General features: G+C 38.4%; 2 protein-coding genes and 2 pseudogenes across 5 annotated transcripts; 2 read left to right on the forward strand and 2 right to left on the reverse strand.

Moving 5' to 3' along the window:
• Nucleotides 1-1,046: 1,046 nt before the first annotated feature.
• ZNF292 (zinc finger protein 292) lies at nucleotides 1,047-105,488 on the reverse strand. Of its 2 annotated transcripts, XM_077999684.1 has the most exons (8): nucleotides 105,294-105,488; nucleotides 47,224-47,378; nucleotides 46,951-47,029; nucleotides 44,624-44,759; nucleotides 29,613-29,815; nucleotides 21,256-21,392; nucleotides 19,245-19,386; nucleotides 1,047-10,103 (listed from the first exon to the last, which is right to left on the reverse strand). In XM_077999684.1, the coding sequence occupies exons 1-8, from the start codon at nucleotides 105,459-105,461 to the stop codon at nucleotides 2,949-2,951; spliced, it is 8,175 nt and encodes a 2,724-aa protein (XP_077855810.1). In that variant the 5' UTR covers nucleotides 105,462-105,488; the 3' UTR covers nucleotides 1,047-2,948. The 2 variants fall into 2 exon arrangements, with proteins under 2 accessions (XP_077855810.1, XP_077855811.1); XM_077999685.1 differs by lacking the exons at nucleotides 44,624-44,759; nucleotides 46,951-47,029; nucleotides 47,224-47,378; nucleotides 105,294-105,488 and adding an exon at nucleotides 40,212-40,336.
• LOC100424845 (DNA-directed RNA polymerase I subunit RPA43 pseudogene) lies at nucleotides 85,323-87,484 on the forward strand (annotated as a pseudogene). Its single transcript, XR_013417095.1, has one exon. The product of XR_013417095.1 is annotated as a DNA-directed RNA polymerase I subunit RPA43 pseudogene (transcript).
• Nucleotides 105,489-105,605: 117 nt separating the features above from the next.
• LOC144340610 (uncharacterized) lies at nucleotides 105,606-115,590 on the reverse strand. Its single transcript, XM_078001036.1, has 4 exons — nucleotides 115,422-115,590; nucleotides 111,066-111,161; nucleotides 108,169-109,238; nucleotides 105,606-105,861 (listed from the first exon to the last, which is right to left on the reverse strand). The coding sequence occupies exons 1-3, from the start codon at nucleotides 115,588-115,590 to the stop codon at nucleotides 108,310-108,312; spliced, it is 1,194 nt and encodes a 397-aa protein (XP_077857162.1). The 3' UTR covers nucleotides 105,606-105,861; nucleotides 108,169-108,309.
• Nucleotides 115,591-140,223: 24,633 nt separating this feature from the next.
• Nucleotides 140,224-141,208, forward strand: LOC697978 (reticulocalbin-1 pseudogene; annotated as a pseudogene). Its single transcript, XR_013416907.1, has one exon. The product of XR_013416907.1 is annotated as a reticulocalbin-1 pseudogene (transcript).
• Nucleotides 141,209-144,179: the final 2,971 nt, after the last annotated feature.

Below are 144,179 nucleotides of genomic sequence, written 5' to 3' on the forward strand. Positions count from 1 at the left end.
CACCCATCTGCCTCCTCAGCTTCACCTTCTTCAACTTCCTATCTTAACAAGTGGCCCACTGGCAATACTGCAATTATGCTTTACCTCCAAGCCTGAAATTCTCTTGTCCCCCTGAACCAATGAGCATTCACTCATCTTTCAAAACTCATATTTTTTACAAAGACTTTCACACCTACCTACCTCCTTTTCCAGAAAAATAGGGCATTCTTTCTGATGTCCCTAGGTATTGTATTGTTGTCCTTTCATCTTATTATCTATAGCCACTGTGACTGCTTGATAAAAATTTGCCTTAAAAATCTGTCTAGCCCTTTAAAATAATAACATATGTATGTTAAATTTAACACTGTTGAAAATTTCAAAAACCGTTACATTTCACTTAAGATGATGTATTTTGAATAACACAATTCTGACCTGTAATATGCAAACTTTGGGGGTTCAGAAGAGGAAAAATTCCTACTTTTTAATGACAAAACTTTAGCAAATTTAGGCTGCAGAAGATATCTCAAGACAATAGGTGGGGAAAAGTATACCATGAAAAAATATATTTTATGATTTTTTTTAATACTTAGACATTACATTCCATATCAAAATTTACCAACATGCTGTTCTTTAAATTCATATCTTTTTTTTTTTTAACCATAATTTGATTTTTCTGTTTCATGCTAAAAAGCCCACTCTCTCATAACTACCTTTAGCATACATTACCTGGAATATAAAAATTTCATTAAATGTTGGCAAACTCTTCCCTACGACATGTAGAACAATTACAGAAATGTCTAGTTATAAATTTTCTTAAGCTAATGAGCAAAAGAAAAGCCCCAATACACTGGCATTTTCACTTAACAGTGGCTCATAGTTACAATGATCAGAAATAAACCTACTTGCTACTGTGCTATATGAGTAGTTTTGCCAAGTGCCCACCTTTAAGAGCTAGGTCAAATTCTAAGAAAACTGTATGGAAACATTCAGTTGTTAACAAAAATTTAATATTAAAATTACTCAGTTATTTAAATTATTGTTAATTTAGGAAAAAGAAAACCCATGTATTAATCACCCATAAAATAACTTTTATTTTAATAAATAACAGTGGGCTTACCAAAGGGCAGGGATTTTAACGTGTCAAGTTTTATGCTTATTGCTAGTAAGTCTTAAAGAGGTGAAATGAACTAGTCAATAAAACCCAAAAGGCCCTAAAAATAAAATTATACTTTAATAATAAAAATTAAAAAGAAATTTCCAAAAGAAAATAGTTCACTCCTTGACCATGCTTATTTATTCAGAGTACCAGCGATTTCAGTAAGTGCTTCATTTTTCCTGCAAATCTGATGTTGCACAGGGAATGTACACATTTTCATACCATCACAATATCATCAATATCTCAGGCCAATAATATTGTGAATGCAACTGTTTTATAACAAACACAAAATAAAAAAACCAATGTTACTATTTATGGCAAACAGAAACAAAAGTAAATATTGCAAGGATGTTTTCTTTTGTTTCTAGTACTGATTTTAGTTGGACTTTAAATGAAGGTCATCAACTCTCCTGGAATAACCTCTACCTCTGGCTGTGAATCCACAGTATAAATATGGTGAATAAAGCTAAACTGTAAGAGCTAACTATATACTGAATAACCAAAATAATTGTAACTAATACTGCTCTTGAAGACCAATCTAATGAAAAAAGTATCATTAGATATGGTGAGAAATACAGACAAATCTGTACAATCTAACATCTATAAACAGTAAAATCAAAACATCCAACTTCCTTATAGAAAGTGTTTTATCTATGTAATTATAAATGTTAAGGACTCTTGTATTTTATAAACACAAGATGGGCTCACTTTGATGATATCAATTTTAAGATTTATAAAAATGTTTAAAAAAATCTTTCCACAAAACTTTATACAGTTTAAAGCTATACACCAATCTATAAATCTCAGAAAATGGAAAACAAAACAAAAAATCTTTATAAGATCACATGTATAAAACAAGAAATGAAATGTGATTTTATTTAAGGCAATACTGGGCTACTTCACAAATCACCACCTCAAATATTTACACTGCTCCACACTACTAGTTTTCTATCACATTCACAAAGGATTTTTTTTTTAATACCAAATGTTTAAAATCTTCAATGTAGTAAATTCTTTATTCACATTTCCATAATATTTCATGGACTCATAGTAACTATATCCAATTAGAAGCAATGAGGAAAAAAAAAAAACAAAAACCAAAACTGTAGCTATAGGAAACTGCTAAAGAATCTGCTTTAATTTCACATGAATACCACCCCAAAATCCTGGATGGCAAATTCACAAAGCAGAGCAAAGTGTTGATATAATGTGCCTATTTTGTGAAAAGTAATCTTGATATCATCTTGTAAATAAATGTTTCATGTAAAAATCAATGAACTATGGCAGAGTTTCTGGTTTTAGTTCAAAAAGTTCTTAATTTAAAACAATAAAAGAACAATTTAAAAAACTTGATCGCTTAGTTAAAAATTAAAATTCCAAATATAAATGTGTCATTTAATAGTTTAGACTTACAGACTGCTGGTGGCAGCACATGATTTACAATAATAAATATATACAAAAAAGGTATCTACAAATAAAGAGTACTGTTATACATGAGCAGTGACCTGGTGAAACATACCAATCACACAGATAATTGTTTAGTTCATGAAAAGGGCAATTGGGTGATAGAAATTTGAGGTTTAGCTATTTACAATAACTGAAGTACTGATTCTGTTCCTCAAGTCCCATAGGGATAAAAAAAAAAGTTTTACATGACAATGTCATGTTTTTTTTTTTGTTTGTTTTTTGTTTTTGGCCAGGTTAATTCATGACAACAACAAAAAATATAATGAAAGTTCCACAATTCTAGCATGCTTGATGGCTTCCTATTTAAAATAAAATGGTAAATGATGTATTTATACTACATTAATTATCAGTACTGACCTCTGCCTGTGGCTTTACCTATACTGATATCTTTCACAACAGACATATCTGGATCATTTGAATGTACTTCAAGTTTTTTCAGACTGACGGTAGGTTTCATTTCCTGAAGCTGCTTTAAGACAAGCTCAGTGCAATCTTTAAGATTCTTGTCTAAAACAATTTTTACATTATCACTGCACTGAAGCTGTGATGGATTGGCAAACTGTACAAACGTTTCGCTTTCTTTACAAGGACATACATGATTTCCACTAGTCACAGCAGTCTTATCAGTATTTTTTCTTGAATTTGAATGGGATCCTTTTTTGTTTCCAGTATTTGGATGGTCTTTGTCAATATTTTTCTTCTGCTTCACTGCAGACTCCTCAAGAAACTTCAGAAATGATACTTCAAATCCCATTGGCTTAAAAGAGCTCCAGTCAAAAGATGCAGGACGCTCCTCAGTGGTTTGAATGGCAACAGCAGTTTCTTCTTCTTTACGCACGCTACTTAACTCAGCTGCCGATGCTGGTTCAGCTTTTTCAACTTTCCTTTTTTTATTTTGTGAGACAATTTTTTCTTTATTAACTCTCTTCAAATTACTTGCTTTTTGTCTTTCTGACTGGCAGGGGTTATCTTCCTGAAAATCGTTAATCACATTTGAAGAAGTAATAGCCTGGGTCTCTACACTTGTGCTATCTTCATTTATTAATTTTGTAATAAACAATTCTGTTAGTTCATCCATTTCATCTTTTTCATTTTTTTCAACTTCCTTTTGTGAAACTGTAGCTGTTGTTCCTGAATTATCATTGCTCTCTGATACACACGTGTCAGAATCTTTCACGTCATTCTTAGCACCTTCTTGCTCAGACGTTTCCTTTACTTGTGAGTTGCAACACCGTTTGAATACAATAAGAAGATTTCGGTGTTGCGATGTAAATGCCTTAGATAATTTATGGCACTTATAATGTCTAATTATATTGCTTTCACTTGTAACAACCGAAGTACATCCCTTTATCATACATGGATACTGGGTTACAAATCTGCTTGTACACTCAGACAGGGCATCATTTCTAGCCTTTATAGAATATACATGCTTCCCACGTTTCAGAGAATAAGGCTTATTTTCTTCAATCTGCACAATCTTTGCATTCTTGTTTTCTAAATTATTTTTTTTCTTTCGTTTGGTCTTGGGCATTTTTATTCCTTCCTTTCCACATCTGCTGTGTTTCGTTCCCCGATGTTTAGACTTTGATTTTTCCTGGTTTGCCTTGCTTGACATATTTTCCTGACCAGGTGTTAATCTTCTTGGGCGAATCAAATGAGCCTTATGTTTGTCATTATGCTTATTAAAAATGTGTCGGAGGAGATTTGACCGGGTTGCATATATACGGTCACAGCCTTCACAATCACATTTGTATACACCATCTTCTTCGGTTTTACTTGCCCTTAGTCCAATTCCATGGTCTGCCTCTAGATGAACAACATAGTTCAAATATGTAGTAAATGAAGATTTACACTCTAACTGGTCACACGGAAATTTCCCAACATCCACTGAAGCAGTCATACTTTCAATTTCTTCAGGAGTCATTTCATGAAGTTTCATGTAGTGTTGTATTAGGCCAGTAATTGCTTGGAAAATTCGAGAACAGTCACTTACCTGACATCGAAATTCTTTCAAAGTTTGTTTAGTTTCAGTTTCTTCACTTTCTTTACCAGCTTCACTTTCCTCTTCGACCTCTGCTGAAAATGCAGGTAGATCTGATTTGTGTACAGCCTGGTAATGGAGAATCAAGTTTTGCTGTATCGTAAAGGCAGCAAAGCATCCCTGGTGAACACATCGATAAGGTCTGTAAGGATTGTATCTTGTTGGAAACTCAAGGGATTGGGAAACTGGCTTCTTTCGTTTTTTCTCCTCCTTTTCTTTTTTATGCCTCCTAATTTTCCGTCCTTTGGTTTGTATGTTTGTGAGTGCATTTGTATTACATTGTTCTGAAGTAACTGTAATCACCTGTAAAGAACTTTCTGTTTTGTCAGGGCTTTTTTTTTCTACAAGTTGTTTTTCTGGGATCACTGCTACATTACTGTGGGTAGTTTGGGTCTCTGCTCTCAATTCTAAAGCAGGCTGAGATTCCTTTTTATTTTCCTCTGTCATAGCTAGCTGTTTTTTCACTTGTGTACTTCGTGGGGCTGACAAATTTTCACTCTGAGATTTTCTTCCATAAGGCCTTTTAATTTTTAACTTTACCATTTCTTCAGTTGTAAAATGATGCACCAATTGACAGTGTGCCCGGAGGTTAGAATTTCTTGTAAATGTTTTTGTACATGTAGGTACTACACATTTAAAGGGAGCAAATTTCAATTGATTCTTCTTAATTTCAAGAATCATTTCTGGAGTGTACTGATGAATTTTACCATAGTGCTTAAATAGTGCATCCTTTGTCATAGCACTGTAGTTACAGCCTTGGTTTTGACACACAAAGGGTTTATTAACTTTGTCATTAAATTGAATGTTTATCATTTCAGAAACTGGCTGAACAACTGTGACATCTGCAGTTGATTTAACAGGCGTGGGAGTCAGTGTCACTGATGTATTTATCAGTACACACTGGGATGCTGGAGGGGACAGGTCATTTTCTAATTTTAGTTTCTGTAAGCCTTCTAAAATTTCCTGTATTTGATCCTCCTTATGTGATACGTCAGACTGAGGAATGTTACTTTTTGTTGGTATGACGCTTATAAAGGAGGAAAACTGAGAAGAATCAGGTAATTTGTTATTTTGCACAGTGTTTACTGAAGGAAGCTGAATGTTATAATTTATTTGAGCATTTTGTGATGTTTCACCAGCACCCTGAGATCCACTTTTTACCTCAAGTATTTGAGAATTCATAGCAGTTTTAATAATTTCAAGAGTCTTCTCAAAGTTTTGTATAACATTGTCTTCAGAAATCTGCAAATCAGAATTTATTGAAGTTGTGCATGAATTCAAAGCCATCATTTGGGAATCACCATTTTCAGTTTTTAATGTTAAAGGGGCTAACACTGTATGGGACTCAATACTGGTTTTGAAATTCTCTTTTACATCAGTCATAAATAACTGATTGTTAACATTATTTAACTTCTGTGTTAGATTTTCCACCAAACTCTGAGGTTCACAACTTGGAATTACATTTGAGTGAAGGTTAGTAGTTGGGATTTCAACACTCTTTGCTATGAGTCCGATTGTTGTTAAGTCACTTGTTACCAAGTTTTGGGAAGAATTAGGTGCAATTAGTGGAGGAGCAACTTTCTTTCTTCTCTTAGAAGCACTGTTTCCCTTTTTATTTAAATGACTGGATCTTGTGTTCTGAGGACCACTTATAACAGAAACACGAGAACTGTTACTGGTAAAATTTTGTGATGGCCCACCAGAATTAGGAAATGAACTAGAGCACAAACCATTTTCAACAGTCTTCAGTAGTAAGTCATTCGTTGGAAAAACAGGCAAGCTGCTACATTCCTCAATGGAGGAAGTTTTGGAGTTTGATGTCCTATTCTGGTTGGTCAGCAAGGTGTTTGGATGGCATACAGTCTGCAACAGGGGTGGCACAGTTGGATTTGGCATCACTGTTGCATTTACTTGTGGTGTATCAGAGACACAACCTGTTGAAACATGAGAAAGCATCTCGGCACCCTCAAATGTACTGGGAATGCCAGCAGTTTCCAAAGCCTGTTTAATAATTTCACTACCTTCTTGACTGACACTGGTATTAAAGTTAGTCACACCAGGTCGAGGAAATGTATTTGGTAAAAATGTTGGCGAGCGATTTTCAGCAGCAAGCAGCTGTAGAAATGATGGATCTTTAAAGCATGCTTCTGGATTGAAGGTAGATTGTTGTGGCTGCTGCAAATTTACTGCATTTGTGGAGAGAATCATGCTGGCAAGAAGAGAAGGCTGTCCATTACTCTGTAGAAGTTCTTGAGCAATTTCGGCTCCATCCAGTGGTTTACAGTAAGATCGCTTGGATAAGTGCCCACCCAGTGATCTGGGATTAGTAAAAGCCCTGTAACATCTGCTACAGATAAATTTCCCATCTCTGATAATTGCAGGCCATTTAGCCCTTTTGTTGTGCTTAGGTTTTCTTTCCTTCCCATTTGGGCCCCGCCCACGGTCTTTTTTAACTTTTTCAGGTGCAGACTGTTGGTCATTGGTGCTACTGAAGTTATCTGCAACATTCACTTGTGAAGGAAAAACTGCATTTTCACCATTACCCCCCTTTAGAAAGGAGGAATTAGTGTTTCCTTCCATCTGTGAGGAATAATGATTTGTATTATTTTCCAGTTGGGAAAAAACAGAATTAGTCCCACTATCTGCTGGTGAAGGGAAGAGAGACATTGAACTACTTTCTGCAGGTAAAGGAAGGAAAGGATCTGAGCCACTGTCAATATTCAAAGGCAGAACTGTTTTGGTTAGATCTTCCATTTGTGCTGGCAAGGCAGTATTAGGTAAATTTTCCATTTGGGAACATAACATACCACCTTGTTCATTTTTATCCTGAGAAGTTATATTTGGATTTATGACACTTTCCATTGAGGACAACAATGGAGTTGACACACTTGCTAAATGAGCTGGAAAAATGGGAGGCGAGACATGCTGCAACTGGGCCGAACAAGTAGGATTCCCATTGGCTTTGGTCTGTGATGTAAAAAATGCATTATTTGAGCTGTTCACCGGTGATGGCAAAAAATAAACAAACTTTCCATTATTTGGTGTATTTAAGTTGTTAGCTTTCTGACCTTTTTTATTTTTGCGCTGCATTTTAAATGCAGCATATTGGTCAGGGTGTGCTGTCTTCATGTGTTTCCCAATACTCTGTGAAGAGTTATAGGTTCGAGTACATCCCTCGACCTGGCAGCTGAATTTCTGAACTGGAGCTTTTGGAGGCACTGATGGGGTTCCTAATGAATTACTTAGATTGGGCTGTGGCGGAACAAATGCAATACTTTCTAATGTCTTAAGAGGTAAATTATAAAGATTGGATGATGTTTTAACATTATCTCCACATTCAAATTTGGAAGTTGGTAAATTGTTTTGAAATCCTGCCTGATTTTGCACAGAAAAGGTCATCAAGTTGTTCACTTGTCTTTCTAAGTTTTGTGGGGTAAGGTCACCTATTTTGAGAGTTTCTGAATTTACTAAAGAATTCTGAGTAACCTGGGCTTCATTAAAGCAATCTTGTTCTTTTCTCTCCTGGAAACCTGGATGACATAAATCATTACAAGTATCTTCAACTGGTGTATGTAAGTCTGTAACCAGAGATTCACCATTGCCTTCCACAGTTGAGTTTTCTTGCTTTCCAAAGTTATCCTCAATCCCCTGATTGAGAGACACCTTAATGGACACAGCTACTTCACTGGATTGAAGCAGAGGAGTAGTAGCAGAGTTTTCCAAACCATTTGACAACGGTCCATTAACTTGCCTGAGCTCAGAGGCAGAAATCTGGTCTTGTTTGGTCACAGTTGATTCTGCTTTGCTTTTATCCCAAGCATCACTTCTATCTGCCAGTAAGCTGTTTTCAATGTTATTTTCTGAAGGAAGCACAGATCTTTCTTTCTCAGTATTCTCTGCTGTGTTCTGATTCACTTCAGAAGGCTGAATGGAATCTCCAGATGAATTAAGTTGGGCTTCAGGAGGCAGCACTTTTTCAGGAGGAGTACTGTGATCATCCAGATGCTTTTCCAGCTCACCCTGAGAACGATAAACTTTGCCACAACCTGTGAACTTGCAAGTGTACGTATTATAATGTTGTGCTTCATGATCATACAGTAAATAAGCTTCTGAAAAAATTCTTCCACATTTAGGAAACATACATTTTGCTCTAAAGACTTGATGCTCCTTTCGGTGGGTTAAAAGCTCGGCATAACTATTAAAACCAGCTTTACATTTCATCTGTATACAGATATATGGTTTACTGCCACAGTGCATCTGTAAGTGATCATTGAGATGAGTAACACTCACAAAATGCCGCCTACAGTACTGGCAAATAACTTTTTTGCTCTGCATTTCAAGAAAGCGCTTAGCATCTTCATTATCTTTATGCCCCTTTACATGAGCAATTAAATTTTTAAAGTACTTAAAGCCCTTTTTACAAAAAGTTACAGGGCAATTAAATTCATTAACAGGTACTGGTTTCTGGACTGGAATCACTTCTGGCTCATAGGATTTATCTTTGTCATCATTCTCATCGTCTGAACCATCATTGTCATTAAACACTATAAAATCTGTTGAATAGAGACTATTCTTTTTTATAGGTCGCTGCTCTTGTTTAGCCACAGTATTAGTCTTCTGATTTTCATTGGCAGTTGTGATCTTTGGAGGCCTTCCCAATCTTCTTAACGGTTTCATAGCTGCTAGTCTCTCTTTACTAGATTGTTTAACATGCAGTGTGACATGAGGGACAAAAGTTTCTTTAGAATTAAAGTTCTTTGCACATATGGGGCAACTATAAATTCCATCTTTGTAATGTTTCTGAGCATGTCGTACTATTCTGTGACCAAGGAATTCTTTGTCACACAACACACAATACTGCATGTAGGCTTGCCAATTCCTAAACCTAGCAGATATAAATCCCCTCTCTCTTAACTGTTTTATCTCTCTCTTCTTCTGCTTTTCATCACCAATGTCTTTAAGAAGGCCAGAATTAGCACCAACTCCACCAGAAAGTCCATTCATAGAAGTTTCTTTACTCTCTTCTTGGTAGTCTACTTTTTCATATACTTCACTGTCATTCAGTTCATCTATTGAAGACACAATGGATGCTTCTTCCCCCATTAATGCAAGGCATTGTCGTTTCAAGGTTTTCCAATCCCAGAATTCTGGATCAAAGGGCCACTGAGTTTTCAATACAAGTAACAGCTCACAGCGTAGAGAATTTGGTATTGGAAGATTCTCTTCATCATATTTCTGGTCTGGCTGATTATACAACATTTCCACAGCATAATACGCATCTACTGTAGGCTCAATAAGAAATTCACTCAGTTGACAAGCACGTTTTACTTCCAGATCATCAGGCAACAAACATGAAATGGTCTTGCAAATAGATATTTTCACTTCAGTATTTTCTGTAGACTCCAAGCGAAGAGCTTTTACACACAGTTCTATACAGGTAGCAAGTCCAGCCCCTTCAGTCTGTGAAAAAGCAAACAGGAAATGTTAATTTAAGCTACACTAATCAACACTAATTTATTTCAGAATTTAGTCAAGATTGAGATTTTTCTCAAATCTTGCAATAGCAGCTTATGAAAGGATTCCCCTTCTAAAGCACTGCACCTTAGGCTGTTATGTGTGTATGTAAAATGAACTGCATAGAATGGCAGAAAACGCATAAGTATTAGAAGCTAAGACCTGGGTATGAAATTATTTAATGTCTAGGCAAACTTGGAAGTTAATTTAACTTTTTTGACCTTTCATATCCCACTTATAAAACAGAGGTCAAAACAGCACTTAAACTTCATTAAATTGCTGTATTAAAGGAGATTAAGTATGTGTTATAGTTTAGTATAATGTCTGGCACATAGTAAATGATCAATAAATGTCATCCTTATTGTAACTCTTCCTGTTTGCATAAGCAATCTTTCTGAAACAAAACCCTCCTAATCTAATTATAAAACTGAGAACATCCCCATATTTCCAAACTTATCAGTACTGAAATAGTTTGCTTCTATAAAATAAGGTACTAATCCCTAATAGTGGAGATTCTAGTGCTATCATAAAAGCGAATGTCAAATTACCTACCTCATAGCGGGACCAGCTTAAGAATTAGAAGTAGGGGTAGACATAGCCCAACATACTTTTTCTTTTGAATTAGCATTTTAAACTATTATTATTAGATAGCAATAACAAAGGTAAGAGTCATTTGAAAGACACATAGGGTAAAGAGATAAAAATAGGTTTTAAAGACAAGAAGGGAACAAAGATAAATGAGAAATAAGATAGCCACAGGATGTGGCCACATTCATTGGAATAAAATATGTATGATACAGGATCAAAAGGCAACAAAGAAAATAGGTAGAGAGAACTGATAGGGCCTGTATTATCATAAGTTAAGAAGTAAATATTATACCAAAACAAGCTTAAACTTGTAGGGCAAACGTATTTTTACTTAAAAGGAAAAGGAGCCTGGGATACTGAATTGGTCTTGATTTTAGAAACAGCAAGAGCACAATGACCAAAAAGAAAATGAATAGAAAGAATAGCATGATGAGACCTATTTTTAAAATGATAGGCTAGGCTGGGGGCGGTGGCACATGCTTATAATCCAAACACTTTGGAAGGCTTTGAGGCAGGAGGATCACTTGAGCTCAGGAGTTCGAGACCAGCCTGGGCAACACAGGGAGACCCCATCTCTACAAAAAGTACAAAAATTAGCCAGGTGTGGTGGTATGCAGCTGTAGTCTCAGCTACCTGTGGGGGTGAGAAAGGAGGATCACTTGAACCTGGAAGGCTGAGGCTGCAGTGAGCAGAGATCGCACCACTGCAATCCAGCCTGGGTGACAAAGTGAGACCCTGTCTCCAAAAAAACAAAAAGGCTGGGCATGGTGGCTCATGGCTTATGCCTGTAATCCCAGTGCTTTGGGAAGGCAAGGTGGGAAGGACTGATTGAGGCCAAGAGTTTGAGATCAGCCTGGGCAATACAGAAAGACCCCATCTCTACCAAAACAAACAAACAAAAAATTAGCTGGGCATGGTAGCATGTGCCTGTAATCCTAGTTACTCAGAAGGCTGAGGCAGGAGGATTGTTTGAAATTGGGAATTTGAGGCTGCAGTAAGCTAGGATTGCACACTGCACTCCAGCCTGGGCAACAGAGCAAGACCCTGTCTCTTAAAAAGAATAATAATTTAAAAAAAATGACAGGGAAGATGAAAACTGGTAACGAAGTGGGACCATATGGGTGTCTCTAGATTTCATATAAACTTGTATATATTATACTATTCCTAGATAGATCTGTGCCTTAAAACTTGTACAGTAAAACATCTGCATCTCTGTTACATGCCTTACGGGGCTGCTAAGGGTGAACAATTAGGTCACTCCTCTATTACGATACGCAAGAAAGAAAAAAATTACCGGTGGTCTGTGAAGCTGCATTCTACACATGGAAAGGCACAAATAAGTCTGGGAGGACTTAATGGCCAAGTAAACCATAAAGATGATTAAAAGTAATACTGAAGGCACATATAATAATGTCAGAAGAACTGGTACAAGTTCTTACTGGTGAAAGTTCTGAGAAGGGGTGTGATTCTTCAGAAATTCAGGAAATGATGGAGAAATAAATGAATTTAAAAAAGGATTCAGAGAGGACCGGCATTGTGGCTCATGCCTGTAATCCCTGCACTTTGGGAGGCTGAGGCAGGTGGATCACCTGATGTCAGAAGTTCGAGACCAGCCTGGCCAGCCTGGCCAACATGATGAAACCCAGTCTCTACTAAAAATACAAAAAATTAGCTGGGTGTGGTGGCGGGCACCTGTAATCCCCGCTACTGAGGAGGCTAAGGCAGGAGAATCACTTGAACACAGAAGGTGGAGGCTGCTGTGAGCTGAGACTGCGCCACTGCACTCCAGCCTGGGCAACAATAGCGAAACTGGGTCTCAAAAAAAAAAAAAAGATTCAGAGAATGAAGGATTTCTGGATGAAGGGTATCTGTCTTGCAGAAGATAACTATTTGTATCATATGAATGTTGAGCCTCTTCTCCAGGAATGGCAAAAGCTGATAAGAATTCTACTTATTGGCCGGGTGCAGTGGCTCACGTCTGTAATCCCAGCACTTTGGGAGGCCGAGACGGGCGGATCATGAGGTCAGGAGATCGAGACCATCCTGGCTAACACGGTGAAACCCGGTGACTACTAAAAATACAAAAAAATTAGCCGGGCATGGTGGTGGGCGCCTGTAGTCCCAGCTACTCAGGAGGCTGAGGCAGGAGAATGGCGTGAACCCAGGAGGCGGAGCTTGCAGTGAGCCGAGATTGCGCCACTGCACTCCAGCCTGGGCAACAGAGCAAGACTCCATCTCAAAACAAAAACAAAAACAAAAACAACAAAAAAGAATTCTACTTATTGCTCACAAGACACACCTAAACTATTTAAAAGGGGAATTCCACTGACATTCTATTCTAATCCAGTCTGCAACTAAATTCGAAGGGTCATTTCGATTCATTAACGGTGAGGCGCCTCAATAAATTTGCTTTAAAAACATTTTCATGTTGTAATTAAACCTGAAACCTTTACATAATGTCAAAGAAACAAAATAAACTATATTTTACAATTTTTTTTCTTCTGACCTTTCATGTGTGTACTTGAAAATAAGTGAACAGGCAACATTAAAATCATAAACTGGCTATACAGCAGGTAAGTTTTAAAAGTTGAATTTGAATTCACAATAATTTTCTATAAAGACAATGTAATTAAATGATTTGCCGAGAAAAATCTACTTAATTCATAAGTTAATCATAAATACTAATAGCACAAGCTTAAATTTATGAGTCACAAGAACAGAAAGCTAAGTGACATGAATTCAGAGGAGGAACAGACACTCAACCCCTTTCCAGGAAAAGAACAGCACCAGACAAGTTCCGGAAAACAGAAAGGTTTGTCTTTTGTACCTTCTTCCCATTGCCTTTTCTGTTCCTTTCCTCTGGCTGCCTACTATCCTTGACCTAAAGCTATCCAAGGCTTACATGTTGCTTTTAGTTTCCCACAACATCCTATCCAGTCCTTCCCTACCCACTCTTAACATCACGTTTTACCCGGTTTTAAAACTCTTTGAATAATTACCACATATTTCAGAATAAAATACAAACCTTAGTGTGGAATACAAAAAGGACTTCACAGTCTGACCACTGCCTCATATGTTCTAGTTTCCTCTTTTATCTTTCCCTCCACTCAAACAACTGAGCTACCTGTAGTTACCCAAATATTCAATTCTCTCATTTATCTTGATACTACTTTATGTGTTTTTTCTGTGACTAGGAACACTCTCTCCTCCCTCTTTAGTCATTACTAATTGAGTAGCGAAAATAGACAAGTGGGTTATTATGGCCCACTTCTTTTATTCATTCAGAATCTACTTTTATACCAGGAACTGCACTAAGTAATGTACCCTCACCAGATCAAGATTCCACTCTAGTAGAAAGACTCATATAATATTGCTATTGGTTTTGAGTTTCCATCAACAGACTACAAAATCCTTAAAGGCAGGGATGTATTTTTTTTAACTCTTAAACCTCAAGGAGTCTAGGGAAGAGTATACTATATGAATAAAAAGATCCCAAGCTATCTGCTCCAATTCCTTTGCAGATCTCAATTAGGATTTAAGATGTTAATTACAGTTGTCCTTCAGAATCTGGGGGCACTGGTTCCAGGATTCCTGTGGATACCAAAATCCACAATGCTCAAGTCCCTTATATAAAATGGCATAGTATTTGCATACAAACTATGGACATCCTCTCACATAATTTAAATCATCTATGTATTACTTATAATACCTAATAAATGGCTACATATTACTTCATTTGCATAGATTCAACATAGTACGCTTGTGGCAAATTCAGGTTTTGCTTTTTGGAACTCTATAGAATTTTTGTTTCCTTTTCTTTTTTGACACAGGGTCTCACTTTGTCACCCAGGTTGGAGTGCAGTGGAGTGAACCTGGTTCAGTGGCATGATCTTGGCTCGCTGCAATTTCTGCCTCCCAGGCTCACGTGATCCTCCCATCTCAGCCTCCTGAGTAGCTGGGATTACAGGCACACCACTATGTTTGGCTAATTTTTTTTTTTTGGTAGAGATCAGGTTTCACTGTTTTACCCAGGCTGGCCTCAAACTCCTGGGTTTAAGTCTTCCAAAGTGCTGGGATTACATGTGAGCCATCACACCTGACCCCTAAATATTTTCAATCTGTAGGTGGTTGAATCCACTGATGTGGAACCCATGAATGTGGAGGGCCAACTGTATTTTAAATTAACATATGAGTAGCTGGCTGATAGTCTTCAATTCCTGGAGTCTTTTTTTTTTTTTTTTTTTTTTTTAGGGTTACCAGTTGGCTGGGTGTAGCGGCTCACGCCTGTAATCCTAGCACTTTGGGAGGCTGAGGTGGGCAGATCACCTGAGGTCAGGAGTTCGAGACCAGCCTGGCCAACATGGTAAAACCCGGTCTTTACTAAAAATACAAAAATTAGCTGGGCATGGTGGTGTCCACCTGTAATCCCGGCTACTCAAGAGGCTGAGGCACGAGAATCGCCTGAACCTAGGAGATGGAGGTTGCAGTGAGCCGAGATTGCACCACTGCACTCCAGCCTGGGCAACAGAGGGAGGGTCCATATCAAAAAGAGAAAAAAAGGGGTTACCAGTTAATCCAAATCACTACATCGAGGTTAACCTCTATGTGGAAAATGAAGAGAGTTATTACACCAAAATCTAATCACTATAGCTTAACTTTAAGGTCTCTTCAGTCCTAAAATAATAATAATCTATGATTCTAGTTTTAAGATAAAACCTCTGCTTGATCAGATTTCAGAAAGTAAAAAAACAAAGGGAAAAAAATTTCTTGCAACAAGCAGCAAGGTTTTTGGGCAAAGAGCAATTACCATGGTGCATACTATCCCTGTCAAGAAGGCTGCTGCGAAGGTCACGTGTGGTGGCTCGTATCTGTAATCCTACCACTTTGGAAGGCCAAGGCAGGGAGAATTGCTTGAGCCCAGGAGTTGGAGATAAATCTGGGCAATATCGTGAGACCCCATCTCTACAAAAAATAAAAAAATTAGCCAAGTGTGATGGTACACACCTGCAGTCCCAGCTACTTAGGGGGCTAGGTGAGAGCACTGCTCAAGCCTGGGAAGTTGAGGCTGCAGTGAGCTGTGATTTGCAGCACTGCACTCCAGTCTGGATGACAAAGGAAGACTCTCTCAAAAACCAACCAACCAACAAAAGCAACAACAGAAAAGGCGGCTGCTACCACTGCCAACTTCCAAAGCTATTCATACTTTTAACTGCTTTTTAATATACTCTAATTCTGAACCCAAATTCTCTGCAATAGTGTTACCCAACAGAACTATTAGTGATAACGGGAATGTTCTATATCTGTGCTGTCCACTAGCACAGTTCTATATCTGGCATAGCCACTAGCAACATGGAGCTACTCAGCAACTAAAATGTGACTACCATAATGGACAGCGCAGCTCTTGTCTAGTATTTTACACCCCATTCTCTGGCCCACCACAGTCTCTTTATGAGTAGGGAGTAAGACTGAAGAAGGATGGTCACTTTTACCTAACCTCCTCAATTTATCTGATTTAGTAGTAATGAAACCTACAGTGATTAAGGTCAATTCCAAGTCAAGATTTATACCCAGTTTGGATTCTAGTTTCAACTTCTTTCTACTCTACTCTGTCGTGCTGTTTTTTAAGTTAGTGGCACAATCTATAATTTAAAACTGCATAGTAGTTTCATAAGAAATTTATTATTGGTCCCTTTCAGGTTTTTGTTTGTTTTGTTTTGGAGACAGGGTCTTGCTATGTTGCCCAGGCCGGTCTTGAAATCTGGGGCTCAAGTGATCATGCCCAGCTACTTTATTTTTTAACTGCAGCACCGCAATATATAAATGAAAAATCAGGACAAGTTAACAAGGGTGACAGAGGAAAAACTGGAAAGCAGGATTCATTCATATTCTTTCCTCCTGAAAATGAAGAGAAATTATTTTTAGGAGAGAAAAATGAAGATACATCTAAGACTTACTGACCAATGACAGATTTTAAAAGGTACTTATAAAGAGGAATAGGAGAGTATCTTTTGGTCCTTCCTTTCAAAAACAATTATACATTCATTTAAAAATACTTCTTAATCATGCTGCATCTCAGTTTTTAGATTCTACACAATGGTAGCACCTTTGGAAGGTGTTTTCTGTGTACATTTAAATGGAAACCAACTGCATTTCTACAAAGGTTACTATAAGAAAATCACTAACTTTACGAAACTGGAATTCTGATTTATTAATATTTAATAGTAATAAATAAATGGAAACACATATGCAACCTCTACTCATCAACTCACTCTTCAGTTGTGTCTAATCTGTATAATCCACCTGTTAAAATTTTCATTTCAATAACTATATATGTTTATTTCCAAACGTTCTTTTGACTCTTTTTACAATGCTTGGTCATTTTGATACTGTCTTTCTCATACTTTAATTCCTTATTTTAAGTGTTTAAATATATACACTTCCCAGATTTTTCCATAATTATATTATTTAAAGTATTAGGCAAGTAATCCTATTATTCCTTTGCTGAAAATCACTCAGGTCAGATAGTTTTGTATCTTTATAAATCTTAATGGTGAACTCATGTTAAGCAGGGCTTTATGAAACACCTGTGTTGACAATACGTCCCTCCCAAAGCAGTTCGGCATTTCCTTCTGCAGGAATCTTAGGTATTCATCCTCACCTTCTTAAACATTAACTTACTTGGCATAGGGATTTCTGAACTATACAGCTAGGGTAAATGTGGCTCCCAAATCTGTACGAGGGTAGACTTGTAGTTATAACTTCCTAAAGAATTTCTTCCTCTGACCCAGAGTCCAGTTGGACATACCTAAAATTCCCTACCATCCATCTGTGTTAGACAGTATTATTTTTCTAGTCTACCTTTTCAATAAAATTATAGAACTTCACAGTTTCCAGCTTTGTGTAGTGCTCGTGTATGCATGCGTGCGCACGTGTGTGTATATGTGGTGAGGGGGTCGTTGTTTCAGATCTACCTACCCAAGCAGACAAGTAGAGCTGGCCCAAGATCTTTTTTTTTTTTTTTAAAGACCAAGTCTCACTCTGTCTCCCAGGCTGGAGTGCAGTGGTGCCATCTCGGCTCACTGTAACCTCCGCCTCCTAGGCTCAAGCGATTCTTGTGTCTCAACTTCCAGAGTAGCTGGGACTACAGGCACCTGCCGCCATGCCCAGCTAATTTTCTGTAATTTTAGTAGAGCATGGTTTTGCCATGTTGGCCAGGCTGGTCTTAAACTTCTGGGCTTAAGTGATCCACCCAGCTTGGCCTCCCAAAATGCTGGGATTACAGGCGTGAGCCACCACGTCCGGACTACTTTTTGTTTTTGAGACAGGGTCTTGCTTGTCGCCCAGGCTGGAGTGCAGTGGTGCAATCTCGGCTCACTGCAACCTCTGTCTCTCAGGCTCAAGCTATCCTCCCACCTCAGCAGGGACTACAGGCAGGCGCCACTTACTTTAGTAGAGATGGGGTTTCATCATGTTGGCCAGACTGACCTCAAACTTCTGACCTCAGGTGATCCACCCACCTTGGCCTCCCAAAGTACTGGGACTATGGGCATGAGCACCCTGGCCTGGCCCAAGATCTTATCTCCATATAGCTATCTCCCGTCCGTGTGTAAATATCAAACTTCCAACTACTTAGTTACTGCAAGTAGCAACTTATCCCAATCTCCAGGTTAGGTGAGGCTCAGTATCCATTCAAGCTTTCTGTTCCTGTTTTTAGGTTTCACCTTTTGAGCCCAAATATTCCTGCAATCTCAGCTGCTACACAATAAAAGAGATGTTTGTTTTATTTTATCACGTATTTGTGGCTGTTTGTAGAATTTTAGATAATGTAATCTTCCCTTCTGCTAGCAAAGGAACCTAGCACTATATATTCTTCTTTATACTTTTTAAGTTTCTTTTGTTAGTTTGTTTGAGATGGAGTCTTGCTCTGTTGCCCAGGCTCGAGTGCAGTGGCGTGATCTCGGCTCACTGCAACCTCCACCTCCTGGGTTCAAGCAATTCTACTGCCTCAGCCTCCTGAGTAGCTGGGATTACAGGTGCACGCCACCACACCTGGCTAATTTTTGTATTTTTAGTAGAGACAGGATTTCACCATATTGGTCAGGTTAGTCTCGAACTCCTGACCTTGTGATCTGCCCACCTCGGCCTCCCAAAGTGTTGGGATTACAGGTGTGAGCCACTGTGCCCAGCCTACTTTTTAAATTTCTATAGTCAAATTATTAAAGTAGTGTAACACCTAGAACCAAAACAAAGAATGATATAATTTAAGTATTACATATATTACTTTTCTTTTGGGTAAGTAAGAACAAGCCCCTGGATCTCAACTGCATTTTTAAGTCTTTCTGTATCAAGCATCTTAAAGGACTAACAAGAAAATGTTCAAAGGATTAAATGAAACATTTTAAAAATCACTGAAAAGGGTGCCAAAATCATAAAAGTTATAGTCTTTTATTAATGATAATGTATACATTTTAACCGTAAAAATATTCTGATTATTCTTACCTCTGAATTAATAACTTTAATCAGGAAGAAAATGTGATATACTGTTTTCGTTAACAAAGAAAGTTGACGACACCTCTCAAGGTACACTTGTATAGATGGTTCTACTCTTTGTTGTAATTTACTCCAAAAGAGAGTAAGTTCCCTTAAAAAAAAAAAAAGTTACAGTAAGAAAAGTTGGAGCAGTAATGTAATAATCATGGACCACATTAGTCCAGTCATTACATTTGAAATTAAAACTGGTTTTATATTCCAATCCTATATGCATGCTTAAGTTTAAATGCAAGAAAATAGATCCCAACTATCTAAATACCAAATAAAATCAGGATATGATTAATCATTTTATTAATATTTTTCAGTCCCAGAGAAGCATTACCTTTTACTAGGAAAGCATCTAACATTTTTTTTTTGGAGGCAGTCTCACTGTCACCCAGGCTGGAGTGCAGTGGCGCAATCTCCACTTACTGCAACCTCTGCCTCCCAGGTTCAAGCGATTCTTGTGCCTCAGGCTCCTGAGTAGCTGGGATTACAGGTGCGCACCACCATGCCTGGCCAATTTTTTATTTTTAGTAGAGATGGGGTTTCACCATGTTGGCCAGGCTGGTCTCAAACTCCTGACCTCAGGTGATCCGCCCACCTCAGCCTTCCAAAGTACTGGGATTACAGGCATGAGCCACCGTGCCCAGCCAGCATTTAACATTTAAACGAGTTATACAGATAACTTTGAGCGACGTGTGAACTTTATGTAATAAGAAAGCTCAAGATACGTGTGTGTACGTACGTGTATGTGTGTGTATATATATAAAACATATCAATGACATGATTTTTAAACAGCATTTCTCTTTTATCTCCTAACAAATTTAAAATTGATAATAAGGTTATTATTATTAGATGAATATAAAAACCAATGCTGACAAAAAACCCAGAAGACACTAATCTATGTCACAGTAATTTCCCAGTTGATTTACTGGCTTTCCAGTTGATTTTCTGTCTGAACTCTGTACTGCTACTTCCTTGTCCAACTCTGCCCTCACTATTGAGTCGTCAATCAACTCACAACTGCTTATCTTAAACAGTGTTTCTTGAACATAAACTTCTATGTTGCCCTTCAAGAGCTTATAATGGACTGCTTTTGCTTAGCATATGAAACTTAGCTTTTGATGCCTTTGTAAAAACCAACATAACATACTAATTTTTTAGTCATCACTGATTTTCTGGTAGTATAACTAGAAAACCTATTACACTTGTCCTGGATAAATATATCTTACTTATTCTCCCTTCAGAATCTTTCTGCCTTTCATACCAATCTTCTGTATTGCATATACTACTTTGCCTTCATAACAAGGCTCAATGCTTAGAAATCTTTTATAAGCTTCAATCTTTATTGATTACACAATCATTGATTTACCTTGCTGTTCTATTATTCATTTGTATGCTGTCATTTGGTAAATATTCTTAAATGTTGGAATTTTATAAACCAAGTTTTCTTATGTGTTCCCATAATATGAACACAACACTGAAGAATTATAGTGCTGTTGACTGACCAGATAAATTGTCAGTGTTAGCGAAAGCTAATTTAAGGCAGATGATCTTCAGTTTTTTCATTAACTGAAACCAACATCTCTGTTTCTTGTAGCCTTCCAAAGGATTACATATAACAAGCTATGCCCAGCTGAAAATGTACCATAAGAAGAAATGTACTGCTTACATATCTAAAAAATGTTATGGTGGCATTGGACAAAACAAGTCTTTCTTTCGCTTTCTAACACTTAAAATTTTCCTGACCAAAGATAATTACTGGTATGCATGCTAAGGAATTGTGTGGCCTTTAATACACAAAGTTTTTAGAGTGGTAACAACTACTTGATAATAAGTTTGCCCAGCATGTAATATCTAAATATAAGCCTTTTGTCTTAAAAAGATTTTAAATTATGTTCCTAAGTCATATGAATTCTCACAGCCTATTTTGTATTCTTATTTAACAAAGATTTCTTAAAAAATAAAATCAACTCACCAAGCGCAGTACATATCTCCTTGTTGGAGCTGACGTGACAAAAATGCAGTACATAAGACAAGAGCGCTTTTTTCATCACCCTCAGATTCTAAGTTACAGATCATTTCCAGTGCATCTTTGCAATCAACTTCTGAAATCTAAAGAAAAAGCCAACAGAAATATTCCACGAAACGGTTTTATATTAGGATACAGAGCAATATACCTTTGGTTTTTTCATTAGATATTTACAGATCGTTTTCATGAATAAAATACCATTACTTCATACACTATCAAGTCAGTCATAATTTGTCATTATGGGACAAAGACTGGCTGCAGTTAAAAACAAAACAAAACAAAACACCTTTCTTTATAGCCAGTAGAAATTTACATAGTAATTCTGAGAATATTAAGAAACACCTGAGAAATATTAGGAATATTAAGAAACACTATTTAAGAATTTACAAGCATTTATATGTAACTAACTGATGATAACTATAAGCACTCTCTACCCATTCAATCAGATCTGATCATGAAAAAAAAACTACAGTACTTTTATTTTTTCCCCTTTTATCCACTGATTTAAACAAGCATTAGAATCAACAGAGAGACACAGAGAGGTACACTGCGTATAGACTGATAAAATATGTATCTATTCATGAGGGAAAAATATAGTGTTAAGCATTTTATGTAACTACGACTTTTAAAATTAGCTCACCTCAACTTTCTATAAATCTCCACTATTTTTCTTTTCATATAAATATACTCCATCTCAAAGCTTGCCAAAAGTCATGCATGTGTACATATAACCTAGATGAAGGCAACTTGCTTCATTTAATGATGCACTTACACCTATGATTCTTTTTTTAAAAATTAAAATTTATTACTTCATCACAATGATGTACTATATAAAACGAAGAGACTTTACCTGTGATTGCTACAAGCATCTGCTATAAGACAAGGGATGTGACAAACAGCATACAATCACAAACTACCAGTGTTCCAAAGAATAGAAAGATTAATTCCAACATGGTACAACTGACAGATGGCAAAAAGAACTGAAGACAAAACAGACCATTAGCACTCACGTACCACAGAGGAGACTATGCCTCTCCTAGTTGATTTTCTCTCTTTCATATAATATTGAGTAAGCAAAAATGTGCATATGTGTAAAATGTAATGTGTTTAGGAGTCAATAATTATGTAAATGGAGAATGGGGGTAATCCTGAGGTCAATCTTTGATAATGAGGATAAACGCTGTGGGGCAGTAGATTCACAGGTTCTATTTTACACATTAAATCAGGCCTTTTTAGAAAACACTAAGGGAGAAACAAAAAAATCGTGTGTTCAAACATAAATGACTACCTAAAGCAATTATGAAGTTAGTGGAAGAGTTAAGACTGAAATCTAGTCTTGTACTACCTGGTACAGTGCTCTTTCCACTACTCCTCTGTCTGACTCTTTTTCAACAAATCTTTATAAGCAGCTTGATTTAAGCAAATTAAAAAAAGACTGAAGGATATATATTTATAAAGTAAAGATTTAAAAATATCTACAATATGTTAAACACACGGTCAGACATTTTATGTATATTATTAACCATAACTTTCCCACTAGGTAGGTATTATCACTAACATTCTATACACAGATGCTCTGTGACTTACGATGGGGCTACATCCCAATACACCTATCCTAAGTTGAAAGTGCATTTTTGACTTAAGATATTTTCAATTCAGAGTAAGTTTAACTAGATGTAACCCCATCATATGTCCAGAAACTTACTGAATGTGTATCACTTTCACACCATTGTAGAGCTGAAAAATACTAAGTTGAACCATCATAAACTGGGGGACTATCTGTATGATGAATGTGCTAGTTGAGTGGTTGAGCCACAAATCAAATCATGTCTGGCTGACATCAAAGATCCAAGCTCTGGCCAGACACGATGGCTCACCCCTGTAATCCAAGCACTTTGGAAGGCCAAGGTGGGTGGATCACCTGAGGTCAGGAGTACGAGACCAGCCTGGCCAACATGGTGAAATCCCATCTCTACTAAAACATACCAAAACTACCTGGACATGGTGATGCATGTCTGTAGTCCCAGCTACTCAAGAGGCTGAGGTGGGAGAATCGCTTAAATCTGGGAGGCGGAGGTGGCAGCAGTAAGCTGAAATTGCACCACTGCACTCCAGCATGGGTGACAGAGCAAGACTTGGTCTCAAGAAAAACAACAACAACAACAAAAAAAATCCCCAAAAAACCAAAAAAAAAAGTTCTTTCCACTTCATCACAATATATTTTATTCAAAATTATGTTAGTTTTAAACAATTACCCTGTCACACTCATGCAGACAAACTGCATTGCCTCCAGACAAACAGCTTGCCTGGTAGATGCTACCTACTACTTTATTATTTATTTATTTATTTGTGAGATGAAGTCTTACTCTGTTGTCCAGACTGGGGTGCAGTGGTGTGATCTCGGCTCACTGCAACCTCTGCCTCCCAGGTTCAAGCGACTCTCCTGCCTCGGCCTCTCGAGTAGCTGGGACTACAGGTGCGTGCCACCACGCCCAGCTAACGTTTTGTATTTTTAGTAGAGATGGGGTTTCACCGTGTTAGCCAGGATGGTCTCGATCTCCCGATCTCCTGATCTTGATCCACCTGCCTCGGCCTCCCAATGTGCTGGGATTACAGGCATGAGCCACCATGCTCAGCCAATGCTAATACTTCTTTTAAAGAAAGAAGGCCTAAGACATTAAGTTGCTTGCTCAAAGTTACGCACTTAGTGGCAAAGTCAAGATGTCAACCTAAGTTTAGCTTCAGAGTCTGTGCTCTTTCCAGAATTCCACGTGCACAGGCATACTAAGGCCATATATTCGTATGCTGCTAAATATGGATTTTCACTTGTTCAGGTTTAATAAAAATCCTTATTTCTTGAAAGTCTGATTTATTTTTAATCTTATCATTTTTGTTGTTCTTCTAAAACCTAAGCCACCCTTAGGCTGGGCCCGGTGGCTCACACCTGAAATCCCAGCTCTTTGGGAGGTCAAGGGGTGTGGATCACCTGAGGTCAGGAGTTCGAGACCAGCCTAACCAACATAGTGAAACCCTGTCTCTACTAAAAATGTAAAATTAGCCAGGCGTGGTAGCAGGTGCCTGTAATCTCAGCTACTTGGGAGGCTGAGGCAGGAGAATTGCCTGAACCCGGGAGGTGGAGGTTGCAGTGAGCTGAGATGGTGCCACTGCATTCCAGGCTGGGCAGTAAGACCGAAACTCTGTCTCAAGAAAAGTAAAAAATAAAAAATAAAATAAAATAAAAAATAAAACCTAAGCCACTCTTGCTGAGTGCTCATATGGTACCAAATTTATCTATTATGTATAAGGAAAGAAATTTACTTCCCCAATGTTATTACTATCATTAGCTTACTCTTTTTTTTTTTTTTTTTGAGACGGAGACTCACTCAATCACCCAGGCTGGAGGGCAATGGTGTGATCTCGGTTCACTGCAACCTCTGCCTCCCAGGTTGAAGCGATTTTCATGCCTCAGCCTTCCGAGTAGCTGGGATTACAGGCAAGTGCCACCACGCCTGGCTAATTTTTGTATTTTGGTAGAGACGGGGTTTCACCATGTTGCCCAGGCTGGTCTCAAACTCCTGACCTCAGGTGATACACCTGCTTCGGCCTCCCAAAGTGCTGGGATTACAGGTGTGAGCCACTGCACCCGCCCGGCTTACTCTTAATATTTAAAAATATAAATGTGTGATTGCCTGTGTGTATTTTTTCATATACATGCAACGTACCAATGGAAACATTTGCTATATTTACTAACACAGCAAACTTCATTTTTCATAGGCATACTAATGAAACAATTTTTATGGTGTACTTGTGATCCTTCATTTCTCTGATTTGCCACTAGATGGCTGTCTTGAAAAAATATGACATTAAGTAGAATGTAGGAATAAGGAAGTCATATATAAAGTAGTAAATGACTGAATTAAAATTATGAAAAGTGAAGCATAGCCACCAATGAACAAGAATTATTTAAAAATCCAAAGAAGCAAAGTTCAGAGATTATCAGTATATTACCTATAGAGGGACTATTCTCTATTGCTTTGACAAATGAGCAAAAATTTAAATACCAGAAAATTTAGAACTCTTAATAAAATACTTAAAACCAATTAGGATGATCTGTTTGCTAAAGACACATTATGCTGAATAAAGTCCCTTTATAAAGCATAACAATTATTTCAAAGATGTAAATAATAATTTGTATGTTTTAACATGGCTCTTTATGCCAAACATTCAAAAAACATAGAACACTATCAACATTTTATATGAATTTACAAAGCATGCTTTTAAAAAGTATTGGCTGTAATCACATTTCAAAAACAGTTTCGGTTGGGTGTGGTGGCTCATGTGTATAATCCTAGCAACTTTGGTAGGCCAAGGCGGGAGGATTGCCTGAACCCAGGAGTTTGAGACCAGCCTGGGAAACACAGTGAAACCCTGTCTCTACTAAAATACAAAAAATTAGCCAGGCATGGCAGCGTGTGCCTGTAGTCCCAGCTACTTGGGACGCTGAGGCAAAATTAATTGAACCCAGGAGGCAGAGGATGCCATGAGCTGAGATCACACCACTGCACTCCAGCCTGGGCAACAGAGCAAGACTCTGTCCCCCCAAACAAACAAACAAACAAACAAAAGGTTTAAAAAATAACTGATTTGCTTATCAAAATAATATTGCTTTCCATATAGAAAATAAATGTTAAATCTGTCATAACTAAGAAAATATAAAATCAAGAGTTAATCAAAATTAACTTTTGGGCTAACAAATATTTAAGACTAATAATCTCTAAGAAGATATTTCACATATTGTTTTTGGAAACATAAATTGCCATAATCGTTTCTGGAGGATAGTTTAAACCTATCAATTTAAAATGTGCTGATTCTTTGATCCAGCAATTTCACTTGCAGAAATTTACCCTACCAGTACACTCCCCACAAGGATACACAGATGTATGCAAAAAGCAACAATATAAGTAAGTGTCCACCAATCTGGTTAAAGATATTACAAATCCATACTATGGAATTATGTAGCCATGAGAAATAAGGTTGATCTATATGGAATGATATGGAAACATGTCCACAATAATAGCGGGAAAAGTGGCCAACAACCAGGGAGTGTGTATGTGATTTTAAGTATTAAAAATGCATGTATCTGCATAGAAAAATGTCAGAAAGATTATATATCAAATTTTAATCTTAATAATAATTACCTAGTGGAGTGTTAAATGGGGAAATGAGACAGCTACAGAGATACAAGATAGAAAGTTTTAGTTTTTAAACTTCTATATTTATTTTAATGATAAAATGAATAGAAATATTGGATCTCAACTAGACACTGCTAACTTTATTTTTTACTACTATACCAAGAATCCAGTTCATTCCTTCCAGAAAGGCCAGATAAACACTCATCTCTCCCAGCCCCATTCCTCTGCCATCTACCAAGGCTAGCTGCTATTTCTTTTCTTTTTTTAAAACAACCTATGGGGTATCAACTAGCTGCTATTTCTATCACACTGAAAGGGTCCTGGGGAACAGTCAATCCCTTGCCTCACTTGGACAAAGATCTCAGAAAGATCACTACCAATCCAGGCCATTGCTGACTCCTTCTAACAGTCTATTCCCACTATCCTTTAAGGAACACGTAAACAAAACCAAACCTCAAATACTTGTAAGGCAAGTAACGTACATTAATGAAGTGGACAAAGAGTAGGGTGGGCAAGTGAGACAGGACACAGTGCATACCTCTTCTAAAGGGGGCAATGTCTCTGGGTTGGGGACAATAAATCAATAAATCTTAATTCACTCACCTCATATGGAACAATGAACAAGTTTCTAATGTGTTTATAACAGAAACATAAAAGAGCAAGCAATCTCTAAGCAAAAAAGGATTTTTAACAAAGTAATGTTGTTACTTTGTAACAAGGGACTTTAAACAAAGTAATGTTACTATATATGTGTAGACTTACACCTATCTGTCCTGTTCTGCAGTATATGATCTAGTTTTTTCCTGGGATGGAGTATACAGGCCTTAGTGAACCCTGCTTATGAACATGAAAAGTCTTAATTCTACCTGCTTAACATGAGAAGTGGGGGGAGGGAAATAGTTACACATGACATTAGAGGTACCCAGGGTCTTCACAGAGAATTTTCCTGATCACATCAGGAAACAACAGGACTGTTGTTACTCAACTCTGGATAATTAAACCAAGAAGGAACTTAGGCTCAGTATTGCAAGACTGGATTATTCAGAGAGCTGGAAATACAGATTTTCTTTTTTTTTAACTGGATTTTTACTTGAGACACAAATTCATAGTCTTCAACTTCAAAGCTAACCCAACCACTCTATGTTTACACAGTCAGTTTCCTAATAGGAGATATGCTTCTTTAGTAAAGGGCCTATGCCTTATTCACCTTTAAATCCCACCTCCCATCAACTTCCCACCAATGCTTATACAGAAAAAATCATTCACTTAATACAAATCTGTGGAAGTGGAAGGGAGGACAGATAGACTTTAAGGGCAGGGACTGAACTGATAATAAAAGCTTTCATGGCATTGAAAAATATGAGATGTAGCAGCACAATAACTAATGATTTTTTTAAAAAAAGTTACACACATGTCAAAGGTGATTTCAATAAATTTTATACATCTGCAAATTAACTTATCTAGTTATTTTGAACTAATAAGAAAATGTCAGTCTTCTATTTTGCTCTCATATATAATATCAATTAAAAGGTCAATTACCTGTAATAAAATAAATAATAAAGAAAAACATATATAGACTAGTCGAAGTCCAAACTAATAATGATACAATATCCTATGCTACAGACCATGATTCTACTCCATCTAGCCTACAAACTCTCTGACATTACTCTTCCCAGTACCCTCAATATCCTCACATAAGAAACCCAACAGGTTTATTTCTTATCTTGGTCCAAGCCTACCACTTGCCTTCCTACTTGTCTATTCTCAAGGAAAAAAATATTACACAATCGTCATTACAAACCTCATGTGGCACTGAGCTTTCTGTATGAGCTATTCTGCTTTGAGACTGATGACAATACCTCTCGGTCTAAGAGGATCATGCAAGCTCTATTAGTTTACTCCTCTGTCTTATATCTCAACTTTTCCCTTAACATATCCTTATGTTTTGCCTATAATCGCTTTGTTTTCCTCTCTATTGCTCTGGAGTCAAAGGGTATGTATATTAGAGATATAAGACACTTGTACACAATCAGTGCCCACTGAACACTGATCAACCTACTATAGGTGTTTTTGTTTTTTGTTTTTGTTTTTTTCAGACAGAGTCTCACATTGTTGCCCAGGCTGCAGTGCAGTGGCGTGATCTTGGCTCACTGCAACCTCCGCCTCCCAGGTTCAAGCAATTTTCCTGCCTCAGCTTACCAAATAGCTGGGATTACAGGTGCCCACCACCATGCCCAGATAATTTTTTGTATTTTTAGTAGAGATGGAGTTTCACTATGTTGGCTAGGCTGGTCTCAAACTCCTGACTTCGTGATCCGCCTGCCTCGGCCTCCCAAAGTGCTGGGATTACAGGCATGCCACAACACCCGGCCGATCTACTATAGTTTTATCTAAATTTTTAAAATATACACACCCTGTTTCTTGATCAACAACTTTTAATTCTCCTACCCTGTCTCCAACTTCCTTTTGAAATTGTGAGTCCCCCAAAATGCAAAATTCCCATTTGGATCATGATTCCACTCTCAGAATTTTGTAGTCATAAACTATACAAATATGTGAATACTATGCTTTATACCAAACTAGAAGCGAGAACACAATGTCTAAGAGAAAATAAGGTTTTACATTAAATATGCAAATAAATATGTACTCAAAATTATATATAGCATAGATGTGCATATACAATATAAAATTTATATGACTTATCTCCAAGTATTCCCAGAGATAAGTCATAAAATTTCTACAAAGTTACTTAAATTAGCCAGTTTAAAAGATCTTCAAGTATCTTGAAGTCAGACAAGATTGAAGTTAAGGCCCAAAGCTGACAAATCTAGATATTCTACTAAACTGTTAAGCCACCACTATCTTCCCAACAATTTAGCCAAAGCATTTAACAGATGTATATTATTTAAAACAGAAACTAGGTGCAATCAGTTTACATATAATTCTAAAAGTTGCTTAGAATCATGTTGCCACCACTCAGGAACATACCAAAAATGTAAGATTGACAATGATCTCTTCACTATCTAAGAGAAAAGGAAATCAAAGACATTCTAATTAAAAATTAATTTCTCAACGTAAAAAATAATTACTAATGAAAGAAAACATACTCACCTCTTCAATTAACTTTTCATTTGGTGATGATGTACAAAGACAGACAAGGTAAGTTTGCTTAAAACTACCTTTTGTACCAATCTCTGGATGGTCAGAACACAGCTTTGCTAGAGCAGTTGCTTGACTTAACTGATGTATTTTGATTAGGTGTTTAATTCTCATATCCAACAAGATGGGACCCTCAAAAGCTAAAAATTCATTCACTTTAAAAAACAAGACATAATAGATTATTAACATTTGGTAATAACTCGTTTGCAATACAAACACTTATAAGAAATATTTTTAAACATAGGAACTAAAATGCTTCTTTTTTTCAATTTTCTATTATTGCTAGTAAGGCTATCACAAAAGACTTGACCTTATAAGCAAGAAGAGATTATACTGCTAACTTTGAAAAGTTAAATACTTTTGGTCCCTTACATAAGGGATCATTTAGAATGAGCTGAATAAACTTGATGATGAAAATAATTCTGTGTTAAATTCTAATAGTCAATGTTATTAAAATTACACTAAATTTTTTTCCTACAGCAGTTATTCTTCAACACCAGCAGCTAGCATCCCTAAAATCTGTAATGCTAGGGCATTACAACCTTACATGATGAGTAACCACAAAAAGCTATTGGAACATTACAGAAGAAGAGATTCAACTAATATTTTGTTCAATATTGATGGTATATTTTCCATTTTACAAAGCTGAAATCTAACTTTTAAAAATAGATGTTTTAGAATGAACCAAAATATCTATAGAAAAATAAATAAGATGGGAGAAAAGTTTGCCAAAGGATAAAACTTCTGTGGGTTTTATGTCGTTATTTTTAAAACGTCAATGAACAAACTCAAAACAGTCACTTATTTATAAAACAATTCTACTTTGTTCAAACCTCTGACTATCCCCTAGTGCTAGTTTGGTCATCTACAAATAAGAATTAATATTTTTATTTTTCGTACTTATGAAGGAGAATTTAAGTTTTAACAAGTGCAAGTTTAAATTTTTCCCTAAGTGTTCTTTACCAGAATAGAAATCATGTTTAAAAATTTATTTGGCAATGGCTAGCCTGAAACCTTGGGAAGGCTTTTAGTAATAAAATTTAAAATGCCCTATGAATAAAACACACTATCTTCTCTGCTTGTTAACATACTGAAAGATACGTCTGGTAAGTAATTTGCAGGTTAGAGGATAGAAAATGAGAAAAGATGTTCTTTCCTTCTTGTAATATCCTTTGTTTCCCTCTAGTACTTTTATTTTTAGATCTAACTGTACTCCACTCTACTATGAAAAGATTCTTCTATAAAATGCTATGATCATGGCTCCTCAGTATTAAAACCATAAACATATAAGCAATATAATACAAGATCTCAAATCTAATCCTTTTCTTGAAGTCTAGACCTTTTTACCAGCTACCCTCTATTCTTTACATTACACTAAATCAAAAGGCATAAAGCATAAGCACAGATAAATAAAGCATATGTTTCTGGTGCCTCTGACTATTATGTCTTTTTGAGATAAAGGGCATTACTTTTCTTTTTTAAAGTTGCATTATCCTATTAGGACAATTATATTGCAGTTACAGTTTAGTTCACTGACAAATCAAAAGATGCTAAATATAAGATTTAAAAAAACAAAGTTATAATAAAGTTATTCTGGCTATAAACACCTTTAGTTTCCTAATTCAACAATTTTCTCCAAAGGAAACTCTAGAGATATAAAGTCTGGGAATTACTGCAATGGGAATTACTGCAAATATTTCCACAAAAAAGTCATAATCAACAGACTCTAAAAGATCATGGTGAATAAATAACTTAAAGGTGGGAAGTATTTAACAAAACTGATGGTCCCAATCTCAAATAGGCCCTACATTCTCAAATAGCAGCATTTAAGTTAGAATGACAAATTGTGTAATTTCTGCATTAAATCAATGTAGAAAAATATTAATATTGCAAATTTCAAAACCATAGGCTTTTGTTTGTCTCTTAATGATGGGAAACCACTGCCACACTTAGGGCAAAATGGATTTCAAAAATACACAGAATATTTGAGTAGAAGGAAATTTACAGATCATTTTGTCTGCTCCATCATTTGGCAGATGAGTAAACTGAGGCTCAGAGAAGGCAAGTGACTTCCTAGGGACATAAAGCCAGTTAATGACATAACTAGGAGTAGAATGAGTCTTCTAACTTCTAGCTTTATACAGTGTGAGATACGAAGAGAATTTTTTTTTTTCTATTTGACTACTGGGTCTACTTCTCATTAGAATGGCAGCTTTCAGCAGTAAAAACCTCTGAAGTAGCATCAGCCTTTAAAGGAAGATAATTATATATTCTGAAGTTCATGATTCAAATGGATCGAAAGTGATTACACTCAATTCAGTCCTATTGAAAGCTCACTTCTATCCCTCTACTTCTTCACTACTTTTTCCCCCACTTCCCTGCATCTTTCTCTATTTCTCTGCAATCCAAGATGTTTTTCCTTATAATGTTACAATATTGCAACAAAGACTGTTTTCATGCTTCTCAGACTTATCTCTAAATAGCCAGCATATCAAATTTCACTCCCTAGCCTGCTTTTCCCACCGGCATCCCACAAAAGTATAAAATATTTGTAATTTTACTGATGTGGCACCTTTTCATGTTTTCTCCATATTCACAGACTTCAACAGAAAAGCAGGCTTTACTATATTTGGGCCTATCAAGAGAGCTATGTGACATAGATAACGCTACTTCACATGGCAATGTAAATAAATGATATTTAGCCAATTTGATTAAAAATGTAAAAGAGCCTTCTTTATGCCACTGTCTTTTTTTTTTTTTTTTGGTACGGAGTCTCGCTCTGTCACCCAGGTTGGAGTGCAGTGGCACGATCTCAGCTCACTGCAAGCTCTGCCTCCCTGGTTCATGCCATTCTTCTGCCTCAGCCTCCCAAGTAGCTGGGACTACAGGCGCCCGCCACCACGCCCGGCTAATTTTTTTGTACTTTTAGTAGAGACAGGGTTTCAGCGTGTTTGCCAGGATGGTCTTGATCTCCTGACCTCGTGATCCGCCCACCTTGGCCTCCCAAAGTGCTGGGATTACAGGCATGAGCCACCGCACCCGGCCATGTCACTTTCATAATATTAAAAGGAAACTACTAATTCCTACATTAAAGATAATTAAATACAAAATATGAGTTGATTTTCTGTGAGAAATAATTACACAAGAATTAACTGTGTACTATGTACAACAGGTTACACTAGCTCCTAGATTCCCCCTAAAGTGGGGTCAACTCATTTACTGGGTTCCTATTCTCATGCTCAGATTTGCACAGGATTTCCTCTGCAGCATCTTTAGCTGTTTGAAAAGCATCTCAAACTCAGCATACGAAATCTCTACACCACAGTTTGTGTCATCTCCACATTTCCATCTATTCAGTTGTGCTCAAGGCAGAAACCTGAGTCTGTCTTAAAAATGCTCTCTCCTACCTCCTTTCTACCCAGATGTCAATCTATCATCTAGTTCTGTCACTTCCAATGCCTAAATACTCAATTCCATTAACTCTTCTCCATCTCCACTTCCACACTGTTCCCCCAACGCAACCCAGCCCAAATCACTAATCAGACTATTTCCTAGCAATCTGCTAGTCTTCTCCATCTACTCTTACCACCTCCATCACTTCACTAGAATCCAGGGTGCTTTTGGCATTACTTTAAAGCACACACTTGATTGTCTTCCCTGTTTAAAACCTTCTAGTGGCTTTCCCATGCTTTCAAAGCAAGGATCACTTACCCCTTTTAAAAACACTTAATCTGTATTCTCTCTTAGAAATAATTCAGCAATTAGGCCAGGCACGGAGGCTCACGCCTGTAATCCCAGCACTTTGGGAGGCCAAGGTGGGCAGATCACCTGAGGTCGAGAGTTCGAGACCAGCCTGACCAACATGGAGAAACCCCGCCTCTGCTAAAAACACAAAATTAGCTGGGCGTGGAGGCGCATGCCTGTAATCCTAGCTACTTGGGAGGCTGAGGGAGGAGAATTGCTTGAACCCGGGAAGCAGAGGTTGCAGTGAGCCGAGATTGTGCCATTGCACTCCAGCCTGGGCAACAAGTGCAAAAACTCAGTCTCAAAAAAAGAAACAATTCAGCAATTAGGCAAGAAAAATAAAAGACATCAAGATTGAAAAGAAGTAAAATCATCTGTTAGCAGATGACATGATCTTATATGTAGAAAGTCCTAAAGATCCCATTTAAAAACTACTGCAACTAATAAGTTTGGCAAAGTTGCAAGATGTAAAAATTCACATAAATATCAGCTGCATCTATACACTAACAATGAACAATTCAAAAAGGAAATTAAGAAAATAATTCCATTTACAATTCCAACAAAAACAATAAAATAGGAATAAAGCTAACCAAGGAGGAGGCAAAAGACCTGTAGACTAAAGATTATAAAACACTGCTAAAAGAAATGAAATGCATAAATAACTGGAAAGTTATCTTGTGTTCATGAATGATGAGACTTAATATTAAGATATCCAAACTAGGCAAAGCAATCTACAGACTTAACACAATCTCTATAAAAATCTCAATGGCATTTTTTTTTTGGCAGAAATAGAAAAATGCATCCTAAAATTCATACAGAATCTTTAAGTCAAAATAACTGACAAAGAACAACAAAGTTGAAGGTCTCACACTTCCTGATTCAAGATATATTACAGAGCTCAAGTAATCAAACACTGATGATAACTGGCATAAAGACAGACATGTGGACCAATGCAATAGAAAAGAGTCCAGAAATAAACCCTATCATATATGGTCAAATGATCTTTGACAAGGGTGCCAAGGTGACTCAATGGGGAAAGAACAGTCTCTTCAACAAATGGTACTGGAAAAATTAGATACCTAGATGCAAAAGAATGTAGCTGGACCCTATTCCTGCACCATATAAAAACATTAACTCAAAATGGATTCAAGACTTAAATGAGAAAATTCAAAATTACAGAACTCCCAGAAGAAACCATAGGGAAAAGCTTCATGACAACGGACTGGCAATGATTTCCTGGCTATGACACCAAACATGTCATAGGCAACAAAAGCAAAAATAAAACTACATCACACTTAAAAAACTTTTATGCAAAGGACACAATCAACAGAGTAAAAAGGCAATCTTTTCACCAGAGTGAAAAGGAATGAGAGAAAATATCTGCAAATCATATTTCTGATGAGGGATTAATATCAAGAATATATAAAGAACTCCTTTAACTCAACAATGACAAAAAACAAACAATCCAATTAAAATATGGACTAATAACTTGAATAGATATTTCTCAAAAGATAACATACAAATTGTCAACAAGCGTATGAAACACCACAAATCATCAGAGAACTGCAAATGAAAACCACAATGAGATATCACCTCACACCCATTAGGATGACTACTATGAAAAAAACAGAAAACAAGTGTTGGTGAAGATGTGAATTAACTGGAAACTTCATACAATACTGTTAGGATTGTAAAATGATGTACCCTCTGTGGAAAACAGTACAGAAGTTCCCCCAAAAATTTAAAATACAGCTACCATATGATCCAGCTATCCCACTTCTGGGTAGAAACCCAAAAGAATTGAAAGCAGGGTCTTGCAGAAGTGTTTGTACACCCATGTTTATAGTAGCACTACTCACAATAACCAAGAGGTAGAAGCAATCCAAATGTCCAAATACAGCAGATAAAGGAATAAGCAAAATGTGGTATAAACATACAATGGAATATTATTTGGCCCTAAAAAGGAAGGAAATCCTTTCACATGCTACCACAGGGATGAATCTTGAGGACATTATGCTAAGTGAAAAAAGTCAGTCATAAAAAGAAAAATATGGTATAACATTTATATATGGGATCTAAAGTACTCAAAATTACAGAAACAAAAAGTAGAACAGTGGTTACCAGGGACTGAGGAGTAAGGGAAAAGGGGAGTTGTTGTTTAATGGGTATAATTTTCACCTTGGGGTTCAAGATCAAAAAGTTTTGAAATATGTTTACAGCAACGTGAATGTATTTGACAACACCAAACTTAAGAATAGTTAAGATGGTACATTTTACCTTGTGTTTTTTTACCACAATTAAAAATATATTAAAAAAACACAATTCAGCATCGTTGGAATCCAAATTAAGACATTTAATTAATCCAAAAAAATCCAAATTAAGACATTTAATAAAACACAATGCTTCAAGCTCTACAATACTGGTTGCCCACAGAGTCCAATTTAATTGGTATGAGGTAGGGCCCTGGCACTGGTCTATCTAAAACCTCCCCAGTTAATTCTAATTATAGCCAGGATTGAAACTACTGCTCATGGTAACTTCCAAATGACCAATTAGGGATAATCAACCTTGACCCCACCTCTTCCCCTTTCCTGAAGAAGGATGTCACATTTTCAGGAAACAGAATTAACTTTTAAAGATTAGAAAGTATTTCATATCATAGATGAACCTAGTCAGTATGCCACAATTTTTTCACAAAATGAGATTTAACTATGAGTGTCAGATTTAACTAAATTCTGACAGATTTTTCCACATGACATTATAAAATATACCCATTAAGGCCGGGCATGGTGGCACACGCCTGCAATCCCAGCACTCTGGGAAGCCAAGGCAGGTGGATCACCTGAGGTCAGGAGTTCGAGACTAGTCTGGCCAACATGGTGAAACCCAGTCTCTACTAAAAATATAAAAATATAAAAAATTAGCTGGGCATGGTGGCGCATGCCTGTAGTCCCAGCTACTCGGGAGGCTGAGGGAGGAGAATCGCTTGAACCCAGGAGGCGGAGGTTGCAGTGAGCCAAGATCACACCACTGCACTCCAGCCTGGGCAACAGAGGGAGACTCTTAGCTCAAAAAAATGTATATTTAAAAAATAATGTACTAGTCTGGGATGTTTAAGAAACCAAAGAATGTGTTTAAAACTCCTTTTTAGTAAAAATGAAAACTTTGCGTCACATAATTAATTACTTATATTTAATTATAAAATAGTAGGGTATAATCTGCATGTAATCAGATCTGACCTCACCCTATTTACCTGGGCAACATTAGTTATCGTTAGCTCTCTCCTCCCATCCCCTCTCCTGCTAAAATATTACTGCATCTTAGGTATGCTAATATCTAGCAAAGAGCAATTTCTCCATGTTCACTTTAAAATGCAAAGTTTATTACTAAAATAAGGGCTTATTTCCGACAAAACCATGAATGATTTATGAGTATCACGGAAAATCTTAAGCTTTAGAAATTTCCTTTGAAAACAAAAGAGTTCTGGGGGGGGGGGGGAAGAGAACTGCAGTGCTCAAGATGCAAGAAAGGACTGGCAAGCTGACAAAAATGCAATTTACGCAATTGCAAATTAACCCAATATAGAAGTAGAGGGAAAGTGCCTAAAAAATTCAGTGTGACTATAATAGGGAGTTGTCTCAGAGCTTAGATTTTAAAATAATACATACAAAAGAAGGAAACACAGGTTTAAGACCAAGGATGCACCATGAGTGTCAGACACCTGGTGCTAACAACCTATGCAAAATGTTAATAAAGCTAAAACCCAAGATGATACCTAACTCACCAAAAAAGCTGAGAACAATACAACCGAGCATGGTGGGACCTTCTTGGGAAAGTCTGCTACTTGGGTCTGATTATGTACTATTTATGATAGCAAAGAAAAGCATATTTCCTCTACTCTTACTCTACTCCTTCTTTGATAAGCTTAAGATTTAAGAGTAGAACAAACCATAGAATAAGTGAAAACAGATGGCAAAATGTAATTTTCAAAACGGGGCTGATGGTACTTCTTGCAAAACTGTAGAAACAGCAACAGATGTAATCCTGAATAAGAGTTTAAAAATTAATTATATTAAAAAGATGGGTTGTGATTGTTCAGAAAAAGAAGTGTGACTAGTAAGAGCCAAGACGAATTCACTAAACATAAATTAAGTTACACTTTTCACAGAAATTCATCTCAAAATGGATCATATACCCATATGTAAAATGGGAAATTATAAAATTTCTAGAAAAGACCATAGAAAAATCTATATGGCCTTGGATTTGGCGATGAGATTTTAGATAAAATACCAAAAGCATGATCCATGGAAGAAAAAACTGGGAAGTTGGACTTTATGAAAATGTAAAACTTCTGCTCTGTAAGTTGCTCTTAAGAGAAAGGACAAGCCACAAGAGAATTCTTTCACAAGAGGGAAAGAAAAGATTTGCAAAACACATATCTGAAAAAGACCTTGTACCCAAAATATACAAAGAACTGTTAAAACTCAACAATAAGAAAACAAACAACCCAATTAAGAAATAGGCAAGAGATCTGAACAGATGCCTCACCCAAGATATACAGATGGCAAATATGCATATGAAAAGATGTTCAGAATCATTTGTCATTACAGAAATGCAAATTAAAATAACAATGTGATATCACCACATGCCTATTAGAATGGCTAAAATTCCAAAAACAGACAATACCAATTGCTGGTAAGGGTATGGGGCAAAAGGAATTATTCATTGCTGATAAGAATACAAAATGGTACAGGCACTTTAGAAGACAGTTATTTTTTCAAAGTTAAACACAGTCTTACCATATGACATAGCCATCATACTCCTAGGTATTTTCACCCAACTGATCTGAAAACTGACATTCACACAAAAACCTGCATGCAAATGTTTATAATGGCTTTATTCAAATCACCAAAAACTGGCAGCACATACATCAAAAACTAGCATCCATTACATGGCTGTACCACAGTTTGTTAGCCATTCACCTTTAACAGGTGAATGGATACTGTGGTACAGCCATATAATGGAGAATTATTTAGTGATAAAAAGTAATGAGCTAACAGTTCGTTGGTTTAACATACACGTAAAGCCCTGGATGAATGTTAAATATACAATGCTATGTGAAAGAAGCTTAAATGAAAAGCTTTAATTACATGACATTCTGAAAAAGGCAAAACTATAGAGGTGGAAAACAGATGAGTAGTTGTCAGGTGTTTGGGAGAAAGCTGGATAGGTGAAGCACAGTTGATTTTTTTTTTAGGGAGTGAAACTACTATGTATAATACTGTAATGGTGGACACATGACACTATTCATTTGTCAAAACCTATAAAGCTATACAACACAAAAAGGGAATCTTAAGGTATGCAAATTGAAAAAAAATTATTTAGGAGGTTCAGGAAGCCCAAGATGGAATACAGAATGTAACAAAATAACTGTATTACAAATGTATGAAAACAACCTCACTTTGAAAGGAATGGAGAAATAAGGTGCTGACCTAACTAACTTTGGAAATGAGTGGAGAATGTAAGAATAAAGTAAAAAAGAACTGTACAAAAGCACTGTACTGTAATTAATAAAGCTTTTCCCTATAGGGGTATAACAGGAGTAAGTAAATGGATGGCCAATGCTGGAAGAAGTTAGTCTGAAAGGCTACATACCGTATGATTCCAATTATATGACATTTTGTTGAAGTGGGGGATTACAGATTAGCAAGGGAAGGAGGCTAGAATGATCCTTGTGTTAATGAATTAGACTTGGAGACATTAGTAAGAATTCATATTTAGTTTAATATAGATCTTGGTTTCTAACACCATTCTCCAATAAAAGGAGCAAGTCCTCTCTAGAGAAATGAGTGATTCCAGGACTCAGGCAGGAAATACACCAGATGAACCTGGAGCATATTATGGTGCCAGAAAGCAAGGAAGTGGTCACACAAAAAACAAAACCCATGACGAGGGACACAAGAGTCAAAGGAAAAGAGCTCCCATGCCAAAGCTGGAAGAAATTGAGCAACAAAATAAAGTGCATCAGATTATGACCAAAGTATAAAATAAATATATATAAGGCCATACTAATATAAAAGACTGATTTTAAAAAAATAAATAGGGAGGAGACAAATCTCCTGTGTAGAATTCCAAATAACATGTAGATACTGCTTCCTCAAGGAGGTGCAGCATAACTTTCCACTTCAAGTATGGGTTGCACATAGTGATTTCATTCTAAAGAATACAGCATGGAAAGGGAGGAAAGAATAACTTCATAGTGGAGAAACCTGACACACGCTACCATAGCTAGGTGGTCTAGGTTCACACAAACAGTGATAAGTCGGCTGGGTGTAGTGGCTCATGCCTGTAATCCCAGCATTTCGGGAGGCCGAGGCAGGTGGATCACTTGAGGTCAGGGACTTGAGACCAGCCTGGCCAACAAGGTGAAACCCCGTATCTACCAAAAAATACAAAGAAGTTTAGCTAGGCATGGTGGCACATGCTTGTAGTCCCAGCTACTCGGGAGGCTGAGGTGTGAGAATCGCTTGAACCCAGGAATTGGAGGTTGCAGTGAGCTGGGATTGTGCCACTGCACTCCAGCCTGAGGGATGGAGTGAGACCCTTTCTTAAAAAAACAAAAAAACCCCCAAAAACCCAAAAAACCTCAAAACAGTAATAAGTCATGTTGACAATATATACGCTTTATATGATGTGATGACAATGGTACTTTACCTTTCTGGTCTTCCTTCTCAAAACCCACAACCCCAGTCTAATCATGAGAACAACATCAGACAAATCTCAAATGAGGGACACTCTACAAAATACCTGACCAGTACTCCTCAAAACTGTCAAGGTCATCAAAAACAAGGAAAGTCTGAAAAACTGTCACAGCCAAGAGGAGCCTAAGGAGACATGACGACTAAATGTAATGTGGTATCCTGGATGGGATCCTGGAATAGAAAAAGGACATTAGGTAAAAACTAAGGAAGTGTGAGTAAAGTATGGATTAATTAATTAATAACAAAGTATAAATACTAGTTTATTAACTGTGACAAACGTACCAAACTAATGAAAGATATTAATGATAATGAAAACTGGGTGTAGGGTATACGGAAACTTCACAATTTTTCTATAAATTTAAAACTATTCTAAAATAAAAAATTTTATGTAAAAAACAAATTAGGTCAGACTAACCTCAGTACTGAATAATCTTACATAAGAGAACTTTAGGCAAACACTTGTCAAAAACAATGAAAGTCTGAAAACCTGTCACAGCCAGTTTTTCACAGTCACAAACACTTGTTATGGTCTTTCACCAAATCCTTATAGATAGAAAAGGAGAATCATGGGCCAGTATTATGGGAAAATAGGTATATTTGATAAAACAATAATAGTCAACGGATATGGATGTAAGAACTAAAGGCAAGCAGAAAGATTTTTGTAAGTATCCCAGAAGCTTGAATTCTGGACATGACCTTTTTACGGTTATGATGAAGAACCTGGATGCCAATATGGTATATGAAAATGAAGTCTACAAAATGAGAGGAAATTGGGAAGGACAAAATCCTTGAATAACAAAATCAGGATTAAAAAGAATCTTGACAAGTTGGGGAGACAGAATGGATCTAATACAGTAAAATTAAACAGGAAGAAAAAGGTAATACACTTGTACACCAAAAGAAAAAGTATACAAATGTAGATTGAGAAGACATAATTAGAAGTTAGCATTTATTTTTTTTAAATTTTAAATGATTTTAGTAACCTCATTGAGTTGTGAGAATTACATGGCTGCCCAAAAAGGTAATGTCATCTTAGGTTACATTAACTTAAGTATAAATTGTTAGCATGAAGAGAAAGAGGTACCTGTGACCTCAAAACTGGCCAGATCATATTTAGAGTACAGATGAAGTGCTGAGATTTACACATTTAAGAGAACTACAAAAACATAAAATGCACTCAAAAAGGAGGAATCATGATTGTAGATTTATAATCAAGCCACATCAAGGTTTTTAGTCTACAAAAGAAGACTCCCATAAATATATACACCTGCTATATATCCACAAAAATTAAAAATTAAAGAAAAGAAGACTAAGTGTAGACACGATGGCAATCTTTAAAAATCTCAATTGCTACCAAGTGAAAGAGAGATTTATACTTTACTATGGCTAGAGGCAGCACCAGGTCCAAAAGAAGGAAACTCCAAAAATTAGTTTTCAGAATTTTCACAATGAAGATTTTCTAATTGCAGGCTAAGAATAGACTGAACTACGTAAGTACCATACTCTAGAAGTGTTTGAGCAAAAGCTAATTTATCAGTGATGTTTTAGAGGGGAATTAAAATTGAGTAACAAATAATTGAGCATTAAGTACCTTTCCAATCCCAAGATTATGACCAAAGAGAGGCATAAGTAATATTTAAGTATGCCTAAAGTTCCTTTGATATTCAAAACCATCTACTTGACTTGCATTGGTTTAGTTATTAGAGCTACCTCACTCTAGGATACTCAAACGTTGAAGTGAAACCACTATCTCTGAGTCCTGTCCACCCTTACTCTCCCAAATTAAAGAGTATTTCTTGGTTGAGCTGGGCTTTAGTAGCTCCAAAATCAGTCAATTGAAAAAAATAAACTAAAATAACTCAGAATTGATCAGATTATTCACTGTTCAAATACTACATCAAAACTTCAAAAGGCTTCACTATAAACAAACTAATGAGTATAACCTATAGAGGTATACTCATTTTCTGAGCTCTTATTCTTCTCTTCAAACTTGCTGCAGGCTAGATTATGGCTGCAAATCTCTCAATCATGTAACATCTCTCTGGTTGCTTCATGAGCTGTATTGTATTAGTTTGGCTACCTACAATCCATCTAATTTGTGGAAACTCCTCCTGGCTGCATAGTCCTAATTATTCCAGTGGCATGACAGATGAAGGTCAAGAAATAAAGCAGCACAGAGATGGGCAGAGACATTGGTTAACAGATACAATGTTAGGCACATTTAAACAAGTAAAGAAATCAGGCACATTATCTTTTCAAATAAAGTTGACATCTCTGCTAGGATAAAGGTTCCTTTTTCCCACTTTAGCATAATATGTGAATTTAGCAAAATGCTGTTCAGAAATTGACAATGGGACAACAGGGCATAATGGGAAGAGGCTGAGGTCTGATTTTAATTCCTGGCTCTGCCTCTCATCACTGGTAATGTGGTATGGAAAAAATACTCATCTTTCTGAGCCTCTATTTTCTCATCTGAAAAATAGGGACAATAAAGATCCTACCTTTTTCACAGCATTCACTATGATGGTTAAATGAAACCATGCATATAAAAGCACTTTCCAAACTGTGAGGAACTTGTAATTTGATATTATTACTAATATATCACATCTAATATTTCTAAAAGTTGACAAGATCAGAAAGTATAAGTTGGTGCCAGAAGTAAAGCATGCTGGTATTAATCTATTGGGAATAAAGTTAATATGGCAAGGCAAAAAAAAAAAAAAAAACTAAGATTCTCAACTTTTTTTTTTTTTTTTTTGAGACGGAGTCTTGCTCAGTCGCCCAGGCTGGAGTGCGGTGGCGCGATCTCGGCTCACTGCAAGCTCCACCTCCCGGGTTCACGCCATTCTCCTGCCTCAGCCTCCCAAGTAGCTGGGACTACAGGCGCCCGCCACTACGCCCGGCTAATTTTTTTTGTAATTTTAGTAGAGACGGGGTTTCACCAGGTTAGCCAGGATGGTCTCGATCTCCTAACCTCGTGATCTGCCCGTCTCGGCCTCCCAAAGTGCTGGGATTACAGGCGTGAGCCACCGCGCCCCGCCGATTCTCAACTTTTAAATGTATTGTTAGGCTGGGTATGGTCGGTCATGCCTATAATCCCAACACTTTGAAAGGCTGAGGTGGGAGGATGGCTTGAGCCCAGGAGTTCGAGACCAGCCTGGGTAACACAGGGAGACCATGTCTCTACAAAAATTAGCTGAGTGTGGTGGCATATGCCTGTAGTCCCAGCTACTCGGGAGGCTGAGAGGATCACTTGAGCCTGGAAGGTTGAGTCTGCGGTGAGCCATGATCACACCACTCAACTCTAGCCTGGGCCACAGAGCAAGATCCTGTCTCAATAAATAAGTAAATAAATAAATGAATTACTATTATTAAGTAATGAAAGGATCTCCTTCCAAGGTCTTGAGAACACTGTAGCTAATTTTTGGATATCCATGAAGACAGGGGATAAAGATAAACCTCTTGTGAAAGCTAAGAAACAGGTACACTACTAGAACAATCAAGAAAACATGGAGAAAATGGTGGAGACGGAAATCAAGTAGGAATAACCAACCTAAAGAGAAGTTTGAAGATTGGCTGGGAAGGCTTTGGGTAAATATCAAAGTACCAGAAGAGCTCACAAGCAATAGACTTAACACTCCCTTCTCATGGCCTTCATAACTTGCTATCACATAGCAAAAATTCCTAGAATTTGCCACTGATCAACAAGAAAAGCAGCAATAAATGACGGAAGAAGCTTACAGTGGTAAATACAAGATTTTTCCATTAGATATATTACAATTATTCTAAAAAATTTACTTCCCAAAATACCTTGGGAAAGGTTAGGATGATATTTGGGCACACTTTCCTAAATAATCTCAAGAAAAGTATCTAGAAGACAACTGTACTTTTCTTCAGGGTCTATACAAATTTTAAACTCTAAAAAAACATTAAGCGCTATACATATAAGTAATTTAGCCACCTACTTTCAATAGGATACCAGGCTGAGCTCATATAAGAAAAACACAGGGGATCGAATAAGACTGAGCAATAAACTGAGAAAGCATATTAATCTCAGAGACAAAAGACTTAAAGAGTTCTAGCACTGATTTCTTATTCTATTTTGAGGAAGGGCATTTAATCACCCTATTTCTGTTTCTCCAACTATCAAATAAATTATCAAATATAAACTGGACTGCCACCTGTCAGAAGTTAGAGAAGGAATTCCTCTGTTAAAAAGATGTTGGGAAAAAATTCTACTTTATCTGTTATTCTATGATTCTATAATCGTATAAATACATCTTCCCCAAAATAAAATAAAGGCGCAGGGCCTCAAGCACACCTCAGAAGATATTTAATTAAATGGTCCTTCTTTGGAATATCTTGAGATAAATTATATCAAAACAACTTTAACACTTATTTTTTCTAGTCTAATTATTCTTTTTTTTTTCTTTCTCTCTCTCTCTCTCGAAAATTTACCTTTATCCTTATCCAATGGTTCCTGGGAAAGAATAGTGCACAGTACCGGGTTTTTCCACACCCCAGTCTCTTGAGCTAGAGTAGCTAAAAAATGCAATTCACAGCTGCCATTCTCCATCAGCTTTTCATGAGCTACCTATAAATATTAAATAAACATCCAAAGAATTACAACAGATTTTTAAAAGCAAGCTTATCAGGCTTTAAATATAATACTAAACTTCTGAAAAGACTTTTATCTTAAAACTTTCACATCACATTAAAAAGTACTCAATTCCTTTACTTCTAATATTTAAAGATGAATTTCAAGGATAAGAAATCATTTACAAATCTTAAATAAATATAATGTATTTACAGAATAAGTCTATATTTTCTTTTCCCCAAAATCTAAGCCAGGAGTAACGTTATTCCTCAAGGAAGCAATCAGAATATCCATACGCATAAAAGAACTTACACATTTTATATCCTCTGTGTTTAAAAAAGTTTTCCCCCAAGTCTACCATTAATAAAAAGATTCACATAATGAACTAAGTGACAACTTACGCATATTCCAATAAAAGGGAATTACAAAAAGAAAATAACTAAATGCACGATTTTTTTCATTTATTCATTGTATAGTTCTGGCAGTTTCACATTAAAGCTGACGATGAACCTTGCCTGCTAGTTGTTTCCAAGTGTTCATGAAAGGGGCATAGTCTTCAGTCCACAGAAGACTAACAGTTTTTATTCAATTCAGAAACTGTATATTGAAAATTTCTATGAACAAAGTTCTAGAGAAGAGAGCAACTAGTCCCTGACTTTACGGCGTTTGTCCTCTAGTGGGGTAAAGAAATGTTTAAATAGTTAAAACACAGGGAAAATAAATGCTGTTAGGCATAAACTAAGCTTGAGGAAGCTCAGAAATGGGAACAAAGTGTTGTAGAAACTCAAAGCTGCATGCTATTTTCAAACAAAAAGTCTAATCCTCAAAGCCATACAAATATTCCCATTCCAACAAGTTCAGGTGCTTTATTAAGTTTTAAGTAACTGAATGTAGAGGGATGTAAAGAGTTATTTCCTTCATAATCCATCTAAAAAGGTATTAACTAGTCCTTTTGTTTCAAAAAGGAAAGTGTAAAATTTTATCTTATGTTGGCAAACAAAATCAGTAGCATTTAGAATTCTGGTTAAGCATATTAAGTCTGTAGTAGGGTGTATCTGAATGGCAAACGGTAAGTTTCAAAATAATTTACCTAAAAATACTTTCTGGAAAAAAAAACCTAAGATACAAGTTACGGATATCTGAAGTAGAATATGCATGATCAAAAAGTTAGTTGCAATGTGACAAACAGGACAAGACACTTTCATTTCAACAAACAGTTATGAAGCATTTGTTATATGTAAGACATTATGCAGAATCCTATGACATTAAATAAGATGAATTCCACCTTCAAGGGCCTGTTGCACTTGATGTAGATTTTAACGTTTAATATTAAAATAGGAAAGTTTATTTCTCTGCTTAACTATAGCTTATTCTACATGCTTCTAAAATTTAAGGCTATACCTCTTTAACAAATTTCTTACAGAAAATCTTAAGGCCTAAAGATATTTTAAGAACTCTGGATAGAGAAATGGGGAGAAAGAGCTATAGCTTTGAAACTAGCTGGCAGGAGCATTCTTTTTAACTAACCAATTAATCAAAATTTAATTGAAGCCATAATACATCCAGCTCTAGTGCTTGAAACAAAATTTAATATTCTTGAAAATACTCCAAGACAACTAACTGCTAAATTGTGTAGTATCGCATGTAAGCAGAATAACAACACTAAATAAAAGAGACAAAGCATGTGTTTTCAGGCCAGAGAAAAAGCATGGGCTTTGGAATAAAAAACCTTAGTTTGAATAACTACTATGTGATATTAGCTATACAAGTTTGGGCAGATAATTATTTTAGAGTATGAGCCTCAGTTTCCTCACCTTTAAAATGGGGAAACCATACCTACCCACACAAATTTTCATGAGGATTAAATGATATATGTGAAATTCTTATAAAGCACATTGAAGACTTTCAGAAACCAGTTTAACTGTTTCTAAATCCAAATGAGGGCACTTCCTTTTGTGTTCCCTTGCTGCTCTTACAAAGCCCTAATTATCTGATCATAAAGATTATTCAATCTATCTTATTTAGCAAACACTTGTTGAGATCTACTATATGTAAGACACTAGTGTTAATAAGATCAGTAATTAATGTCTGTCATTATTGAGATGTCTTAAAACTTAACTGAATAATTTTTTTAAGAGTAAGGAAAACTGACATAAGATATACCTATATTAAATCTAAAGATTCTCACCTGCACCAGTGACTGAAATTGTTCCCACTGTTTATCTGATAACTCAACAGGCAGACACAGTAAAAGTTCAACACAGCTTCTAAAAAACAAAAAATTGGTAAGGAGAGGAATAATTATTAAAATTCAAAGGAAAATAGAACCAGTAATTCTAATATCATAAGCAGATTCCCCATAACTAATCTATTTAAAATTAAACTATAAGACTTGAGATTTAATGTTTTTGTGTTCTTTTTTAAAGCTAAATCTAGTTTATTTACTCAAAGGTCTACTCACAATGCCAAGCGTTCCAGAACCAAGGCTACATTTTCACATTCAGAGGTAAGATAAGGTCGGGCTTTAACGTAACTTTGGATAGCCACTGTGTATACCTCCAATAAAGGTAAAGGATCTTCTGAAGTTTTCCATTTCTCTGCATATTCTAGGAGTGTCTGTTTTGGAAGGAATAATAAAAAGTATTCAAAACGTAAATCAAAATATACATTGACTCATCAGCTGTGTTTCTGAAAAATTTTGAAAAATACAAACTTTTATTTATAAAAACAAAAAGTTTATATTGATTAAAATATTAAATGAAATATAGTCATATTTTTGGCAGCTCTCTGTAGGAGAAAATATTAGTATTAATTCATCCAGCAATAGCATCATTTCATCAAGGCTAGTTTTAAATAGTGCAAGAGTAGCTCCTCTATTCCCTAGTAAGTTTTAAAAGTTATTTTAAAAAGACATCTGGGCAAGTAATACTTGACCAGGCATGCAGTGAAGAATTTCAAATAATATCTGTCTTCTATTTTTCGTAAAGCAGCAGAAAATTCAATACTGAAAAACAAAATGAATCATGTATGGTAAGCAAAGACATGTCCTTTTTCAGTCCATAAAAAAATAACAGTACATACAAATTAATAATTTTTTGACAAGCGCTAGCATTTAAAAAGTCATCCAAAGACTTTCAACATATAAAATCAACATTAAAGATATTAATTATTATAAGATTAAGTAATTTCTATAATAGTTTTTAAATTAAAAATATTTCTCATCTTTTAATTAAGTAAATATTTTAAATTTACCTCATCAGAATTTCTTTAAAAGATGCTATTTATCTTACTGAATAAAGATGGGAGATAATGGAAAGAGAAGTTACACAGAAATACACACGTTAAGACTCTTATCTAAAAGGTTCTATAGTTATGCTAAATGAAGAGAGATTCTAAATAAATGTTTTTATAACACAGAAGCCACAATTGGTCCTCTCCACATTTCAGGGTTTAAGACTCATTTAATTAAACATATGGAAATTCAGGTGTCTTTTCCTAGAAAATAGGGCATTGAAGGAAAAAAAATTTCCTGAGGGCCTGTATCCTCTGGCATACAGAAGCAGATTTAAAAACTGGAGAGAGGGAGGAGGGAGAAGGGAGAGGGTGGGGATTGTATTCTACTACCAAAGCACTTACTACCTTGTCCTCTCTACTAACTTCCAACTAACAGAATTAGTAAGTGATCAGACGAAAGCAATAGAAAAAGCAAGCTGGTAAACTAAAGGCAACAAAACAACCACTCACCTACTGAGTAGCCACATATTCACAGACCTTGGCTCTCACTAATCCTTTCCTTTCCTTTCCCCTTAAGAAGTGAGGGCAAATACTAATTCCTAGGGAGAGAAAGGACAGAAAACCTGCAGCCACAGTGCAGGATGTAGGGTGGGGTGTCAGGGGATACTCAACTAGGTTCAAAACCAACTCCACAGCAAAATTTCCCAGTAAAGTTGAGGTAGAAAAACTTATTTCTCAGATATCCAGGAAAAAACACCCCAATCTTTCCCAGATGAACACTGAAACAAATCTGCTCTCATCCACACTTTCATCTCACCTCACAATCCCATTATATCCCAAACCTCCATGGTACAAAATAGATTCTATGTGAGGATAAAAACAATCAGAGATAAGTTCCCTAGCTCAATCCACATGAAGCCCAAAGGTAAAGCTATTCCTGATCTTTTAAGTTCAAGCAGGGATAGAGATGCTGGAGAAGAGGGGAATCCGTGTTTCTGTACCCTCTTGGCATTGTTAAATGTAATGACGAACAAATGACATTGTAGCTGGTCAACATGGAACATGAGATGAAGCTGCCTACATTATACCCAAGATGATTCAGCTTCGACGTAAACACAGAAATTAAAGCCTTTTATTTGCCTAATCATGTCACTATTATACATATAATCCCAATCAGAGACTCACTTTTGCAGGTGTCGGGGCTCAGAAACTGATACCCCAAACTGCGGCACTCTGACATGCTGAGGAAGAAGCCTCAGAGTCTCTCTGACCTTCCCCTGTTCCTTCCCATCTCTTGATCTTCTTTCTCCCAAAGCACAGTTTGAAGTTGTTCTGTGAAGTTTCCTTATCTGTCTAAAGTCCAGATCCACCAAAGAAGAATCAAATTAACTTTGATCCTGTTAAATATAGTGAACCCCAAGTTTCTCTTCAAAGAATCAGTATGTCAGTATGTTCACCTCTCTTATTCTTTGATTCTCCATTTTAAAGTTCAACTCCCTGGTTCTCTTCACCCCCTTGCTTCTAAGTTTCAGTAAACAACTTTCTCGCCAGTCCTCATCAGTAGTTCACATTTGTTCCCTGGTCTCCTGGTCGGTCCTGACTCATCCCGGTCACCTGCTTTATCTGAGTCACCCCTGGTGACCTGCTCTGACCTAAGTCACCTTTAGTTACCTATTCCTAACCATCTTTCCCACCAAACTACTCACCCTACCACTATGGCTCATACCCCCTGCTCTTTTTAAAATAGCCAATCGGAATTAGCTCAGACTGTGTGGGCCAACCCTAGCCAATACGGGAACGACACAGCAGCAGGGGCTACCTGCATCAGGAACAAGAACTCCTTCCCCTCCCCTGTCCAGGTGTGGTCTCACCATTGTTCCATCTGTGAGGAGCACCTTTTCTGCAGAAAGTAAAAATTGCCTCACTGTGAAAATTAAATTTATGTTTGAGTGCTATTTCTTTGTGGCATTGGGAACAAGCATTTCTAACAGTTCCCTCCCTGAGTTTTTATTAACTGAACTCATAGGGCAGAAACTTTTGTCACAAACCACTGAGTGCTTTGCAGGCTCAACAGACTTTGTCCCAGGCCACTGCATCTTCTTCAAGCCCACTGAATTCCCCTAAAAATAATTTACAACCCTCCTCTAAAATCATCCACATTTCTCCACCTCCCTTTCATTAATAAATTTGTATGCCATTTCAAATCTGCTGTTCGTCAGTTGATTTTCAGTGAACCTTCAGAGGATGAAGGGGAAGTTTTCTTTAGGCCCCTACCCAGGAGAATTAACTTTCTTCTAAATATCCATCAAATAAAGAAGAACTTATATTTCTTACAGATCTGAAATGGTTATACTCTCCAATCTTTTGACCAGCTAGATGATTCAGAGGACAATGACAGAGAACTATGGACTACTAGAAATGAAAACATTCTCTTACACGTGATTTTGATTAGAGCAATTAAAACCTGGGATTAGTTCCTGGTTGAACCAACATGAACTAGGAATCAACATGAAAAAGAAAATTTGGAATTCGATGATGCAACCATTCAATCAAAAGGGATGTTAAGATTCATGATCAGTCTTTGAATTCAGTTTGTGCCACTGGCAGGCATACAAGTATGGTATAATAAAAATAACTGATCTTTGTCCTAGGTTCCTAGCACAGAGCTCCTGAAACCCTTGAAATCTACATACGTGCCTTTTTCATGTTAATGAGATAACATTAGGCTGAGGAGCTTCTAGATAGCTTTAAGATAGGGACTGGTCACTAGAAAGACCATGCCATGATTAGAGAGACGGAGCTTGCAGCCCCACCCCCCAGTCTTGGAGGTGATAAAAGGTCATAGAGATTGAACCCAATCGCCAATGGCCAATGATTTGATCAATCATGTCTATGTACTCCACAAGACCTCCTAAACAACAGTAGTCTAAGAGCTTTTGAGTTGCAAAACAAATCCATGTGCTGGGAAGGTGGCACATTGCAACTCCACAGAGACAGGCTCTGGTGCTTGGAACCCTTTCAGATCTCACCCTAGGTACTTCTTCGTCTGGCTGTTCATTTGTATCCTTTATAATACCTTATAATAATAAGTATAGTATTTTCCTGAATTCTGTGAGTTATTCCAGCAAATTACTGACCCTGAGGAGGGGGTTGTGAGAACCCCTAACTTTGTAGCCAAGTTGGACAGACTTGGGGACCTGGTACTTGCGACTGGCATCTGACCAAAGTCCTACACTTTTTCCCCCATTAAACCAATGGTTTTTGTTCCCACACTCTTTCAAGAATGAATGAATTTGTCTATACACATAAATTTATATTTATACACATATGAACAGACAAAGATAAAAGTCACTGTAATCTGGTTTGAAGATGAGTTTGGGGGGAGATGGCACAGAGGGGAAAAGACAGGGAACAAAACCTAAACGTCTTCCTGCAATGCACCATATTGCTTCCATTAATGAGTAACCTGTACGCAAAATAGGGTGAGAAAATTTAAAACTGTTTTTTGATGAATGACTGATGGAACTAGGGATGCTTAATCTGGATACTAAATAATATTTACTGAATACTTACCACATGGCTAGGTGTTGTTCTAAGAGCTTTACATGTACTACCTATTCAGTAATTAGGTAAATTATAGTAATATGCTTATATTAAAAATTAACAAACCAAGGCATAAAGTAGTGAAATAACAAGCCATAAGATCACAGAGCTAGGAAAAGGCAGAGAAGGTATTCAAACCCTCATAGTCTGACTTCAGAGTGTTCATTCTTAACTACTATGTGATACATTTCTGGAGAAATAAAAATTAACTTGTAAATCCAATTTTTAAAATTTGGATTAAATTACATTAAATTAGCCAAATTCACAAATCTAGAGGCTTGTCACATAAGAGAGGAGTTAATTTTATTCTGTGTGTCTCACAGGTCATACTAGGACCACTAGGTTAAAGTTTCAAAGAGACACTCCTGTTTTTTACCAAACCATCAGAGTAAACCAAAAACAGAACAAGTTGGTCTCCTGAGACAGGTGGTGGCCCATCAACTGAAGTTTTTCAAAGAGGAGCAAGATGATTCAGAGTTGAGGATGCTGAAAGGAGTCATACATTAAAGACACACTCCACCATACCAGAAGAGACTACACTAGTATGTGTGTCTGTTCATAAACTAGTGGCTCATGGATGTTTTGATGTGCACATTGTTCAAAAAATATTTGAATTAATTTCTAATATTTAGAAGTCATATATTTTACATAAAAACTTGGGTTTCTGGCTTTTCTTTAAAAAAAAAAAAATTGGCAACTTTGGGCCCACATTCCAGCATGGCAACTAGCTAGAGCTGAGTGAGACCTAAGGTCTCCCACTGAGATCAGACACAAGCTCTGTGGTTGCTACATGCCTCACCTCCTTTAAGGGAGCTACTAGATCCCTACAAAGTTATTTGTGGCTACTGCATCTGCTCTATAGTGTGTGTTATGGGGCAAGCCTAGGATAGAAGAAATAAGCAAGAGGTTAAAGGATCTCTAACACAGTGTTTCTTGCGGTGGTTTTCATTGTTGTCCCCTCTTAAGGAGACCTTTGACTTTTTTTCCTAATTGTTCATCATCCCCAATGAAATTTTGATACCACAGATTAAACTATATATTTGTTTACATGTAACAAACAATTTAAAAAACAACTTTTTTCTTTAAGAGCCAATTTTTACTCCCTTGAGAACAAAAATGCACACTTTAACATTTGGCTCTTAAGTTGATTTCTCATTATTTAAATCAGCAGAGTCTAGAACATACATGCTTTAGGGAGAAACAGTATAGATTAACTTCTGGTAGCTTCCTTTAGTTGCCCTAAGGATTACTAGGAAGGAAAATAAAAGAGAAATAAAACCACAGGGGTGTTACATTTAATAAACATGGGGATTAAATTACATTACTGTCCTATGTAAAGATAAGACTAGTGGAGTGTTGGTTATGTTTATATTATTACATTCATGTTCCACTTCCAATTTACATCTAGGGTTCTCCAGAACAGAAGTTGTCAAACATTTTGATCTCATGACTCTTTACCCTCTTAAAAATGACTGAGGAACCCAAAGAGTTGTTTATGTGAGTTACAACTACTGACATTTACCATATTCAATATGAAAACTGAGACTTTTACATATTTATAAACAAGTTTAAAATAACAAACCCATCACATAAGATATTTTTAATAAAAATGCATTTCCTGAAAAAAGTGAAAAGAGGCATTGTTTCACATTTTTCAAATCTCTTCAAAGTCTGACAAGAGAAAAGAGTGGGTTTCTCATATTGGTTTATACACTTAATCTGCTGCAATACCACACATTAGGTATCTTTGGAAAACTCCCTGTACACGACTGAAAGGTAGCAAATAATGTCTTACAGTTTTGACCTTTTACCCTGAAGAGCCTTTGATGAATGTGAAATACTCTTTAAAATTTCTAAGTTATTAAAATGTATTTTAAGGTTTTGTGTAGAAATGGTAGACTGGACACATTTATTTTGCACCTTACTCTCTTCTCCCCAAACCTCACTGAAACTACAGTAATTTTTTTAAAGTGGCATAAACCCATAAGAATAGGAACATGGGAATGGAACAAACAGAAATAAAATCTTAAAAGCTGGAAAGCATATGTAAGATTGACACTCCAAGAAAAGTGACTCCTAAATAGGCTTTAGGTAAAAACAACAAAAACAAACAAACAAGCAAAACCTACTAACTCTGCATAATCACCAAAGGGCTCAGGAACTGGGAGCACCAGATGCCTCTGAAAATGGGGGGTGAAAGTGGGGCTAAAAAAGAGAAAACTGGTTGAAAAGTCTATTTTAGGAGTTAAGCCTCCCTGATTTCCTCCTCACTCTCCACAGCTAGAAAATCCAAGCGAGGTACTGCCACTCTTCCTCAGTAAAGAAGTTTAAAAAGAGGTGTTTGGACACAGTTGAAAAGAAGTATCTTACTTTTCAGGGCAATAAGTCAATTTTACATACTCCCTATAGACAGCAAGCCCCTTTTTTCCAACTCACTGCCTGAACTTCCAGGTCCCTAGCTGAGTCTTTTTCTGGGAAATCAAAAAGAAAAGATCCAAGAATCTGACACCAAGCCTTCATCAGGGAATGAAACAAACTAGACCCCTTATTTGTGAAAATCACAACAAACGTCATACATGAACTTGGAGCTCTCAATCACGTTTTTAGCAGTATACCCTTAAATATGGTATTTAAAGACCAGTAGACATTTTTTAAAAGCTTCTAACATTGAGAGAAATTAAAACAAGGAGGAAAAAAGCAATTTTGAATAAATAGAAACTATGCAGGGAGAAAATAAAATTTCAAGAAACTACCATTGATATTCTTGGATATATGAGAAAACACATTACATCTATGAATAAAAACACCATGTTATAAGAAATAGTTATGGGAAAAAAGACTAATAAAAATTACGGATAGGACAAAAAAGATTTTAAAATTTAAAGAATAATGCTAGAGGTCCCATAATTAACAACAGGAGTTCCAGGAAGTCAGAATAGAGAAATTGAGGGGAATAAATAAAATACTTAATTGAAATTAATTTTCTAGAACCTAAGAACATGAATTTTAAGAATGAAAAGGCCCACTGAATGTCCAGCACAATTACTGAAAATAAAACTGTACCAAAGTACTTTCTCATAAAATTTCAGAACTCAAAAACAAGATAGGATCAAAATAAGACTGGAAGGGGACGAGGCAGCAGACTTCTCAACAGCAACACTGAAGCAAAAAGAAAATGAAGCACTGCATTGAAAGCTATGGGGAAACTATTTATATCCAACGATTGTAACTATTAAAACAAAAAAGTCATTTTTGGACATATGTGGTCTAAAATTTTTTAGCTTCTAGGCACATTTTTTCAGGATGTTACCGAAGAAGGAATTTCACCAAAATGAAAAATAAACCAGGAAAGGAGTCAGAATGATACACAGAAGAAAGGGAGCTCTAACATGAGAGAGATGAATGAAGTAAGAGTCCAAGAAGACAGTTGTGCAATGGACCTGGAAAATAATTATAGCATATTAGATGGATTTTGGATAAATTTCTTCAAGATGAAATTGATAGAGAACCCAATGTGCTTGAATAAGCTTAAGAGGAGATTTAAACAATTGAGGGAGAATTTGGATTGAATTAGTGATAAACACACAGAAAATTAAGCTAAGAAAAAAACACGGTAATTTACGTCTAGAGAAACAGGACTCTCCAATTAGAAAATGCACTCTTCACAAACACAAGTAAAACAGTTACAAAAATTGAACACAAACTAGGCCACATAGACAGTCACATGAAATAAAGAATATGTTCACATTTTTTATATTTTTTTCCACATTTTTCCACATTCTTTGAATATAATGCAATAAAGTTAAACACTTAACAAAAGAATACCCTAACAAAGAAAACCACAAACTTGAAATTTCAAAGTGTACTTCTCAGTCTGGGGTAAAAGAAACCATAATAGAAATCAAAAAATACTTACACTTGAATTATAGCAAAAACAACCTATCAAAATTCGTAGGATGCAGCTAAAGCAATCTTAAGAGGGGCAGTTTTAGATGCAAATGTTTATACTGTCACTTCTGTTACAGCTTTAAAAAATACATATATACACATTTGTTCCGACACAACATTAGCAAAACATGAATTTCTCATTTGCTTATATACTATTTTTTGGTGTGAAACATTAGGTGAAAGCAGAGAATTGTACCCAGATGAACTGAGCTGTTAGAATACGCAAAATGCACACACGCACGCAAATCAAACATGTACCAGCTACCTCAGTTCACCATAAGTGTTATTAGTGATAACCAATCACACGTGGTGTTACAACTTTCCATCCAATTTCAGAGAACTCTCCTTCTGCTAATTCACATTAACTCACAAACTACATCCCTTCTGACACCCACTTTCCTTCTGGTGCTCACTTCCACAAAGAAACTTCAGATCTTTTTCAAGGTAAAGTACCTATGCATTTTTTAACTACTTAATAGGTATAAAACTGCGCTACTGTTTCAATAAGGTTCTGTGTGTGTGAGATGACGTTTTTGCATGCTGTGTCTCTTAAGTACATTTTTTCAATAAGCCCTGGGATCTTTAATGTGCAATTTTATATGTCAAAGAGATTGTTAGGAATTCATATATTGTGATAAAACAAATATCACATTTGTTTTGTGATATTTGTTTGATAAATGGCTGCATTTAAAAAAGAGAAAATAAAGAATAGCCAAAGAGGATATTATTGGGACAAATGGAGAAATTTAAATATATATCATAATTAGATAATAGTGGTGTGTCAATATTACATTTCCTGAGTGTGATGATTGTGTTGTGAGTATACAGAAAAATGTCTTTGGCCTTAGGAAATACATGCTTAAAGTACATAAGGGCGGCAATGTCATAACACTGGCTAACTCTTAAAAGATTCAGACAAGAAAATAAAGTGTGAGATAAAGCAAATACGGCAAAATGTGAATGAAGGAGGAATCTTGGTGAAAGCTATGGGGGTATTCATGGTACTATTCTTGTAACTTTTCTGTTATAAAGGGTTTGGAAAAGCAAAGTATTGAGGGTGGGATGTGTGGTAGATTGAATTCTTAGCACCTCTCCTTATTTCCATGTCGTTCGTCACATGACTTTGGAGTACTTCTCATAATGGTAGAAAATATTTTCCTAACCCATGTGACTTGTTCTGACCAAGAGAATGGGGCAGAAGCGATATTAGGATGGCTGTAAGTTTAAGCATCTTGCTTTCTCTTATGCTTCTGCCCTCACAATGAGAAGATACATCCAGATTAGCCTGCTGTTCCCAGCAGGGTAATGAGAGGCAGATGTCATCCTGTTGCTCCAGTTGAGTCCAACACGTATCAGGTAACAGCCAATCTGAAACATATCTATCAGTCCAGCCAAGATCAACAGATACTTAACCAGACCTCAGATGAGTAAGCGATAATGCTTATGTTAAACGCTATTAAAGTTTTTGCAGTTTATTATGCAAAATTTGGTGAAAATAACTAAGTAGCCAACTTAAATTGGAAAAAGAACAGGATAAAGTCAAAGAGTATAAAAACGTAAAAGTAATAAAACTAAGATGAGAAATAAATGACAAAAAAAATAAAGGCACAGATTGTGGTGAGGATGTTTAAAAAAAGAAAAAAATAAGAAAACACACAGAGAGGGTCAACAAAACTAAACCTAGTCATCTGGCAAAGCTGGTCAAGAAAAAAAGAGCACAAATCAACAGTACTGGAAATGAGAAAGGAGTCATAACTAGGGAAGCAATAAAGGTGTTTTAAAATCAAAATATATTGAATAATCTTATTTGAAATAAGATTATTGAGTAAGAATCATGTTATCTGAAAATAACTTAAAAATCTGAATAAAATGGGAATGGTTAGAACATTACTAAAATGATCTCACAAAGAAATAGAAAAAAATAGTCCTTTACCTATTAAGAAACTGAATCCAGGTTAAGAAAAAAAAAAAAAAAAGAATTATCAGACAATTTTTATAGAAAAGTCCAGCAAACAGGCTGGGCATGGTGTCTCCTGTCTGTAATGCCAGCACTTGGGGAAGCCAAGGTGGGGGGGCCATATGAGGCCAGGAGTTAGAGACCAGCCAGAGCAACACAGTGAGACTTCATCTCTACCAATGATTTTAAAAATTAGCCTGTTATGGTGGTGCATGCCTGTAATCCCAGCTACTTGGGAGGCTAAAGCTGGAGGATCACTCGAGCCCAGGAGTTCGAGGTTGTAGTGAGCTACTGCACTACAGCCTGAAGACAGAGAGATATATTGTGTCTGGGGCCAGTGGGAAGGGGGGAAAAACCCCAGCAAACAATCCTTTAGGAAACAGATAATCTCTTTATTACAGAAGCTTTTGGATGAAAGGAAGAGTGGGAAAATTCACTAATTCATTGTTTGAGGCTACTATAAACTTGAGAATAAAACTCAGTACATACGGTATGAGAAAGGAATAATCACAGGCCAATCTCAGACATAAACAGCAATTTAAAAATCCTAAATGCGGCCAGGCGCAGTGGCTCACGCCTGTAATCCCAGCACTTTGGGAGGCCAAGGCAGGCAGATCGCCTGAGGTCAGGAGTTCGAGAGCAGCCTGGTCAACATGGCGAAATCCCGTCTCTGCTAAAAATACAAAAATTAGCTGGGCATGGTGGAAGGTGCCTATCATCCCAGCTATTCGGGAGGCTGAGGCAGGAGAATCGGTTGAACTCAGGAGGTGGAGGTTGCAGTGAACCAAGATTGTGCCATTGCACTCCAGCCTGGGCGATAAGACTGAGATTTAGTCTTAAAAAAAAAAAAAAAAAATCCTAAATGTTACCAACCAAATCCTACAATAAATAAACTTTAAATTTTTAAAAAAATATTTTGAAACAATCACAAAGTTACAGAAAAGTTGGAGGTACAGTACAAAGAAATTTTTTTCCTAAGCTATTTGATAGTTAGTGGCCAACCTAATGCCTCATTACCTTCAAAGAGTATGTATTTCCTACACAGAAGTACATTCTCCCACATAACCACAGTATGACCATCAGAATCAGGCAATAAACACTGATACATTACTACTATTTAATCTGCAGACATTCACGTATGCCAAATTATCCCAATGACGTCTTTTATAGAAAAAGATACAGTAGTAGTACAGTTTGCGTTTGTCATGTCCTAGTCTCCTTAAACCCTAAATAAGACTTGAAAGACTCAGGACTCTGGCACCACTGGAGATTATTATAGGCCACTCATTTTGTAGAATGTCCCTCAATTTGGCTTTAGTATTTTCTCTTGATTAGATGTATGTTAAACGAAAGAGCTTTAAAATAGAACTACATATATATGAGAGCATGGTATACAAAAAAGTCCCATTAGAAACCAGTGAGGAAAGTACAGACTATTCCATAAATAACCTGAAACAACCATCTAAACGGGAAAGAAAAATTATAACTATTCCCAGCATACAACAAAACTATATACTATATGGACAAGTAATTGAATGTGAAAAGCAATGCTTTAAAACTTTAGGATGAGGCTGGGCACGGTGGCTCACGCCTGTAATCCCAGCACTTTGGGAGGCTGAGGTAGGCGGATCACTTGAGGTCGGGAGTTCAAGACCAGCCTGACCAACATGGAGAAATCCATCTCTACTAAAAATACAAAAATTAGCTGAGCGTGATGGTGCATGCCTGTAATCCCAGCTACTTGGGAAGCTGAGGCAGGAGAATCGCTTGAACCCGGGAGGCAGAGGTTGTGGTGAGCCGAGATCGCACCATAGGATTCTAGTCTGGGCAACAAGAATGAAACTCCATCACAAGAGAAAAACAACAACAACAACAACAACAACAAAAAAACTTCAGAATGAAAACATAGGAGAACACCTTAAGACCTTAGGGCAAAGAAGGTTTTCTTAACAAGACAGAAAATACACACCATAACGGAAGACAATAACTGCAGCTACAACAGAATTAAAAACTTGTTTTCACCAAAACCCCATAGAAAATCAAATAAAAGGCTACAAACTGGGAAGACATTTTGTATCTCATATTCACAAATAATACATAGTGCCATATGCATAACACAAATTTCATAACATAAAAATAAGTCTACCTCGGAATCTCAGGGTTGAGCTTGTCCACCACTATTTTTTCTTCTGAGTATGTTGCCTTTATATCATCTCTCTCCCAAATTGTAAGAATTCAGGAGACTCTCACTTACTTGTGATGAAATCCAATAATCTTACTTCCCCATTGTTCTGGTTGAGACACTTGTTTCCCCATATCTCAGTATACCATCCCTGGCAAATGGCTCACTGCAGTAGTTATTTTAGTAGTAGTTGAGCATTTTCAAAGAAAATTATGAATTTAACATGATTCACATTCCCATATACTCAGTGCTAGGATATGAAATAACCATTCACAAAACTGAGTTTCTGATAGCTTTGAATCCCTAAATAATCTCCAATATGGATGCTGTAACACAATCTCCAGACTTTCTGAGAATTCTAAAACTTCTGGCTCCAGGGCCTACTCTCTTTGTAGCATTTTGATGGCATGAACCAATTATCCCAAAACTTCCCTATTCCCTAGCCTGACATGGCATGCCCCATAATTTCTCTGTTCTTGTATATTCTTTGCTATAAGCTAGGCTTACAGAAGCAAACACATCGATGCCTTAGCACAAAGGGTTTCAATCTTGGAAAAACATGAGCATGTTTGATGCTAACCTAATTCCTAAGAAACCTGACATTAATGGGAGAAGAGGTTTTTTTTTTTAATGTCTAGTACATAATACAGAAATGGAATGTTTTTAGGTTTCATCCACTGAATTAATTCTCACAATGCTATGTAACTGTTTCTCTGTAAAAAACACTCTAAAAAGGATACTTCTGACTTCAGCTTAGTCTCCACAGTATTTCTGGCTTTGAACTTACTTTCCAAAAATGCTAACATAGTATGTCTGGTTGATCTGTACCTTTACATTTTGACTCCCATAGTCAAGTAGTCATAATGAAGGTAAATACATGGCTCAAATCTGAAGTGAAGACTTTAGCCCAACATACAGCTAAATATCATGTGGGAGGTCCAAAATCCTTAAGCGTAAACCCCTTACATAGAATGTAACCCCTAGTAACTTCAGAGACCTACAAGCTCAGTATGTACACAATCAGATTCAAAGAAAGAGAGTCTAGCTGCCATAAATAATTATAGCATGAGTCTCAATCTCAACTTGCTGGGGATAAGCCAGAAAGGGTGCCACAGTCTACTGTGCATGTCTATCATGGGCCAATTGGCACATACAATACATCCTTACTTTAGGACATGAAATACAATGGTAGGAAACCCAGCTTTAAAGGTGATTGATTCCTTTAATTTCTATATTCTCTAGTAACTGCTCTGAATAGAAATAAAATTCAACAGAAATAGGTTTTCCCTTAGTAATTTATACTCATTGTATAAGTGACTTTGATAAAAAAGAAATTAAAAACATTTTCCTAGAAACAAATGCTAATATAGGCTGAACCAGAGGGCATGTGATCCATTCTCAGCACAGGAAATGGTACTGAAACAACTGAATATCCACATGCATAAAAATGAAATGAGATGCTTACCTTACATCATACACAAAACCCAAAATGGACCATACTTAAATGAAGAGCTAACCCTATAAAACTTTTTGAAGAGTTCTTAGAACACCAAACATGATCTATTTTTATAAAGTTCATAAATTGGACTTCAACTCATCAAAATAAAAAACTTCTGCACTTCCAAAGACTCCATTAAAAAATGAAGAGCCAAGCCATAGGTTGAGAAAAAAATGTTTACAAATGATATATCTAACAAAGGGCTCATATCCAGAATACAGAAAGAACTACTACAACTCTATAATAAAAAGACAACCTTGTTTTTAAAAATGGGCAAAAGACTTAAATGGACAGTTCACCAGAGAAGATAACAAATGGCTGAAAATGCACATGAAAAGATGTTCAATATTACTAACCATTAGGGAAATATGAATTTAACTATGAGATACCACATCCACTAGAATGGCTATAATTTTAAAAAGACAATACCAAGTGTTGGTGAGTATACAGAGAAACTGGAACTCTCATACATTGCTAAGGAGACTGTAAAATGGTAGTCACTTTGGTTAGTCAGTTTCTTAAAAAGTTAAACATAAATTTACTATTCAAACCAGCAATTCAACTCCTAGCAATCCACCCAAAACAAATATAAGCATGTTGGCCAAAAGAGCCTAAAACTAGGAACAAGCCAAATGTCCATCAATAGTTTGAATGGATGAGCAAAATGTAATAAATCCATATGGCTGAATATTTTTCAACAATAAAAAGGAATGAAATGTTTGATAGGTTTTGTCCCATTTAGTGAGAATATTTATGTATTCTGCTGTGTTTATGAGATGCAACCCAAGGACCTCTGAAGTTATTATGTAATACAGTATATGCACCATATTCTTTTTTGAATGCAGAACATTTCTGAATTCTGATTCACATCTGGCTCAAAGTTTCAGATAAAGATCGCAAAGTTCACAGAGAATTAATAACTTCCCCAAGTCTAATATATTTAAGTACTTCATATCTTATAAAACCTATTTTAAGTCTCATCCATTTCCCAACTACAAAGTAGTTCTAATGTTAATATTTTCTAAAATGACTAACATGGAATACATAAACATGCAATGGTGACTTGGTTATGTCAGGATTTAAATTTTAAGCTAATTGGTGTCATTGTTACACAGACCTCTAGCTATCCGCATATTCTCTCCAACTTATCAAATTTATAGAATCAATTTGAAACTGATAAAAAAGAAAATACCAATCAGTATCTATTAAACATTGCTTAAAACAGCAATGATTCAAATCATATTACTTTTATCTTCAGGAAAAGTTAACTACATTTCAGAGGGACCTGTTCTTAAGATACATAAATACTCTTGAAACAGAAATGATCTAAAAATCCCTTTAACTGTAGCACCCTCATAACCCAGAATCAAAGATTGAAAACACATACTGTTGAAAGCTAGAAATGAAGGTACATCTTTCAACTAAAATGGATACATCTTAGATAAAAAACTGAAACTAACTCTAGCTCTACTTAATGCTTATTTTTTTGAAACAGTCTCACTCTGTTCCCCAGGCTGGAGTGCAGTGGCATGACCTCCGCCTTTGGGGTTCAAGCAATTCTCCTGCCTCAGTCTTCTGAGTAGCTGGGATTACAGGTGTCCACCACCAGGCTCGGTTAATTTTTTTGTATTTTTAGTAGAGATGGGGTTTCACCCTGTTGGCCAGGCTAGTCTCGAACTCCTGACCTCAGGTAATCCACCCGTCTTGGCCTCCCAGAGTGCTGGGACTATAGGCGTGAGCCACTGTGCCCAGTCTTACTTAATGCTTTTTTTAAAAAAAAACCCAAATGTTAAAAATCTGATATTCTAAAATTGTACTCTGGTTTCAAAAACATTTATGGTACTATCTAACCTACTGCAATTAAATGAAATACTAAATTTTCTACTATGGGATGGATTTCCAGAAGAGCAACTGCTAGGATAAAGCAAACAGATACGCTGTTTTACTGACAGATTTACTGGCCAGATTGCTTTCCCAAAAGGTTGTTTTCTCATTTCCACCGAAGTTTGAGAGTGCCTTTCTCTATATTACCTCTAGCAAGAAATCATATACAACCCATTAAATTCTACAGTTTCTCTAATCTGCACTTCTTTAAATAATAATGAATCTGACCTCCTTTCTCATTTGTTGTCCATTTGGATTTGTTTTGTCTGTTGCTCTATCACACTGATGGTCTCTTTTCTTGTCACACCGCAAGAATTTTATATATTACAGAAATTCACCTTTTGTTCATCACCAGTTTTAGAAATAATTTTCTGGATCTACTGTTTTCCCTGTTGGCTTTGTTATTTTAAATTCATTTTTATGTTATGAAATATGTCCATCTTTTCACACTTTCTGGGAATAATATAAAGACTAGAAAGTCTTCATTAGGAAGGACTAAATACGTAGTCTCTCAGATTATATTTCAAGTTTTTTTTGTGTCTGTGTGTCATGTACACAAGCAGTCTTTGCTTTTGCACAGTTCTGAAATACACAGGTACCAGTCATCACAGTTTAAATAGTCCCCAACAACCTGGTTCAACTCTTAGTTACCACAGTGTATCAACTTTGAGTAAGTGCACAGTTTCTAGATGTCTGGTCCACAAATCACTAAGTAAATAAGAGATGTGCATCATGATCAGTAAGCAATCACATAACTTTTCCCAAAATTTGACAGCAACTGGTTACTGGGTACCTGTTTGTATACTCAGTATATGCACAAACAGCAAAGTGTGTAACTGTGTTGTCTTCCTGTCTCCCAGTGATACACTGACTTGACATTTTACAAAAGGAAACAGTCAAAAGAGGGGACTGACCAACAAAAATGGAAGTGCAGCAAGGAAACAAAAAGTGGCAATGCTGAAAGTGGAACTGGAAACTGGTTATGACCAAAAGATGAAGCTATCCCAGAGGAAAAAAACTTCACATTAAAAGAAGTCTCTGAAATATTTCATGACTTTGGAAATGCCAAGTACTATATAAAATGTTGAAAATTAATACAAATTTAGAAAAGAAAATGATAATTCAGCAAGGCACAGAAGAGATGCTTGCTCCATATCTTAAGTTATACAATTAGAAGGCAAGCACCATTGAAACTATTCTCGATAAGCTTTTTACAAATAGAACATCCTCTCAATTTTTTTTTTCTTTTCTTTTCTTCCCCCAAGACGGAGTCTCATTCTGTTGCCCAGGCTGGAGTGCAGTGGTGCTATACTGGCTCACTGCAACCTCTACCTCCCAGGTTCAAGCGATTCTCCTGCCTCAGCCTCCCGAGTAGCAAGGATTACAGGCATGTGCCACCATGCCCAGTTAATTTTTGTACTTTTAGTAGAGACGGGGTTTCCCCATGTTGGCCAGGCTGGTCTCAAACTCCTGACCTCAGGCAATCCACCTGCTTTGGCCTCCCAAAAGTGCTGAAATTACAGGCGTGAGCCACCACATCCTGCCTAGTTCTCGATTTTTCTAATGTTTCAAATTTTTAGATAATTTTAAATAATTATTTTCTATTTTTTGTATTTTTAGTGTATTATTTTAATTCTTTTCCTCCATTTCCCAATACATTTATGACCAGTGATGGGTATTTTTAATAGTTTAATGAAAATTTTAACAGTTACAGGAAAACTATAAAATTTCCAACTGATAAAGTATTAAATAAAATTGCTTTGCAGTTTCAGGTCTCATCATCACTTCTGCAACACCTCAAAGTGCACCATGCAAATGAAGGAGTACCTGTATTTAAATCTTTATCTAAAAAACAATTTTGTATGTGATGTGAGGGTCCATTTTTATCTTTGGACAGCCAGTTGATACCAAAATCCTCATATTAAACTTTTCTCATTAAATTCAACACTGTGTTGTTATACACTAACTTCACAATTTGTACCAGAATTTTTTCACTCTCTACTTGTTCTAGTAATATACTTTTCTATTCCTTAAATGTTTACGTATTGCTATAATCTAAATGTGAAAAGGCAAATCTTCCTTTCACTATCTTTTGCACAGTTATTTTAATCTATTCTTCAACATTTTACTTTTCTTAAACTACTAACACTATGTTAAATAAAAATAGTACTAAAAGGGATTCCTATCTGTAACCTGTTTACAATGGAGAAGATTTTTTTGTTTTTATCACTTAAAATTATGTCATTAGTTTCTAAAACTTAGTCCCTATTACATTAAACAATTTCCATGTATTCCTATTTTACGGAGTTTTTATTGGGAATGGTGATTTTAATGAAGGTCATTTGTAGCATCTACTGAATACAGTTTTTTTTTTTTTTTCTCAAATGAGCTTTTCAATTTAATATAGTATATAGATATTTTCAGGTACAGAACCAGCACTGAATTCCTGCAATACCATCTGTTTTGTTAAAAGGATTTTTTGTATATATTGCTGGATTCTATTTCCTAATATTTTATTTAAACTTTTGCATATATATTCTTTCATATGTGAAACTGGCCTACAGTTTTCTTTTTAAATATTATTTATTAGGTTTTGATATTAAAGTACTTTGTAAAATAAATTCGGAAGCTTTCGATTTATAGGCCATAAATTACTCTGGAAAAGAGTAATTTATGGCCTATAACAGTTTTAACAATAGAACTTGTATTCATTCAGACTTTTCTTGATTCAGTTTCAGTAGTTTGAATTTTAAATGGAAGTCCACCATTTCTTCTTGTTTTCAAATTTGGTGCTATAGAGCAGCAAACTTAGTTCTTGCCCCCTAGATCCACAGTTGTCTCCTTATTCCTGATTTTGTCTACTTCTGCTGTCTTTTTTTTCACTTAGATGTGAAAAAGAGTAATCTTTTTCAAAGAATTCATTTATTTTTAATTCTATTTTTTTGCTTCATTAATTTCAACTTTTTTCTTTTTTCTGATTTAACTTAAATGTTTAATTTCATTTTTCACGCTTTTAAACTAAAAAGTCCTTGTAAACAGCATTTTTATGTCTAAGAGTGAACTCAAATCATTCACATTTAATTTTATTCCTTCCATATTTATCATTTAATCTCCCCTTTCCTTTTCCCTATTTGTTCTACCAAGTTTGTTTTTATTCTGTTTTCCACACTTATTTAGAAGTTCTAAATTCATTCTGATAATGAATGCTGTGCCTTTTCTAGACATATGACATGAATAAGTTTCCACACTGAAATTCCCATGCTCCAATTCTCCCTAGTTACCCATCTAAAGGATGAGACCTTTAGGTTCTAGGGTTAGAATACTTCTATTTCCCCTGTTCTTGTTTTTCCTTTTCCTCTATTCGACCTTTAAGATGTTTTATCTCCCTCCTCTATCTCTCCTCATCTTAGTTCCTAGATTTTGTTAAATTAGTACAGGCTGAGTATCCTTTATATAAAATGCTTGAGATCAGAAGTGTTTCAGATTTTTTCAAATTCTGGAATATCTACATACACATTAACGAGATATCTTCAGTATGAGACCCAAGTCTAAACATGAAATTCATTTATGTTCCATGTAAACTCTACACTTAGCCTGAAGGTAATTTTATATAATGTTTTTAAATAACTTTGTGCATGAAACAAAGGTGCACACTGAGCTGTCTTATTACTCTTGGAGGGCGCACTTGTGTGAGAATCTGAGCATGTATGTGCAGAAAAGATACATCACAGTTGAAGGGCGCAGGTTGGTTTTTACCTTGGGGACACTGAATAAACTGTGTTGTGCCTGCATTTTTTTTTTTTTTTTTTGGAGGGAGGGTCTCTCTCACTTTGTCATTCAGGCTGAAGTGCAGTGGTGCGATCTTGGTTCACTCTAGCCTCAATTTCTCAGGCTCAAGTAATCCTCCCATCTCAGCCTCCCGAGTAGCTGGAACTACAGGCGTGCCACCGCCTGGCTAACTTTTGCATTTTTGATAGAAATATTTTTCGCTGTATTTCCCAGGCTGGTCTCAAACTCCTGAGCTCAAGCGATCTGTCTGCCTCTGCCTCCCAAAGTGCTAGGATTGCAGGCATACCACCACACCCTGCTGTGTGGCCGCATTTTAACTGAGACCTGTCACATAAGCTCAGGTATGTTTTCCACTTGTGGCATGATGTCGGTGTTTAAAAATTTTAAGATTTTGGAGCATTTCTAATTTAGGGTTCTCAGATTAGGCAAGCTCAACGTGTACTTAAAATTACCCTCATCCCCGATACTTGGAGACTAGGGCAGGAGAATTGCTTGAGCCCAAAGGTGGAGGCTGCAGTAAGCCACGTTGCCATCGCACTCCAGCTGGGGCAACAGGAATGAAATCCTTTCTTTAGAAAATAATTTCCTTATATTTAATGTTTTTTGCTTCAAGAGTCTTTATATAACAGTAACTGAACTCATTCCTGGTCAAATCTATTCCTTATCCATTAAGATCCCTGGAAATCCAGCCCACTGAAATAAAAGTACCAGTATGTATGAACTTAAAATACAGGGACGTGCAATGCAATACTGTTCCTGATGGTCAAGATCTCACAAAAAAGTGAACATTCATCAGTAGAGAATTAATGAATAAACTGTGATACAGTTACTCTGTGATTCTCATGGAAACATTCACATGAGCCATTATTTAATAATTAAATGCAATGAAGTATATAATTCCATTTTTGAAAAATCAGGACTGACAAAGGCATTTTCTATGTGTGTGCATGTATCTATGTGTGTGTACAGAATTACAAGAGCCTTAAAACATTATGGAAGGGCTCAAACCTAAGTGAATAAGGGTTTCCTAGAGGGGTTTGGGTATGTGGAAGAGTGTCCATGATTAAAAAAAAAAAAAAAAAAACATGTAAAATCATCCTTCCTGTGCAAAATTAACGTGTATATTGGAATGTGCAACATGCATGAAAGCACAATAACTGACTTATCAAATAATGGTCGAATTCTAAGAAACTTACCAAAAAAGTTATTTTCACTAGGGTTAAAATAAAAATCCACCCTCACCCTAAACAGTGCATCTAGATTTATATTCACTTTTTAAAATAATAGAATTGTTCCAGTAGCTCTAGAAAGACTGTTGAGATATTTTATTGGACCTTCTTACACATAACAAAAGTTCCAATGAGAAATTGCAACTCAATCTCTGATAAATTAACCCGTGAACCATAAAAACAAAGTTCTCTGTTAAAAGCATTTTCTCCCCGTCTGTTGTTTGCCTTTTGTGGTTCCCACCATAAAGAGGTTATAAACGTTTTTGTAGTCAAATCTGTCAGTGAATCTTCAATCATTTCTAAGTTTGTGTTACCCTTAGAAAGGCTTTTCCATCACAAAGCAGACGTCTATGAGAAACAAATTCTCAAACCTCCCCAGTATCAGGCACACAAAGATTAAAAGTGCCAGGCATGGTGGCTCACACCTGTAATCCCACCACTTTGGGAGGCCAAGGAGGGGTGAATCATTTGAGGTCAGGAGTTTGAGACCAGCCTGGCCAACATGGTTAAACTCCATCTGTACTAAAATAAAAAAATCAGCTGGGCATGGGGGGCACTCCTGTAACCCCAGCTACTTGGGAGGTTGTGCCAGAATCGCTTAACCCGGGAGGCAGATGTTGCAGTGAGTCGAGATAGCGCCACTGTACTCCAGCCTGGGCGACAAAGCGAGACTCCATCTCAAAATAAATAAATAAAATAAAAGCAACAAGGAGACATGATTTCACCCTAGAAAATGGTAAAAATTATATAGCTTCAAAAACAAGTATTGTAGAATGTTCATCAGTGCAGACTCTTGGAGGTCAATTTGGGAATGCAAAATACTAGTTCCAGAAAACAATTCTAACCAAGTATTGCCACATACATGTAAAGATATTGATATTAATATAAGGGTATCTTGACACAAACTCTAACCAAAACACTGTTAACAATCTAAGTGTCACTAACAGAAGACTGTTTAATAAAAGCTTGTCCAACCCGTGGCCTAGGATGACTTTGAATGTGGCCCAACAGAAATTTGTAAATTTTCTTAAAATTATGAGTTTTTTTGTGATTTTTTTTTTTTTTTTTTTAAATCTCATCAACTATCGTTACTGTTAGTGGATTTTATGTGTGGTCCAAGACAATTCTTCTTCCAGTGTGGGCCTAAGAAGTCAAAACATTGAACACTCCTGGTTTAATACATTATGGAATGTCCGTATTATGAAACATTATATTTAAGAATGTAGTAGCTTTGAATACACTGACATGGAATCATGACCAAGATTTATCATTAGGTTAAAAAAAAAGTATGGTATAGAATATTATGTATTATATGATCCCACTATTTAAATATAAACATATAAATACAAATGAATTATATCTGTGTGAATGCAAAGGAAACTGTCTAGAAAGAATACTCAGGTTTTGTATAGTTACCTCTGAAGAGTGGAACAATTTAAGGAAGATAATATTTGTATTGCTTCATTTTTAAAGAAGAATGTTATATTCATAACTAAAGAAGAAATAGTAAAGAAAAAAATGGAAAAAGACTATTAATACTCTGTACCAGAGAGGTAGCTTCAAAGATGTTTATTAACTATTTAATTCCTTTGGAGAAATTTTTCTCCAGTCTTCTTGAAAATACATATTCTGGGAGGCTAAGGCGGGCAAATCACCTGAGGTCAAAAGTTCCAGACCAGCCTGGCCAACATGACGAAACCTCATCTCTACTAAAAATACAAAACTTAGCTGGGCATGGTGGCATGCATCTGTAGTCCCAGCTACTCGAGAGGCTGAGGCAGGAGAATCACTTAAACCCAGGAGGCAGAGGTTGCAGCGAGCCACGGTCGCACCACTGCACTCCAGCCTGGGTGACACAGCAAGACTGCATCTCAAAAATAAATAAATAAATATAAATATAAAATTAAAAATGAAAATACATATTCACTGGCCTAAGAACTCCATTTCCTGATACATTTCCCTGTAAGCAAGCATAGGTAATCTTCACTGCTCTAATAACTTAAAAATCTCCTAGGATCTTTCTTAACGAGGTTCACTTCTAAGACAACGTTCCCTAATGCTTCTGAAGTACTTGAATGAAGAAAGCTAGCAGTAAAGCATAAACATAATACATTTTGTTAGTTATATGGTATTATGGTCAGCAAGGATATAAAAATGGAAGGTTGTCTGTATATCAGACTTACGTCTTACAAATTTTCTTCTCAATCAAAAGACTAGAATATCCCTCTAATACACACATATGCGTACATGCATACACACACAAAGGTTAGGGAATATATCAAAGGGATATACAAGTAAAAGAGTTCCTGTGGCCAAAGTTGGAACAATTTGAGCAACAAAATAAAGTGGTGTTGGATTATTAACCAAAGTATAAAACAAATATCCATGAGTCTATACTGACATATATAAATGACTGAATAAATATAATGTGGTAGAAGAAAAATTTCCCATGTAGAAGAATCCCAAATAGTTTACCTAGATTCTGCCCTCGAGGAGACAGAGCCTAACCTCTTAAGTGTGGGCTACAAATAGTGGCTTCCTTCCTTCCAAGTGCAGTATGGAAGGGGAAGGGTGAAGAATAACTTTACAGTGTAGACTCTGACAAACAGTATTAAACCAGCCCATCAACTGTGCTAAGTCATGTTGCGAATATACATCTTTGATGATGGCACTTTATCTCTGTGGTCTTCTTCCCCTCTCCCCACCCCTATAAAAAAAAACATAATCCCAGTCTAATAATGAGAAAAACATTAGACAAATTCAATATATTCTACATACTACATGGCCATTACTCCTAAAAGTAAAGTTTGGAAAATAATCATGCTCAGAGCAGCCTAAGTAGACATTACAAATGTAATGTATATCCTAGATGGGATCCTGAAACAGAAAAAAAAAAAATTAAGAAAAACCTAATGAGATCTGAACCAAGTATGGACCTAGTTAACAATAATAATATATTATGAATATTGGATCATTAATTGTGACACACACTATGTGAATATAGGATCTGACTAATTGGAAACTGTGGCTATATGTGAACTCACTATACTATCTTCCCCATGCTTCTACAAATTTAAAACTATTCTAATAAAAAATTTATTTTGAAAAAGACTTATTTTTTATTTTATTTATATTTACTTATTTTTGAGTCAGAGTTTCACTCTGTTGCCCAGGCTGGAGTGCAGTGGTGAGATCGCAGCTCAGCAACCTCTGTCTCCCAGGTTCAAACAATTCTCATGCCTTAGCCTCCCCAGTAGCTGCGATTACAAGTGCCCGCCACCACACCTGGCTAATTTTAGTATTTTTAGTAGAGACGGGGTTTTACCATGTTGTCCAGGCTGGTCCCAAATTCTGGACCTTAGGTGACTGGCCCGCCTTGGCCTCCCAAAGTGCTAGGACTACAGGCATGAGCCACAGCGCCCGGCCTGAAAAAGACTTTTTAAAAGCCTTCATTATGATGTTCATTTTCAAACCTCTAATAATTTATCTGCATTGTATTTTAAAAGTCTTATTTAGATTAATATATAGCCAGCCATAGTAATTTTTTATTAAAGCTTAATTCACTGTTGTTTTTCAAGTAAAAATAGCCAAAACAACAGTGAATTAAACTGTTTAATAAAAAAATTACAATAGAAAATTTTTATTATAATTTTCTATTGTAATTTTTTTTATTAAAAGTACAATTAATACAATGCAGAAAATTAAATAAGAAAACTGACATTCTAAAACTAATTTTAACATAAGCATCTTGTAAGAACTTTAAATAATCATGCAACTTTCAAGTTAACATGGTTACAAGCTAGTGTTATCTGATTTGCTCTCCTCTATCCTTCCACTGAAATACTCATAAAATCACTCTTGGATATATACAATGTTTATATAGTTCTGGAAGCTTAGAATACTGGTTAAAAATCTGAGATCTCAGGATAAATTAAACAAAGCATAGAGGCCTCTAATAGAAATATAAGGCCAGGAAGACAGTAAGGGATTTCTATATTATCTGTCAGTTGGGTATCTTTACCTTAGTGATTTCTCTTTGCTAAAGGTATCAAAACAGTCTGAGTTGTTTCCCTTCCCTAGCCATGCTGACCATTTGTACACTTATTTCCAAATGCATTCAGAGCTGTACAGTTTCCAGGTACGTGAATAATGATGAAAGCACAGAGACCATGGTAGAATTAAAGAATCAAAACTCACTATGGGAGAGTTGTTTTTCATGTACAACTGGCAAACTACAGAATGCTCAAAATCTCTAAGAATAAATTCCCCAGGCATGTTTTATTTGGCTCAGTCTTTTGGGGTCTTTTTCCCCCAGATATTTTGAAATCATTGCCAATATTTCATAATTGAGACATTATACACAAGCAACTGGACCTAGTTCTCACTGAAAAATCAAAAGACTCAGCAAACACCGGCCAGCATTCCTATACAGCAGTAATAAGCAGATAGGTAGCAGTTGGTGAATTACGGTGAGAGCTCTCTTGTTCCCCACTGTCCTTTCTCTATCCAAGTCATTAATTTGCATGCCTGGTGTCGATAGGCATTTAATGTTGCAACTACTCATATAGTGAAACAGCTAAGTAGTAAACACAGCTTTTAATCTAAGAGCATCAAACTACATTAAGTCAACAGTAAATATCAAACTTTTTTTTTTTTGAGACAGAGTCTCACTCTGTTGCCCAGGTGGAATGCAATGGCACAATCTTGGCTCACTGCAACCTCCGACACTTGGGTTCAAGTGATCCTCCCACCTCAGTCTCCTTAGTAACTGGGACTACAGGCATGCGCCACCATACCTGGCTAATTTTTGTATTTTTGGTAGAGATGGGTTTCACTATGTCGGCCAGGCTGGTCTCGAACTCCTGACCTCAGGTGATCCGCCCACCTTGGCCTCCCAAAGTGCTAGGATTACAGTTGTGGGCCACTGTACCTGGCCAAATATCAAACATTTGACCACAGAATGGGTTCATCCAGCCACTCTCCAGTTTAAGATCTGGCTGTAAATATGTATGTTTTCAAGCCTTAACATTTAGTAAAGTGAGTTACTGAACAAGATTTTCTTTTAAACTTTACTGATATTTATCATGAGTACAGAGATTTAGTAAAGTGAGTTACTGAACAAGATTTTCTTTTAAACGTTACTGATGTTTATCATGACTGACCTGGACCCATAAGTAGTAGTACTTGATATACATTTAAATCAGAGAAGACTGACAATATTTTCTAATTACTGCAGAAATTTCTTTTTTCTAAAAATTTGGATTACTATTTGTCTTAAAATTAGAAATTAAACATAATGTCACTGAAGTGAGGAAAAAATTAATTTACTAGCTCACATATTAATAACTAAAAAAGACTAGAATGATGATATACAACTATAGTCCTGAACTGAGAAAATCATACGCACCAAAGGCTCTAGTCTTACCCTCCTCATTTATCCCATGAACCTTTGCTGCTAATGTAATATAAGTAGTTGGAAGAAAAATTTTCAGTTCACGCGTTGAGAAACTTTAAGTTCTGGAATACAGGAACAACTATAACAAAAGACTGGAAACAGGAGCAACTGGGAGGCTTCCCTCTTTGGAGATCCTTCCACTCCAAATTATCCTTCCTCCAAATCACCTGTACTTCTCTGCCTGTTTTTTGAGACCAGGTCTTGTTCTGTCACCCAGGCTGTAATGCCGTGGCATAATTACGGGTCACTGCAGCCTCAATCTCCTGGGCTCATGTGATCCTCCCACCTCAGTCTTCCAAAATGCCGGGATTACAGGCATGAGCCACTGTACCTGGCCATTTTCCCATACTTATTATCTATCTGAAATCATATTTATTTAAGGCACGTTCATACAGTATCATAAATTAGTTCATATTATTTTCTTTAGCAGCTAACTGAGCTCTCCTATATTGAAGGAATAGGTTTGAGTGAAGATGCAAAGTGTACTCACAGAAATATGAGAACATCGGCTACTTGAGAAAGAGGACTGGGGAAGGAACAGGGAATGAAAATGAAGTGATAAGGCATTCCCAAAACAAAACTCTGAATTTGACAGTGGTCTTTCCTGCACAGTATCCTGTTCCTAGAATATAAAGTAACATTACAATTTTACTGTGAATTTTAAAAATACTTTTTGTAACTAGTCTGGGAATTTCACCTCCATTAATAACCTAGAAAAATATGCCTGAAGGCTTCCTTGTATATTAATGAGTTGACTGATGGCTGGCAGCCCATAGGTAACTTCAGGACAGGGGTTGGACACCAGAAAGGCCAAAGCATGACTAGAGGGTTGAGACTTTTATCCCCACCTGCCCCCCAACCTTTGGAGAGGGGAGAGGGGCTGAAGACTAAGTTGATCACCAATGGCCAATTATTTAATAGATCATGCCTAGGTAATGAAACCTCCATAAAAACCCAAAAGGACTGGGTTCAGGAATTTCTGGATAGCCAAATGTGCATGAGGTTTCTGGAGGGAGGTGCACCCGGGCAGGGTGTGGAAGGTCCCTGAGCCCCTTTCCCCCATATCTTGTCCTATATGTCTGTTCCTGTCAATCCTTTGTAAAATCCTTTATAATAAACTAGCAAATGTTTAAAAAAATTTTTTTAACATAAGAAAAATACAGAGGGCCGGGCGTGGTGGCTCATGCCTGTAATCCCACCACCTTTGTAATCTACCCTTAGGTGGGTAGATCGCTTGAGCTCAGGAGTTCAAGACCAGCCTGGGCAACATGGTGAAACCCTGTCTCTATCAAAAATACAAGAAATTAGCTGGGTGTGGTGGCATGCACCTGTAGTCCCCGCTGAAATAGGAGGAATCACTGGAGCCCAGGAGGTGGAGGTTGCAGTAAGTGAGATTGTGCCACTGCACTCCAGCCTGGGTTACAGAGCGAGACCTCATCTCAAAGAAAGAAAAAAGTATGCTTAAAGTTCTAGAATACAAATGGTAAACCAACAGAATTAAATTACTATATTAATTAAATTGTGACGCTGGTAACTAAAGCAGTGCTCATCAGAATCCCAAAACACACAACCCTAAATGTTGAAATCCAAAACATCAAAATCCCAGAAATCTAAAATCCTGAAAATCGTAATTCTGAAAGATTAAAATCTTGAAATGTCAAAATCCTGAAAGTCGAATTCTGGGGAAAAGTTTAGTGCATTTTTCGGTTGTACACAGGATATTTGCATCATGTAAGTTGCATCATGTTAGGTGGAACTATTACTTTGTTAATGTCTTTATTTGGAAACTAAGTATTAGTTCAAGGAAATGCATATGGGCACATGGTCAAGGGGTAGACTTACGGACTTAATTTTAGGTGTCAACTTGACTGGATTAAGGAATACCTAAAAACCTGTTAAAGCACTATTTTGGGTGTGTCTGGGAGGATGTTTTCAGAGGACATTAGTGTGTGAGTCTGGGTGGGCTAGGTAGGGAAGATCTGACCTCACTGTGGATGAGGACCATCAATTGGCCAAAAGCCAAGAGAGCAAATACAGAAAATGGATTGGTCTCTGAGAGTTAGGAAAAGACTTTTCTTCTGCTTCCTTGGATATGAGAACTTCAGGCTCACTGGCCTTTGTACTCCAGGACATACACTAGTAGCCCCTCAGGGTCCTTGAAGCTTTCAACCTCCCACTGGGTCACACCACCAGCTTCCTTGGTTGAGGTCTAAGGAACTGGACTGAGCTTTGCTACTGCAACCCCAGAGTCTCTGGCTTGCAGATGTCCTATTGTGGAACTCTTCAGCCATCAGAATCTCTTAAGTCAATTCTCCTAATAAATCTCACATATCTATATACATATCCTATTGGTTCTCCCTCTGGAGAACACAAATACAGACCTAGTATTGGAGAAGCCAACCATTCCTTCTTTTTTTTTTTTTTTGAGACGGAGTCTTGCTCTGTCACCCAGGCTGGGGTGCAGCGGCCGGATCTCAGCTCACTGCAAGCTCCGCTTCCCAGGTTTACGCCATTCTCCTACCTCAGCCTCCCGAGTAGCTGGGACTACAGGCGCCCGCCAACCCACCCGGCTAGTTTTTTTGCATTTTTTTAGTAGAGACGGGGTTTCACTGTGTTAGCCAGGATGGTCTCGATCTCCTGACCTTGTGATCCGCCCGTCTCGGCCTCCCAAAGTGCTGGGATTACAGGCTTGAGCCACCGCGCCTGGCCTCCTTCTTATGGTATTTCTTACAACACAATGGAAGACACCTACAGAATTGTTCCCCCCCCACCAAAAAAAAAGAAAAGCTATGGTAAGTTGAGCACACTAAGCTCCTTACTGGTGAAAGACAGAAGTTTAAAAGCTAATTATTATTGGTGATGTGAAAGCAGAAAAAATGCTTAATTGCAATGGCCAAACAATAACCAGACTTCCAAATGGACAACATATACCTACAAAATGTGTAGAATACACCACTCTCCAAAAGTTCACAGAAGTGAAAATGCAGGCAAAAAGTAGGAGAAATCTCTCATGCCAAATTATTCAATCATGAATTACTTCTGCCCCTTCACACATTGTGCCAATTAGCTATGCTATCTTTCATCTTCACATCATTTCCAATACTGGAGGTATAAATTGTATAAAGGTTTAGAGAGTTTTAATTTGTCATATGCATTTTAGTAAATATGACTCTTGTACAAAAGTGTATTATCACAACATTAACTTTGTGTGTAAGCACCGTGTGTATACGTGAAAACGTTGAAATTTCCTCAACAAATAGAGATGTCCTTTTTTTTTACATCTGTATTTGTGAAAGACAAAATCTCTTGCGATCTTGGCTCTCTGGGCAACTGCATATGTGGAGGTGAATCATTATGGTTTTTTGCTGACCTCATCAAAAGACTTAGCTGTCCATTACGGTATTTTAGATGACTGTGATCATCTAAATTATAAGTTATATACTTTATATACTATATAAGTTATAATACTGGGTGTATACAGTTGCCAACAATAGTGATATGTATTTACACATTTCACTTTGTGACCTATTTCTTTACGAATATGGCTTATCTGCTCATAACTGTTATACCCATGTGACTATCCTTAGTATATCTATTTAAACTTGCAAAAATATGTATGTCATTACTGCCTATTTTATGGTGTAAAGTGGTTTATGTTCTGTGGTAATTTATGATTCTCAAATCCCCTTTAAAATGTAAATAAACTCTTTTTAAATGTTTTTAAAAATTATTTTTTCCAGAATTAATGGAATTTCAATCCTCTGGGATTTTAGACATTAGGGATTTCAATCTTTCAGGATTTCAACATTTGGGATTATGGTGTTCGGGATTATGTCTTTTAGAATTATGATCCAACCCCAACTGAAGGGACCATTTTATTTTTTTAAACAGTAACTTCTTAGATACAACATGCTTGAATTTCATGTTACATTTTCCTGCAGGGGCCAGCCTGCAAGAGGAAAGTATTTGATAGCAATATGTATTTTAAATTATTTTACTCCCTGTTACTGTAACTGTTGCAAAGCATTCTGTTTGCCTTTAATATTATTAGATGCAGCCCTTTGTAATTACAAACTTCCTCTAGTACTTAACACCCTTCCTGACTCTAAGGTGTCAAAGACTGGAATGAGGCATCATTCTTTCACTTGCAGGGGGAAATGACTATTTGTAACTTTATTGCAAGCATTTTTTCTTTTTCAGCAACATTCACTGTAAACAAAGTCATTTATAATCTAAGTTTAAAAAAACTGACTCCTACACAGAAGTCATCACTGCTTTTAAAAATTTATGTAAAATACTATCTCCATGAGTGTTTCATTGGGAAGATCACCTACAGAGTCAGGGCCATCAGTTTTATCTTCAATAATATCTCTCTACACAAAGTTGTCACAAACAGTGAAGTTAAAGCAGTAGGACTAGGAAGTAGAAAATCTCTCAAAAAGATTCTGGTGTCCTGCTGTTTTACTCATTTATTAAAAATAATGTAATTTACTTAATATAAAATGCAGGCTCATTACTTCTATACTAATGTAAAGGCTACTGGATATAGCAAATTTAACATGATGCTATGGAATCAATAATATGATTGTTAATTTGCTTTTATTCTTCTTTCAATTTCTAGAAACATATCACCAACTATTTTTACACATATAACTTCAAAGGAAAAGTCAAATATGAAAACGAACACAATCATATTTAGATGTCTACAAATGAACCATCTATTAGTAACAAGTTAGCACTAATAAATTAGTCACAATAGCTCATCTTCTGTCTCTCTGCCTCACCAACCCCACATCCTCTGAAAGTGTAGGAGTGCTTTTCTTTTAACCCAGCCTTCTACTTGGGGAAATTTTTAAAAGATAATTTACATGACTGCCATTTGCTAATTTACTCAAAAGGAAATAACCAGGTGGAAATTTTTTAAGCTACCAAGCATGACAATAAAGTAATAGAATTGAAAAGTTCTCATTTGACGTTTCTTAATTGTTTAAATTAAAATATAATAGACTTTTAACTATGGCAACACACTCACACAATTATTCCATTCTCTCAACTCAACCATTTTGGGGATCAAAACGACTTTTAAGGGCTACTCCTGTATAGTAATATCCCACTAGAGTGAATAACTGCATTTACAACCATGGTATTTTTTAATAACAAAGCTAGTCACCATGGACGAGCAGTGACCCAAATATGCCCTGTATATGAGCAGTGGGGGAGGAGGAAGCATTCGTACTAATCTTCAGTTTTCAAGCACAAAGATAATATGTAATTTAACTCACTTTAGCCCACTGCATCTGGTAGGATCCAATTAAAAAAATGAGAACCACCGGGCACCTGTAATCTCAGCACTTGGGGATGCCAAGACGGGAGGATCACCTGAGGTAAGGAGTTCAAGACCAGCCTGGCCAACATGGTGAAACCCCATCTCTACTAAAAATACCAAAAAACTAGCTGGGTGTGGTGGTGCGTGCCTGTAATCCCAGCCACTTGGGAGGCTGAGGCAGGAGAATCGCTTGAACCCAGGAGACAGAGGTTGCAGTGAGCCCAGACAGTGCCACTGCACTCCAGTCTGGGGTACAGAGTGAGACTTCATCTCAAAAAAAAAAAAAAAAAAAAAAGAGAACCACCCCCTAATTTGAACAGGGAAAGTTTAATACACATGATATGAACAGGAGACAGGGAAATACTGGGTAGAAGAGAACAGATCCCCAGCAAATGCCCTACCCTCAAGTCTGAACACCAGTGGCGCTAAAACAGGGCAGGCATTCCTGTTTTTGCGCCCAGAAAGTTGCCTTTTGGCCCACCACTTCCCCCATCTTGCCCCCACTTAACCCAAGACCTTAGAGGGCACACACACAAACTGCTGAATGTCAACAGGAATAGTGGAGAGCGGCAGAGAGCAGCAGGGCGGCACGGCAGAGAAGGAGGGAAGAAGCACCTGAATGCTGAAAGGAGTTCGGCTGACCACAGCTGAACTCCAGGGGAAGACTATATCCCCCATCCCTCCATCTTCTGGCTCCCCATCCATTTCGCTGAGAGCCACCTTCACCATTCAGTAAAACCTTGCACTCATCCTTCGAGCCTGCGTGTGATCTGGGACACTGGGGAAGAGCTTGGGATACAGAAGGCTGTCACAATGGCCTTCTTCCTTGCAATAAGGCAGAGGGTCCATTGAGCTGATTAACACTCAAAGCCATCTGCAGATGGCAAAGCTGAAACAAAGAGCTTTGGAACAGTGTGGGTGCAGGCACTCACCCCTAGACACTACCATAGGGCCAAGAGCCCAAAGCATTCATCCTGGTCTCTGCACCTACCAGTCTGCATGCTCCCCCTAGGGGCCTGAGCTGTGGGGAACCAAGCAGGTAAGCCACACCCGTCACACATCCTGCAAGGGAAATCAGGGAACTCGTTACAACTATTAACTGTAATAGGAAAATAACTATCAATGTGTAATGAAAACTCTGAAGAATACCCAAGGGCTGAGTGAGGGTATCCACAGGAGGAACAAACTTAGAAGAGGGTCCCCTCCCCAAAACTAGGGTTCAGGCCTTATTGGAAGTATGGTTGCTAGGCTTAAGGGGCTGGGCGTTGAGCACACACAGTCAGTTGGGACATTGAGAATCTGATTACCAGCAGGGCCTGCAAAAGGAAAGCTCTCCTGAGTGTAAGCAGACATGCAGGGGAAGTTGGAATATTGGCAGCTGGTTCTCCAGAAGGCAGGCATGAGGTCTGGGGTGTGCAGCCTCATGCTGGGAAAACTACAGAGAGGAGGTCACTAAGCTGAGGCTGGGGCTGTGAGCTAGACAAGGGTCTGTCTGCTCTTGACACAGACCTGGGGCAGAGGACCCCTGGATATCCACAGCCACACTACCGGCAGCCGTGCATTCACAGTAAGAAACAAAACCATAAGCCCACCTTTGTGCACTGTCCTTCCAGCACTCTCTACTCACAAAATTAACATACAAAGAAGAAATGCTTAAGGCAAGCTTGTTCAAAATGTGGCCCTGGATGGCTGTGAATGTGGGCCAATGCAAATTTGTCAAAACTTTCTTAAAACATTATGAGGTTTCTGTTTTTTTTTTTTTTTGCGATTCAGTTCATAAGCTATTGTTGGTGTATGTTATGTGTGGCCCAAGACAATTCTTTCAATGTGGCCCAGGGAAGCCAAGACATTGGACACCCCTGGCCTAAAGGGTTAGGCTTCAATATTGCAGATCAAGTAATGAAGAGGTAATTTAGAGCTGGGAGAGAATCTGATAACTCGCACACTCAATACTCGGGGATCTTCATAAAGAATAAAACATGGCAGAAGCAATAAACTAGAAATACACAGTAAATTAAATTTGACTAAAAGATAGTATAAAAAAATCTGAATGGGCTGTTGCTGTAACTTCTCTGTACATGGAGGAAACGGCAAATAAATCAGGCACTTATTTAATAATGTATTATTAGAAAACTTCATTAATCATAGCACTATAAACTAGGGATTTACAAACAGAGGACGTACACTGAAGTACAGTAGGAAAAAAATTCTATTAAATTCTTCTAAATCATAAAATTATATTATAAACAGACTTGAAAAACTATATAAGCTGAAATAGTATATATATTTATACTTATAATTTATAATTAGACATACTTATATTGAAGTTTCCTATTCAAATGTTTGCTGGTAAGGTACCCAATTAAAAAATTTAAAGACCACTACTGTAGAAAATAGCCCTATTTCTCTCTACAGATTTTACATACTCCTTTACACCATATAGAGTCCACATTGGCCAGGCATGGTGGCTCATTCCTGTAATCCCAGCACTTTGGGAGGTTGATGTGGGCAGATCACCTAAAGCTGAGAGTTCGAGACCCACCTGGCTAACATGGTAAAACCCTGTCTCCACTAAAAATACAAAAATTAGCTGGGCATGATGGCGCACACCTGTAATCCCAGCTACTCAGGAAGCTCAGGCAGGAAAATCTCTTGAACCTGGGAGGCGGAGGATGCAGTGAGCCGAGATGGCGCCAGGGCACTCCAGCCCGGGCAACAGAGACTCCATCTCCAAAAAACAAACAAACAAAAAAAAACAAAGCCACATATATCACAAATACAGATTTGTTTTTGTTTAATCCAATAAAACAAATAATCGTATATTAATATGTAAAGATTGGGAAAAAATGTCTTCAACAAATTGCTATCACTATAGTTCATAAATACGTATTGTTCACCCTTCAAGGACCTACACATCACTCAAATTCAAAACTAATGAAATTCCCACTACTATAGAACAAAGAACCCTAATTTGCACATTGTTAAATAAGGGTATTACTCAGACTCCACAAGGGTAAAATGCTCACATTCTGCTTTCCTGAAACTTAGTTTCAAAAGATTAAAGTTTTCTTTTATAAATTCCTTTAGTACCCTAAAGCAAAATTCAACAATCACACCTACACACTGTCCCTAAAAAAACAAATAAAATGTTTTATTTAGTTTGGGTTCTGATTTTCTTGCATTGTTAAAAACTCCTAGTTACTTGACTTGGGCAAGTTATTTTACATCTCTGTGCCTTAGTGGTCTCATCAATAAATAGGGATAGTATCACCTATTTCAGAGAGGTGCTGAGGACTAAATGAATTATTTCCCTCTCTCTTATACACACAGGCAGACATACACAACACACAAATGTAACAGTTCCTGGCACATAACTTTAATAAATGTAAGCCAGTAAGAGTACTACTACTTTTCATACACTCACATTTGCTTTATAAGAACTGTTTGATCACACTGAATCCTTGCCCTGAATATAGATATCCAATTCAGAAATGAGATGAAATAAGAATAGTCAAAAGTAACATAATTTCAGTAAAGAACAGCTTCTTAAAGGCACAAAATTCACCTTTCTTCCAAAAACTGAAACCACCTATCCAAGGAGAAAACCATTCAACAAGATTTACTTACTTACAATTCAGCAAACTAGGCAAGGTCCCTCTTTTTAAGGAACACCAACTTGGGAGGTAGAAGAAAGAAACACAATCATAATACAAAGAAACTATGAAAAACATACACAGTTCAATAAAAAGAATGAGGAATACATAATTAAATCCATTTAGTAGCATAGGAAGGCCTAATGAAAAATGTAGAATTTGAATAGCCTTACCATAGACTAAAGCAAAGAGATGTGGAAAAACCAAGTCAATTAAAAAAAGAAAACACTAAAGGGGAAAGCTAAGGCAAATGCACAGAAGTGAGGGAGAATACATAAGCTGTAGCATAAGAATAGACTACAAAGGCCTAAGACTACAAAAAAATTAGAGATATGGTGCCAATCAGTCAGGATGGGGCACTGGAAGCATGAAAGATTCCTGAATGTAAGGTTAATGAGCTTGAATTTTCGTTTTCATGGAACAACAGCATTTTACATGGTGCTTGTTAATGTGATGTGCACTGTACTGATGCCTCACTTAATCCTTACAAACCTATGAAGTAGACATGACTATTATCCTTATTAAAGAAATTAAGCAAATGAGCCCACAACTAGTAAATGGTGAAGTTGGGATTTTAACTCATGGTGTTCAACCCAGAATTTGAATTCTTCAACATAATGTAGTCTTTTAAAATCTTTAAGGAACAAATATGGTATCTGTGCTTTGGAAAGATAACTAATAATCTTAGTGACAGTATAGAGACAGATTTAAAAAGAAGTGAATGGAGGACAGAAAAGTACCTTCATGAAAAAATAAATATTTGTTACACTTTCCTATGGCAAGAAACTACGTAGCCAGTAATGACTTATCAAATTTAAGCAGCAAGGGATACAGGAAATAGTACAGGAATAAAATTGACAAAACTTGGTTAACTGGCCTGTGGAAATGAGAGGAGGAACTAAAAATGACTCAAGGATTCAAAACTTTTTTTTTTTTTGAGATGGAGTTTCGCTCTTGTCGCCCAGGAGTACAGTGGCGCAATCTCAACTCACACCAACCTCGGCCTCCCAGGTTCAAGAGATTCTCCTGTCTCAGCCTCCTGAGTAGCTGGGATTATAGGCATGTGCTGATAATTCTGTATTTTTAGTAAAGGCAGGGTTTCACCATGTTGGGCAGGCTGGTCTCGAACTCCTGACCTCAAGTGATCCACCAGCCTCAGCCTCCCAAAGTGCTAGGATTGCAGGCGTGAGCCACCGTGCCTGGCCAGGATTAAACAGGCCATTAAAAACATAAGTGTGTGTGTGGGGCAGGGAGGGAGTGCGGGGCGGGGAGGCGGTGCATTAGGAATAGCAGCAACAGGCTTTCTTATTGGTGGGAGGATGGAGGGGAAAGTGGATGAGTTCCATTTCAGACATATTTAATTAGAAGTACTTACTGAACATCCACGAGGAGGAGTTCCACAGGTGACTGAAAATGGAAGCCAAGAGCTAAAAGTCTATAAAAATAATGGACACCTGGAAATCCCATCCAGAGTGAGCGATGGGAGATACTGTCAGAGTGGATGACTACTGAAGACGATTATGTAAAGCATGGATTATCAACCGGGCCATCAGGAACCACTTTCTGAGGAGAAAGTCCTGCCTCAGACATAATGATAAGTTGGGAAAAAATGCTTGACTGTTGCCAGTGAAGAGTGAAAGAAGAAAACATTGAGGGTGATAGGGTTCAGGAAATGCTACTCCAAAATATGGCACCTTGGCATTTGAGAAAGTAGCAGAAACAGGAAGGTTTCTGATCTCCTCCCACCCTTCTCCCCTGAAACAGGCTATAAAACAATTTTCTGACCTTCCTCTAAACTAGGTCATAAGACCCTCATTTCAGAGGTGTCCTCACTATTCCCTGAGGAAAGGAATGTCCTTATCTCTGAAAACACAGGAACATTAAGGATCTGCACAAACAGGCCTTGCTAAGTTCCCCTCCAGTTTATTACCATTAGATCCTACCTGCTTTGTCCAATCATATTTCCCCACCACTGTCTATTCTTCATCAAATCTAAGCATTGAAATACACAGGTTTCCCTGTATCTTTGGGTCTTCATTTCTGAAAACTTCCATGTCATGTAAAACTTTTATTAAATAAATGTGCGTTCTTTTCTCTTGTTAATCTGTATTCTGTTAAAGGTGACTCAGCCATGAACCTAGTGACAGATAGGAAAAAATACTTTTTCTTCCCTATGAGGGAAAGCCCCCCCACCACACACATACTATAAACTTTTGGATCTAGTCCTCTTAAATATATTAATAATAGTTACCATTTACCTTCCAGAAGGTGAAAGGAAGAGTGAGTAAAGACAATAAACAGTCACAAATGTAGAACCAGGAGCCTAGTGTAAATAAACTGAAGGTAAGTCTAGGTGGTGTCACAAACATTTTAAACAGCCAAGAGGGGTTGGCCAGCAAGCCATTTCAGTCCAGAGCCAGGCATTAGTTCAATATTGCCAGATCTTCTGATTTTCCAAAAGCCCTAAACCCTCATTTCAATATGAGTTTATGATTTTTTAAATCCTGACAAAATTTCTTTAAAACCATGTACAGGCATATGACATAGTCTTTGAGCTGCTAGGTTGCTATGCAGGTCTACAAGTACTGCAGATATGCCAAGCCGAGTGACCATTAAAAGAACATTTTCTTGGCCAGAGTGGTGGCTCACATCTGTACTTCTAGCACTCCGGGAATACATCTGTACTTCTAGCACTCCGGGAAGCCAGGATCCGAGGATCACCTGAGGCCAGCAGCCTGGGCAACATAGTGAGACACTGTCTCTACAAAAAAGTTATTAAAAATTAGCCAGGCATGGTGGTGTGGGCCCGTAGTCCTAGCTACTCAGGAAGCTGAGACAGGAGAATCACTTGAGCCCAGGAGTTCAAGACTGCAGGGAGCCATGATTGCACCACTGCACTTCTGGGCAAGAGTGAGACCTCAACTCAAAAAAAGAGAACATTTCCTTTTGTGTGGTGAGGAGTAAAATCCAAACTGCAATGAAAGGTAAAGAAATGAAACCAATAAAAACAATACCTTTCCAAGAAGTCTGGCAATAATGATGAGGTGAAAAAAAGAATTAAGGAAAACCTTTTTTAGGAAGAAGAAGTTTCACATAAGGAGAGAAGAAGTCAGAGGAAGGGGCAAAATCTGAAGAGAGATGACCAGTGAAACAAGAAGATGAGAAAGATATGTATACGTCTATACGCTAAAAGACAGAAGCGTGAAAAGTGATTAAGATTCAAAAGAGTGGGATGGTTCTCTGAAGCGGTGGGGATCAAGTACACATATGAAAAGATGTACTTTGGAAAGGGAACAGCCACTTCTTCCTTAGGTTTCCAAGGAAGGAAATGAAAAGTCCAGAGAAAATTTAAGACGACGACTTGGGGAAACATGTAAGATCACCTCAGTCTTCTCAATAAATTTTTAGAAACATTAGCACTGAGTATAGTTGTATAAATTTCACTGTTTGATATTATTGTTCCTCTGATAAAGTACAATTCCCCTATTCATACTATATACACATCAGTGCCGTGATTCCAGAGAAATATATTTAAAATCTTAGGTACTAAAAAAATGAGTTTAATGTGCCTTAGTAGGTAAGACAAGAATAAGCAGCATAAGTCTTTAAAAACTAAATCAAAGGTATGAAACTCTTCAGAAATGGCTTTTTTATGTTTCTAAGAACATTCACTATGTTAGTACAGAGAAGAAAGCAGTAGAAAGAGGAAATAGGAGGGAAAAACACCAGTTTAGGAAGAAAATACTGTCAGAAGAGAACTACACTTTAACTCCCTTCACGACCCCTGCCAATAATGCTGTTATATTCTAGAGTACTACGTGTCAAACTGTTCTGCAACAGTAACTTTTCTATTTTATACATCAAGGTATCAGGTAAGACTGGGGAGAAAAGGGAGTTTCCCTATTTTTTTTTCCGACTGTAAAACCACTATCTAGATGACAAGAAACTAAACAGTATTTTATTAACACTAAGATTAATGTTCTTGGACAAGCCACATGGCTGCAGGCTGCTCAGAGGCGCTGTGGCTGAAGATGTCCTTCCTCTCCTAGAGCTGCCGACCTATCCTGCTGCTTGGATGCTGGTGAATTGAATAGTCGCTATTCCTGCCTGGTGGCCCAGCCAAAAGCACATCACTCTGCTACCTTAACAGGAAATACACCGGCATTGCAGAGAAGGTCAATGTGAAGCTCCTGCACTATCTGAGAGCCTTTTGGGTGTCCCCATTGCATATAACATCAAAGTTGTGGTGAACTGGGAGATACTTATGATGATCAAGAACACATTAATCTTAACATTGAAGTAGATTTTGTTATTTTCTGCCCTGAACCAGGGCAAAAGGTACAGTTAACAAAGTGTCTTATAGTCAAACTGGCTATTTTGTACAAAAATATTTTAGTATGTCCATCCCTAAACCTGAGATGTTAGCTGACCAGTGGCAGGCCCTGGAGATATGTGTGGGTGATGAATCAGAATATGAAGTGTTTCATCTAGATTAAGATGCTGCTGAAATATTCTGCATTTAGGGAAAACCACCACTAGTTGACAATCCAAGAACTCTGAAGTTTCTGATAAACCAGCACTGAAGAAGCTTTTGAAAAACTTCCAAAGAAGAAAAAGAGAAACCAGAAACACCTAGAGATTAATGAAGTGGATGATGGTACCACAAGCTAGCAAATTTTGCAGATGTCACCCCAAAGGAAGAGTTAGACTTACAGGATGATTGCTAATGAGAATAACCTCTGGGAAGATGAGCCAAAGAAGAAGAAAAAGAAAAAGCATCAGAACTAGGACCCTGTTTTCCAAGGTAGTGACTCCAGCGGTTATCAAAGTGACCATAAAAAGAAGAAAAAAAAAGAAAAAAACACAGTGAAGAAGCTAAATTTACCCCACTTTTGGAATGCTCGCCTAAACAGAAAAGAAAAAAGTTATCTTCTTTAGGGAATTTTAAATATGATTCAGTTTGACTTACACAATAGATGAATGTTTTAAATGACATGGAATGCCAGTGTACATCAGCAGTTTACGAAACGGAACGCCTGATAAGGAGTTGGATTTTTTTGGGGGGGACCAAAATTACAAAACTGACAATAAATTAATCTGGAGAATTCCAATATTATTAAAGTGCCATTTTATTGTATATAGAAAAAGAGCTGCTGTGACTCTCAAGTCTTCCATCTTTCCAGGTTTTATGCTATATAAAGTTATTTCTATAACCTTAAGACTACCAAAAGGACATTATAATACGATATTATTCGTATTAAAGAATGAGTTAAATATAGATTTTTAATTTTATTTGTAACAGATTTCACCTTTAATCATTACATGCCATTTCATTTTTTAATTTAAATTTTTCTTTTTTTTTTTTGAGACAGAGTCTCATTCTGTCACTCAGGCTAGAATGCAGTGGTGCAATCTTGGATCACTGAGACCTTGACTTCCCAGGCTCAGGTGATCCTCTCATCTCAGCCTCCTGAGTAGCCGGGACTACAGGTGTGTACCACCATGCCCAGCTAATATTTTGTATTTTTTATAGAGATGAGGTTTTGCCATGTTGCCCAGGCTGGTCTCAAACACCTGGGCTCAAGTAAGCCACCCGCCTTGGTCTCCCAAAGTGCTGCGATTACAGGTATAAGCCACCATGCCTGGTCCTATTTTAGTCTGCATTTTGAAAAACTCAGGGCATTTATTGGTATTAGGTTTTCCTTTATCATGACTACTATGGTACTTCTATTGTTTAACTCAGAATGGTTAAACATTCTAAAGAATGCTTAATTAGTCTCCAGGGTGCTAATGAACCATGCCTCTGACTGACTCCTGGGGAACAATACTCACTATTCTTTCCCACCAGGTGCATATATATTGTTTTCTTTTTTCTTTAAGTCTAAGAGGTTGATGAAAAGAGCTGTTCTCTTGTTACTTGTCCATTTGTGCCTCAACCATTCGGATTCCGCTGTGTCTTGGAGGAGGAGTTGGATGAAGGCAGGATAAATGTGATTCTGACTACTGGGAAATTTCCTGATTACTTTTTAATGATTGGGGTAGGCTATCATAAATTGTTCTAAAGAGAAAACAGCTGTTCACTGCTTTTACTGAGAAAATGTAGCAAACAAGGTGGATGCAGTTCCTTTCCTCATTGGGTGTCATAGGGGAAATAGTACACAGTATAAAAGATTACAGAAAATTAGTAACTGTGCTAGGTGCTATGAAGAAAAAGAAATTACCCATTCACAGTTACCTTTGTTAGTATTTGCAAACACATAAATGGTTGAATTGAACTCTCCATGTCAGGCATATTTGTTGCCATTTAACTAGTACCAGACATAGTGCTAATCTCATAGTTTAATGTTCAACAATAAGTATGGTCCGCTAGTGGTATATCTTTATTTAAATCTAGATGATAGGATATAGAGGTTGGAGAGTGGCAGACATTCACACTGGTTTACAAGTAGATGTGCCGACAACGAAAGGGTGCAAACCAGTATATTTCATTACAATTGAGATTCATGTGAGTATACATACAGCCCTTGAAATGTAACTAGTCCAAGCTGACATATGTCATCAGTATAAAATACATACCAGACTTTGAAGATGTACAAAAAAAGACTGTAAACTATGTCAATTTTTATGTTGGTGAAATTACAACATTTTTGATATAGTGGGTTAAATAATTTTTTAAAACTAATATCCTTTTATGAGGGAACATTTTGGATCTACTCCTCTTAAATGTATTAATAGCTAACAATTACTCTGTAATTCTAGCACCATAATAAGCAAAGCACTCAGCAAACGTTATGCCTTAATCACAACAGCTTTAAGCAGGTATTATTATTATTACCTCCAGTCTATAAGTAAGAACAGAGATTTAAACATACACACACACACACACACACACACACACACCCCTGAAGTCCTTCAGGAAGTGCCAGAGTTGGAATTCAAATCATAGTTCAAAATGTATTCTTTTAGTTACTGTATAATCCCAGCTTCTCTCTCATCCCCAGCCTCTCAAATTCTAGTTTAAAATTTTGGACAAAGGAAAGGTTTCAACTATAAAGCCACTAATCTTCTCCCAGTACATTCACTCCCATCAACTAACTCCAAACCCTCCACCACACACACACAAAAGGATCTTTTATAAAGTACTATAAAGTCTAATCCTACCCTCTTCAAAATGCGGGCTTTAAACAAATTAATAAATCAGTAATTTAACATTATTTTTAAAACTGATAATCATGGATAACTTTGAAAACAGTGGAATTATTAATGTTTTAAAATTATGCTAGGTCATATCATACATAAAACATCCAAAGTGTTTCCAAAGTAGTCTAAGTGTAAACGAAAATGTTACTGTATATTACAACGATCATTTAAAATATTTATGGCTTTCATCAGTTCTAATAACAATCACAAAAGGTCCCCATTTCAAGGATAAAGAAACAAAGAAATGCTGTAAGTGGCATGCCAAGCTCACAATAAACAGTATGTATAAAACCAACATCCTTAGAATCCCAAGATTTTAATTCACAGTATCTAATGGGCTGTCAAGCAAACTATACATGGAAGACAAAATCTAGGATATAGTTTCTTTTGGTCAAATGAAACAAGATCTATAGAGGATGGTTTTCATGGAGGAAAAAATTCACACCACAAATATTTTCATTGAATTATAGGTAAATCCTCAAAGGTCTTTTGGTGTTGAAGATAATTTCTCCTTAGGCAGAATGTGCAACATCAGGTAACCTTTTCAAAAATACTTCATAAATGAGTCACAACACTGGATATACTGATCAATTTATTGCCAACATATTCAACTTCACTTACTAGGGTTAATTCTTAATTGCTAAAGAAGCAGTTTTATAATACATGCATTCAGAAATGCTTTCTATAAAATATCTTCATGCTGATGAACTTCATAGTCAGTTTGAGGATATAAATTTTATTGACAATGTCATTTTATGCAATGTGCACTATCCTATTTTAGGGTGGCAATTAAAAAAAATCCCAAACCAAGGTTTAAAATAAGATTATACAAATATGAATAGGTTAAGTCATGGAATAAATCGCCAGATTCAAACTACTTAAGTATCAGTCTTTTATGTTTTAGTCTTTTAAAATAATATAATAATCTTGTAGAAGTTGTTTTTTAAAAACTAAAAATTTGCATTATTCCATAATATAATGTTAATGCTTTTGAGTTAACGTATAGTGATGTTTTAAGTTTTATATATAGTGAAATCTATCACATTTGCAAAAAGTAGGGAAAGATCAGCAATACATGCACATGTTCATATAGAAAAATGCAAAATGTAAACTATTTTGAGTATATACAAATTCTAGCCTGGGCATGGTGGCTCATGCCTGTAACCCCAGCACTCTGGGAGTCTGAGATGGGCAAACTGCTTGAGCCCAGGAGATCAAGACAAACCTGGGCAACATGGCAAAACACTGTCTCCACTAAAAATACCAAAAATTAGCTGGGCATGGTAGTGCACATCTGTAGTCCCAGCTATCCAAGACGGCTGAGGTGGGAGGATCGCTTGAGCCTGGGAGGTGGACGCTGAAGTGAGATCTGATGGCGTCACTGCATTCCAGCCTGGGTGACAGTGAGACCCTGTCTCAAAAAAACCAAACAAACAAACAAAAAACAACTAAATGCTAATGGCTCATCTTTTAAAAGTAGCATAATCATTCCTATTTACTGGAAATAATTTTCTCAATATCACAAATAACTACTTCAATTAACTTTAGTAAATCAAAATTAGTGCTAGACTTAATTTAGATTATTTATATCAAATAGTTTTCTGATATCTGTATAACACTGTCTGCAATGAGGAGCCGAGCCAACGGTTAATTACAGGGGGCCCTCAGTATCCATGGGTTCCATATCCACAGATTCAACAATCTTCGTTGGAAAATACATTTAAAAAAAAAAAAGAAAAAAAAGCAGACCGGGCACAGTGGCTCACATCTGTAATCCCAGCAATTTGGGAGGCTGAGGTGAGCGAATCACTTCAGGGTCAGGAGTTCGAGACTAGCCCGGCCAAAGTGGTGAAACCCTGTCTTTACTAAAAATACAAAAATTAGCCGGGCATGGTGGCACGCCTGTAACTGCAGCTACTCGGCAGGCTGAGTCACGAGAATCACTTGAACCCAGGAGGTGGAGGCTGCAGTGAATGGAGATAGTGCCACTGCACTGCAGCCTGGGTGATAGAGCAAGATTTTGTCTCAAAAAAATAAAAATTAAAAAAAGCAATAAAAAGTAACAATACAACAATAAAAATACAAATAAAAAACCAAATCCGTATAACAACTATTTACGTACATACATCTACAGAGAAAGCATTTGGGAGGATATGCTAGGTTATATGCAAATACTATGCCATTTCATTTAAGGGACTTGAGCATCTGGGGATTTTGGAATCCAAGGGGGGTCCTGGAGCCAATTGTCTATGAATACCAAGGGATTATTGTACTATCTTTAAACTTAATAACCTCTTTCTAAATATAAAACCTGTAATCAGCCGGGCACGGTGGCTCACACCTGTAATCCCAGCAATTTGGGAGGCTGAGATGGGCGGATCACCTGAGGTCAGGAGTTCGGGACCACCCTGGCCAACATGGTGAAACCCCGTCTCTAATAAAGATAGAAAAATTAGCCAGGTATGGTGGTGCGTGCCTGTAATCCCAGTTACTCGGGAGGCTGAGGCAGGAGAATCACTTGAACCCAGGAGGCAGAGGTTGTAGTGAGCTGAGATCGTGCCACTGCACTCTAGCCTGGGTGACAAGAGCAAAACTCTACCTAAAAAAAAAAAAAAAAAACTATTATGAAGCTAATATATCACCTCCTATATCAGGCATCAATAAGGATGCCAAATGTTCCACATGAAGACATTTTCCAGGTATTTGAAATTTTATTTTTTAAAGCACTGCTTAGTTTTAGCCATTTAACCCTATGCCTCAGTCTTCCTAAATAATCACTTAATTTTTGATGACGCTGGGTCACACTGAGCAAGTATTATATAGTAGTAATGGTGAGGTCGTAGGAGGCAATTTAAATTAACTTGGATACTAAAACAAACTAAATGGTTCTTGAATCCTATGATCTCATAGGCCTTCAGATTAAACAATTAATCGTTAGTAAAGCATCTAACAGTGCCTGTTCCGAATACTGATTCCCTGTCTCTTCAATCTGGTTGGTCTTGCCTCTAACTCCAAGGTTCCACCCATTTGCAGATTATGGAAATTAGGTAATTGAATTTCCTAACTTGTAAGTAAAACAACGTTACTGATTTTGGACAATGACAGTCTGAGTGAGGATGGGTGCCTTCAGTCCAAGACAATGGAGAAGCTTCACTAAGAGTCCTTTTGGTTCTGCCTTTACAGGTAAAGAAAGGACTACACTCTGGATAATCACATTTGGTTTAACTTTGAATGCCAGTTAGGTGGCATTTTCTGAATTAGCCAAGAATTCCTACACAATCTTAGTTCAAATTACTTTCTCAACCACATAAAGAGCAGCAAAATATATCTAACAAACATAGCTCTCCTCAATCTCATAATCTCAAAAGTATTTCAGGAAAACTAAATGTACAAACAGCAAGGTTGTCATTGAAACAGAAGTTTTTTGTTTTTTGTTTCTGAGATGGCGTTTCACTTCACTCTTGTTGACCAGGCAGGAATGCAATGGTGTGATCTTGGCTCACTGCAACCACTGCCTCCCTAGTTTAAGCGATTCTCCCGGCTCAGCCTCCCAAGTAGCTGGGATTACAGGCATGTGCCACCAAGCCCAGCTAACTTGTGTAGTTTTAGTAGAGACAGGGTTACACCATGTTGGTCAGGCTGGTCTAAAACTCCTGACTTGAGGTGATCCACCCATCTCATCCTCCCAAAGTGCTGGGATTACAGGCATGAGCCACTGCACCCGGCCTAAAACAGAAGATTCAAGAGTCAGTTTTACTTTAACTGAAAACGAAATGTACTGAGGGAAAAAATATTTCAGGATTGACTTCAGAAGTTTAACTTTTGCAAGTTTTTTGCTAAAGTGACAGCAAATTTTTCCTATACCAATAGTACAGTGTCTGCCATGAATTAAGCACCAAGTAACTGCTAATGGAATAAATAAATGATTCTTCCTGCAGTTCATTTCCTAGTTTATGGAAATAAATAGTAGTATTTTTACTATTAAAGTAGTTTTTTAACACTACTACAATAAAACAGTATAACCTATTTCAGGAAGAGTCAAGTAACTCTTTTAACAAAAGAACACGGGAGGCACAGGCAGCAAAATATATTTAATTTGGACCTGGGGGCTAACCATATCCTAACTCTGGCACCTTGGGCAAATCAAAACTCAAAAGTGTTAATATTTGAGGACAAGTAAAGCTCTGAGAAAAAATCTCAAAGAAATACTTACGGAGAACTTACTACATCAAAGCATTGTATGTCCAATGAAGGAATCCAAAATCTACTGAGGACATAGAGCATGCAACAAAGAAACAAAAGGCAACAAATGCACACATATTTATGACTCATGTATATTTTCCTAACCAAAACTGAAAAAGTTAGAACAAATTTTCAAACATTGAAAATAAAGTTAAATCATACTGAAAAATCCATGCTATACAAGCAACATAACATAGTCAATGACAGAAGTCAGAAGTAACTCTCAGAGCAAGTGCAGACCAGAGAAGGGTATACTCGGAAAACACGTAATCATCCTGGGCTTTAAGGTACAAGTAGAGTTGAGAATGACTCAAAAACTACTTGTTCATGATGTCTTCCTTATGCCAGACACTGTGCTGGGAGCCTTCACCAGTGTCTCCTACCCTCTATGGGTGGGCATTTATCATCCCTTACCTCAGCCTTATTTTTTCAAAGAAAGCATGACTTACGGAGCTGAATATTTCTCCCAGATTGTGGGGGAGCTGTTAGTTGAACTCAAAGCCATTTGGCTTTCCACTATTGTAACATTGCAAAGTTATCTAAGCAGTCACAAAGGCAGTAAAATGAACAGGTATGCTTGTGAGGAATTAATAAACTTGGAGCAGAAAGTTCCTGTAGAATAATAAAAAGTAATGCTGAAAAAAGTAGGAGGGAGAGCACTGGGTTCATGCTTAAATGTAGGTTTTTTCCTACGCATCAGTATTTCTCAAATTGGGTTCTGTGAACATAATGTTGGGTTTCTAGCATTCACTTTAAGAAATGTAAAACTGGCCAGGTGACGGGGCTCACGCCTGTAATCCCAACAGTTTGGGAGGCCAAGGCAGGCAGATCACCTGAGGTCAGGAGTTTGAGACCAGCCTGGGCAACATGGCAAAACCCCGTCTCTACTAAAAATACAAAAATTAGCCGGACTTAGTGGTGCCTGCCTGTAGTCCCAGCCACTCGGGAAGCTGAGGCAGGAGACTCACTTAAACAGGGAGGCAGAGGTTGCAGTGAGCTGAGATCATGCCATTGCACTCCAGCCTGGCAGACAAGAGAGAAACTCTATCTCAAAAAAAAGAAAAAAGAAAAGAAAAGAAATGTGAAACTGTATTTTAATTTTGATGCTTCTAAATAAAAGAATGTTCTGGGCCAACTAGACTAAAAGACTAGCTTAAACATAGGGACTGCCTACTTTTTTACTTACTACTGAATTGAATCCCAGTAACCCTCTAAAAGAGTATTTTTCAAACTGTGGGTTATGACCTATTGGTGGATTATAAAATCAAGAGTAACATTTTAAAATAAGTAAAAACAGAATGTGTCACACATAGTAAGGATAAGTATTGTTTTGTGGTCATTTTGTTTCAGTGTGACAACTAAATAGTGAAGTAAAATAAAGTTACATCTTACTCCAGGTTGAGTATCCCTAATCTGAAAATGCTTGGGACCAGAGTGTTTACCATTTCAGATTTGGAATGTTGAACCTGAATAAGCTGAGGTGAATAATTTGTAACTCTGAGATCTACAGACTTACTCTCTTTGATTTCTGCAAACTGAAGTTTGAGAAACACTGTTACAAGAAGTAGTCTGCCACTGAGAAAGACAAAAGCAGGACTTTGGAGAATTTCACAAACTGAAAGGAATGTTAAAAGCAAGTTCATTGGGACAAGAACTAGGATGTCATTATCAGACTATACAAGGTAGAGATAATGCAACACAACAAATTCAGACCAGGTTTAATATCAAGGTAAAGAACCATGGTAAATAAAGTGGTCATTCTAGCCACGCAAGGTGGCTCACGCCTGTAATCCCAGCACTTTGGGAGGCTGAGTAGGGCGGATCAAGAGGTCAGGAGATCGAGACCAGCCTGGCTAACATGGTGAAACCCCATCTCTAATAGTACCAAAAAAAAAAAAAAAAAAAATTAGACGGGCATGGTGGCACATGCCTGTAGTCCCAGCTACTTGGAGGTGGAGGCAAAAGAATCACTTGAACCTGGGAGGCGGAGGTTGCAGTGAGTCGAGATCACCCCATTGCACTCCAGCCTGGGCAACAGAGTGAGACTCCATATCAAAAACAAAACAAAAACAAAAACGAGGTCATTCCACAAATATTCTAAAGTCTCAGTGATGGGGTGAGGATGCCTCTCTTCTATTTAGAGACTGAGATCAGAAAGCAGGAATGGGAATGACTTTTGCCAATCAGATGGACACAGATGTGGTTAGAGAAGATGAGTGACAAGAAAGAAAGCAGAGGCAATAGCAATTGAGAGTAAAAAATTAAATTTGTCCTATAAAAGTGCCTCACACTGCAGTAGGGAATAAAGGGAAATGGGACATGTAGTAGAGTGTTACAGAAATGGTCCCTAAAGAATCACATCTCCCTGTACCCATAGCATGTGTGGTCTCCTTCCCACAAAGAGGCTGAGTTTGACCACTTAATTGGCAGTAGCCAACAGGACATCAGTATAAATATGACACCAGGAGGGGCATACAAAGTAAAGCATGTGTGGAAAAGAACTTACTCTCTTGATACCATGTAAAGAAATCCAGGCTACCTTACTAGAGAAGGCTAAGAAGAGAGAAATAAGCCAGCCCAAGTGAAGCCTTTAGACCAGCCTGACAACCACCAGACATATGAATGAAACCATCTGGGACCATTCAGCCCCAGATAACCTGACAGCTGACAGCAGAACCACTCAGCCGACCCACTGACTTGCGAACAATAATAAAAACGGCTGTTCTTTTAAAGGCAGTAAGTTTTTGGATAGTCTGTAACATGACAGTAACTGATACAGGATACTTGGGGGGGCGGGGTGGGGGAAACAAGGGTTGTAACATTCTGAATTTAACTTTTATTTCAATGCCTCAAACACAGAAGGATGAGTCTTTAGGCCATGTAACCATAAATCTATGCTTACAAGATTTATCAAAACTTCTTGGCTTGGCATCCTAAACTCTTAGTCTGGTTTTAATCTATCCTTTCAATCCTATCACTTGACATTTTTCTCCAAAAACACCAGTTTGAATAGTTGGTCCATTTATCTAAGCTTTTATTCTCAACCCTCCCACTTCTCTTTGGTTATCCAAAATCCTTCAAGATCCAATGTAAATAGTGTTTTCCTTTCCTGCTCAATTTCTGGCTACAATAATTTTAAGATGCTCTACACTTCTTTGAATCCATACTTATTACACCGCTAGATGCCTTACTATCTAATACTGTCACTTAACAGTTAATACACACTGTTGATTTTGTAAGCTCTTTAAGGTAGAGGTCCACTCCATAATTCTCCATAGCTACCTTAGTGTTCCCACATAAGAGCAATTTAAACATCTGATTAGAATAAATCAAGAAAAGATATATATAACTGAAATGTATGTGTGGGTTTTTTTGTTTTTTTGTTTTTTTTTTAAGGTGGAGTCTTGATCTGTCGCCCAGGCTGGAGTGCAGTGGCATGATTTAGGCTCACTGCAAGCTCTGCCTCCCGTGTTCACATCATTCTCCTGCCTCAGCCTCTGGAGTAGCTGGTACTACAGGTGCCCACTACCACACCCGGCTAATTTTTTGTATTTTTAGTTGAGACGGGGTTTCACCGTGTTAGCCAGGATGGTCTAGATCTCCTGACCTCCTGATCCGCCCACCTCGGCCTCCCAAAGTGCTGGGATTACAGGCGTGAGCCACTGTGCCAGGCCTTATGTATGTAACTGAATTTTAACAAATCTTCTTAGCTGAACATACTTACTTAGAGACCTTTAGTCTTTCTTTTTAAAATGTAAGTCAAGGGGGAAAAGGTAACATTTTTCTTTTGAGATACATTGTGCAACTGCCAATGCCAAAACAAAAACAATGAATCAAGAGGGTCTCCTGGAAAACAATACATTGTTAAAAGTTGCAGTGCATGCTGACAAACATACTAATGAAAGCAAACTTTCCATTTTACAACTATAAGAGGATACTCACATTGATTGGTTAATTTTATAAACTGAATTTATCTGTAGGAGTTGGGAAAAATAATGTAACCTCTCATCTTTGACAGAAGCTCAAGAAAATAAGTACAGCAGCAGTTTTACAGATAAAAACCTATGAAAATCCTGTTTGGCAGGTTATTATATGTTATGAAGTACATCTGCAGAATGAATGTTCTCTTCCCTCATTTTAATTTAGGACCAAAAAGGATAAGAAGGGGACAAGCACAGCTTAGTAAAGTTTTCCCCTTTGCTAAAATTGATATAAGCATATTCTGCAAAGTAGAATTTATTATCTCTAACATGCAATCACACTAATTATGAACATTTAAAACATTATTTCCCCTGAGCATTATCTAAACTTCTAAAAGTTTAAATGACTTATTGCTCCCTCAATACCTGAAGTAATTATCACTAATTAACAAGCAAGCTATCTTTTCTTCTGATTTGAAGTGTCCTACAAATTAAGATAGCCTCCGGGCGCGGTGGCTCAAGCCTGTAATCCCAGCACTTTGGGAGGCCGAGACGGGCGGATCACGAGGTCAGGAGATCGAGACCATCCTGGCTGACACGGTGAAACCCCGTCTCTACTAAAAAATACAAAAACTTAGCCGGGCGAGGTGGCGGGCGCCTGTAGTCCCAGCTACTCGGGAGGCTGAGGCAGGAGAATGGCGTAAACCCGGGAGGCGGAGCTTGCAGTGAGCTGAGATCTGGCCACTACACTCCAGCCTGGGCGACAGAGCGAGACTCCGTCTCAAAAAAAAAAAAAAAAAAAAAAAAAAAAAAAGAGTCTAATTTTTAAGGAAAATGCTTAGTTTCAAAGCTCTTGCAGTTATAATCAAAGCTAAGCAAAACATGTATATAAACAAAAGAATCAACTTGTATCAAACTGATGAGACATAAAATATAGAGAAATGTCTAAATATGTAACCTACACATTCTGTAGCTCTAACAGTTTTAATTTGGTTTTTATTTCTTATACCAATCAGGCACCACTAATGGCTAATAAAGGTAATGAAGACTAGCTCAAATAGTACCTTCTTGGTAAAGCCTTCCCTGATACCCCAGCCTGAAGTGCTTACTACCTACTTTGAACTCTTTAAGTTACTATACATAAAATTAACTTACTCTCCCAAATATCCACTGATAATGAACTGATTAATCAGACACAGTCATAGACTAGAATTACTATACACTATACAACAGAAAGCCATAAACTTACATGAGCAGCTATGGAATGAGCTAGAAGATGCCTCTGGGGGGAGGGAAAGCAAGATGCAGTGTAGTTATCTTTATTTTCTTAAAAAGAGCAAACTAGTTCTGGAAACTATTAAGGGATTTGTCTTCATGGAAATGAGACCAGAACTCTAGAATGGGAAAAAGATCAAGTTTTCATTGTATGCCCTTTCTCAGGGTGAATTTTTAAAAACCATTTCAATTAGTACATTTTCAATTTAAAACAAAACAAAACAAACAACAAAAAAGCAAAACCAGGCTGGGTGCAGAGGCTCATGCCCATAGTCCCAGCACTTTGGGAGACCAAGGTGGGAGGATTGCCTGAGCCCAGGAGTCTGAGATCAACCTGGGCAACGTAGGGAGATCTTGTCTCCACAAAAAATGTTAAAGTCAGTCAGGCATGTTGATGTGCACCTGTAGTCCCAGCTACCCGGCACGCTGAGGCAGGAGGATCACTTAAGCCCAGCTGGTTAAGGATGTAGTGAGCCGTGACTGTGTCACTGCACTCCTGCCTGGGTGACAGAGTGGAGACCCTGTCTCAGAAAAAATAAATAAATAAAATAAAAATAAAGCAAAACGAATTTGTTAGTTAATACACTGCCTTTTGACATCTTTTCAGCTGTCATTTTGAAGTGATATTTAAATATTATCTTACTAATTTATATCCCACTAGTCGCCCATATCTTTTATTTCCTGTAACATCTAAATCTAGGTCCTTGCATATAAATGCTTAAAAGTACGGAATTTGTTACACCAAAATGTCAAACCTTTGCTTTAATCAGGATAATTATGCTGAAGTTGCTGCCTTCTTTAACCTAGTAAGAGTTGTTTTACTAACTGTTTAAGTAATTGCTTGTAATTTCTGCTAAGAAAGTAGAAAGCTTCTTGACCTCTCATGGTCAGTACAAATTATACTTAAATATAGTTGAATATAATTTACCTGAACCTGTTCCAAATTAACCATATATCTGGAGCTTAACTATCTCAATATGAAAAGAGTATAAGGACTAAAAACAAAACAAAACAAAAAACAAAAAAAACCCTTCTAAATATATTATTTTTCTTTCTATTCAATGTTTCTGAAAAGGGCACTGCAGGTATTTAGACAGAGGGATTATGTTTCCATTTGTTGGGACTGTCCTGATCACTTCAGAGAATTTAGCATTCAGGGTCATGGGCACTAAATGCCAGTACCACATCCCTAGTCATAGCAACATCCAAAAGCCTGATCCCACATATTTCTAAGTGCCCTTGAAGAGATAACTGGAGGTAGGGAAAGTACTATGTCCAGTTGAGAAGCACTGCTTATATGAACTAAGAAAATTTTATATATATACACACACTTCATATATATGTATATACACACACACATCGTACATATGTATATACACACACACACCCACACACACATACTTTTTTTTATTAGAGTCTCTTGTATCTTATATCCTCTGCAACATCTAAACCTAGGTCCTTGCACATACATATACACACACATGTATGTGTATGTGTGTGTGTATTATACACACACACACGCGACTGCAATTCAACCCTTTAAAACAACTGTCAGCCACCAGATCACTACTGATCAATGGTCAATAACAGTTACAATCAACCAGTCAGTCAGTCCAGTATATAGTGCTGTCAGTAAATATCATACTCCAACAAATCAACTATTACAATGGCCAATTTTTCCAACCATTATTTTAAAATATCTTTAGAACAACTCCTCTGTTGGAATGCTTCTTTTAAAACTCCCAAATAACCTTCCTCTTTACTGTACTCATCTCTGCAATAAAATATATAAATCACAGTTTACGATTATCTGTCTACCTTCCTCCAGAGACTATAAACTCTTTGAAGCCAGGGACCATGATCATGCTTGCCTAGCCTGTATACAGTAGAAATGTTGAATGACTGACTACTGGCCCAGTCTAATACAATTAACTAGTTCAAAAGATTCCAATTATAACCAATTTTTTATATAATAAATACAGTAATAATCCTAAAACAAGTAAATGCAAGAAATTACTTCTGGTTATTCTATATACTTATTCTAAGCCAATTTTAAGAAATTGGGTTGGTTATATTGCCCATATTAAAGCTAACTTTGAAAAGATACAAGGAAATTTAAGAGCTGGGCGTGGTGGTGTATGAGGTCTCAGCTACTTAGAAGGCTGAGAAAGGGCCAGGCGTGGTGGTTCATGTCTGTAATCCCACACTTTGGGAGGCTGAGGGGGGCGGAACCAGCCTGACCAAGAAGGAGAAACCCTGTCTCTAGTAAAAATACAAAATTAGTCGGGCATGATGGCACATGCCTGTAATCCCAACTACTCGGGAGGCTGAGGCAGGAGAATTGCTTGAACCCAAGAGGCAGAGGTTGTGGTGAGCCCAAATTGCGCCATTGTACACCAGCCTGGGTGACAGAGTTAAACTCCAACTCAAAAAAAAAAAAAAAAAAAAAGAAGGCTGAGACAGGAGGATCACTTGAGCCTAAGAGTTTGAGGTTGAGATCATACCTGGGCAATGTAGCAAGACCCCATTTCCCAAAAAATAAAATAAAATAAGGAAAATTTAAGATTTATGACAGGCGCTCTACCATGCCCATCCTCCACTTACTCTTCCCTCCTCCCACTTAAGCTTTAAGCAAATTCTCATTTAAATAAGCAAAGAGGGGGGCTTATTTCCAGAAAGAGCAAAACAACACTGTTAAGAAAAGCATTTAATGCCTTTCGTTTCTATTCTGCTACTCAGAATTTAAAAAAATCTATTAATCTCCTACCTCACTCAAAAATAAAATTCTATAAACTAGGGATCATAAGCAACTCCTATTTCTGTGGGTTTCACCACATTCTCCAGAAACTTAACTTTTGTTAATAAACATTACATAGAAAGTAAACTAATTCATTTTTTAAAGTAAATGCAAAAATAAGGGTTACACAAGCACTAAGCATCAACACTGGCAGAATATTAATTCTGAAGCCCATTAACTTTGACAAACGTTTATTCATCTTTGCCTTCTTGAAGCATGTGACTATCCCAGTTTTACAGGAAAAGCTTAAATAGAAAAAGTTAAACAATAATCTCAAGATTAGAAACTAACAGATAATTTCTAGCTCCTAGTATCCCTGGCACTCACTATATTTAGATTGTGCCAATAAATTCTACAACTGTTAAACACTGCTTCACTCAACTTCGTATCAAAATGCTAGGTAGTAATTGCTAAGATACAATTTTATTTTTATTTTTTATTTTTCTGAGCCAGAATTTTGCTCTGTCACCTGGGCTGGAGGTGCACAGTGCACAATCTCTGCACACTGCAACCTCTGCCTCCCTGGTTCAAATGATCCTCCCACCTCAGCCTCCCGAGTAGCTGGGACTACAGGCACTCGCCACGGAGCCTGGCTAATTGTTTTGTTTTGTTTTCTCTATTTTTTGTAGAGAAGGGGCCACACCATGTTGCCCAGCCTCAAGCAATCCGCCCTACTTGGCCTCCCAAACTGCTGGGATTCAAGGCGTGAGCCACCTCCACCCCTGTAAATAAACATAAATAAAACAATGGTTTCAAGTTACCTCCATTTGACAAGATCACTAACATAAATAGGTTACCTGAAAAACAAAACAAAAAACCCCACCCCAGAAAACGTTCCAGAGGAAATTAGACACACTCCGTATCGTTTCAAATGGAGATTGCTTTTAAGTGTACTTAAATTATTCTGAGATTACAGTGTATGAAATATTTTATAATTTTTGAAATCCACAAATCCAGCCTTCGTTTCATTACTGTTTGATGTTTTTTGTCAGTAGCATCAATAACAATTTATGTGTAAGACTAATCATTTAATGAAACTAATGTAGGAAATTATTTTCATTCTGATTTTTAAAATGCTGTTTCACTCATTTAAAAAACTCTTGTAAGTCTGGCGGGGTGAGATGGCTCACACCTGAAATCCCAGCACTTTCGGAGATGGAGGCAGGTGGATCACTTGAGGTCAGAAGTTCAAGACCAACCTGACCAACATATAGTGAAACCCCAAACCCCATCTCTAATACAAATACAAAAATTAGCTGGGCATGGTGGCGCACACCTGTAGTCCCAGCTACTTGGGAAGCTGAGGCAGGAGAATCCCTTGAACCCGGGAGACGGAGGTTGCAGTGAGCTGAGATCGCACCACTGCACTCCAGCCCGGGTGACAGTGCAAGACTCCGTCTCTCAAAAATAAATAAATAAATAATCTTTAAGTGATAACTTTACAACCTCACACACCCACAAAAAGGGGGGGGGGTCTAGCTTGCATGAAATTCTATTTTCCCAGAATTATTAATCCTGCTTAAAAATACTGCTGACAAAAGAGAATTTACAGTAATTAGCCTTAAAACTATCAGTGGACACTATTAGGGGAAAAATGTCTTTCAGCAAAGCTAGACTTTAATAGTTCTCACTGACTATTATATAAAAACTGACTCGACTTACTAATAAAATACTTCCTATTATAGGTATCTTAGAGAAATCTTTTTCTCTCTAAAATAAATCTTTAAAGACCAATTAAGAATGAGTGGGTACTGCAAGGTAAAGAAACTGAGAAATTTCAACAATTTTTTAATATTAGAATTCAAAGGAATGAGCCTCTAATTTTGCCACAGGTATTCACCAGACCTATTTACCTAAGTAGGGAGCTTTCAAATTGCACATCCTCCTAGACAAGTCACCACTTGATCTCACAGTTTCTGTTTTTAAGATTTTGAACAGCCATCAAATAATTTATGACAATAAAGCGCATACAGCGGCGGAGATTCTTTTGTATATGATCACGTATCCCCGACATTATAATGGAAAGATTTCAATATTTGGAGGCTAAAAAATAAGTGAAAATGTAATCTACTCAGCTAAAATGGTCAACCATTGTTCTACGTTAAGATCAATACTTTTCCAAAACGAATTCTCTGTAAAGATACATTCACAAGTTAACTCTAAATATGACCTGTGTAAATTGTGTCTTCTTTTTCCTCCTCAAGACAATCCAATCAAAGTCTTCACCAGAGCCAGCAACACTACCTTGAAATTTCAAACCTAAGTGCAAGGCTCGTAATGAAGTCCAAATGTAGTCCCAAACTCTCCGATTTTCATCAAGGATGAAATTATTTTCATCACTAGCAAACAGTGTTATTAACATTCCAAATTCTGATTAGAATGCAGTCACTGGTGAGAAGCGTCCTTGGGCAAGCAAAGAAAAGATTTGAAACTACCCAAAGCACAGATCCACATGAACCTGTCTTCTCCCACTTCATCAGGAAGCCAAACAGGGAGAACTCCAAGAAACAGGGGTGAAGGGGTGATCGGCAGAGAAAGGATAGTGGAAATCATACTCCTCGAAGGGTGGAAGCAAATGAGAAACGGACTCTGGAAAAGCCGTCCCAAAGGGCCACTCAATCTGAGACAGATGTACAGGGACAGCTCCTCCACACTAAGGAGATCAAGCTTTACCATGGGTGCACCAAGCAAGCAAGTATGGGCAGGAGGGGACAACCTCCGCCAAGCACCCCCTCCGGAACGTCTAGCTCAACTAGAAGGGGTCGGCGGGGACTGCTCCTCCGAACATCAACAAAGGCCCCTTCAGTCCTAAGGCGAAATTCGAACAACAAAGGCCCGGAGACAGCCAGGACAGGGCCGGGGCTGGGGGCGGGACGGATGAAAGCAGGGGAAGGCAAAGGAATCAAACCAGTGGGGGCGGAGGCCCGTCGGAGTGGGAAGCAGAGAGGCGCAGAGGCGGGAGGCGCGGTAATCCCCAGTGCACAATAAGAGGAGGAGGAAGAGAACCTGGCCTCCATTCTCCTCCTACTCTCTCCAATCCGCACCGTCTACATTTCCTCAGCCGCGAGGACCGCGCAGTCCCGAGTTCAGGGAAGGAAAGGGGAGGGGGGATTTTCCGCCTTGACCACAACTCCCTTCCCCCAGCCAGGAGCTGCAGACGACAACAACCGCCACAACTGCAGCCACACAAAGGCGCCTTCCTTCTACTACCGCTCCCACCCGGGCGGAGGCGCCGATGATGCCAAGGAAGCGGCGACCACCTCTCGGCCGCCTGGCGCTCGCTCGCCCTCTTCCCCTTCTAGCTGGGTAAAGGGGGAGGGGACCACCGGGCGCCCTCACCTGGCACAGCTGCTGACAGTAGTCGGTGGCCGCTTCCACGGCCGGTACCCGGCTCTCCCGCAGCTGTCGCTCTAGCTCCTGGAGCTGCTCGCCCAGGCGCTGCAGCTCCGCGACGCAGCCGCCTTCGCCGCGACTCAACCTCTCCTGCTCGGCCTCTTCGTCCGCCATCTTCACACCCCGCTCCGTCGCGTACGCACCTGGGTCACGTGATAACACAATGCCACGTTCGGCGGGGTCACGTGCCAGGCGCGCTTGCACGCCGCCGAGCACGTACAAAGGGCCCGATGGGGAAGATAGGGGGGTGGGGAGAGTGGCGCGAGAGAGCCCGAGGGAGGTGAAGGCAAGGGGAAAGGAGAAGGGCGGGGTTGGGGCGGTGCGGAAAACCGCGGTTACTTACCCCGAGCGGGAAGTGGGCAGTAGCGGCTGAAAGGGGCGGGCTGGTGAAGGCCTGCTCTCGGTCACGTGGGCGCCGCGACGGGAAAAAGCCTAGGGAGGGGCGACCCTCTCCGGCGTCCCGATCCTGGCGTGGCTTTCCCCAGTCCCCGAAGTCTTCTACGGACATATCCTCCTGTTCCCCAAGAGGATGGCACAGGGAGAGTTCTGAGTGGCCTCGGGCAATGGCTGCATTTGCTGTTGGCCTGTAAGCAGGCCAGAAGCAGAGGAAGAGAGAGAAGGTAAAACCCGCCCATGGACCGCAAGCGTGAGAGCCGAGGCAGGACTATGAACTGTCAAAATTGTCTCTGACTTCTCACCAGGCCGGAGAGGAGGGATCTAGTGCGTGAGGTACCAGATCTCGTCTCACTTGACTCTCCTCCTCTTCAGCCCCAAGAACGCCTGTCCCCTGGAAACACATTCTCTAGGGGGTGGAGGCAACAAAGGAAAAGAACAATTGGGTCAGAGCAGAATGAGGTTCAATCCTCAGTCTGGAGAATGAAGCAAATTCATGAAAAGCATAGTTTAAAAGAAGTCAGAATATGAACAGACCAGATGATTTTTAAACCACGAAAACATTTCTACAATAAGTAATAACTAACTACTCTGTTTCACCGTGATTTAGACTCTACTAGACTCTACAGAAATCACCAACAATGAAAACAGGCTATATATGAAAGCTATTGAAAAGAAAGTAGGTCAAGAAAAAAAACACCAATAAGGACTCCATTAAAAATCATAACGGAGGAGAGGAAATTGATGCTAAAATAAACCAATGTTGTGGAGAATTATTATAAATACAGCATTTTTTCCTAATGCTACAAATAGAGGTAGCATTCTGAACCACATTTTACTTACAAGCTGAAAGGAATTAATACTTGGCACTTGAACAAAAGAGTAGAAGAGGTGCTACAAAAATCCAAGAGCTTAACCCTAAAGTTCTTAATAAAACTAATATTTTGTTACCGTTAGAGCATTAGACCTGTCACAACTGAATGGTCTACAGAAATTTAGAAACCATGATATTGATGAGGCACCCAGTCTTATCATTTACTCTGAGTGAAGTATATTTTTCTAGTACAAGCATCTAAAATAAAAATAATTCCCATTGTGGGCAGTGTCCTCTTCAAGAGATTTCTAGTAATTAATGGAAAGTGTTCTGCATACTATGTTGTCCAGAATAAATGTTTTATAACGCATCAGTGATGGTGATGTTTTTAAAGCAGCATTATATAAGGTGACCAGGCACAGCTAAACCCCTTATGAAAAACAGTATCAGTTAATATTACATATTAACAAGGTAGAATCTTCAAATGTTTAATCTTCAAATGTTTACTCATGGAAGAGACTAGGAAGTACGTTCAAAGGCTGAGGAGAGAGGATATAATGGTATCACTGAGTTGAAAAAGCAACAATTAAGGCAGCTAATGATTTTTAATATTTGCAGCTCACTTTCCCAAGTTAAGTATTTTAGATACCTAAACCAGGTTTCACCAGTTTATGTTATCTTAGGATTCCAGTGAAAAATGTAAAAAGGGAAATATGAGATTAGCCAAATGTACCAGTAAATCCAAGGACTGGTAAGGTATCACAGGTTAGCAAGCTCATTTCCACTGTAAGTATAATGGTTTACACCATACCTAATCTATAGAAAGGAAGAAAAAATGGTGGTTGAGGGGTGGGAGAGATATATATCCAGATATTGATTTTTAAGAGAATTGCCTGATACTGTAGGTCATTCCTACCTCTTCCACATAACAACCCTAAAACTAAGGAGACTTGATTAGCAAACTGATTCTGAGCACCATTACTATCTGGTAAATATCCATCAGCATTGATGGCCATGTCTTTTACTTTTATTTGGTATCTGTGAACCCTATCTCCACATTCCTCCATTGCTACTCCTTTGCACACACAGAAATATTTAGAGCCTACAGGAAATGAAAGGATTGGGGGTGAGTGGTGTAATTAACACTCATTTATTGGGTACTTGATATTTGCAGGCATTACTTGGTTTGGGACAAGTCAGAGGCGAATAAAAGGTCTTCCTGCCTTGAAGAAGCTTACAGTTTGGTGGGAAAATGACCTGCAATGGGAATACATATGATATAACAAGTGTTCTATTATGAAAATTCATGCCTATATTCAACTTAGAACATCATAGTAATCTAAGATACTAACAAGAATGTCCAACAAAAATCTACAGAAGTGCAGGCTTTTTTTTTTTTTTTTTTTTTTTTTAATTAAATGAGAAGGATTGAAAATACTATCCCGTGACAGGTCAACCTTGTCTTGGAAATCTCAGAAAATCTCAATCTTATCCATGGAAAAGGCATGACTTCTGTGCCTATGTCCATTTGTTCTTTAAATACCAAACTGTCAGCTCATAGGAACCATTTACACACACACACTGACACACACAAACACGCACACCCCTACTTACTGAGATGTTCCTGGGGAAATTCGAAGACCTGTTCCATTGAGAAAACAAGAATAAGCCCCTGGGGCAAAAGACTCCGCGTCTCTGGGGAACTCAGTATCCGCGCCGCGAGCACCCATGCCCATTTTGAACACAACGCGACTGCTATGGACGTGGTATAATCATATGGACCTTCACTCCCAAGAGACTCGATTTCAGAGAAAATCTGGGAGACAAATTTAGATCCCTACCCCCCACCCACGCGATCAATAAAGCTGGGGAGACCTTTGGGGGAGGGGACAGATGTGCTTGCATCCGGGCCGTGCGTGCCTGCTTCACGGGTTTTCCGGGCAGCACCGGCCCGCACACGCCGGTGCACTCTTTTTCTGGAATTCTTGAAATAGCAGGGCCTGAGAACAGTAAGGGAGCTGGGTTGTGTCTGCTACAGACAAGCGGCGCAGAGCCTCGGGTCCAAGCCAGGGATTCAGGAAGCGCGGCGTTAGCGGATGACCGATAGCTCAGGGCTAAGGCCTGGCAGGTCCTCCCTACCCCCGACCCAGTACACCACGCAGCCCCGCCCTCGCCCCAGCACGCGAGGTGAAAGCGTGAGGCCCGGGGATGGCGGAGAGCGCGCGCCACTATCGGGGCACTGTTTGTCTCTTCCCCCGCTCTCGCCCTGGGCCGGGGAGCACAGAAGGTCCGCAGGCCTGGGGCCACGAAGGGCACCAGATCGGTCCGCTCTGCTCCGCTAACCCAGCCTGCGCCTCTCCACCCTGCCAAGGCCCTGCTGGGCGCTGCGCGGGTTGCTCGCGTCCTCTGTTGTCCGGGAGCCGTCGCCGCCCGCGAGCCAGCAACGCCGACACGCAGCAGCTGCAGGCCCGGGGTTTGCCGCCGCGGTTTCTCCACCCAGCACTGAGGATCAAGCCAGCTGTAGCGTGGCTGCGACTCCCCGCTTGTGAGCAGAGGCCGCGTGGGGCCTCCGGGCCGAGAGATTTTGGAGCCTTTCCCGGGCGCGGCGGGGCGCGGGGCTCCGGAAACCCACCCCGGGGATGGTGGAGTCTGTCCTGCAGAGGCCGTGGCACGGGCACTGCTGCCTGATTTCGAGGAGGCTCCATCAGCCTACTCTCTTCCAAAGGGCTGGGCAGCCCAGCCACAGACAAGCAGCCTCTGGATCTCAGAAGTGGGGGACGGAGTCTATCCTGGGTTTGGTCCAGTGGAAACCCCCCACCCCCATCCCCAGAGTCTGGGAACCAGTGCTGTGCCCACAGATGCAAAGAGAAAGAGCATGGGTTAAAGCGCTATTGGGATAGGTTAGACACCACACTTTTCCATGGAAGACATTTTCTTCCAGAGGAACAGCAAAAGGAGTCAATATAATGTTAAAAACATTAAGGCAGGTGCTGTGCCACGTGTTGAAGTGATTCCAAAAGCAGAGAAAACATGGGACTCACATTTAAGAGGATTAGTTGTAGCCCTTGAGTTTTTCCCAGAAAACAAAAAAGGATAGCATATATATTTATATATATTTATATGAACAGTTAATTAAATAAGGAAGGATTTTTAAAAATTGTCTATTTGGATATCTTTTTCCTTTCTATTTGAGGAAAAGCCAAATGCAAATAAGGAGAATAACATTTAAAGAAAATGCTTTTAATAGAGCCTCAATTATCCTGACTTCTAATTTAACCAAGATGAAAATAATTGTGAAATAAAGCAAAATAAAATCTTGGAAGCATAAATGTGGTATACATTTTTTTTCCTTTTTTTTTTTTTTCTTCTTTGAGATGGAGTCTCACTCTGTCTCCCTAGGCTGGAGTGCAGTGGCCCGATCTCTGCTCACTGCAACTTCTATCTCCCGGGCTAAAGCGATTCTCCTGCCTCAGCCTCCCAAGTAGCTGGGATTACAGGCACCCACCATCACACCAGGCTAATTTTTGTATTTTTAGTAGAGACAGGGTTTCACCATGTTGACCAGGCTAGTTTCAAACTCCTGATCTCAAATGATCAGCCTGCCTCGGCCTCCCAAAGTGTTGGGATTACAGGCATGAGCCACTATGCCCAGCCTGTTTCTGTAGAGAATCCTGGAGTTGGTTCACAGCATTTCTCCGAAGATTCAAAGAGAAATATTTTAAAGTGCCTTTCTTTTCCTATATTTCTAAACTTTAATCACTGTGTCTCATTTACCTCATCAGAAATTCAAGGTTATTAAAAAAATTAGAGGATACGACTTTTGTGGCATTTGGCTTTTTAAAGAAATAATACTGTGCAGATGTGACAAACTTGGAAATTCCCAGGTCTCTTCCCATTTTAGGACATCACCTTCTTAGTTTTGCTGGTTTCTGTGATTCTTATAGGCATGTTCTTCAATGTAACAACAATAATAATAATGTAAATAATATCATTTTGAGTAGTATTCTACTCATGTATCGGGCCAGAATTGTTGTTCCCACCAAGTGCTTACCCTCTATCACATTATCACATCTTTACAAAAATATCCTTTTTTTTTTCTTTCTTTCTTTCTCTTTCTTTCTTTCTTTCTTTCTTTCTTTCTTTCTTTCTTTCTTTCTTTCTTTCTTTCTTTCTTTCTTTCTTTCTTTCTTTCTTTTTTTTTTTTTTTTTGACACGGAGTCTCGCTCTGTCACCCAGGCTGGAGTGCAGTGGCTCCATCTCGGCTCACTGCAATCTCTGCCTCCCAGGTTCAAGCGATTCTCCTGCCCCAGCCTCCCGAGCAACTGGGACTACAGGCGCCCACCACCAAGCCGGGCTAATTTTTGTATTTTTAGTAGAGATCAGGTTTCACCATGTTGACCAGGCTGGCCTGAAACTCTTGAACTCAGGTGATCCACCCCACTCGGCCTCCCAAAGTGCTGGGATTACAGGTGTGAGCCACTGCCCCCAGCCTTACAAAAATATTATCTTACTCATTGTTCCTCTCGTCAAATCCTCATCCTTGTGAATTTCTCTGTAACCAGGCTCCTCTGTGAAGTCTTCTCTGGTGTGCTCTGGTGGAGTATAATCTGGATGCAACACCTCTAAACAGAGTAGATTTGACTTATTTGTTCTGCTTTTCCTTAGGTTACCACAAATAGTCACTCTCCAAAGTTCCTATTGTTTAGATTTACTACTTACTGCATTTTTATTTGGAATCTGTCATTTTGCCTTTTATTAAAGTTAGTCTATGGATGAGCCTTGTTCAACATCCTGTAAGCCCTTCGAGGGTAGAACTGTATCTTATAACCAGCTTACCTCCTCTAATATCCTTTGGCAAATTGCAGTATAATAAGTAATTGATAAATGCACATTAAACTAGATTCAATTCTGTTTATACTTGGCAGTCATATATTGATTTATACTTATCCTCATTGTTATCTAAAATAATCTAGACTCTACAGAGAGATCAGATGCCTTCTAAACTTTAGGACCTTATTCATAATAGTCTTTCAAATATTTTAGGAGACCTGTGATTTATCAACAAAATTATCTATAATCAAATTTATAACACAAGTAAAATCAAAAGAAGACAAGATGTATGCTCAGTTATTACATTATAACAGATGAACTGCAAATACATGGTCTCTAGCTTTCTCTTTCACAAACTTAAGGGAAAAACTCATGATGAAGCTACTGAGAAAATAATCATGTTAAGGAAACAATTGGATGGAAATTTAGAATCCTTTGAGATGATTTTAAAAATCTATATTGTAACAAAATGTAAGAGAGATGGCAAAATTTTAAAAAGCACAGATTGAGTTTTTTCCCTAACATCTAGCTCACTCCCTAATATGGGCCCTAACACCTTCCTAGAAATCTAAGGAGAAAATAAACATAAGGAGAGTATCTCCAGATAGGACTTATTCTTCAGAGTGGAAATAACCTTAGAGCAGAGCTTCTCAAACTTAGTTTTATAAAGTGTACTTAGACAATTTGACTTCAATGCAGATTCTCAGGACACACCTCTAGAAAGTCTTATTCAGTAGACTGAGGTTGGGCATTGGAAATCTGCATTTCTAACTATCACTCCAGGGCCTTTCAGATTATACAGTTCTAGACCTGTGGTTGTCTAATTCTGTCTTCTCTTTTTTTTCTTCAACTTATGTCTCCTTCACCAACTTCATAAAAAATGCCTGAATAGCTTCCTTCTGGCTCCATCCAGCAATGGGCATACACAACTTTAAAACAATTAGAGCTAACTCTTCATAATTTCTTCAGATCATCCTAATTATCCCAAGCATTTGTTTTGTGAATCATTTGGACCCTAAACCCTAGTTCAATGCCTGGCACATAGTGGTTATGTTTTCAATAAATGTGCATTTTCCAATCCCTTCCTTGTGCATTCTTTAGCAAGATTACTTGCTGAGGATAATGATTACTTGCTGAGGATAATTACTTATTAACAGCTGTATCAGAAGAGGTATGCAGAGATAGAAGGAAGACAATTTAAAACTTTTCCTGTATTTATCTGCTATGACAAAAGGCATTTTTCGTTTTATACATGTAAGGGTAAATGGAGAGGGAAGAGAGCCATTTAAAATGTTCATCTGTGAGTTTCAAATGTCCATGGTTTCAATAGTCCCTATGATTGAGAATCAGGTGTTATTACTTTTTAAATTATAAACATAATCTCTATTTGTGGTAAAAATTTCAAGCAGCAAAGGAAGACATAAAATAAAAAGTAAAGATTTTCTTCCTCCATTTCTGACCTCTAGTTCCATCCCATTCACTACAGTCAGGAATATTAACAGTTGCTTGCTTGTCGTTTAATAATTTTTTTCTTCATATATAAACATTTATGGTTATATCAGCTTCTTACTTTCAGAAACAAATCAGCTCATACCTCCCCTTGGGCAGTTCTTCACCTTTCTTTTTTCCCTTAATAGTTAATTTAGAAATCTTTTCATGTCAGTATTCTTTCTAATGGCTGTGTAGTATTCCACAGTATAACGCAAGATAATTTAATTATTTTATTGGTGAGCAATTAGGTTAATTTCATTTTTTTAACTATTAAAAAGGATGTAGATGCAGTGACCTTCCTTGTGCACGTATGTGATTATATCCATGGAACAAATTCCCTAAAGAGGAGTTATTAGATCAAGAGCAGTGTGTAATTTTTTTTTTTTTTTTTTTTTTTTTTTTTGAGACAAGATCCTGCTCTGTCACCCAGGCTGGAGTGCAATGTCATGATCACAGCTCTCTACAGTCTGGATCTGCCGGGCTCAAGCAATCCTCCATCTCAGCCTCCTGAGTAGCTGGGTCTACACATGTGTGTCACCATGCCTGGCTAATTTTGTTTATTTTTTTGTAAAGGCAGGGTCTCACTATGTTGCCCAGACTGGTCTGAACTCCTGTGCTCAAGGATCTTCCCTCCTTGGTCTCCCAGTGTGCTGGGTTTATAGGTGTGAGCCACCTCTCCCAGTTGCAAGGTGTGATTTTAATTGTTAGATGGCCAAATTGCCCTTCCAAAATGTTGCACCAACCTATGTTAAGACAGCTGATTTTTCCAGAAACCCTTAATAAAACTGTGATTTATCAACTTTAAAAATAATTTCATAGTTTTAAAATATCACATTTTGATGAATGTTTCTCAAATTTTGGACCAAATTGAGCATCTTTTGACTTGTTCACTGCTACTACTAATTTTTGAAAGGTATACATAATTAAAATCAGATACTATTTTAAGTAACTGTTAATATTAATATAAAATTACATGAATATACTGTGCTTGAAATTATTAACTTTGATGTTAAAATGTATCTTTAAAATGTATCTTTAAAAGGATAAAATGTATCTTTAAAATGTATCTTTAACTTCTTCCTCTCCTCCTCCTCCTTTTTCTTTTTTTTTTTTTTTTTTTTTTTTTTTGAGACGGAGTCTCGCTCTGTCACCCAGGCTGGAGTGCAGTGGTGCGATCTCGGCTCACTGCAAGCTCCGCCTCCCGGGTTCCCGCCATTCTCCTGCCTCAGCCTCCTGAGTAGCTGGGACTACAGGCGCCCGCCACCGCGCCCGGCTAATTTTTTTTTGTATTTTTAGTAGAGACGGGGTTTCACTGTGGTCTCGATCTCCTGACCTTGTGATCCGCCCGCCTCGGCCTCCCAAAGTGCTGGGATTACAGGCTTGAGCCACCGCGCCCGGCCCTCCTCCTTTTTCTTTCTCCCTCTCTTCCTTCTCCTCCTTCTCCTCCTTCTTTCTGAAACACAGTTTCACTCTGTTGCCCAGGTTGCAGTGCAGTGGCAGAATCGCAGCTCATCACAACCTCCACCTTCTGGGTCCAAGCGATTCTTGTGCCTCAGCTTCCTGAGTAGCTGGGATTACAGACGTGTACCACCATGCCTGGCTAATTTCTGTGTTCCTTTTTAAGTAGAGACAGGGTTTCGCCATGTTGGCCAGGCTGGCCTCAAACTGCTGACCTCAGGTGATTCTCCCGCCTTAGCCTCCCAAAGTGCTGGGATTACAGGCATGAGACACTATGTCTGGCCTAGATAACTTACTTACCTAAGTCAATAGAGGAATATGAAAATAGGGCTAATGTTTCTTTCCTTTTTAAATATTTCCACCAATAAAATAGCCTTTGGGTATATTTTTCTCCATATAAATTAGTGACAAAAGGTAAAATGGGGTACTTATTTTATACAGAAAATAAACAGTGAAACAAGGAGGCAATTTCTTTTACTTCTGCTTTAGGATGCCCATATCTTGCTGTCATTTTCATTCTACTGTAAGATTTCTTTCTTTGGTGCTTTGCACTATTTCAAGTCGTAGAAAGGAGCAGAACATTTAAAAGCACTCAACTGTCTGTAGCACTGGTATGTCATTTAAAAAGCAAAAATCATTTTTCGCCAAGCACTGACTGGCACCACACAGCAGGGGTGTAAAGCTGAACGGAGAAGCCATGAGAAATTTATGTTTCACTTTTCTGTGAAATGCATAAAACTAGGACTTCGAAATGAACCACATGTGCTTCAAATGAATTTTCAAGATTAAAATCAAAACTTTTTGTAACTTGCAAAGATCAGTATATGTTGCTCCGCACAGAATGATTAGAAACTGCTCTGTACATATTTATTTGAAGTTGTAAGGCTATAACAGAAGAGACAACGTGATAGCAGCCCTCACTCTTGGCGCCTCCTCGACCTGGCATCCACTTTGGTGGCGCTTGAGGAGCCTTTCAGCCCGCCACGCACTGTGTGAGCCCGTCTCTGGGCTGGCTGAGGCCGGAGCCGCCTCCCTCTGCTTGAGGGGAGGTGTGGAGGGAGAGGCCCTGGCGGGAACCAAGGTTGCGCCTGGCGCTGGAGGGCCAGCGCAAGTTCCCGCAGGCGCAGGCGCGGGCTTGGCGTCCCCGCACAGGGAGCGGCCGGCCGGCGCTGCCAGCCCAGGGCAGTGAGGGGCTTTAGCACCTAGGCCAGCAGCTGCGGAGGTTGCGCAGGATACCCCAGCACTGACGACCAGCATGCACCACGCTCGAATTCTCACCAGGCCTCAGCCGCCTCCCCGTGGGACAGGGCTCTAGACCTGCAGCCCGCCATGTTGGAGCCCCCACTCCATGGTGGGCTCCTGTGTGGCCCGAGGACAGCGTCCCATCCACCGCCCAAGGGCTGTGGAGTGCAGGCGCGGCTCGGGACTGGCGGGCAGCTCTGCCTGCAGCCCTGGTGCAGGATCTACTAGGTGAAGCCAGCTGGGCTTGGGAGTCTAGTGGGCACTTGGAGACCCTTTATATCTAGCTAAGGGATTGTAAATACACCAATCAGCATTCTGTGTCTAGCTCAGGGTTTGTAAAATACACCAGTACTCTGTGTCTAGCTCAACGTTTGTAAATACACCAATTGGTACTTTGTATCTAGCTAACCTGCTGTGGACTTGGGAGAACTTTACTGTCTAGCAGTCTGTGTCTAGCTCAAGGATTGTAAACGCACCAATCAGCACTCTGTCAAAACGGACCAATCAGCTCTCTGTAAAATGGACCAATGAGCTCTCTGTAAAATAGACCAATCAGCTCTCTGTAAAAGGGACCAATCAGCAGGAGGTGGGTGGGGCCAGATAAGGAAATAAAAGCAGGCTGCCTCAGCTACACAGCAACCACCCAGTCGCGTCCAGTTCCATTCAGAGGACGTTTTGTTTTTTTGTTTCTTTACAACAGATTTTTTTGCTGGAGGTTACTATGTGGGCTATGTGGGTTGATGTCACCTTTAAGAGCTGTAACACTCACTGTGAAGGTTTGCAGCTTCATTTCTACAGCCGGTGACATCACGAATCCACCGGGAAGAAAGAACAACTCCAGACGCATGATCTTTAAGGGCTGTAGTGCTCATGGCAAGGGTCCACGGCTTCGTTCTTGAAGTCAGCACGACCAAGAACCCACTAATCCAGAGACATGACTGTCAAAATTAGTTTTATGATGAACTCAACCTTTTGGAGAATTTTGCGTCTTTCATTTAAACTATTTTTATGGAAAGCAAAAGACTTTTTAAAAAGAGTAACTGACCACCGTTACTTCCGTGTATGTTTTTTGCACTGTGAACTTTCACAATTACTCCAAATAACGCTGCCTGCAAAGCATAATAAAAACAAAGCACATCATTGTGTTAAAGAGGTCTGTGTGTTAATATACTTGGCTTTGGGGTGTGCCGTGCAGGATGGCTGAAAGTTTGCAGTGAGTGCTTTCATGAATTGAAGCCCAGGCTCGTCATTTGTACCTCTGATTTCATAAGACCGTTTTCTGTACAATTACTTTGGAAAATAACTTCCTGGTGAAATATTTACTGTTGTGTTGTAGAACTGTTAAGTTTCTCTTTGGGGGATGTATCTTGTAAGACCTGACTTTGTGTCTTGGTAGCTAAAGATACTGAGTGATTTTTTTCCTTGTTTTTGTCTGTAGTAGCATAATATGGTTCTATTTTTTATTATACTTTTAAGTTCTGGTGTATGTGTGCACAACGTGCAGGTTTGTTACATAGGTATACATGTGCCATGTTGGTTTGCTGCACCCATTAACTTGTCATTTACATTTGAAATTTCTCCTAAAGCTATCCCTCTCCCTGCCCCCTACCCCACACAGGCTCTGCGTGTGAAGTTCCGTGCCCTGTGTCCAAGTGTTCTCATTGTTCAATTCCCACGTAAGAGTGAGAACATGCTGTGTTTGGCTTTCTGTCCTTGTGATAGTTTGCTCAGAATGATGGTTTCCAGCTGCATCCATGTTCTTGCAATGGACATCAACTCATCCTTTTTTATGGCTGCGTAGTATTCCATGGTGTGTAGGTGCTACATTTTCTTAATTCAGTGTATCATTGATGGACATTTGGATTGGTTCCAAGTTTTTCCTGCTGTGAATAGTGCCACAATAAACATACATGTGCATGTGTCTTTATAGCAGCATGATTTACAATCCTTTGGGTATATACTCAGTAATGCAGTCACTGGGTCAAATGGTATTTCTAGTTCTAGATCCTTGAGGAATTACCACACTGTCTTCCCCAATGGTTGAACTAGTTTACAGTCCCCCCAACAGTGTAAAAGCATTCCTATTTCTCCACATTCTCTCCAGCACCTGTTGTCTCCTGACTTCTTAATGATTGCCATTCTAACTGGTGTGAGATGGTATCTCATTGTGATTTTGATTTGCATTTGTCTGATGGCCAGTGATGATGAGCATGTTTTCGTGTGTCTGTTGGCTGCATAAATGTCTTCTTTTGAGAAGTGTCTATATCCTTTGCCCACTTTTTGTTGGGGTTGTTTTTTTTCTTGTAAATTTGTTTAAGTTCTTTGTAGATTCTGGATATTAGCCCTTTGTCAGATGGGTAGATTGCAAATATTTTCTCCCATTCTGTAGGTTGCCTGTTCACTCTGATGGTAGTTTCTTTTGCTGTGCAGAAGCTCTTTAGTTTAATTAGATTCCACTTGTCTATTTTGACTTTTGTTGCCATGGCTTTTGGTGTTTTAGTCATGAAGTCCTTGCCCATGCCTATGTCCTGAATGGTATTGCCTAGGTTTTCTTCTAGGGTTTTTATGGTTTTAGGTCTAACATTTAAGTCTTTAATCCATCTTGAATTAATTTTTGTATAAGCTGTAAGGAAGGCATCCAGTTTCACCTTTCTACGTATGGCTAGCCGGTTTTCCCAGTACCATTTATTAAATAGGGAATCCTTTCTCCATTTCTTGTTTTTGTCAGGTTTGTCAAAGATCAGATGGTTGTAGATGTGTGGTGTTATTTCTGAGGGCTCTGTTCTGTTCCATTGGTCTATATATCTGTTTTGGTACCAGTACCATGCTGTTTTGGTTACTGTAGCCTTGTAGTGTAGTTTGAACTCAGGTAGCGTGATGCCTCCAGCTTTGTTCTTTTTGCTTAGGATTGTCTTGGCAATGTGGGCTCTTTTTTGGTTCCATATGAACTTTAAAGTAGTTTTTTCCAGTTCTGTGAAGAAAGTCATTGGTAGCTTGATGGGGATGGCATTGAATCTATAAGTTACCTTGGGCAGTTCGGCCATTTTCATGATATTGATTCTTCCTATGCATGAGCATGGAATATTCTTCCATTTGTTTGTGTCCTCTTTTATTTCATTGAGCAGTGGTTTGTAGTTCTCCTTGAAGAGGTCCTTCACATCCCTTGTAAGTTGGATTCGTAGGTATTTTATTCTCTTTGTAGCAATTATGAATGGGCGTTCACTCATGATTTGGCTCTCTTATTGGTGTATAAGGAATGCTGTGATTTTTGCACATTGATTTTGTATCCTGAGACTTTGCTGAAGTTGCTTCTCAGCTTAAGGAGATTTTGGGCTGAGACGATGGGGTTTTCTAAATATACAATCATGTCATCTGCTAACAGGGACAATCTGATTTTCTCATTTCCTAATTGAATACCCTTTATTTCTTTCTCTTGCCTGATTGCCCTGGCCAGAACTTCCAACAATATGTTGAATTAGAGTGGTGGGAGAGGACATCCCTGTCTTGTGCCAGTTTTGAAAGGGAATGCTTCCAGTTTTTGCCCATTCAGTATGATATTGGCTGTGGGTTTGTCATAAATAGCTCTTACTACTTTGAGATACATTCCATGAATACCTAGTTTATCGAGAGTTTTTAGTATGAAGCACTGTTGAATTTTGTCGAAGGCCTTTTCTGCATCTATTGAAATAATCATGTGATTTTTGTCATTGTTTGTTTGTGTGACAGATTATCTTTATTGATTTGTGTATGTTGAACCAGCCCTGCGTTCCAGGGATGGAGCCAACTTGATCATGGTGGATAAGCTTTTTGATGTGCTGCTGGATTTGGTTTGCAGGTATTTTACTGAGGATTTTTGCATCGATGTTTATCCGGGATATTCATCTAAAATTCTCTTTTTTTGTTGTCTGTCTGCCAGGCTTTTGTATCAGGATGATGCTGGGCTCATAAAATGAGTTAGGGAGGATTCCCTCTTTTTCTATTGTTTGGAATAGTTTCAGAAGGAATGGTACCAACTCCTCTTTGTACCTCTGATATAATTCGGCTGTGAATCTATCTGGTCCTGGACTTTTTTTAGTTGGTAGGCTATTAATTATTGCCTGAATTTCAGAACCTGTTATTGGTCTATTCAGAGATTCAACTTTTTCCTGGTTTAGTCTTGGGAGGGTGTATGTGTCCAGGAATTTATCCATTTCTTCTGGATGTTCTAGTTTATTTGCATAGGGGTGTTTATAGTACTTTCTGATGGTAGTTTGTATTTTTGTGGGATTGGTGGTGATATCCCTTTTATCATTTTTTATTGTGTCTATTTGATTCTTCCTCTTTTCTTCTTTATTAATCTTGCTAGCAGCCTATCAATTTTGTTGATCTTTTCAAAAAGCTCCTGGATTCACTGTTTTTTTTTTTTTTTTTTTTTTTTTTTTTTTTTTTTTTTTGTGAAGGGTGTTTCGTGTCTCTATCTCTTTCAGTTCTGCTCTGATCTTGGTTATTTCTTGCTTTTTGCTAGGTTTTGAATTTGTTTGCTCTTGCTTCTCTAGTTCTTTTAATTGTAATGTTAGGGTGTCGATTTTAGATCTTTCCTGCTTTCTGTTGTGAACATTTAGTGCTGTAAATTTCCCTCTACACACTGCTTTAAATGTATCCCAGAGATTCTGGTATGTTGTCTTTGTTCTCTTTGGTTTCAAAGAACATCTTTATTTCTGCCTTCATTTCATATTTACCCAGTAGTCATTCAGAATCAGGTTGTTCAGTTTCCATGTAGTTGTGCAGTTTTGAGTGAGTTTCTTAATCCTGAGTTCTAATTTGATTGCACTGTGGTCTGAGAGAAAGTTTGTTGTGATTTCTTTTCTTTTGCATTTGCTGAGGAGTGCTTTACTTCCAACTATGTGGTCAGTTTTGGAATAAGTGCGATGTGGTGCTGGGAAGAATATATATTCTGTTGATTTGGGATGAAGAGTTCTGTAAATGTCTGTTAGGGCCACTTGGTGCAGAGCTGAGTTCAAGTCCTGGATATGCTTGTTAACCTTCTGTCTCATTGATTTGTCTAATATTGACATTGGGGTGTTAAAGTCTCCCATTGTTATTGTGTGGGAGTTTAAGTCTCTTTCTAGGTCTCTAAGAATTTGCTTTATGAATCTGGGTGATCCTGTATTGGGTGCATATATATTTAGGATAGTTATCTCTTGTTGAATTGATCCCTTTATCATTATATAATGGCCTTTGTTGTCTCTTTTGATGTTTGTTGGTTTAAAGTCTGTTTTATCAGAGACTAGGATTGCAACCTCTGATTTTTTTTTATTTTCTATTTGCTAGGTAGATCTTCCTCCATCCCTTTATTTTGAGCCTATGTGGGTCTCTGCATGTGAGATGGGTCTCCTGAACACAGCACACTGATGGGTCTTGATTCTATCCGATTTGCCAGTCTGTGTCTTTTAATTGGGGCATTTAGCCCATTTACATTTAAGGTTAATATTGTTATGTGTGAATTTGATCCTGTCATTATGATGGTAGCTGGTTATTTGCCCATTAGTTGATGCAGTTTCTTTGTAGCATTGATGGTCTTTACACTTTGGCATGTTTTTGCAGTGGCTGGTACTAGCTGTTCCTTTCCATGTTTAGTGCTTCCTTCAGGAGCTCTTGTAAGGCAGGCCTGTTGGTGACAAAATCTCTCAGCATTTGCTTGTCTGTAAAGGATTTTATTTCTCCTTCACTTATGAAGCTTAGTTTGGCTGGATACGAAATTCTGGGTTGAAAATTCTTTTCTTTAAGAATGTTGAATATTGGCCCCCACTCTCTTTTGACTTGTTGAGTTTCTGCCGAGAGATCCACTGTTAGTCTGATGTTCTTCCCTTTGTGGGTAGCCCAACCATTCTCTCTGGCTGCCCTTAACATTTATTCCTTCATTTCAACCTTAGTGAATCTGACAACTATGTGTCTTGGGGTTGCTCTTCTCGAGGAGTATCTTTGTGGTGTCCTCTGTATTTCCTGAATTTGAATGTTGCCCTGTCTTGCTAGATTGGGGAAGTTCTCCTGTGTAATATCCTGAAGAGTGTTTTCCAACTTGGTTCCATTCTCCCCGTCACTTTCAGGTACACTAATCAAATGTAGATTCGGTCTTTTTCACGTAGTCCCATATTTCTTGGAGGCTTTGTTCATTTCTTTTTCCTTTTTTTTCTCTAAACTTCTCCTCTCACTTTATTTCATTAATTTGATCTTCAATCACTGATATCCTTTCTTCCAGTTGATCAAATCAGTTATTGAAGCTGGTGCATGTGTCACATAGTTCTTGTGCCATGGTTTTCAGCTCCATTAGGTAATTTAATGTCTTTTCTACAGTGTTTATTCTAGTTAACCATTCGTCTAATCTTTTTTCAAGGTTTTTAGCTTCATTGCGATGGGTTCGAACATCCTCCTTTAACTCAGAGAAGTTTGTTATTACCAACCTTCTGAAGCCTACTTCTGTCAGCTTGTCAAACTTATTCTCCGTCCAGCTTTGTTCCATTGCTGGCGAGGAGCTGTGATCCTTTGGAGGAGAAGAGATGCTCTGGTTTTTAGAATTTTCAGCTTTCCTGCTCTGGTTTCTCCCCTTTTTTGTGGTTTTATCTACCTTTGGTCTTTGGTGCTGGTGACCTAAAGATGGGGTTTTGTTGTGGATGTCCCTTTTGTTGATCTTGATGCTATTCCTTTCTGTTTGTTAGTTTTCTTTCTAAGAGTCAGGTCCCTCAGCTGCAGGTCTGTTGGAGTTTGCCGGAGGTCCACTCCAGACCCTGTTTGTCTGGGTATCACCAGCGGAGGCTGCAGAATAGCAAATATTGCAGAACAGGAAATATTGCTGCCTGATCTTTCCTCTGGCATCTTCATCCCAGAGAGGCACCCACCTGTATGAGGTGTCAGTCGGCCCGTACTGAGAGGTGTTGCCCAGTTAGTCTACATGGGGGTCAGGGACCCACTTGAGGAGGCAGTCTGTCCGTTCTCAGAGCTCAAACACCATGCTGGGAGAACCACTGCTCTCTTCAGAGCTGTCAGATAGGGACGTTTAAGTCTGCAGAAGTTTCTGCCGCCTTTTGTTCAGCTATGCCCTGCCTCCAGAGGTGGGGTCTACAGAGGCAGCAGGCCTTGCAGACTTGCAGTGGGCTCCGCCCAGTTTGAGCTTCCCTGGCCACTTTGTTTACCTACTCAAGCCTCAGCAATGGTGGACACCCCTCCCCTTGCCAAGCTGCTGCCTCGCAGGTCGATCTCAGACTACTGTGCTAGCAGTGAGTAAGGGTCTATGGGTGGGGGACCCACCAAGCCAGGTGCGGGATATAATCTCCTGGTGTGCCATTTGCTAAGACCGTTGGAAAAGCACAGTATTTGGGCAGAATTGTCCTGATTTTCCAGGTACAGCTTCCCTTGGCTAGGAAAGGGAAATCCCCCCACCCCTTGCACTTCCAGGGTGAGGGGATGCCTCACCCTGCTTTGGCTCACCCTCCGTGGGCCACACCCACTGTCCAACCAGTCCCAATGAGACAAACCAGGTACCTCAGTTGGAAATGCAGAAATCACCGTCTTCTGCATCCATCATGCTGGGAGCTGTAGACCAGAGCTGTTCCTATTTGGCCATCTTGGAATGGAATCAGTATGGTTATATTATATTGGATCTTTGATTTCACTAGAAACTCCTTCAGGCTGTTAATGTTTTTCTACGTTTCTGCTGTCAATCTTCTCATTTTACTTTCTACTTTGGCAGTTTCATCCATCTTTATGGCTTTGGTTTTATTCCTATGACTGTGACTCCAAATCACATCTCAATCCCAGATCTCCAATCTGAACTTTTGCCTGATCTGCAACTTCACATATCTAATCACCTGTTGGACAGCTCCACCTAGATGTTTTGCCAGTGAATTTATCAAAGTCCCTTCCTACCCTTGCCCTCACTCAAGTTAAGCTTTCTCCTGACTTTCCTGTTTCTGTTCAGGGCACTGCTATCTTTCCAAGTTTTAGGTACCAAGTCTTAAGTCCAGCTTTGACTCCTTTTCCTTTTCTTCATATGCCATCAGTTGTTCAGATTTGCCAATGAAATCTTTGTGTTACTTCTCTTCCCCATTCCCAGTGTCAAACCCATGTGGTTCTCTGGATCTCTCCTAAGGAAAGTTTTCTTCATGTTTGTCTTTATCCTCTGGCTTTTCCTACTATGACATCTTTTAAAGTTGAAATATATTTTCAACTTTATTAGTCTGGGAGGATATGATAAATTACACTAAATACTGGAGTTATGTGGAAGTCGGATTAATGGTCCCCATAGATGTCTATATCCTAATCCCTAGAACCTAGGGATTAGCTTATATGGCAAGGGAGAATTAGTGTTGCAGTGGAATTAAGGTGATTATTCCAGAATATCTGTGTGTGTATAATGTAATCACAAGTATCCTTTAAATATGGCAGAGGTAGGTAGTAGAGGAGGTCAGAATCATTCCATATCAGAAGGACTAGACCAATCATTGCTGGCTTTGCACATAAAGTGTGGCCATACGTTAAGGAATACTGCAACCTCTAGAAACTGGAAAATGCAAGAAAATTTTCTCCTAGAGCCTCCAGAAGGAATGCAAGTCTGCCAAAACCTTGATTTTAGCACAGTAAGACCCATTTAGGACTTCTGATCTCCTAAGCTATAGGATAAACTTGTATTGTTTTAAGCCACTAAGTTTGGAGAAATTTGTTACAGCAGTCATAGGAAAGTAATGTAAGTGCTAGTGTCATAAAAGGAAGGAAGATATTCTCTAAACTGGTTAATTTTAGTAAAATTAGGAAACTTTAAAATGGACATATTCAAGGCAGATGTTAGAAAAATAAGAATAATTTGGGCTGGGCATGGTGGCTTACATCTGTAATCCCAGCACTTTTGGGAGCATGAAGCGGGTGGATCACCTGAGGTGGGGAGTTCGAGACCAGCCTGGCCAACATGGTGAAACCCTGTCTCTACTAAAAATGCAAAATTAGCTGGGCATGGTGGTGCATGCCTGTAATCCTAGGTACTTGGGAAGCTGAGGCAAGAGGATCACTTGAACGCGGGAGGCAGAAGTTGCAGTGAGCTGAGATTGTGCTATCGCACTCCAGCCTGGGCAACAAGAGCAAAACTCTGTCTCAAAAGAAAAAAAAAAAAAGAAAAAAATAAGAATAATTTGATTCATATAATAATTTATCAAAATTAGCTGCTAATATGTTACTGCTGAAGGTAATTAAAGGATGCCATATGAAATACACAAGAGATCCTTGATTCAGAGAATATTTCCAAATTTGTTGAGTGTCATATAGTTGGAAGGCAAATAAGCTTTTGTATCAAATTATTTGTGCTTTGTTTCCCTTACTAAAACAAAACTTACTGGAATGATGTATATGCCCATCAGAGTGTGTGAAATTCAGTCAACATAGCTGTATTTAGAATTTGAATATCACTAGCTGTATCAGAAAGTTCACCTGTATAACCGGCTTCCCCTGGGGAATACTGCCTTCCTATGTAATTTGATTGCCATAGTTACATAAAATGAGAACCTGGCCTCTTGAAAACAAGGTATTGATCTGGTAAGAATCTACCTTATTCTTATTCATGAAAGCTGTTTTTAGTTGTAAGCATGTAAGGTTCTGAAAAATCACCCTATTTTAAGGGACTATTAACTAAGGTTTGGAGTGATGATTTTTAACCTAATTTGGCATCTAACTTTTTATAGTTTGCCATATATTCAAGTTGTGTCATATTCTGCAAAAGTCATATTAGCCACAGAGAGGTCAAGAAGTTCTGGTCCATCACATACTTGGGAGGCTGAGGTGGGTGGATTGTTTTATCCCAGGAAGTAGCAGCTGCAGTGAGTTGAGATTAAGCCATAGCACTCCGGCCTGGGGAACAGAGTGAGATCCTGTCTCAAAAAAGGAGGAGGAGGAGGAGGAGGAAGGAGAAGGAGGAGAAGAAGAAGAAAAGAAGAAGAAGAAGAAGAAGGAGAAGAAGAAGAAGAAGAGGAGGAGGAGGAGGGAGGAGGAGGGAGGAGGAGGAGGAGGGAGGAGGAGGGAGGAGGAGGAGGAGGGAGGAGGAGGGAGGAGGAGGAGGGAGGAGGAGGGAGGAGGAGGAGGGAGGAGGAGGGAGGAGGAGGAGGGAGGAGGAGGAGAAGGAGGAGGAGGAGAAGGAGGAGGAGGGAGGAGGAGGGGGAGGAGGAGGGGAGGAGGAGGGGGAGGACGAGGGGAGGAGGAGGAGGGGGGAAGGAGGGGAAGGAGGAAGGAGGGGAAAGGGGAAGGAGAAGGAGGAAGAGAAGGAGGAGGAGGAGGAGGAGGAAAGAAGCAAAAGGAGGTGGAGGAGGAGGAGAAGAAGAGGAAGAAGAAGAAGAAGAGGAAGAAGAAGGAGAAGAAGGAGAAGAAGAAGAAGAGGAGGAGGATGAGGGAGGAGGAGGAGGGAGGAGGAGGAGAAGGAGGAGGAGGGAGGAGGAGGAGGGAGGAGGAGAAGGAGGAGGAGGAGAAGGAGGAGGAGGAGAAGGAGGAGGAGAAGGAGGAGGAGAAGGAGGAGGAGGGAGGAGGAGGAGGGAGGAGAGAGGAGGAGGAGGGGGGAAGGAGGGGAAGGGGGGAAGGGGGGAAGGGGGGAAGGAGGGGAAAGGGGAAGAAGAAGGAGGAAGAGAAGGAGGAGGAGGAGGAGGAAAGAAGCAAAAGGAGGTGGAGGAGGAGGAGAAGAAGAAGAGGAAGAAGAAGAAGAGGAAGAAGAAGGAGAAGAAGGAGAAGAAGAAGAAGAGGAGGAGGAGGAGGAGGAGGAGGGAGGAGGAGGAGAAGGAGGAGGGGGGAGGAGGAGGGGGGAGGAGGAGGGGGGAGGAGGAGGGGGGAGGAGGAGGAGGGGGAGGAGGGGGAGGAAGAGGAGGGGGAAGGAAGGGAAGGGGGAAGGAGGGGGAGGAGGGGGAAGGAAGGGAAGGGGGAAGGAGGGGAAGGGGGGAAGGAGGGGAAGGGGGAAGGAGGAGGAGGAGGAAAGAAGCAAAAGGAGGTGGAGGAGGAAGAGGAGGAGGAGAGGAAGAAGAAGCAGAAGAAGAAGAGGAAGGAGGAGTAGGAGCAGGAAAGAAGAAAGAGGAAGAAGAAGGAAGAAGGAAGAAGAAAGAAGAAGAAGGGGGAGAAGAAAGAAGATGAAGATGAAGAAGAAGAAAGAAGAAGTAATCCTTGGCCATGAACAGAGGCCCTGACTTTTTATAAACTGCAGATTTCAAGTGGGCCTTATCCCCTTTGGTTTGTTGGTCTTTCAACAAGATACCTCTAACTCTAATTTACATACCAAAGGACAGGAGAAGCAGGGTTGGGTGGGGAGGATAGCTCTCCAAGAACTTTTATGGAAAGGTTAAAATAATTACAGATTTTATGAGCCCATAAAGTTTATTGTTAGTCCTACAGAATTTTCAATTTCTTGCAGAGATTTCTTTCTAAACTGTAAAATTTCATTCTATGCAAATTGTTTAGTCCCTTCTTTTCTTTTCCTTTACCCTATTATTAAAACATTCCCTGGAATGTTTCCTTTATGACCTCATATATGCATATATATGCAGCGCTAGAATTTCAAATAATACTGAGTTCAATTCAACAAGGATAATGTATAAAAATAATTGCTGCATGTTTCTTTAAAGTCAGAGAGAGTGCTTCTAGCAATGTTGATATGGTACCATGTCAATATATGCAAGCATAATTCTTTGTTTAAAACTCAACCATGAAATTCTTCCTGTCAGATGGGTTCCAGAACCCAAAGAAGTAGTGCAGTTTGGACTATGATGGGATGATGACAGAATAAGTACCCATATTAAAGAGGATTATGCCATATAGAAAAAGCAGGAATTCCCAGGCACTCTGCAAATAAAGAAGCTGATTTGTAAAAAGTTTGAGGTCCTGGTATGGCAATGGCTCATTTCTAACATCTCTGCATATTCCCTGTACATGGAGTTGCCTGATTTTCATAACAGGATCTGTAATTAATAGTCAGATTCTTTTAATGCTTGGGCCCATCTATAGCCATATTTTCAATTTTTCTTAATTTTAGCTATACATTTTCCCTTGCACTCCTAATATCAATTAGTAGCATAATCTAATTCTGGTGTTATAATTGATTTAATAACTTGACATTCAAGTTTTTACCTTTTCTCATTTTGGTTTCTTGACTTGGATGCAGGCAATTGTAATCAGATAACCAAATGCAACTTCATGCTTCATGCAGCTTTTTCTAAAGATATTAGTTTGGTACTGCTTTCCAGGAAAGAAAACTCTCTACTTCGAACTCCTTTTTAAAGTGAAGGTTTTCTGTGTAAAAATCACACAAAATCCAAATTAGCTTGCTGTACTATAATACCAGAGGCAGAGTGAACATGTGAGAAAGTGTTCTAAATGTTCATATTCTAGCAATATGCAATAAATAACTTTTTCTCTATTATATTTCCTTAAATATTTTAAATATTTTAGTCAATTGATATTGAGAATTGTGCTATTTTCTCAGTGAAATAAACCAAAACCTCTAAAAAGAATTTCCCAAAAATACAAAATCAAGGATAAACTGAAACTCAATTTTAGTACGTGCTGTATTAGGTCCTCGGGGTTTTCGATTGATGATAAACGTATATATATTCTTTGTTAAATGTCTATTGATTTCAGCCTTATGTTAAGAATCATTGCTTAGTGGAAAAATAATAGGTGTTAAATGGTAAAATGAAAAACAAATATAATATTTCTTTTAAAAAATATTAATAAGAATACAATCAATGTAATAAATTCCTCTTGTAACATAGTTGATTAGCAATAAGAAAAATGTAGGAAATATTAGGAGAAGAATGTAACATTAACTGCCTGCTAATACAAAGCCTTATAACATATATCTTCAGCAGCTAAATTTACTTTCCTCCAGCTCTTCATGTATAGATACTTTTCATTCACACGAACCTTTGTATTATTTACAACTAATTCATGGTATTATGACGATAGAGAATTTAGCAAGAAACTATTAACTTACTTCTCTAAATCTCCCCTGAGATTAACGACTTGCAAATGGATTCTTTGTCAGAGATGCAGTCTCCATTTTTTAACAACAAGATAGGCTCCTTACACAGCTATCCTCCTACTTGATCAGGGACAAAATATCACTTTTGCTGAAAGCAAACCACTGCTCTGACAGCAATCAAATGATCAAAATTTCACTTTACAGATATAAATTGTTAATAGATTTTTGTAGAAAAAAGTTGTGAGTTATGAATGAGGGAAAACTGAAGGAATCTAGGACAAACAATTTTGTGACTCATTCAAAAATAAGGATTTAAATGTATTGCTAAATCTTGTTTCTCAGAAGTATTATTTGAATAATTCCTTCAATAATTTTTAGACTACCTTCAACGTTGAACCAAATTGCCATAATCTGTGACTGCATGATGTTTCCAAATACAGTCAGCCCTCTGCATTTGTGAATCCCACATCTGTAGATTCAACCAACCATGGATTGAAAATATTTTTTTAAAAAAGGAATGGTTGTGTCTGTACTGAATATGTGCAGACATTTTTTCTTGTTATCATTCCTGTAACAACACAACCATTTATACAGCATTTACATTGTATTAGGTATTACAATTAATCTAGAGATAGTTTAAAATATCCTGGAGGATGTGCATAGGTTATATGGAAATACAACACTATTTTATTTTTTAATTAAAAATATATTTTAAAAATTTTTATTAGAACAGTGGTCCATGTGCATACACCATTTTATATAATGGACAAGCATCTGTGGATTTTGGTATCCTCAGAGGTGGGGGTTTTCCTGAACCCAATACCCCATGGATACTGAGACATGACCATATTGATGGATGTGGTCCTTCTCCATTTTCTTTTGTTCCCATAACCCTTCCCAGTAGTTAGGCCACCATTGCCCCAAAGTTCATCACAATAGAACCAAAGAACCAAGGTAGCGACTTCCTGTTTTTGTTTGTGTGAGTATTAATACTGGGTGTCTACTTGATTGGATTGAAGGATGCAAAATAGCGATCCTGGGTGTGTCGGTGAAGGTGTTGCCATGGAGATTAACATTTGAGTAAGTGGACTGGGAAAGGCAGACCCACCCTTAATCTGGGTGGGCACAATATAATCAGCTGCCAGCATGGTCAGCATAAAAGCAGACAGAAGAACGTGAAAGACTAGACTGGCTTAGCCTCCCAGCCTACATCTTTCTCATGTGCTGGATGCTTCCTGCTCTTGAACACTGGACTCCAAGTTCTTCAGCTTTGAGACTCAGATTGGCTTCTTTGCTCCTCAGTTTATAGATGGCCTACTGTGGGACCTCACCTTGTAATCGTGTGAGTCAATACTCCCTTTTTTTTTGAGATGGAATCTCGCTCTGTCACCCAGGCTGGAGTGCAGCGGCTGGATCTCGGCTCACTGCAAGCTCTGCCTCCTGGGTTCACACCATTCTCCTGCCTCAACCTCCCGAGTAGCTGGGACTACAGGTGCCTGCCACAACACCCAGCTAATTTTTTTGTATTTTTAGTAGAGATGGGGTTTCACCATGTTAGCCAGGATGGTCTCGATCTCCTGACCTTGTGATCCGCCTGCCTCGGCCTCCCAGAGTGCTGGGTATACAGGTGTGAGCCACATGCCCAGCCAAGTCAATACTCCTTAATAAACTCTCCTTTATATATACATCTATTGTATCAGTTCTGCCCCTCTAGAGAACCCTGTCTAATACAGTTTGCTTGCTTGCTTGCTTGCTTTTTAAGTTCAAATGTTCAAGTCCAAGTATAATACAGAAAATATAGGTGGTATAACATTTGACAAAATACCTAAGTGACTTCCACTCTGCCCCCATCTTCCTTCATTTTGTTAAAGAAATAAACTATTCAATGACACTTGTTAAAGCATGTTAAAGATGTTATTCAGGACCATGATGATAGGTATTGGGACCATGGCACTGTGATTTTGCACTGGAGACAGATTGGTCTTAACTCTAAAGATAGCATGGACAAGTCAGAATTTATAGCCAAAGAGCAGGATGGGGTCAGTGGATCAAAAATTACTGTAAGAGGAAATATTAGGGTGGTGAGAGGGATTCTGACTAAATAGACCTAAACAAGATTCTTGCTGAAGATAGGCCAGGGTGACTCAACATCACCTGGGGGATGGTAGGAGATGAGGAACTGATAGGATAACAAGGGTGATCACATGTCAACAGTGGAGGGTTCTTGCTCAGCTGACTTAGGGTTCTTTGCTAAAACTGGATTTTGGAAGGAAGTACACAGATGGGCCTAAGAGAAGGTTCAGGAGCCTGGCTAAAGCAAGAAATCTTTGTCAATTCCTACCTGAGAGCAAATTAAAAAACCAAAAATCCTCTTCCTGTGCTGGAAGAGGGAGAGAACATTGGAAATAAAACAAAAGAGACCCCTAGAAAAGAGGCCTGCACCTGTCCAAACCAATCCCTGGATAGGGAGAGGGATGATCTGATAGACTATTGAGATAAATTTAGGTATCCAAGAGTGTGTGTGTCTAGTGTCCTGCTTTTTGCCAGGTGGCCCTATGGATCAGATGAGATGTTTGGGGTAGCCTAAACAATAAAGAGACTTCTGAGACTTCCAGGAAGAAGTTCAGTTGCACACAACTTGTTCTCTCTTTCATCCTTAACTCTTTTAAAAACTGTACATAGCAGATACATAATTAATGAACTAGAGCTATTTATAAAAATATCAATGAGGCCGGGCACGGTGGCTCACACCTATAATCCCAGTGCTTCAGGAGGCCAAGGCAGGTGGATTACTTGAGGTCAGGAGTTTGAGACCAGCCTGGTCAACATGGTGAAACCCTGCCTCTACTAAAAATATAAAAATTAGCCCAGGCCTAGTGGCAGGCACCTGTAATCCCAGCAACTTGGGAGGCTGAGACAGGAGAATCCCCCTTGAACCTGGGAGATGGAGGTTGCAGTGAGCCGAGATCGTGCCAGTCTGGACAACAAGAGCAAAACTCTATCTCAAAAAAAAAAAAAAAAAAAAAAAAAAAAATCAATGATTTAAACAAATATTTATTGAATGTTATGTGTGATCATTTTAGAGAACTAAAGAGGGAGTAATATGCAGCCCATACAATCAATGTTTTAAGAGTCATAGAAAGGAAAAATTCAGAGTGGAATGAAGTAAGACTCATGGAGAAAGCAGGTCTTGGGTGGGAGGTGGCAACCTATTTAGTAAAAATAAAACAACTCCCTCCAGAAAAAAGAAAAAAAAAGCAGTCAAGGAAAGAATAGGTCTTCAAAAGGATGACCTTTTATTTCTGGAATCCCCTCTAGGCTAAACTCAATCACTAAAGCATGAAAATATAAAACTGCAAAAGAATTGAAAACCAATAATAAATGATAATTCCTGTTCCTCTGAAATTGTTCAATCCAGCAATGAGTAAAGAAATGCTGTTTGTGGCCTGGCGCGGTGGCTCAAGCCTGTAATCCCAGCACTTTGGGAGGCCGAGACGGGCGGATCACGAGGTCAGGAGATGGAGACCATCCTGGCTAACACGGTGAAACCCTGTCTCTACTAAAAAATACAAAAAACTAGCCGGGCGAGGTGGCGGGCGCCTGTAGTCCCAGCTACTCGGGAGGCTGAGGCAGGAGAATGGCATAAACCTGGGAGGTGGAGCTTGCAGTGAGCTGAGATCCAGCCACTGCACTCCAGCCTGGGCGACAGAGTGAGACTCCGTCTCAAAAAAAAAAAAGAAATGCTCTTTGTTAAGGATTAATTGTGGATGTAGATATACTAAACGACTTCACTTCAGCAGGCAAAAGGGAATTACAGCTTTTTGTTTTTGTTCCCTGGTTAGTCTTCAGGCAGCAATGTTAAAAAACACCAAAATTATTCTGAAAAGTAAATTTCCCTAAAGAATCAAGTCCTTATGTTAAGGACCAAGTGCTGCAGTTTGAGGGAATTTCTCGGGTGCTAAATTGTGAAATCATTGTGTGTGTGTGTCTGTGTGTGTGTGTGTGTGTGTGCGTGTGAGAGAGAGAGAGAGAGTTTCTTGAGAAAACTCTTTCACCTGTACCTCTTGGCTAAGCCTGTTGCTTCATTACTTCCTGCAGATGCTTTTCCCAGAAGACATAACTATTTCATTACTTACTCTGAAAGGGTATTGTGAAGCTGCTGTGGAATAAATTGTGTACCTTTGAAATTCTTATGTGAAGCCCTAACCCTCAGTATGATAGTATTTGGAATGGAGCTTTGGACAGTAATTAGGTTTAGATGAGGTCATAGGGCTGGGGCCCCATGATGGGATTAGTGCCCTTAAAGAAGAGATGCCAGATAACTTGCCCTCTTTCTCTCCCTGCCATGTGAGGATACAGCAAGAAGGCATCTTCTGCAAGCCGGAAAAAAGGTTCTTGCCGGAACTTGATCATACCAGCATCCTGATCTTGGACTTTCAGCCTCCAGAACTTCAAGAAAATGAATTTCTGTTGTTTAAGCCACAACAACAGTATTTTGTCATGGCAACCCAAACTGACTAAGAAGCATTGCATTTGCCAGCATGAGGATGCTTTCTGAATGTCAAGTGGTTATTGACTTTTAGTCTACCGGAATGCATTATCATGAACATAAACTACTGCCGCTTACCACTTATATGTCATCATGTCAGTGCTGGAGCTGAGTCTAATTACAAAATGCCAGTGGCAAAGAGACACCAACTGTTACTGTTTAAGAGAGTAGTTATACTACTAGACAGCAGAACTAGGCACAAATGAAAAAGAAGCCTTTAATGTTAGCTCAGAGATTAGGAAGCCTCACATCTTCCTGTGTAAGGGCCATGCTTTTACAATTTGGATATATCACAAACTTTCTGTTTATGATAACCTTTACTTATTACCATCTATACAGAGCTCAAGATGTTTTTGCTTGATATGTATGTCTAGTTGAACAAGTATAAACCCGAAAAGCACTCTAATGCTTATGATTTGAGCTGCAATAGCAGACTCTATAGCAATGCCTTCTTTGAAAGTGTGGTGTAGAGAACCTTCAGGATGTTCAGACTGAATGACTCAATGAATCCCAGGTTGGTTCAATGGCTTGAATCAGGTATGAGGGCATGTGTAGGAGAGAAACTGCTTGAGTTATCTAAGCCATTCCTAAGCCAGGAACATAAATTATCAGCCCCACCTTTTGGGGAGAGTCACATTATCTCATAAATTATGGTGACTGTGCTATATACACAGAATCAGGGGATGTCTGCATGAAAGTAATGACTAGAAGCTACTTTTGAAGACTTGTAAGAACAGTAATTTTTCCTCAAGTGCAAGTTCCCTTTATATGAAATTCTGGTATACTTAACCTCATTTCTATTCGTGTTTTGGTAAGCATGAAAATTTTATTTCTAAAATAGGTTACTATTTTGGGGGGCAATTAAGAAAAGAGTGCTGGTGTGGTGGCTCAGGCCTATAATCCCAGCACTTTGGGAGGTCAAGACAGGCAGATGACTTGAGCCCAGGAGCTCGAGACCAGCTTGGGCAACATGGCAAAATCCTGTCTCTACAAAAAAATACAAAATTTAGCCGGGCATGTTGGCACATGCCTGTAGTCCCAGCTACTCAGGAGACTGAGGCAGGAGGATCACTTGAGCCCAGGGTGGTTGAGGGTTCAGTGAGCCATAATTGCACCACTGCACTCCAAACCGAGTGACAGATGGAGATGGAGTCTCAAAATAAATAAATAAATAAATAGTCTGGGCACAGGGGCTCACACCTGTAATCTCAGCACTTTGGGAGGCCGAGGCAAGCAGATCACTTGGAGTCAGGAGCTTGAGACCAGCCTGGCCCACGTAGTGAAACCCCGTCTCTACTAAAAGTATAAAAATTAGCAGGGAGTTGTGGTGTATGCCTGTAATTCCTGCTGCTTGGGAGGCTGGGGCAGGAGAATGGCTTGAACTTGGGAGGCAGAGGTTGCAGTGAGCCGATATCATGCCATTGCACTCCAGCATGGGGGACAAGAGTGAAACTCCATCTCAAAAATTAATTAATTAATTAATTAATTAATTACATTTAATTAAAAATAAAAAGAGAATTAGAAATAGAAAATAGGAAAATGATAAAAATATTGATGGCATATTACGAGAACAAAAATTTAGAAATTAAGCTAGAGAAAGAAAGATGAAAACAAATCCAGCTATGGGAATCACCCTGCTACATCTGTTAGAAACAAGGAACTGAGACACCTCTGAAAGGGCAGGTGAACTGGGGGCTGCTTCTAGGCCTATGGTGGGATTCTGGGGGCCAATAGTAAACAGTATTGGGTCACAAACGCAGAAAAGCTTTAAATATTTGAATGAAGAAGAAGGCACACAAAAAGAATAACTTTTAGGATGTCTATTAACCTATAGAAAAGTTAAACAAGTTTACCAGCATTTCCTTGAAACTACAAGGACAGCAGATTCTAAAAAGTTTCTCATAATCTGGAAACGTAAATGTAAATTAATTTATGGTGCTCATCATTATCCATTTGAAATGTTTTAAAATCCAGCTTTAACCTCAGCCCCTATCTAATAGATCAAATGCACAGTGAAAGGAAGACTGTATTTGACAGACGTTTTTACATCTGTTCAGTTTCACTATATATGGATATAAGATATATATACATAAAATATATATATGATATATATATAAAAGTTAGACAAGTTTACCTAAACATATTGATACAAAGTGGGATAAACATTATAAATGATCTCAATTTCAGACAGGATTTACTGCTAAATGAGTCCAGGTCAGGACAGGTTTTGCTGCCAAGTGAGTTATGAATGCATTTTCAGTTTTAGGAGAGTTTTAGACTTCAGATGTAGAATCGTGGGATTGCAAACCTATATTACTTTTTTTTTAAATGCCAAAACTCAGTTTTGGCTAAGAATTATAGAGTTGTGCCAAGTAATACTTTTTCAACTATAATTGAGGTCATACAATCTGTTTTGCACAAAGTATAGAGTACAAAGGAACAGTTATGGTATCTCCGAAAGGAGTTATGTAGACATTCCCCCAGAGTAACTCTAGGCACAGAACCATTGGGACAATCTTGTCTTGTGAAGCTGGTCATAGGAACATACTCAAAATTTCCACAACTTTTTCAAGTGTCCTTGTTTTTGACAAAGTAGAAGAAGTAAGTAATCCTATTTAGCACACACTTTTGGTCCCGTCCCACAGATTGTCAGGAGATCAGAGTAGTTCAATTATGGGATGTTTAGCCTATTCATTCCAGGATACTAACTCACTCCATCAAACTCCAGTTTGCTCCTGAACAGTTAACAGCGTGTTCTGCTCAGGTTTCATAATGAAGTGTGTGTGTGTGTGTGTGTGTGCATGCACGCGAGCGTGTGTATCTGTTTACCAGTAGCATTCTCTCAATTTCTCTCTCTCTTTCAGTATTGCTCCCTTTCTCTCAATGTCTCTCAATATCTCTTTCTCAATCTATCTCTCTTTCTCAACAATTTCCCAATTTTGCTGCTAGAAAAAAGGTTGCATTGGCTATTACCAAGCGTCAGACTAGGAACAGGTATGCTTTTGACTATTTCGCCCTTTATTAGTTCGAAAATTGCAACTCAGCCTGCAATTATTTTAGCACAAACCAAATCAAAAGAAACATAAACACTGATACCAAACCACGGCATCCTAGATATACAAAGCAGAAGCATTTCAGAAAAAATCAATAGACTGAACAAAACAGAGAAACAGAAAATAGTAAATACAGGGAATGTGAGGAAAAATGGATGACAGCCTCCTAGAGTAACTGAATATTGGCTCATAACAGAAAATAAAGATGGAAAAGCAGTGTGAGACCAGGCATGAACTGATGTGCATGGGCTAAAATGCTCCCATTGCTAATCTTTGTCACCTCTGTGATAAATGGAGGGGGAATAATATTTTTTTATAGCAATAGCTAATGTACATACGGCAGTTTTTATGTGCCGGATATTATCCGGGTATTTTATATAAATTAGCTTATTTACTTCCTACAGCAACCTTATGAAGAGGGTACTACTACTACTCTCATTTTATAGGCGAAGGGACTAAAGCACAGAGTAGTTCAATAAACCAGCCCAAATTTTGCAGAGCTAGGAAAGCATGGAGGTGGAATTTAAGCCCAGATAGCTTCTTCTGTCTTCACTGTTAAAAACCATCATATTCCAGTGACAAAATAAGTATGGGGACCAACTAGAGAAAGAGTCATTGTAGAACTAGATTGGAGCGGAAGTGAGAATGTCTAGTGGATTTTTTTTTTTTTTTTTTAAGATGGAGTCTTGCTCTGTTGCCCAGGCTGGAGTGCAGTGGCACCATCTTGGCTCACTGCAACATCCACCTCCCAGGTTCCAGTGATTCTCCCACCTCAGCCTCCCAGGTAGCTGGGATTACAGGCACGTGCACCACGCTTGGCTAATTTTTGTATTTTTAGTAGAGATGGGGTTTCACCATGTTGGCCAGCCTGGTCTTGAACTCCTGGTCTCAAGTGATCCACCCGCCTCGGCCTCCCAAAGTGCTGGGATTTCACGCACAAGCCACTGCGCCTGGTCCCTTTTGATGAAAGATGGAGGTTGATATTCTTGCCTGCTGAGTTTAGAGCTCAGAGACTGTTAAATCTGGAGTTGTGGCAGCCACTTGCTATCACATGGACACTTTGCCTGCTACCACCACAATAGAAGAAAAAGTCAGGGTGTGGAGAGAGGCCAAACTCTGAAAATAAGACTTGAGCCTTGAATCCAGTCATGTCCAAACTCTCTCTCTTACTCAAGGTTTTAGTTGTGTGAGGCAATAGATTCTCTTTAACAAACCTCATTTGTATCGGGTTCTTTGTCATTAAAAAATGTACTAGCAAATACAGAGTAAGAGTTTGGAAGAGAAATAAGGTTGGTTTCAACAACTCATGCTTGAGGTTGTCAGTAAAACAATAACTGGAGATGTTCCATAGATACTTGGGAATATAAACTAAATGAAAGGTCACATGCAGAGATGCCTGTTCAGAGACTCCTTCAGCAGTTAGAGTTGATTATAAAGAGACTAATTGAACAATGAGTGTGAGTTAACTCTACAACTCAGGTGGTTGTACAGTTGAGTGGAAAATCAAAGACGGAGCTCCAGGGAAGTGGTGTTCTTAATATTTTCAAAATACATGTGCCCGGTCAATAAAATTTTTAAGAAAATTTTCCAATGTAGGCTTAAGTGGTTGCAAAGTGTATACTTTTCTGCATATTCTGACATTTTAAAGTAAAATGGTTATATCACTCTTTTAAATATATCATATGAATTCCAAAAGCTGTACCAATTTAATATTTATCATAAACCATTAAAAAATACATGCACAAACTCTTCTTTAACATAGAAATGCACATTGTCAGCTTTTTTCTTGAACTCATTTCAATTATATTTCCCTAAAGTATTTTACCCTAAAGTAATATATTTTAATGCTTAGAAATATTTAATAAATCATTTTATACTTCTCTCCATAAAAAATATGTATAAAAACTGAACCTAAGGCACTTTTATTTTCTGTGATTACAGGGCTGTATGCTAAAAATGCTTTTCTAGATTGAGGTATTAAAATGATTTTCAGTACCAACATACCAAAACAAGGTATATATGTTACGATTTGGTAACTAATTATTAATGTAAACCATTTTGGAAATGCATGTGGAAATAGCTGTTAGTTATATCATTGCCACCTCTATGCCACCTGCGGTGGTAATAATGATAATAGGAATAATAATAGTAGTAGTTAACGTATATTGAATTTTATTATGTGCCAGGCATTGTCTAAATCCTTTTCCTTTTAGTTTACTTACTCTTCGCAGCAACACTATGATGTGGCGACTCTTACTACCCACATTTTAAGTTTGTCTCTGGATTACTATTACTTACGATTACTTATCACTAGAAGAAAATGGGATTTTTAGTATCGATTCTACTTTTTAATTTTAATGATGTACAATCTGAGAAATCTTTACTCCCATAAGTAACTAATGGGAATAGAAGGTTTTATTGTGGCAGTATTACTCAATATTTAAAACTTCGTTCAAGTTACATGCTAAAAAATTGTATTTTTATTTTATTTATTGTTTAGTTTTAATTTTTTAATTTTTATTTTTTTTGAGACAGGGTCTCACTCTATTACTCAGGCTGTGGTGCAGTGGCACAATCACAGCTCACTGCAGTCTCAAACTCTCAGGCTCAAGCGATACTCCCACCTCAGCTTCCTGAATAGCTGGGACTCAAGGTACCTGCCACCATGCCCGGCTAATTTTTATTTTATTTTTTTTTAGAGATCAGGGTTTCACCATGCTGCCCAAGCTTGTCTCAGACTCCTGGGCCCAAGCAATCTGTCCACCTCGGCCTCCCAGAGTGTTGGGATTATAGGCGTGAGCCACTGAACCAGGCCACATTTTTATTTTAAATTATCTCATTGACAACACAATTAGGTGCTCCTTCAATTCTGTTGAAATCGTGGAATTAGAAACTACCTAACTTGCAAGTATATTTGTTGCTCGGTTAGAGTAATTTCATTTCTGGGAAGTCTCCCAAAGAGGCTTCACTAAGAGTTATCAGATGATTATTAGTTACTCTTACTCTTTCACTTGGAGGCATCTCAATATACACAGAAAATGCTAGGAAAATCTAAAAGTTGTTAGTTCACCTTTGCAAATATAATATTTCACCTGATACGTGATTTATTTATTTTAAAAAAATTCTTGGAGCTTCAAGATTAGTTCATTCAATGTATGGATAACGTCCAACGTGTAAAATAATTGGCCAAACCCTCGTTTTGTCAAACTAATAAGCCAAATCATACTTTCTTTTTTCTTTTTTTTTTTTTTTTTTTTGAGAATGGGTATCGCTGTGTTGCCCAGGCTGGAATGAAGTGGTGCGATCACAATTCACTGTAGCCTTATCTCTCAGGCTCAAGCGATCCTCCCATCTCAGCCTTCTGAGTAGCTGGGACTACATTTATTCATTCATTCATTCATTCATTCATTCATTCATTCATTTTAGAAATGTTGCCTAGACTGGTCTTGAACTCCTGGACTGAAGCAATCCTTCCACCTCAGCCTCCCAAAGTGCTGGATTACAGGTATGAGTCACTGTGTGGAGATTCACGCTTACTTTCCATCAGAATAAAAAAAAAAAGACTTCATTTTTGAGTTAATATACATCCCAATCATTATAATCTTCCTTCCCAATTCTAAGGCTAAGATAAATATTTAGGTAAGTCGTGAAGCTTTGGCAGGAGTTTGTTACAGAATGAAATAAGGGACTGCCACTTGTCTGAGTCTCTTTTGTTTTCCTTCGAGAAGAATCTATTGTCAGGGATAATGCATTTTGTGATCATGTGTAGAAGTTGGAAGAGATGAGGTTGTTGACCGAAACTGCCATGATTTTTGCTGCGCTACCCAAGCATACGTCTATGGTTCACTATGAATAGAAATAGATTGGCCGCCCGCAGCTTCCCAGTCCCAGGACCGGGGGACGCGCACCTCTGCTCCGGCGCGGGTCAGGCCGTGGCGGAGGGACTGGCCGGTCCCTTCCTCCGCGCCGGCCCCAGCCCCGCGGCTGCCGCCGCGCTCCGAGCCCGCATTCCCGAGCTGCCGCTGTAGTCGCTCACTCGGCGCCTCTCTCCCGGACGCCCTCTCCTCGGGACGATGGCGCGCGGCGGCCGCCGCCTGGGGCTCGTCCTGGGGCTGCTGCTGGTGCTGCTGCTGGCCCGCGGGCGCTGCGGGCCAATCCCACCGTGCGCAAGGAGCGCGTGGTGCGGCCCGACTCGGAGCTGGGCGAGCGGCCTCTAGGGGACAACCAGAGCTTCCAGTACGGCCAGGAGGCCTTCCTGGGCAAGGAGGACTCCAAGACCTTGGACCAGCTCACCCCGGACAAGAGCAAGGAGAGGCTGGGGAAGATTGTTGATCGAATCGACAATGATGGAGACGGTTTTGTCACTACTGAGGAGCTGAAAACCTGGATCAAACGGATGCAGAAAAGACACATCTTCGATAATGTCGCCAAAGTCTGGCAGGATTATGATAGGGACAAGGATGACAAAATTTCCTAGGAAGAATACAAACAAGCCACCTATGGTTACTACCTAGGAAACCCCGCGGAGTTTCATGATTCTTCAGATCATCACACCTTTAAAAAGATGCTGCCACGTGACAAGAGAAGATTCAAAGCTGCAGACCTTGATGGTGCCCTGACAGCCACTCGGGAGGAGTTCACTGCCTTTCTGCATCCTGAAGAGTTTGAGCATATGAAGGAAATTGTGGTTTTGAAAACCCTGGAGGACATCGACAAGAACAGGGATGGGTTTGTGGATCAGGATGAATATATTGCGGGTATGTTTTCCCATGAGGAGAATGACCCTGAGCCAGACTGGGTTTTATCAGAACGGGAGCAATTTAACAAATTCTGAGATCGAACAAGGACCGGAAGTTGGACAAAGACGAGATTCGTCACTGGATCCTCCCTCAAGATTATGATCACGCACAGGCTGAGGCCAGGCATCTGGTATATGAGTCAGACAAAAACAAGGATGAGAGGCTAAAGAGGAAATATTGGAGAACTGGAACATGTTTGTTGGAAGCCAAGCTACCAATTATGGGGGAAGATCTCACAAAGAATCATCATGAGCTTTGATAGACACCAGAATATGGCAGACTGTCATAGGCGTTGTTATTGTCTTGGATGGTTGCTTCAATTGTCTAATTTACAGCAGTTGTGTTCCTACAAAAAGCAAGTTTATACCTCAGATTGGGGTATAAAAATTGTTTTTCACTCAGTATTTACTGGAACATGGACATCACTATTCTTTCAGTAAGATTTCTCCCAAAACACTTGAAAACCTTGGTAAATTACAGTTCTCTCTGGGGATATATTCGTACAACACGACTTTTTAAAAGTTTCCCCCCCCCCCCCCCAGCTGGGCGCCCTGGCTCAAGCCTGTAATCCCAGCACTTTAGGAGGCCAAGGCGGGCAGATCACGAGGTTAGGAGTTCAAGACCAGCCTGGCCAACATAGTGAAACCCTGTCTCTACTAAAAAAATACAAAAAAAAAAAAAAAAAAGGCCAGGCTTGGTGGCAGGCACCTGTAGTCCCAGCTACTTGGGAAGCTAAGGCAGGAGAATCTCTTGAACCTGGGAGTCAGAGATTGCAGTGATCCAAGATCGCGCCACTGCACTCCAGCCTGGGTTTTCACTGTGTTTTCACTCTAGAATTTTCACTCTCAGGGTGATTCAATACAGTTTTGGAATGCATGAAAGACACGTCTTTCTTTTGTAATAATTGAAATGCAGCTGTGAAAGGTGAGGAGAGATAGCAAGAAAGAACAGGCGTGATATCTTGACCATGATGTGTTGTCAAGAAGATCAAGTTTGGAAAAGAATAGTTATGGAATTTGAGGATTTGGAAATTGATAATCTTAAAACTATTCATGCCCCTTTATCCCTTGAAAAGTCGTAGAGTACCTCCAGGGGCATGTCGGTCCCATTTGAAAACTGTGCTTTAGTTATTTAAGGTTTGGGGAAGGTGAATCCGCTGAAGTAAACATCAGAGAAACCCTACAGAGAATGGGTTCTCAACCTGGGATTTTGTGGGTGCACTCCAGTGTGGGGCACAAGCCCTCTAAACTTGTACTAAAATTTTTGTGTCCTAATACATTTTGGCAAGTGGATAATTTTAATAGCTTTCATCCGTAAGTGACTATCACTAAAAAATGTTTAGATTGCATATTATGAAGGGAATATACTAGGTCAAGTTTTCTATAACTAATGTATGCTTTCTTATTAGTGAACTTTTTGTTTGTTTGTTTGCTTGTTTTTAAGATAGAGTCTTGCCCAAGCTGGAGTGCAGTGGTGCCATCTTGGCTCGCTGCCACCTCCGCCTCCCAGGTTCAAGCGATTCTCCTATCTCATCCTCCCAAGTAGCTGGGACTACAGGTGTGCACCACCAGCCCAGCTAATTTTTGTATTTTTAGTAGAGATGACGTTTTACCACATTGGCCAGGCTGGTCTTGAACTCTTGGCCTCAATGGATCTGCCTGCCTCAGCCTCCCAAAGTGCTGGCATTACAGGCATGAGCCACCACATCGGGCCTTTTATTAGTAAACTTTGAAAGGTCAGTTGATACCTTGTGTGGTTCCAAAATTTCAACAGCTTAAAAAGCTACGAATAATAAAGCAAAATAAAATGAGGGAACCAGAGTAAATGGAACATCAGGGTTTAGGAACGCTTTTACACTGTTGGTGGGAATGTAAATGAGTTCAACCATTGTGGAAGACAGTGTGATGATTCCTCAAGGATCCAGAGCCGGAAATACCATTTGATCCAGCAATCCCATTTCTCAAAGGATTATAAATCATTCTACTATAAAGACACATGCACATGTATGTTTATTGCAGCACTGTTCACAATAGCAAAGACTTGGAACCAGCCCAAATGCCCATCAGTGATAGACTGGATAAAGAAAATGTGGCACATATTTATCATGGACTATTATGCAGCCACAAAAAAGAATGAGTTCATGTCCTTTGCATGGACACTGATGAAACTGGAAGACATAATTCTCAGCAAACTAACACAGGAGCAGAAAACCAAACACTGCGTGTTCTCACTCGTAAGTGGGAGTTGAACAGTGAGAACACATGGACACGGGGAGGGGAACATCATTATACACTGGGGCCTGTCAGGCAGTTGGGGGAAAGGGGAGGGAGAGCATTAGGACAAATACCTAATGCATGCAGGGCTTAAAACCTAGATGACGGGTTGATAGGTGCAGCAAACCACCATGGCACATGTATACCTATGTAACAAACCTGCACGTTCTGGACATGCATCCCAGAACTTAAAGTAAAAAAAGAAAAAAAAAAGAAGTAACGTAAAGCTAAGAGCAAGATTGGAGCACAGAACATAGTGAGAGACCTTCATTTTCTTGTTAAGATCAGGCCATAACTGTGAGTACAGTAGTCCCTCTTTATCCACGATTTCATTTTCCATGATTTCATTTACTACAGTCAGTCATGATTTGAAAATACTCAGTGGAAAATTCCAGAAATAATTCATACATTTTAAATTGTAGGCTGTTCTGAGCAGCATGGTGAAATCTCCTGCCATTGCACTCTGTCCTGCCTGGGATGTGAATCATCCCTTTGTCCAGCATAAACAACCTGTATATGCTACCCCATCATTAGTCGTTTAGTAACCCACTCAGGTATCAGTTAGGAATGACTGGGAGCACAATTCAGGATCCTAATAAAGCACCCACCTCACCTCTGCACAGAGATGCCTGTGGCAACACCTTTGCAGAGGGCAAGATTCTTCTCCAAAAGTAATATGTGGTGAGTTCTAACACACAGACAAATGAGCTCTCAGAAGGTCAAATTCCTTCACTCTAATCATGTCCAGAATTATTTTATCCTGGAAAAACTTTTGAGCAACTATAATTGAACATTGGCCTTAGCCATAAAACTATTTCAGAAAAGGAACCACAGAGTATGTAACTTTAAGAAATATAATTTCCTGGTGAACATATTAAGTTAAACTGTAAAATATTGATAATGGACTTATGCAGTTGTAAATTATGAACCCATTTAATGTTGGATGATATTGAACAA

The sequence above is a fragment of the Macaca mulatta genome, chromosome 4 (genome assembly GCF_049350105.2).
Source record: "Macaca mulatta isolate MMU2019108-1 chromosome 4, T2T-MMU8v2.0, whole genome shotgun sequence".
Classification (NCBI taxonomy): Eukaryota; Metazoa; Chordata; class Mammalia; order Primates; family Cercopithecidae; genus Macaca; species Macaca mulatta.

What these genes read in the sequence shown, in the direction of transcription:
- ZNF292 (XM_077999684.1), bottom strand. Translation starts at nt 105,461, where the DNA reads ATGGCGGACGAAGAGGCCGAGCAGGAGAGGTTGAGTCGCGGCGAAGGC. An exon ending in ACTGTCAGCAGCTGTGCCAG is followed by an intron (nt 47,379 to 105,293) that starts GTGAGGGCGCCC and finishes CTTCCAAAACAG; the next exon opens with ACACTCCTAGAATATGCAGA. An exon ending in ACCATTGGATAAGGATAAAG is followed by an intron (nt 29,816 to 44,623) that starts GTAAATTTTCGA and finishes TGTTTTTTAAAG; the next exon opens with TGAATGAATTTTTAGCTTTT.
- LOC144340610 (XM_078001036.1), bottom strand. Translation starts at nt 115,590, where the DNA reads ATGCTGGTCGTCAGTGCTGGGGTATCCTGCGCAACCTCCGCAGCTGCT. An exon ending in CGCTGGCCCTCCAGCGCCAG is followed by an intron (nt 111,162 to 115,421) that starts GCGCAACCTTGG and finishes TGTTGCATCCAG; the next exon opens with ATTATACTCCACCAGAGCAC. An exon ending in TTTGACGAGAGGAACAATGA is followed by an intron (nt 109,239 to 111,065) that starts GTAAGATAATAT and finishes CCTCGAAATCAG; the next exon opens with GCAGCAGTGCCCGTGCCACG.